This window comes from Passer montanus, unplaced genomic scaffold (genome assembly GCF_014805655.1).
Source record: "Passer montanus isolate IOZ18808 unplaced genomic scaffold, ASM1480565v1 scaffold25, whole genome shotgun sequence".
In the NCBI taxonomy this organism is placed as follows: domain Eukaryota; kingdom Metazoa; phylum Chordata; class Aves; order Passeriformes; family Passeridae; genus Passer; species Passer montanus.
The window spans coordinates 4,128,303-4,266,348 of record NW_024367149.1 but is presented as its reverse complement, the minus strand read 5'-3'; the positions used below and the strand labels follow the sequence as shown (position 1 = coordinate 4,266,348).

Sequence of the window (138,046 nt, the reverse complement as noted above, 5' to 3'; positions counted from 1 at the left end):
GCTCCTCCTCCAGCAGCAGCAGATGGGCTGAACCTTCAGCCTGTGCTCCAGCCCTCCTGATCTGTGGGCCTGACTGAAAGGTGCCTTGTTTTCAGATATTTCCCTGCCTTTTGTCTGTATAATACAGAAAAAAAATGTAAAAAAATAAAAAAAATCATCAAAATAATCAAAATACAAAGGTGAAGGGTCTACAATGACTTTAAATTGACATTTCTGCAGCCTCACTGGGGAGGAACATTTTTCTCAGGAGATCTAAAGCCAAGGAGCTACCAGGTCTTTTTGGCCATGGACCAACCTCCCACCCCTGCTGTGTCCCCAACATGGCCTGGGTGATGTCACCTGCCCCCACCACTCCATCCTCAAAGAACAGGGGATGTTTCACACCCAAACTACAACTGCAACCCACCACAGCAGCAGGCTCAACTCAGAACCACCCACATTTCTCCCCTGGTTGGATTTTTTTTTCCAGGCTACTTAGTTACTTGGAGGGTGTCTTCAAATTCCTGATGAAAACCCAAATCTTCTAGAAGTGGGATGTTTTTTAAATCACCTCCACTCATTTACATAAACTTTTTTGGCAAATAATGGCATTTCATTGGCTGTAGACTGACGAATAAAAACTGCATGAGCATTAAGAGTAGCTTGGGCACTGGTTGGCCCCAGACCAGAATAAAGCCACAGATAACGGGCTCTGAATCCTACCCAGGTATTAACAAAAAGGCAATTTTTGATGTATCGAGACAGAAAATAAATTAGTAACATTTTAAATTAAACTGGAGCCCTTCTGACACAAAATTTCGATTTTGCGGGTTCTTTCCAGGCAGCCTGTGAAAAGACAGGAGGAGACACCTGTGCCTTTGTGACAGAGCAGAGCAGAAGTGCAGTGTCCCCCAGGGAAGATGGACCCTGAAATCCTTTTCTCCCAGGAGGGCAGAGACTCAGCTGAGGGAGGCCTTTCCTCTGGACTCTGCCTCTGCTGGGCACATCTCTCCTTTATTTATTTGCTTTTTCTCATCACCTTTCCTGCTTATCTCTTTTGCCCTGGATGCCCTCCTTCATCTGCAGCTCCCGGGCTGGAAAGGGCCCCCTGTTTGGCAGGAGCCTCTGAACACAGCTGGGATTCGCTGAATAAATAAATAAGTAGATCTGCCTGTCATAACTATACTTTAAATTCCCTGCACGGGAGAGACTTCCCCTTTACATTCTCTCAGCTAACACTTTTACCAGGAACCACAGGCTGAAAAAATTGATCTTTTTGGCTGTTTTCACCTAATGCTCTTGGTAGATTTGATTCCTTACAGGTATTTTTTGAAAAATAGGCTAAACTAAGGAATGGCTTATTACAGTTACGAACTGCAGTTAATAGCAAGGAAAGAAAAATCTTTGGCTGCATTTGAGAGAAGGTTGAGACCAGTGGGGGAATATGAAGCATTTTTTACTCAAAAACATAAAACTAGTTATTATCACAATTAAGAGAAAGAGGAAATGGGAGGAGGAGACGTATATATTTTGTAATATTCAGCTCACATTTTCCTTGAGGGGCAAAATTATAAACTCACATGCCTCTGCAGTCAGGGTTTAAACTTTAGGTCTAGATGGAAGTGTTCTCTAACTCTTGACAGAGGAATGAAAAGCTGGATGAAGAATTGGAGGAAGTGTAGAAAGCAAGCAGGAGAGAGAAGGTGTTGGGTTCCCTTTAAAGCAGGTACCTAAATCTGAGGATTTTTTTTAAACCCTCTTTAAGATGAAGGCTCTGCTAATAACATGTCCAGAAGATGGCTCCTGGCAAATTGCTTTGTTATTCTTGTCAAAAAAAAAAGTCCCTTGGAAGCAGTCAATTTTAAACCATATATCAAAATGATTAATTGCCCTTAAATGAGCAGATGTTGAAGTACCCTTGAATGGGGCTAACGCTTTTTGGATTGCAAACATAATGTATTCATGGACTTGGAAAAATATCATTAGGGCTATTAATTAGCTATAAGCACCAAAAGCTTTGGTGACTCCAAGGTGTTCACTCTCTTTTTTTTTTTCCCCTCTTCTTCTTTTTAAGACTTAAGGGGGAACAACTGGTTTTTCTGGAATAAGGTTAGCAGGTTTTTTTTCGAATGCAGTGCAGAAAACCTTGTCAAGTAGCTCAAATTGGAAAAACTGTAAGAAATACTGGCTGACCTCTAATTATGGGTAGGAACCAGCCCCAACAGCCAGGACTTAAGGAGGGAGCACTAGTGGGGCAAAGAAAGAGAAAGGAGGGAATAAAAGAAAGAAACCTGACATTACAGGAGGCTGCTTGGAATATAATTCTACCCTCAGCCAAAAGAAAACGTGCTAAACCACAAATATTTCATGAAGGTTTGAGTCGATTTTGAGGGGGAAAGGTGCTTTGTGTCCTCTTAATTTGGGGAGAAAGAAACTTTTATTGCATACTTGACCCCAGAGGAAAAAAAAATAAATTCCTCTTCCCACTAATCTCACTTTCCTCCAAACCTCCAAGAGCAAAAGGAGAAATGTAGCAAGCTGTGGCTTGAGACTTTTTAGTAACAGAAAATCCTTAACTGTGAGCCAACTGAGAGCCTATTTTGGTCTCTTTTCAAATACTGCATCAAATATATTTTCAATGAATTCATGAAAAAAAAAAGGAGGCAGAGAAGAGAAAAAAAACTTTTTAAATCTGTTTAAGTTTATAAACAAGATTAAAGAAACAATGTCAAGGGTCTTATGGAAATGGTGATAGTGCCCCTTTAAATAAGAGCAAGTGGAGATTTTCTATATCACTGTGCAGTTTAAATCTTTCTTGATGGACCGGACACTAGTCCTCCTTAAATCCTTCAGAAAGCTGCTTTAAGGAAAAAGGCTGCGAGGAATTTCTTCTCGCTTTAATTGCTTAAGAAACGGTTCCCACAATGAGCTGTGGCCTAGATTTGCCTCTCATTTAAGTTCTGATTTTTAAAAGTTCACAAGTTAATCCCCTTTCGGTCTCACACGAATGTGGTTGGCGTCGGGGACAAAGTACTGGACAATGTCTGGAACATTTCAAACCCCCATCATGTGCCCCATACCAAAAAAAAAAAAAACCAAAAACCAAAAAAACAAAAACAAAAAACCCCCCAAAAAAACCCCCAAAAAAACTAAAAAAGAAAAAAGAGAGCAAGATGGGGGGGAACCCCAAAACAATCCAAAACCAAGCAGCAAAGTGGCCTTGATTTAGTTAAGCAGCTATTTTAAGACCTTGTTGCCATTATAATTTGAGGTGAGTAGAAATGTCTTGCACTGTATTTGCCACAGATCCAGGGGTAAGCAGGCTTGTCAGTGTTCTGAGGGTTCTTCCAAAGATGGAGCTTTATTTCTCATTATTCAGCCTAAAATTAATTTTTCACTTCTTTAACACAGTTTACTGTCCTGGCAAGAGGTGTTAAAAAAAAAAGCCAAACGACCAAACAAACAAACAGCAACAAAAAACCCACAGAGAGAGGGAGGGAGTTAATGCATTAGCTGTTTAAAACATAACCAGCTTGGCTTTGATTTCAGTTGTTCTGGAGGAAAGAACCACGATTTCTGTGCAAATGCAAACACATTATTCTGCAGGGATGGGGATGGGGATGGAGTGGTGTATGCTCAATACCCGAGATACGGAAATTATATGTATTTCCAAATAAAATGAGAAAACCACAATTTTTTCCCAATATTATTACCTGATCGTTCCACTGTTTATTTTGTTATTTGGTTAGGTTTTTGTTTGGATTTTTTTTTCCCCCCACAAAATAAGCAGTTTTTCAAATTAAGAGTAGCAGCTGTCCTTCCCGTCATGCAGGTGAGGGAGCTTACAGCCTACATGGAAGCCTGAAATTCACGGTTTACTTAGGAAAGACAGAAAAAATTTTCTTTGAAGGGGATTTTTTGTACATGTAAAGTCCCAGACAGTTTGCCAAAAATATTACTGTTAATATCAGGGAAACTTAAAATATCCTTACTACATGGCGAACTAATAAATTCCTCCCACCCCGTCTCGAAGTGCAGGATCAAGTCTGGGTGGCAGATTTATTTATTTCCATATTTCATTTTGTTCTGTGAGGCAAAACTCACAGAGAAAAATTTGCCCGATATCTACCCTCGTCTCCTCCGTTTATTATTATTATTATTATTATTATTATTATTATTATTAATTAATATTATTATTATTTTGGCAGGGGTGAAAAGAACCATTTCTCGCCCAGCCGAGCCGAGGTTTTGTGTCGGACCCGACACAAGTTTGGGGAGCCCCGGGGTGGCTGGGGAGGCTCCTGGGGGAGCGGGGGGCTCCTGGGGGTCCCCCCGGGGCTGCCTTCGCTCCTCCTGCGCATTCCGCACCCCTCCCTCGCTTCCCCGCGTTTTGGGGAGAAACCCCGGCAATGTGGACAAGAGTGGTGCCGATTCCCTGATGCTTTGCCCCAGCGATACCTCGGGCCGGGGGGGAGATGTGATAAATCCGTTCCGCTGACAAACTGGGGTCACTTTTCCGAGCTGCGCTAAACGCGCTGTTTACTCGTTTCTGCGAATAAGAGCCGAATTAAACGCAATTATTTATTTATGGGGGCTGGTTGAACGGCAGGAATCCCGTCGCTGGAGAGCTCGGGAAGATATCCCGAAGACAGAGGGAAACTCTTATTATTTCTTCGAGGGGAAGGGAGGAATTAAAACAGGCTTTTTCGTCGAAGTCATTACAAAATCTCCCGTGCTCTCAGCGAGCAGAGAGTCGAGACAATGGTGACATCGCGGTCGCAGGGGATGGGAATCCGTGCCTGGCTGCAAGGGACAGTTCAGGAACAACTGCGAAGGGGCGCTGCCCCAGCCCGGACAGGCAGCGCCCCCGGCCCGCGGGAGCCCCTTCCCCGCTGCTGCGAGCGCAGCAGCCCCGCCAAGTTTGCCGGCTTTGGGGGAGGTGTTTGTCCCCCGGGTTGGTGTTTGTGCCCAGCTACAGGTCGGCGGGGCTGCTCCCAGCCGGGTTTTGAGGGGCGAGGAGGGGCTTCCAGGGGGGGCCGCTGAATTTTGGGAAGCGTCGCCAGCCGCTCCCCGCCGTGCCCCGCTCCGAGTCGTTGTGGTTGGCGCAGAAGGGGAGCTGGCAAACTCGGCGGCGCTGGTGGTGTCCCCTGCAGGGGCACCTCAAAACAAGCAAGAAGGGCAACAACTCCGCCTTGTTCGTGCGGGGTGCTGCCCAGGCCGGCCGGGGGTCGGGTCCCCCAAAAGCGTCCCCGAAAAGGGATCGCGGCGATCAGAGCGCCGAGTTTCGCCCCATCGGTTTCGCGGCCAAAAGCGGGGGGTTGGTTTCGAGGGTAGGGGGGAATCACGGGGCGAGGGGCTCTCCTCGCTCCTGGGGTGAGCGGGACATCGGCGGAGCGAGGGCACGAAGAGATTGGAATAGATTTCCATAGGTTCACCCCCTCCCTCTCTTTCCCGAGACGATCATTTGGTACCCCACAACCTCTGGTTAAAAAAAAGAATAAATATATACAATAAAAAAATAAATACAAGAAAGTGGCACTTGGAGCCTTCTGGTGTCCCGAGCCAAACCGATCCCTTCTCTCTTTTTTTTTTTTTTCTTTTTTTTTTTCTTTTGGTCAGAATTTGTACAAAATATCAAGCTCAAATTAAAAGGTCCTCTCCCCCCCTCTTATTCTTTCTTGTTCCCTTAATTCCTGTCTAAACGGTTTTGCTCTGGGAGAAGAAATCTTTTCTATAGGAGGGAGAGAGGGGAAAAAAAACCTTCAAGAAGAGAAGGGTATTATTGTTTTAATCCTCTTACCCGCAGTCATTTTAAAACAGGGTGTTTTGGAGCCTGAAATGGCGTCTCGTCTCCCAATCCCATCCTAAATCCTCCTGGGCTGGGAGAGAATCTAAAGGCAAGGAACTGGCATCTATTAGCAATCTCTCTAAAGGCTTTAAACTGCTCTTTCTGCTGCGGAGGCATGGCAAAGCTGAAAAGCAAACACAACCAGCGCTCCAGTTAGTGAGCTCTGCCAGATAACCAGCCCGGCCGCTGGACGAAGGTACCTGCGAAAATCCCGCAGAGAGAGCAAAAAGGGAAAGAGAAGGAAATACAAGGAAGGGAAAAGTTGGTTTTCCACTTTTTACATACCGGAGGAAAGGAAAAAACGTATTTCGGGGGAAAGCATATAAAAAAAGAGCCAATATAATGAGCGGGGAGACGCGTTAAGTGCTCGTTCCTTGCCCGTCGAAGCTCGGCGGGGTCCCCCCCTTGCCGGCTGTCCCTCCCCTGCCTTCCCCGGCTCCCCTGGCCCGCTCCCGGCTGTCCCAGCGGAGCTTTCCCGACGGGGCGGGCGGCGAATCCATCGCCCCACGCTCCTCTGAGCTCCTTCCACCGCTCCTGTTTTATTTCTCCGTGTTGTGACCGCGGCCGTTCCCCCACTCCCCATTTTAAAGAGGGGGTGCAGCAGACACAGCTGGGACAGCGAGGCGGCCAGGAGGAGGCTGGGGGGCCGCGGCCGCCCTGTAATTAAAGTTGGGAGATTATCCCCTGCCAGCATCACCCAGGGGCCGTCGGGGGAAGGGGAAACTTCAGGGTGTGATCCAGCGCGGTGCTGAGCGGGGGGCGCGGGGAGAGGCTCGGCTTCCCTTCCCTGCGCCTGACGGACCCCATCGCCCCCCCGGCCCTGCCCCCAGCCCTCCTCCCTCCACCGGCATCCCGTCCGCTTCCAGGGATTTAATTAGGCGTTTACACCTCGGCTTGGAGTAAATGACTAGTAAGAACTGTTGGAGGGGGGGGTGGGGGGTGTACAGCAGCCCCGTTTTGATTGACAGGGTGGAGGACCATTGAAAATCTTGCTGGGTAGCTCCCGGGTCGCTATGAAGCTCCTTTTAAAAATCCTTCTCCAATGCTGACTCCCGGTAGATGGCAGCTCCGCCGGGCGCGCAGGCAGCGCGGGCGGATGGAGTAGGGCGGGCCGCGCCGCGCTCCCACGCGTGTCCCCGCTCCCGCGGCGGGCCCAGAGGCTGCCCCGCCGCCCCAGGTAAGAACCCCCCGGGCAGCGCGGGCTGGGGATGCCGGCGGGGAGGGAAGAGGACTTTGGGGATTGCTTTGGGAGTCTGTCCGTGGGGGAATGTGCGGCCGGGGAGGGACCGCTGGCAGGGATGCGCGGTCTCCCAGCCCGGGCTCCAGCGCAAATCTGTCCTCCTGTCCCTCTTTGTTTCTTTTTTTTCTTTTTTTCTTTTTTTTTCTTGTTTATTTGAAGTGTACCGCGCTTTAAAAAAAAAATCCAAACTACAGCGAAAAAAAAATAATGCAACCCCCCACTACCAGTTCGGGGCCTCGTTCCTATGGATTCCAAGTGCCAGCCCGCCCCGGTGCGGGCTCAGGCAGCTGGCGGGGATGCGGGGTTGTAACCCGGCTCGGGGGATGGGGGCGACGCGCATCCCTGCGTGAGCCGGGCTCCCGGGAGCAGAGCGCAACTTTCCCCTGTTTACACAGTGGTGTTTCAGTAAGCTGGGCAGCCTGGGGGGAGCTAGCGAGGGCACACACAGCCCCGAGCCGGACGGTGGCCCCGCTCGGGGTGGCTCCGGCACTGGTTTTTCTTTCTGGTGCGGCTGGAAGTTGAGCGCGGAAGGGACGGCAAGGGAGGGCAAGATGCCGGCAGCGCTAGGAAGCCTCTCTAGGACAAATCACACCCCCACATCACCCCGCTGCGAGGTTAGACGGCAAAACGGACGGGGAGCCCCTGTAAGGAGCAGGCAGGCCGGTCTTGGCGGCCCCCCTGCACGCTCTCCCTCTTTAAGGGGTGTATAAATCCCGGACCTGCGCTGTCAGCCCTCCTTGATAAATTAAGGGCTTCGCAGTCGAAACCTATTTACACCTCCATTATAGGGCTAACCAAATGGGGATCTGCATGCATATTTTTACCGCAAGAGATCTCATACATCTCCGCCAGAGTCGCCCCTCGGGCCATGGGATAACAGATAGGGAAGGGGGGTGGGTTGTGCTCCGCCGCGGCCAGCACTTGAGCGGAAAAAAGTCCGTGTCCCCACTCGGTGCTGGCTGCCCGGGGCACCCGGGACCCGTTCCCCTTGCAGGGGCCAAGGAGAGGGCGAGGGTGACCTCCCGGGAGCCTTGAGGGGACCGGACACACGGGCTGCTCCAGCCCCAAGCAAGGCGCTCGGGAAACTTCTCCTCCGATGGAGATGGGGTTTGACTGCGACCCTTGCCGTGCCTGTCCCTTTATTTGGGGAGAGAAGGGACAAGAAGAGCCCCACACGGAGCCGTCCTGTCCCCGCGGTCCGTGGCTTTTCCCGGCTGCCCTTTCCATTTATTTCCAGGCGGCGACCTCCGGCGCCTCGGGGGAAAAAGGGGTCAGCGCATCTGGGGACAGGTCCTTGGTGTCCCCGAGGGTCGCCTCGGCAAGGCCGTCAGCAGAAAGGAGGGAGGGGGCAACATGCCCCGTTTCCCGGTGGAATTCCCGCACCGAGCGCTTCCCGCTGCCTTTGGAAACGAAAGGCGGCCGGAGCGCGGTGGCACCGCAGCCGCAGACCCGGAGAGGGCTCGGCCCAACACCCCTGTCCCTGCCCGGGCGCTTTGCGGGGTTGTCCCCGCAGCCTCCGCTCCAGCCTGTGTCCCGCATTCCGCCTCCGCCGGGGAAAAAGAAATGTCCCCGCTCCGCCTCATCCCGTCCCCTCCGGCGGCCCCCTCCAGTTCCACTTGGTTAGCTCAAGTTTTCCATGTAAATGACAGTAATAAATATCTAATCATGTCCCTCAGCTATCGGCGGCTCGCCGAGCAGCCGGCATTAATGAGACATCCAGGGGAAGTGGGGAAAAGGAGAGTGGGGGGGAAAAAAAATAAAGAGGAAAGTTTTTCCGCTCTCCCTGAAATGGTTTCTGGAGGCGAGGCCCGGCCGAGGTGACGGGGGGATGAGAGGAGCGGAGCCCCCCGCTTCTCCGGAACGATCCCAACTGTGGGGTCGCGCTCAGCTTCAAAGCCGTCCCCTCTAATTAACCCCCTCCTCGAAATCCCAGCAATTCCCCTCGAGGGAGGGGCGAGTCGCATCCCCGGGCTGGGGGCTGCTGTCCCGAAAGCCCCGCGGAGATGCCTGTGCCCATCCCTGCCGTGATTCCCAAACAATTAACGGAGCTGCGATGAGCTCTGAATGCTGATGGTGGGCCGAGGGGGGAAAGCTGCGGCTGGAATTAAACCATGAGGGTTGGATTTGTTCGCCTAACGCTAAACAAATGGACTGATTACCTTCTTTCCAAACGCATCAGTCATACTACATTAAGTAGCAGAGAGCTAATTATCCCAATTAGGAGGCTGATTTATAATTAATGGCTTGGACCAAGTGATAATTGGATGTTAATGGATAACAGTTTTGTCTGAAGTAGCCTCCCGCTTCCCCAAAGGCAGGGCTGGAGGGTTTGGGGTTTATTTACCCTCTCCCTCCCTCACCTCTGCGCGGAACACAAAGCGAAAGAGAAGGGAAATCTGCTCTTAGCTGGGTCGGGTGAGACCCTCCTGGGGCTGGGGGAGCCGCTGGCCACTTCCCAGCCTGCCCGGGGCTCAGCGAGGATGGCTGCGGGGGTAACCTTCAGCACCCACCTTCCCCAGCTTTTCAAGCAATATCTGATGGTTTTTTCCCTCTCCTCCCTGAGCTTCCAAGCCGTGGGCAGCTGACCCTATTGGGTATCTCATCCACCTGCAGGACGTGGGTCGTGTTCTCGATGAAGGGCAAAGGCTGAGCCCCACGGGGTGCCCCAGTGCAGATCAGGCTTTTCCTCTGCCCTGCCTGTCCTAGGATGGGACTCACCCTGAGGATGAGAGGTTTTCCACCCTCCCTGGCCCACATCCCCCGTGCAGTGGTGGGCAGAGAGTAAATGTGCAGTTTCTCACTGCTCTGTGTTTCTCCTGACCACATCTCAGAAATGGCTTGCTGACTGTTTAGCTTATCCCTTCCATGTTCACTTTTCACTCATGAGTAAATTGGTGCAAGTCAATCCCACTTCCTTGTTTGCCCCAGCCAGAGAGACTTGGACCTAGAGCCCTTTGGCTTTGGGATTGTGTTTCTAGGTTCAGTTTTTCCATTCTAAACAAGAACTGCAATGGGCACAAAATTCCTGAAAGGGTAAGAGTGACTTCAACCCTGAGTTACCCCGTGACTGATGAGAGGTTGTATTAAATTATGCCAACATAGTCAATGCAAAAATACACCCAAAATTGTACCGCCAGTACACAGAAAGATGTTTTTGATCAGTTTTCCAGCTTTTCCTGCTAATTTAAAGAGATCTTGATGTCTAAATACGAGGAGATCACACATAAGAAGTGATCTTACTGCCAAATCAGAAGGCACAGCTCTGCTTCACGGGGCTGGTGCAGATGTTGCTTTTCCTTAGTGCCAGTGTCGCTGCCTGCACCAAAGGAACAGAGTCAGAGGAGCTTCCCACAAATCACAGAAGGGCAGGCTTGCCAGGCAAGTTTTGCACAATATAGTTGCAGAGGGAGTGACTGCAGCGGCTTTGGTTCCCAGTGTCTTTATCCTTTAAAAGAATATTTTGCTGAGGAAGAGGGAAATCGGATGAAAAGAAGCTGCAGCAGTTTCTTTTTCCTCTGTCATTTTCACAACCAGCCCTGTCGAAACAAAGCTGCTGCAGAGAAGGTTCTGGGCCAGGTCTTCTGATATGGCTCCCTAGTGGTTTTACTGGTTACACTATGGGTAAAGTGTTCATCTAGGAGCAGTCCACATTTTCTAAGATTCCAGTGGTTTTTCAGGGGCAACTCAAAATTCAGCTTGTCAAGTTGAAAATGCTTCTACTGAGGCACCAACGAATGTCAGCTGGGCTTAAAGCCTTTCAAAAGGTTGAGTGCTGGTTTCCAGAGCTTGTGTCTGAACAGAGTGTTTGTGGCTACCTTGCTTCATTTGGAAAAACGTAGGAATAGGAAAAATGCTGAACAACACGGGTTAGATAAATTCCAAATTTTCCAATCCTATACAACTACTAATAAACTAATCTGCTTTGGGGGAATTTCCATCAAAATGTGCTGGTGGAGAATTTGGAAATGTAGCCAGATAGTCATGAATTAATTAATGGTGCACTGGGGTTAGCCAAACCCTGGGTCTTTTCCTGTCAGTTTATTTCACTCTAAGAGTTATTGAAATTGATTTTTTTTTCTTTTAAATTCGTTAGGTTTTGGATCAGATTTCTTCTGTTTCCTAAAGCAGTTCTGGTGGAGTTACAGCTCATAGGAAGGAGAGTCTCTGAGGGAGGGCTGGGAGCAGGATGGAGCAGCAGTTCTCCGAAGGGAGGGAAATAGATATTTACATCAGGAGTTGTGGGTAGCTGGCACCGCCGTCTTAGGACAAACAGCAGCCTCTGCATGGCCAGAGCAAATACTGATTTGAGAAATGGTGCTGTAAGGAACAGCAAAACTGTAAAATTGAAAGTGTGAACGTGATGCTTGGGAGCTCCACTAGGATCTTCCAGAGAAAGAGTCACGATTGCACTGGGGGAGATGAGCTGATGGGTCTGGCCAGGGAGGAAATGTTCTTGCCAAGGGAGCTGTGCAAACCTGGTGTTTCCAGTCGTGCTGAGCTCCGGGCAGAGCGAGCAGGGAGCAGCTCTGGGAGCTCCTGGTGTGTGTTAGCCCGGGGTGAGTGAACGTGCCTCTGCTGAGGGACTTCAGTCTCCCCCCAAAACCCAGCAGACATTTAGCAGCTCTGCCTGCTTTACAGCACACAGCTCTTTAGAGCACAGATCACCTGCTGGTGGCCAAAATACATTGCTTACCTTGGCAGCCGAGCTGAATTCAGTGTAGGGATCCAAAGGCTTACGGGAAAGGAAGCCTTACATGCGCCCGTGGTGCTCCCAGCCCCTGGCACTGCTGCCACTAACTCTGCTTTGTGGCCCTGTTTTAAGGTGGCACAAGTCTTTCCCCGACCCCAGCCCCTCCTTGTAAAAGCCACTGAGCTCAAGCATCTTTTTTTAGTGGTAGGATGAACATTTGTGTTGCCACTTGCAGAGAAGAAAAACTTAAAACTTCTGGTTTATTATTTTAAGGTATTAGAAGACCACATGGCTTGTGGAGCTTTATTATTTTAAGGTATTAGAAGACCACAACAATTGCATGGCTTGTGGAGCTGCCTTTCAGGTTTGGGTTTTTTTTTTTTTTATTTTAGACAAAGGTAGGATTGTCTGTCATTTTGCCTTATAGATGATTTAAGTCTGAGCAGGAGCAGTTGCCATCCTGTGTTTTGTGACTGTTATTTGGAGTGCTGCAAGAATCATCTGCAGAGGCAGGGTCCAGCTGAACTTGCAGAAACATCCCGAGTTTGGCTCTCAGCTTCTATTGCTTTCAAGGTTTGCTTGCTCTTTCTATCTCTCAAAATCACCTTTGAGCAGAATTGCACTTGGCATCATAACCTCACGACCCTCCATCTGATTAGCTAAAACAGCACCTAGGAAAGTCCTTTTGTGCCAGCAGGGTTAAACTCCAGTGGTGTGGCAGAAACCTTTGCATTTCACAGAGACACTGCTCCCCTCTTTGTGTGGGTACCAAACTCCATCAGCTTAACACCCAGAACTTACAGCTTCAACTTTTTACTTCCTACTTGATGAGTAGTGGTGGTGGGGGGTGAAATCTCCCTCCCTGCGTGCCTCATCCCAGTGCCTGCCCGTGGAGCCCGGCATCTGGGCTGCGGCATCACCCAGGGCAAGCTGCATTCCCTCCTGCCAGCCTGGCTGCCGGGCTTGCAGCACCTGGGAGCAGCAGGAGAGGAGCTGGGAATGTCTTACACTGCCTCAGAAAATCTTTACAAAGCTTATCTGTGCATTTCTTCCAGGGTTTGATCTCCCTTGTTAGGGCTCAGGGTTAGATTGTCAGATCAGCGTCGTGGTTGCGGTGCTCAGGATAGACACAGGAAGGGTCACAGGCTTAAAAACATATTTTGGCACAGAACTGTAGATCCTTGTCTTCTTAATGAGACTGTCATAGGTAAAATCCTCCAGGATATTGCTCCATCTTTCAGGGATGGGAGATTCCTGAACCAGAAGTCCCAAGAGGCCGCCTTCCAAGGCGGTCAGTTTGCTCATGGGAGCAATCTGCAATCAAGTATGCTGCAGGGAAAAGCTGTTTTGGGGGCAGAGAGCAAGCAGGGAGCCACCCTCATGCTTCCAGCAGCCCTGGGAAAGGGCAGAGTTTGGTTTGGAAAGTTCCCTTCGCCAGTGTTAGAGAAAACAATATGATGCTTCTCAAGAAAACCTTTTTCACAGAAGCGAGGCGAAGGACTGAGCAGGTACTTTGTTGTTTTGTTTTTTTTCATAAAACACCAAAGATAAACCCTTTAAGCAGTTCATGAATTCAGTAGTTAGATTGCAGGGTGCTTTAGGGTTACTCCAAGTTCTGAATTCAGGGCAGTCCAGAGGCAGAGATGCTGTAAGGTCTGGGGAGGACAGAGCAGGTGGGCAGCACAGGAACACCGAGCCTGGCTGCAGCGGGATGCGACCGCATTTCAGATCCACGGATGTGCAGCCTGCAGCAGCAGCCTGGCAGAGCTGGGCTGCAGGGTTCAGTTTCCATTCTGCTTTTAATCAGAAGAAATCTTAAATGCATGAGTTTTTGTTGTTGTTGCTAGCTGATCTGGAAGCAGAATGAGATGAGAAACGAGAGTCAAAGTGATCTTCATATCAAGAGCTTTTCTTTTTCCAGGAAAATGCTCCACTTCAGTGTAATTTTCAAGAGCTTCCACTGAGGTTTGAGTGCTGCTCTGAAGGGGAGAAGGGAGGTTTGTCCTGGTTTGATCTGTCAGCACTGGTTGTCTCGTGTAAATTACAGCAAGCAAGGGATTTTGCACCGCAGTGATGTTTGGAGATGCCACTCCTGGCTCGGCACTGCAAGCTGCTGGGCTCCAAGCTCTCAAACTTATCCTCAACTCAAAAGCAGAGCCTTTAGGGATGTCTTTATTTAATTTTCTTTATTTTGTACCTAGAAAGCCTGCCCTCTGAAGAATGCCTCTGCAAACAGAGGCATTGGTAAGTCTTTTGCCGGGATGTGTCTAATCAGTCACTCGATTCCGTTATCTTTTGGGTGAAAAGCGATGATTTCACAAAAGCCTTAAATAAAAATCGCAGCAAATGATGCGAGTTACCCCTGTCAGCCAGGGCCTTTTACCTCAGCTGCTTACAACCTGGTATTGAAAATTTCTAGGGTCCTGCAACAAAACTTTCTTGTCTCAGCAGGATGCTCTGAGGTTTGTTTTACAAAAATTTACAAGCCCTCTTGCATCCTGTTATGTTTCGACGGCAAATAGATGAGCATTACAAACAGAGTTGCTGTGCTCATCATCAGCACAGCCTCAGAGTCACTTCTTTGACAAGGTCTACCCAAAACTGGTGACACTGTCCCTAACTGGAAGTATTTCCAGATTTCAGCTGCTAGAAACCCTCCTGGTTTTAAGAAAAAATATCTCTTTATTCATACCAAAGTCACTAGGAATAGCTGAGTGTGAGCTGCAGAAATTGGTGTAATTGGTCAGGTTTGGCTTTCGGTGTATTGTCACTTAGTTTTAACTAGATCCTGCTTAATTGTGATCTCTCTCTGCACTTAGAAATTAACTTTATTTAAATCCAGGAATATTCACAGGGGTAAAAGTACTTCAGGAAGATTAGAAATGCAGAGTCCTGCACGGGTTTTTTTGGGAGCTGTTCTCAGTTCCTTATTTCAGTTACAAGGAAAGTCTTTTGGAAGCCTGTTTTTATAGTGCATGCTGCTCTCAGACTTTGACACTTGAATGAGAAACTGATGTGTTACAGTATTGCAAATTATCGATCTTTCATCCACTACAAAGGTGAAATTGTTTCCTTAGATATTCGGTAATCTCACATGAGGAACAAAACTGATTTATAACATGTTGATTATTATCTTACATTATTTTGGGCCTTTATATATCTAAAAGATTTAGGGGTATATTAAGAAAAAAAAGATTGAATAAAACCTTTTGCTAAGATCATTTATTCAAACCCCCAGGTATGTAATTCATTTAGTACCAAATACACATAAACCCAATGTCTGTCTATAGAGTGAGCCTGTTTTCCTAGAATGTGAGTTACACAGAGTCCAAGATTTGTTATTTATCTTTCTGATTTGAAGTGTTTCTGAATAAGGAATTAAAGCATGAAATCATAACACAGAACAGCTCCAGGGGAGGCGAGGGGGAATATTCTGCTGTGAGTCTATTTTCAATGATGTTTTTTGCCACTGGTAATAAGGGGGAAAGGATGTTGCAGCACAAACCATTTGCTGTTTTTCCCTGTTCGTAATGAGCAGTGGGTTCCTGTGCTTTGCATAAACACCAGCAGTGATTTGTAGCACCTTTACAGGTATTTAAGCTGAGGACCACAACTTTCCTTTTACCTGACAGAGCTACTCCTATTTTTTTCTGTCACCTGCAGTCAGGACGCTGAACACCAATCAAGTGCACCAGACTTCTGTTTCATGCTTGAATTTTTTTTTAAATGATCTTTTTCTTGTGCTCAAGCTGTGCCTTGTATCAGGGCACTGACCTGAGGCTGTGCCACACTCTTCCAAACCTTAAATTTATCTGTGGTGAATCTCTCCACAAGCAATGAAATAAAGTGTTGAAATTCCCTTCTGAAAGTGACTTCCCAAAGTCCAGATTTTTTTTTTTTTTTTTTTTTTTTTTTTTGTATGGCTTATTTCCCACATAAAGAAAGCCTCATACAGCTTCTCCACCATCACCAACCCTCCCATTTTGGGGACAGATTTCATGAAGTGATAAAGAAGCACCCCATTGTGCCCACCAGTCAAAAGCAGACTGGCATCCTCTTCTTGAAACCTCTAGAAATCATTCAGTATTTCTAACTCACAGGTTTTATTACCCTGTTCTTTATGAGGGCACCTGAGTGTCTCATGTAGTTCAGTGAATTTAGCCTCAGTATTTCTTTGAATTTGGGATGACTCACTGTTTCGAGGGAAAAGAGATACTTGTCCAAAGCCCCTGCAAAGCTGCAGGTCCTACATCCAGCTTCATTTCACCCAACAGAATTTGCTTGAGAAAGGCAAATGTCTTGTTTGTGATTTTGGTTTGGTGGTTTGTTTTTTTCCTGATAGAAGGGGAAATATGGATTTTTTTTTCCTTGCCAGGTACTTTTCAGAAAACTTTTATACTTCATTATCTAAATTCTTCTCAGATCTCTCTGAATTCCACATACACACAAGCCACTAGGAACAGGGGTTTTCAGCTGGTGAGGAAATGCATGGGTCTCTCTTCACATCTTCTCTCAGGACAGAATTACATGCAGAATTATACAAAATTAGTTGCCAGCTAAACAGGGAAACTTAAAGCCTTGTACAAAGCTGAGAATATTAAACCCCAGGGTCAGATCTCCCCTGCATGCCACGCTCTTACCTGGGGCACCATAGATGGCACCACTCTTGTGCTGTGTGGCTTCAGGGGAACCTGAGGCTTTCAGGGCCAGTGCTGGGAAGGGAGGGATGGGAGCCACGCTGGGTGGAGCAGTGCAGCTCTGCCCTGGGATAACAGGGCTCCTGGTTCTGGCTGGTAAATGTGCAGGTTGTTTTGGATCAGATGAACAGCAGCAGCTGAATACAGAGTGCTGGGGTCCCTGGATTGGTCTGGGATGGGCAGAATCCTGCATTGCCTGGCCTCAAAGCCATGCAGGAATGGAGAAAGCTGGATTTCTCACGTACAGCAGCAGTTACAGCGAGGGGAGAGCCCATGTGCTGTCTGTGAGGCTGGGTCCTGGCAGGACATGGCTCCTGAGGTCTGAGAAGTCTGCAGGGTTGGGAAGAAAAGTAGCCACAGAATCCATGAGGCTTCCACAGTGAAAACATAAGTGAGAGGTGTGAGCCACAGGAGGGATTTTGACGCTGGGGTGGCAATGCCAGGAGTGTGAAGGCAGGAGGAGAGGGAGCCCAGCAGGGTCTGGTGCAGGGCGTGTGAGGAGATCTCACACCAGTGCTGAGCAAGGTGGGGAGCTGGGACAGGGCTGGATTGTGGTGCTAGGGGAGTCTCTGCTGCTGCCCTGAGGGGCTGTGCAGGGAGAGACCACCGGCCCGGGGTGCCAGCCCAGGCACTGCCCACACCCCCTGTGCTGGGCAAAGGCTGCAGCTCCAGCCCACAGGCTCCCACCAGGGGCATTTTTCTCTCACCTATTGTTTTCCTGCACCTTTCCTCAGCTTCCATCTCCTTTCTTGGCTGCTCCTTACCCTTCAATGGTGTCTGATGCACAAAATCAGGATGAGGAATCCCCTTTCTTTCAGGATGGACCCTGTAACCCTCCCAGCTTATCCACAGCTGCTCAAGCCCATACCCTTCAAGAAAGCAGGAGTTCAAACTTTGCTTTCACCCTGCTCCTGGCTGTGGCTGTTCCTGAGGCCCTCCAGCCACGCAGAGACATAAAAGATGCATTTGCAGATTTTGAAAATTAAAACCATCTATACAGCCAGTGGGAAAGGATCAGCTTATTTGGTTGCTTAATGAAATATAAAGATTATTTTAACCAGTGTAAGCACTATTCGACAGCTTGTGAAACACAGCAGTGGCTTGATGAATGGCTTTCTCCATTAAAAAAAATTGCTGCATGATGTCTTTTAAATATTTAATTTATTGGGGTTGGAGTGAGCTCGGAGCTGACAGTTAAACAGGAGCTATTTGTGGTCTCAGTTAACTTTGCTTACCCGGCTGAACCGTCTCGCTCAGTAAATTCCCTCATTTTTTATACAGAATCTGGGATGATACATTTGCTGCACAAGTGAGTAGGGAGTTCTGCCTGTTGTCTGCATGGCAGCGTAACAGGCAGTTATCACCAAAGCTGTGAGGGGCATTGACTCCCATCCTGAGTCCACCCCTCCGAGGTCCTTCTCTTTTTTATTTTCTTTTTTTTTTTAAATGCGCTTTCTTCTAGGCCACCCAAAAATGCACACATAAAATCATCTTTTAACAATCTAACCCACAAAAATATTCCTGGAGCAAGGGTTTCAGTGGAAACACCAGGCTCCAGACACAACACCACTGGCAGTGTCCTTGGAATACTGTATGGTATGGGAAAAATTCCCCTCCTCTCCCTCTTGGTTTTTCCTTTAATGTGCCAGCTTGCTACACAGCTGATGACATGCAAGGGGGATTAGAAAAGAAAAACAGGCATTTCTGTGAGTTGGGAGTCAAAGACACTTGGCCTCCCACATATCTCCTGGCAAGGCTGAGCCCCGGTGTGGATTCTCCAGCCTCTATTAAGGACAGAGGTCTGGCAGCAGCCCAGGGCAGTTAATAGGTTCTGTGTCCTCAAATGGTTTTCACAAAACACGCAGGAACTTAATAAGCTTTGAGACCTCTACCCCGCTGGCCAAAGCTGGTGCAACCAGCCACCTGGTTCACAAGTGAGGTGGTGAGAGGAGAGGAGGCAGAATGAAGTTGCAAATCTCTGTTTTGCTGCCCGTGTTGGTGAGAGGAGAGGAGAGGAGAGGAGAGGAGAGGAGAGGAGAGAAGAGGTGGCAGAATGAAGTTGCAAACCTCTGTTTTGCTGCCCGTGTTGGCCAGAAAAGCCAGTGCTGCCCTTGTCTGTGACGGCGAGGCAGTGAACAACTGTACTGGGTGGTATGATGCTCCTGGAAATGAGCCACACCGAGGATGGGGTGAGGCTGCGGCACAGGTCAGACTTTCCCATGTGGTGGGAGATGTCCTCTGTGGCCATGTCAGTGGTACATGTCCCTGGGACAGGTCCTGTAACACGTGCCAACAGCAGCAAAACTTTGCAGTCCATGAAAGCAACATCACAGCTGCAATTTCGCTGTGAACACCATTGTGAGGAAAATAGATAAGAATGCCAAAAATCTTTTGTTGTGTGAAGTCCATCACCTTGATCAGAGAACCAGCAAACAATTTTGTCATTGCTTAAATCTTCCCTAAGCTCCGTTAGAACAGAGGTGTGGCATCCTTGTAGCTTTGGAAAATGTCCATTTTCACATTTTATCGTAGAAGAGTGGGGAGCCAGTCCAGAGTGAGTGAACAGGCAGGCACAAAGCACATTGGGGTGTGTGTCAGGTCTTTGTGGTGTCACCACACCCGGACCTGTCACCCTCCACTGGCACTGAGTGCTGAAATGATGCATGAAATGAAACGAGGGTCTCGGGGAAACAGGAATGAAGCAGAGTGCTAAATCCCAAAATTATGGGTTTATAATTTCCGCAGCCTCTTTGAGAAGGCAATCCCAGAACCAGAACTCACATTCATGAGGGTCATCCTTGGGCTGGCAGAGTGTTTGACCAAACTCAGCTGCATGTTTCCCTCCCCTGCTCCTGGGCACCTCAGTGCAGAGATGCTTGTGAGGGTGAAGCCATGAGATGCCCCAGACCCTGTTGTACTAAATTCAGCTGCTTTTTAAGGAACTCCCACTTGGTCTCTGGCTGCTGCACAAGGTCACTTCATGTTTGTACTTGTTATATCAAGGTGGAAAGAACAGGAGTTCAGAGCAGGAGGGGCAGTGGCACCAACTTATTTCCATCTCTGCCTCTTCACCATGACTCTGTCCCTCCATGGTATAAATAATTTACGGGCAAATACAAACGAATTTTCACAGTACAGAAAACACAGTAGATAATTGTTCTTCCAAATTTTCACCGTTCAATGCATCACATTCCTCCTAAAACCATGGGCATTTCTCCTGAAATCATCACCTCCCTGCAGTGTTTAAATTGTTTTCTAAGAGGCTGCCTGAAAAGATGTCTGCTTTCCTTAAGTTAGTCCGGCTGACCCTCTTTCCCTGAGCATTTGTTCATTGCACTGACTTTCCAGATGGTGACTTGCTGATGTAAACGGTGGTTTAAAAAATTTATTTTGTAGCTAATGTTTCACAACTTCCTTTCTGATGTCTTACAAACTGCAGAAACGACATCCTGGAGGCCCTCAGTCATTTACAGGGATGAATGAAGCATTGCTTGGCTTTTGAGATCAATATTAGCTCAGTTTTACAGATGGCCTGTAAGGAAAAAGAGCTTGAAGTTTCACGCAGAGCCTACACTAGAAAAAAAAAGCCATTAGTTTTCTGAAATAATTTCCTTGCTATTGAGTTATGAAATGTCGGTATTTATTGCAAACCTTATTCCCTCTTTAGCCATAACATTTTTGGTGCTATTATGGTGCAGATTTATTTTCTTTTACAACACATGCTCTTTTCCCACTCCCCTCCCCATATCATTTGTGTTTTCTTAAGAAGACCTGTTAGAAAAATGAATAATGAATGGAAACAAATTATAAATGAGTGAGTTCAGATGAGGAACATTATTTGATATTCCAGCACTGGGATTACAAATAGTCCACTGTAGGCAGTGATAGGGACAAAATCCCAGCTAGCCCTGGGATAGAGCTAGGACAATGCATTAAAAGTCACTGTACTATGATAAACTGTATTGTGGTACGCAAAAAAATTAATTTTCCGTATTTTGATCAGCATGATCGAGATACAGTCAGATTCTGGGCTTTAAGTTTGGAAGCTGGCATTGTGTTGATGGTGCTTCAGGTGCATAGAAGATATTTCCATTCCTGTCCCAGAGCCTGTTAGGGCTGTGATGTCAAACACGAGCCTTGCATGCAACACTTCAGTTCTGAGCTCAGCACTTCCAAAGCTCTGCTGAGACCCCGGGCTGCTGGAACAGCAGGTCCCTAAGCCCCTGTCTCCTGTGGGTGCTGTTTTGCAGGTTGATGTCACCATGCAGCACTATGGAGTGAACGGCTACTCGCTGCACGCCATGAACTCGCTGAGCGCCATGTACAACCTCCACCAGCAGGCAGCTCAGCAGGCCCAGCACGCCCCCGACTACCGGCCCTCCGTGCACGCCCTCACCCTGGCAGAGAGACTGGCTGGTAAGGACAACTCATGGCAAGTGCCCTTGCCTGGCGCTAAAAACCCCGCCCCAAAAAACAGCAATGAAAAAACCCGCGCGCACAAAGAAACCAAAAAATCCGGCACAAAAAAAAAATATCCTTGTTGCTTGCATTGAGTGAAACTCTTCTGGAGTGTGAGAGAGCCAAGGTGTGCTCCTCAGTGCTGTCCCTGTGGCCAAGCTCTCAGGTGACACCTGCCCTCCAGTGTGTGCAGGCACCTTGCTTTAGACTGGCCTCTGGCAGCTGGGAAGGATCCTGAGATGGGACGTGGCTCCACCATATGGGGTTGAAAAGAGAGAATTAAAAAGACACTGAAATGTCTTTTAACGAGTGAACAGAAAACAGCAAAGACTTTCCCTTTCTTGTTAGTAAATAAGGGCAGAGTGAACGTGATCACAAAGTAAATTGGATTCACCCAGGTCTTGCATTCCCTGACAGCCACCTCCTGCCATCCCAGGCCATAGATTGTTTCTCCATGTTGTCTCTTCAAGCAACTATTTCCCACTTCTTTCCTAAAAACCCCTTTTTCTCTCTGGGAGATGACCTTCATTTGAATCTTATTTGGGTTTCACCTTGACCTATTTATTTCTGGGGATCCTAGACCTTGTGTTGGGTGGCACTTTCCTGGAGATCCTGCTGCCTTCCATAAAACAGCTTTTTAGCTCAAATAAAGTCACATGTGACTTTACCCAGGCAGTGTCATTTATGCAGCACTGTTGAGGACAGGAGCTGCTGGTCCAGAGCATCTGAGCTGGTTTTCTGTGTTCAGCCATGGTTGTAACAGCGCTGCACTGATGCTCTCATTAATAGGAAGTGCAAAACCCAGACAGTATTTTATGAGTTGGTAGAAGTAATTGTTCAAAAACAATGGATGGAGACCTGAGGATATTTGGTGTGGTAGGGCACATATATCTGCCCTAAATTTCAGCCTGCCATGAAACATCCAGATCTGGCTGAGATCATCAAAGGCTCCTGCAGTGTAAGTGAGCAACAGCTGCAACATCACTGTTTTGGTCTGGACTTGGATGCAGTGATGTAAAGCAGACCTGACAACCAGGATGTGACAGCTAAAGTAAAAAGTTACCATACTTGTTATTCTAGAAACTTCCCCAGAATGGAATTATCTTTCCTGACTGCCTAAAAATGTGTATCTGTTCTAAGATAGCTTTCTAGTTGTCTGATATTAAAGTTAAAAAAAAAAATTGTAGAGGGATTCCTTCCAGTCTAGAGTAGGTGGGAAAAATTACCTGTCCAGACAGCTTTGGTGGGCTAAATATGATAAATAATGGCTCAAGCCAAAATAAAGATGCAGAAGTTCCAGGATGGTCCTCCCAGGTGGGCAGTCCACAAAGGCATGATGATAAAGTCCTGGACTCTTTGGATCACTGAGCCACAGCTGGCTGTCACATCTTCATGCTAGCAATGTTCCCTTATCCAGCTGCTATTTGTGACCTTCTTAGTGTGGTTCTGAGTGGCCTGTGGGATCTTTGGGGTGGCACAGGGCAGAGCAGGAGTCACTGTCCTCATAAGTAAACAACCAAAGTGGAATCAAAGAGACCAGGACTCTGGTCCTGGCTCTGCTGCTGGGCTGCAGAGTGATGGGGGAGCACTGTCCTTGTCCTGGTCATCCATCCCCTTGTTCCCTGCCCCTTTCAGTGTCAGGCTGTCAGATGGGAGCAGATGGCCCTGAACTCTGCAATGTACCTTGCAGTCCCTGCATCTCAAGGTGCCCCTTTTCTAACTGCAAGGATCTCTTGAAAGATGTTTGTGATCTCTGTCTTTTAGATTAGAGCATGGAGGACTAAATGTCTTTGGCCCTAACTAGGCTAAAGCAGAGGAAGAAAAAAAAAAGAATTAAAAAAACTATTCTCATATTCTTGACCGGAAGATTCAATTGGTATCCTGACCTCTTATCTTTAAAATTAATAACCCACCTGGAAGACTTTCCAAATTAAATGCCACTGTCCCCTTGTCTGCTTATCATTGGCAGTGTAGGCATTATATACCTACGAGCTGTTTCCTTTGCAGTTGCCTCACATTCTGTTACTTCTGAATATCTTTCAGTGCAGGTTATAGATCTCATTTGCCTTCCAGGGACAGTCAGAATAAAGCAGCACAAAAGCAAATGACCTTAAGTCAGAAAACAGAGGTTTCTGGTGGTAACTGCAAAGCCTCACCTGCAATTTATATTCTCCTTCTTGCACAAAGCCTGAAAACATAGTTAAAACATTAAAATAATTGCTGGTTGCCTCTCGCTGGAGTGGCCAAACTTAATGCATGAGCTGCCGCCTCTGGGGAGCTGGTAGGTCTAACCTCTACTCTAGAAATTTGGGAATATTCCAGCCTGCAGGTAGGGTGTTTAGGTAGGGTGTTTAACCAGTGCCCTTTCTCCTGTTTTCGTGTACTTGAAACACAAATGTTAGCTTTTTAAAATGTTTTGGGGCAGCTTCAATTTCATTTCTTGTGCTGGAACGTCCCTCTTCCTCACCTGCTGCACTGTGAGCTGTGCCTGGATGCACAAGGATGGTCCCTCTGCCTCCACAGGGGCAGCTTTATCACCAGCATTTGAACTTCCAAGGAGCTCTGATTCCTCAAGCACAAAGTTCTCTTGTGTGCAACCAGCGCTATATTGTTGAAGACCTTTAGCCTGATCACATCTCTGCCAGGTTGCCAAAACCACGCAGCTTTGGCAATGCCCCAGGAGGGCGCTGCGAGTGCTGACCTAGAATGGAACAGCTGGAAGTTTTGGAAGAGGAATGTTTGAGCAGTGCAAAGCTGATTTGCTACGCTCGTTAGCCAGTGGGTCTGAGGCCGGGCTGTGTGGTGCTGGGGGTGGCCTGACAGCAGGTTTTTGTTTATTGTTTGGATTCGTGTCACGACGCTCGTGACAAAAGCGCAAACAAACAGCAGCCAGAGCCTTCATCGGGCTCCGTGTGCTGATAGTGCCAGCTTTTCTCCCTGTTCTGTTGTTTTCTCGTGTGCTCATTCCTCCCTTCTACTGGAAGTCACATTCTTAACCGAATTAAAAATGATACCAGACACTGCTCTTTCTGCATTTCCTCTATGAGAGCAAACCTCTTGCCAGACTGTTTCATTCCAGGGCTGTAGCACAGCATGTCCCAACTTGCATAATAAAGGGTGGGTTTTTTTCATTTTCAAGTAACTTATTTTCATTGATTTAAGATCTTTCTACTCCCACTAACTGTTGTGCAATAATAACCCCTCTGGTAAAATAATAAGCCCTTTACTGTTGGCCTCAGATTTTCCCCAGTCTGATTTTCTTCTCTGCCCTCAATTTTCCAAGCTTGGTCTGCAAAGTCAGACCTTGTGAGTAGGTGCTCTGCAGAGAAGAGCTCAGCACATGAGCTCTGGGCTTGCAACCAGTGGGGCTGGACGTGGCCTTGGCTGGTGTTTCCACCCCAGATGCTGGAGAGTGTCCGTGCTCAGTGAAGGATGTGCTTTGGAGCAAAATGCACAAAAACACATGAGATTAAACGCTCTCTGAACTGCAGCCCAGAACAACTCTCCAATATCATGCCTTGAAGACTGCAGTGGGCTATGCACAAGATATTAAAGTAGTACAAGAGTAAATGTCCCCACATCATTTTTAGTTGTGTTTCTTAATGGAAGGTGTTTATGCCATGATAGGGTCTGGGCATCTGCATGTCCTGCCCCACTGATACTGGAGCAGATTGAGTTATTTCAGCCAAATTCAGCACTGGAGGCTCAACAGCTTTCACAGTTGTCACAGGAAGAGGTTCTCTCTCCAGAACAGGCTTTTAGAATCACAGAATGGTTTGGGCTGGAAGCGATCTCAAAGGTCACCTAGTTTTAACCCCTCTGCAATGATTTTATCTCTTTGGACACCTCAGTTCACCAGTAAAATCCATATGTATGTGTTTTACTGGCTCTAAAGGAATGGAAAAAACATTCCGTAGTTTTGTCTGATGTTAGCAAGTGCTTTATTCGACAGTCAGCGTACAAATTCCAATAATTAAATTGGCCACTTTCCTTGTCTTCCAACGGCTGTACATTTCAAGACATCATTTTGGAGGCACGTTATGGATCCCAGCACCGCAAACAAAGGCGGAGCCGCACGGCCTTCACCGCCCAGCAGCTGGAGGCCCTGGAGAAGACCTTCCAGAAGACTCACTACCCAGATGTGGTGATGAGAGAGCGGCTGGCCATGTGCACAAACCTGCCCGAAGCCAGAGTCCAGGTATTGATATTTTGGGGGTTTGCCAGGGGGGATGTTTAAAAGAGCACAGCCGGGTTCCCAGAGGGCTGCCAGCTCCCTTGACCTTCCAGGATTCTTGCAGTGGAAGCAAAGATTTTGGGGCAGTAAAGTTGTCAAAGGCAGGGGCAGGGAGGATAAAATTATCCAAAGTCACACATCTGCTTAAGAAACTTCTAATCCACGCGCACATTTTTTAAATTTAGGATTGTCTGAAGTGTACACTGGTTTTCATTTGTTCTTTCACATTTCTTTGGGGAAATTTTAGAAACGGCAACAGAAGTCTATTTATTTATTTATTTGTGAGGCTTTTCTGGCTTTCTAAAAAAGTAGAGACCCAAGTAATTCCAGCTGCTCTTTTCCACCAGTGTCAATATTTGTAACATCTCAGGCCAAGGTTTGGGTTTGCTTTTTGTTTTTGTTTGCTTTTTCGTTTCAATTAGTGAAATGTGCTAGTTCATAACCTGCTGGTGAAGCAGTTCTTGTCTTTTAAAAGACAAATATTTTTAACTGTGAAGACAAAAAGTTGTGGAAAAACATTAGTTCTTTTATATAAGTATCAAGGCATTTTTATATAAAAAATGCTTTGTCCCCTTATCTAACCAAGCAAACAACAAACAAGATTTTCTAATCTATTTCTTCTAATACATGTCTACTGATTTAACTTAAAAAAATAATGGATTCTCTCTCCTTTCATATATAAAATTCCCAGACAACAGCCTATGCCTAATACATGTCTACTGATTTAACTTAAAAAAATAAATGGATTCCCTCCCCTTTCATATATGCAGTTCCCAGACAACAGCCTATGCCCGTAATGATATACTTTGAGTGTTGCCATCATAGTTTTGATACACTTATAACCAAATGGTTTTAGAAACTTAACACACTGTAATGTGTGTGTAATTACACACACACACAGTGTAATGTCTTCAGATGTTACAGCTGCAAGACATTCTTTTTGGATGAGCTGCCTAACCAATTTAGGGGAAAAAAAACTAAAAAACCAAAAAAAACCACCAGCAGTGGAGCCTGTTAAAGAATCAATATAGAGGCTGGGTATTTTTTCGTCTGTTTGAAATGTTATTTGTAGATTCAGTAACCAGCAGTGGAGCCTGTTAAAGAATCAATATAGAGGCTGGGTATTTTTTAGACTTTGAAATGTTATTTGTAGATTCAGTACAAACAGTCGAGCTCTAAGGTCCAGCAAAGTGGAATGGCCTTTGGCATAGTGGGCTTACATCACCTCATCACTTGGGGTTCCCCTGAAGCTGAGTGATGCTGAATTTGCCCTAAGCAGGACTCTCACTGGTTTTTCTCCCCTGCCGTTTGTGGCACGGAAGGTCTGGTTCAAGAACCGGAGAGCCAAATTCCGGAAGAAGCAGCGCAGCCTGCAGAAAGAGCAGCTGCAGAAGCAGAAGGACTGTGAGGGGAGCCACAGCGAGGGCAAGATGGAGCCCCCTGTGCTGGAGACCCAGGCCCCCACCTCGGACACTGAGAAGGTCCAGAGCCTCCCCAGCGAGGTGGGCACCGACCTCAACCTGACCCTGTCGGAGCAGTCTGCCAGCGAGTCGGCGCCCGAGGACCAGACCGACAGAGAGGAGGAGTTCAAGAGCACCTTGGATGAGGCCAAAGTGGACAAGAGCCCTGGCGTGGACAGCAAGACTTTGAACTGCAAGAGAGCGAGCCCAAAAGCAGGTGAGGGGCAGCGTCTTGGTGGGGGTTGGTGTCAGGACCTGGCAGGCTGGTGGTCAGGACCCCTTTCCAAGGGGGATGTTGGTGGTTGGGCATCGTCCCATATTCCCTGTGGAGTGGGTGCTCAGGGATAGGCTGCCCAGGCTTGTCCTCAGCATGGAACAGGCCCCACAGAGGGCAGGATGTCACTGCAGCTGGAGCACTGAAAGAGCAGAGACCTTCTGCTGCAGTTAGATCTTGGGGAGAGCAGTGCCCAGCAGCAGCAGCAGAGCTCAGCCCATTTCTACACTCTGAGGTTGGGAAGGACACACATTTAGCTCTACTGAGCTGTCACACACTCTCTCATTAGCCCTCTGGTGCAAGAGACAAGCCCATGCTGCTGCCCAAACATTTCTGGGGTGTGAATAAGCACCTGCTTATCCAGCCTGTGGGAATAACCCCCATCCCCTCTGTCTCCTGCTGCAGAGTCCCCTATCAGCGCGACTGTGACGCCTTCGTCCAGCAGTGGCCTGGCTCAGACTCACTCCTACTCCTCCTCGCCCCTGAGCCTCTTCCGCCTGCAGGAGCAGTTCCGCCAGCACATGGCAGCCACCAACAACTTGGTCCATTACTCCTCCTTTGAAATGGGGACACCGTCTGCCATGCCCTACCTGGGCATGAACGTCAACATGGCCCCGCTGAGCTCCCTGCACTGTCAGTCCTATTACCAGTCGCTGTCCCACGCTCAGCAGGTCTGGTCCTCCCCCATCCTGCAGGCCTCCAGCTCCCTGCCGAGCCTGAACAGTAAAACCACGAGCATTGAGAACCTGAGGCTGCGGGCGAAGCAGCACGCGGCGTCCCTGGGGCTGGACACCCTCCCCAACTGACTGCCCCGAGAGATGCCCCAGAGGCTGGCACTGCCCGCGGATCCACACCTCCCCCTGGAGCGAGGTGCTCCCTTGCAGGGAAAACTCTGCGTTTGTTAACGTCCTGTTAGCACCACGGTTGCGTCAGACACTGCTGCTGGCCTGGTCTTCACTGAGTATTTAATGAGGAAGGGGGAGAGGATGTGTGTTTAGACAGATGAACTGTCCTCTGGACTGCCACGAGTCCAGCCTGTAACGTTCAGGAGGAGCCCCTTCTCCTCACCCCCTCGATAAGGTGCCAACTGTGTTTTATTCACCTTTTATTTTGTTGTTGTTGTTATGTTCTTTGGGGGAAGAAAGAGTCCTGCTTCTTGTCTTGTATATAGTTTATAATGTTGACAGCACCCATCATCTGTGTGTTACTGTCAGTGTTACAGAACTGTGACCTCTTTTGCTTTTATTCCCCTTTGCTTTTCAATTTTAGTAGCTAGTATCAGAGTTACAAACCAGCCATCACCTTGACCTCTGCTGGTAGCTAGTTGCTCTTCTTGGGTCAGCATCATAAGGGTGTTCATGAGGAAGAGGCATGATCGTGCACTTCACCACTCCACTTCTCCCTTCTCTGCTAAAGCTAATTTTTTAACAACCGGGAAATGATCTGAAGGTGAATTTCCTGTTTAAGCACTTCCTATAAGGCAAGCATTTTTCTTTTCTTTTTAATAGCACTTGCTCAAAGAGGACAAAATATTGGCCAAATGCTGCTGTCTGGGAGAAAATGAAGGCCAAATTTTCAGATTATTTTTGATCTATATTGTTTCCTCTTTAATCTGCAGTGAAGTATAAATTTTATTTACAAATTACAGGGTTTTCTTTTTGGAGAGCATTTTGGTCTTACTTTGACAATAGATAGTAATAAAAATTTCATATGGACTCTTGGTGTGTTAACACACCATGAATTTTATGGTTCTTTGACAAAAAACTTGATTGATGCAAGCTGTGTCTCGGAAAAAATCTCTGATCACCAAATTCTGTTCTCAAGCCCTCAGTCCAAAAAGTGGTTATCAAGTGAAAATGTAACAAGTGAGAAATGCTGAACTGCTGGAGGCAAAGCAGGTGTAAGCAGGGGCTTGATATTCTTTTGGGAACTGAGGGGGGATAGATGAACTTGCCAAAAATGCAGGGTTTGCAAGTAACCAAAATTCACCAGCTTCAGAATTATTGCACTGAACAGTTTCAGTCTCATTTCATTGGAATGACCCATCATTCACCCTTGCGTGGTTTTCCTTGTTGAGAAGGAATGTTTCTGCCAATTTAAATCACTTTAAAAAAAAATTATGCCTATCCCAATCCAAATAAACATTTTGGACTCACTGCTATTCCTCTGAGCAATGCGTGGTTTTCCTTGTTGAGAAGGAATGTTTCTGCCAATTTAAATCACTTTAAAAAAAAAAAAAATTATGCCTACCCCAATCCAAATAAACATTTTGGACTCAATGCTATTCCTCTGAGCATTAAGGAGGGATGATACTCAGACCTCATCTCTAATACTGACTAGGATCAAAAAATCCAGCGTGTCTCTGGGGCAGGTGGTATGTTTGTGTCCCAAGAGTGTCGACTGGGTGTGTCACTAACACCCTGGGCAGATCTGTGTTGTCTCTCTGCAAAAAATCAGAATTTATTTAACCTCAAGTGTAGACCCATAGCCACCCAAGTGTGGCCCTCCTCACTCCCACCTTGCTTCACACTGGGGGTCAAATTACCTGTTTAAACGTGAAGGGAAAGAGTGTGTTCAGCTGCATTATTACTTCTTGAAAAAGCATCTAACTCCCACAAATGGAGATGTAAGAACTGTTTGATGGGAAATAATGGCTAATCTCTCATAAAGCTGTAGCAGGAGCAGACCTCTGGAGGGGGCAGCTCATCAACTGCACCAGCTTCCAAGGAAAATGGAGTGTCTTCCATAAATATTTCTGTTGTGCCAAACACTTCAGTTTGGGGCTTTTCTCTCATGCTTTAGTTTTCCTGACTGTGTCAAATCAGCTGCTGTGACCGGCAGAATTCTCCACTTTGCCAAAACCAAAATGTATTTGTAGGAAGCAGATTTTTGGCTGCCACTTTCAAAGGAGTCTCAGTAAATTAAAACCACCAAAGCACATTTACTCTGTCCAAAAAGAAAGTCCCAGCTTTCATTTTTTTGCTGTCTGTCACCCAAACCAGGGACACCCAAACAAAGCTTTAATTTTCTTCCTCCTTCCTAAAAAAGGCTTTATTCATCTATATTTTTTTCTGTGCTCTGCTGACCTCTGCACCATTCTGGGCTGTGGAGTTGCTTTACCAGAGCAGGGCAAACACAAATTTAATGAGCACTCCTTCTGATGTCGTTCTTTGGTGCCAGTGAACAAGTGAGGTAATTGGGTGGGAGATCAGATCTGCACTTGAGCTCTTTTTTAATTAATAAGAGATATCCATGAAACTGCAGCTCATGTCAGTGGGTGTTTCAGGCAGAGAGCAGAGGGCTGCAGTCACTCTTGCAGCACCCCAGGTAACACAGGCATCTCTTCTCTGCCCTTGGGGCTGGAAAGGGAGACACCAGCTCACACCAGGGCACACACAGCCTTACCATGGCTCAGGATGGTACCACAGCATCTGCCACAGGAAGGTCAGAACACCTGGGTTTATGGCCTGCTCCTGCAGGGCGAGGACAGAGAGCACAGGGGATAAGCTTGATCCAGCGCTAGATTTGCCATGATCCTCTGGAGGGAGACAAGACCTTCCCACTGAGCCAAGGAGGGAAACTCTTCCCTGTGCCTCGGTGCAGGAATTCATTTTAACATTCACAGCCTTCACACATCTCAGCTGACCCTGGAGCCTGACCCCTTCATCCCTGGGTTCTGCTCATCTCCTTCCTCACAGAGCCTTGGAGCTGCTACCAGGAACTTCCCAGTGGAGCATCTCTCACCCCACTGAAAACCAACACTGGGGTGAGGCCAGCCCTGCTCAGGAAGCAAACTGGGAGAGGAGACAATCAGATCTCCATCAGTTCCCTGGGGTATTTGTTCAGCACCCTCCTCATCTGCCTCTGTGAGGAGCAGCAGCTGACTGAGGGGCAGCTGGTCCTGTACCAGGGCATGTGAATCATTCCCACCTGGAGGTTATTTCTCCCCTTCTGAATCAGGGTGAAAATATGTAAAATTTTAAAATAAACAGAAAAAAATAGGAGATTTCCTTAAATACAGATCAGCCCCTGAAGTATTTTATGTGAAGTTTGGGGTTTGCCTTCTTACAGTCAACCTTAAACATCCATGAGGGGAGTGAGCTGACATGAAAAGCAAAATTGATTTGGAAATGCAAAAATTCAAGAATCTAGTCTCATAGCTTGCAAAATATAGTAATTAATTATCTGTCAAAACTGAATCTTTCCTGCATATTGTTGTAAGGTCTCTGAGCTCTTGGGCTTTTTCTGACCAAAAGAAAATTATGCAAAAACATAGAGAGAAACTCCAGTTGCAAAATTATGAAAAAAATACAGGGAGAAACTCCGCTTGCAATACAATCCTGTGTATGTATTGGGAAGGCTGAAAGGACTGATTCTGCATCATTCCTGTTTGAACTTAGCAAAACTGGATGTTTCTCCAGGTGGGAAGAACCCCTGCAAATGTCCTGATTTGGGATGTGAGCTCTGCTTGTCTCCTTTCCTTCCACCAGGCCCAGCTATTTAGGAAAATGAAGTCACTGATGAGTTTCAGAATCAAAACAGATTGAGGTTCCCCTCTTCACTTCCAGACAGAGATCTGACACTTCTTAACAAGCATTTTAGTTGGCTATAACGTGGCTTCTTCCATCACAGGCATAAAATGCTTGGAGTGTAACACAGAGACCCTACAACTGAACTGGTACAGGGGAGAAAAAGAGTTATCCATGCCCTCTGGATGCTGTGCCAGCCTGGTGCCAGGGCAGGGACTGCTCCACCCACGGGGAGGTGAAATGGAAAAAGCGAAACAACATTTTGTGTTCTGTGGGGCAGACGATCAAGTTGATTTTTTAATGTATGAAAGGAATGCCAGACAAATGCATGGCGTGGCACATAGGCCAGGAAATGAATTTGTCAAATCCTTTAAAAACAGTGGTGGGAAATCTGGAAGAAGTCTCCCTAGTTCCTACTTGGGAACAGGTCATAGACCTGGGCATTTCCTCTGCCAATCTTTTGCCCTTGCTATGGCTTTGTTTGCTTTGCCTCTCCTTGGTGAACGGCTGCAGCTCCAAACCCTCCTTAGCGAATTTATAAAGGTTTTATACATGGTTCTTGCAGGACCAAGTCCCTGGAGAAAATCACTCACAATATTGAGTGCAAAAGTTTGCAGTTAAATGTCTTCTACACTGCAAGACAAGTCTAACAAGTGTCAATTAAAAAAAAAATATTAAAACAGTGCAGGAGAAATACTAAATGAGAAAGCATCCAGTAGTGATGCTGGGAGGCTGAAAGGAAACATCTTTTTTTCCTTTTTTTTGTCTTTTTAATTTTTTTGGCTAAGAAGGGGAAATGTCCTTGATGTTGAATTTGGGAATAAAGGGAGATATTTTTCTTTCCTCTATTTCCTCCAAGAAAAATCATCATTTGCTGTGTAGGAAACACAAAAAAAGCTGCCAAATGTGAAAATAACCATCAGTGAGCAGATCCCTCCACATCTCCTTTCTCATTTAGATGTTTCACCATGTGAAGAATTTCAATGAGCTCTAGGTATGTGTTGCCACTGCAGCCAGCCAGAGAGATGCTCATTTTTGCTGAAGAAAAACCAAAGTGAGTGGACAGAGACGTGGGAACTGTAATTATTTCTCTCCCTGTGTTCCATGTGTGGTACTACCACTGACGTGACAATTTTGAGCAGCATCAGGACATTTCTGAGGAGTTAATACATAAAGGATTAAATAAACCTCTCTAGAAAAGGAATGCAAATTAAAATCCACCATATTCTATTAGTTTAATTACAGTAGCTATGAAACATAATTCAATTAAGCTTGAAAAAAGTCAATTACAGAACTTTCCTGCTGGTTTTTACAAGCTGTGTTGATTTTTCTTTTCCTCCCTTCTTAGCCCTCCATGTGCCCCTTGCTGGTTTTTTATGATCTGTTCTAGAGCAGCATAATACATCTAATTTTTTTTTTCTTTTGAGTGAAAAAAAAGCAATTTCTCTGTGTAGGTCTGCCCTCAGCCCAAATCTGTAGTGGAAGGATAAGAAGAGGTTGGTGCAATAAACAACAAAAAGAAAAACCCCCAAAAATGTCAGCAATGCAAGATCAAACAAACAAAAAAATCCCCTGATCTGGCGTGCGGCTGCGCTCTCCCACCCTGTACACACCAGCCCAGCAGGGATGGAGGTTCCCTTCCCTGCTTCCCACAGACCTTGTGGATGCTCTTTGCTTCCCAGCTGCTCAGGCAGCAGCATCCACATCGTCCCTGGCTCCCCAGGCTCCTGGGGAAGAGGTGCAAAAGCTGAGGTGCACAAATTAAGACCCTCATCACTTGCCAGAGTGGAATTGTTGCAGCAGTTTCACTGGAGCACAGCTGGGAACAACACTTAACCCCCACACTGATTTGTAAAAAATACACAATTTTCTGTATACCAACAAAAAATACAATTATATTTTTAATAGTCCAGGTTCCAGGCTGGAAGTTCTCTTCAAAACCTCTGTAAGACACACATTAAACCCACAGCAATTAAATGCTGCAGCTGGTGCCCTATGAATGGCCAAAGCCTTTTCTAACTGCTCTGTCAATTAAGTAGGGCCATCCCATAAAGCAGAACCTTAGATGTGTCTGAGCGATAGAAAATAAGTTTTTTGTTTATTTTCTCATGCCAGGAGGGAGGCAATTTGTTCTTTTTTTCCCAGGTTCTGACCCAAGGTGTACAGTTAGCTCCAAAGTGTATCCGTGTTTGTATGTCAGACCCATCTTGCAAAGGAACAAAGGCTTTTAAATTGCAAAAAGGAAATCAAAGTAATACACTGTACAGATTGCTGTAAAATTGAGCTGTAGTGTAAGACCTTGTGCTTTAGAATTCACTATTGAGGATCTCAAATGTGTATCATATTTATTTATTCTGGTAGGTAAAAGAAGAAGAAGAAGAAACAAAAAAAAGAGTTTATATTAATTTCTGAAAAGCTGCAGCATGATGCTATGTACCAATTGTGCCAGTCCTGCTTTCTGTAAGATTATTGCCTGTTTTCATACTCCGCTAATAAAAAGGAAAAAAAAACAAGAAAAATGCATTTTGTGAATCATTCATCAACCTGAGGCTGGAACCACACAGAAAAAGCTGCACAAAAAGGTTCTGAAACAGCTTCTTGCTGTTAGGGGGGACATCTCCAGCTGGGGTGAAAATCCCCCTTGGCCACACGACACCACTGCAGTGGCTGCAGCACCTCTTGTCACCTTCCTGCACAACCCAGGGGAAATTCCTGCCTGGCAAGGGGAAGATGGGAAAGACCTGAGCAGACAGCACATCCCTAAAGCCAGTGGTGCACAACAAATGTGACCACTCTCAAACGACTGGGGTTTCTGTGTGATTTTGAGGATGTTTCTGTTCCTTTGGTGGAGGACCTGTCCCCTTTTCTACACATAGCCATGGGGGGCTGTGCTCCAGGAGATGGCAGAAAAGCTTCTGCAAACTTGTTCCTCCAATTCCTGTTCCTTCAGGGTCGGTTTGAACCTAAAAGATGAAACTACTTCTTGGGCAAGAAGTTGGTAGAGATTTCATGGGTTTTTCACCTTGGGTATAGGCCAAATTTGATGTCTGGTAAAGCAGATGGAAAAAAATATTTTTCTGAGTTTATCAATATTTTTCTGAAGTCATCTGATAATCAAGGTCTTTTTTGAAAAATCAGATTATTCCATTTCAGAATGTCATCCCCCATTAATATGATTTCCCAGTTTATTTTTCCAACCGTAGAAATAATGCAAAGGGAAACACATAGAAGGGAAAAGGTAATCTGGAAGGAAATGGAAGTGCATTTGTAACAGTGATTAATAACATTTTAGACACTCTCAAGAAAAGTGGCTTTTTCTTAAGCCAGGCAGAGAACCAGAACAGTGGGAATGTGGGCAGAGACTGGGAACACCCCCGCCTGCAAAAATTTTAGTGGTAATAGTTTTGACCCAGTTCCATCAGTGCCTTTGAAGACTGTTTGATCACATGCACCCAAAATATCAGCCAGCCACAACTGTCCTACACTGCAGCCATTGCTGTTTATTTTTTTAATCCACAGTAAAGGAAATATTAATCATTAGATCTCCTTTTCCACTGCAGTTACCAGTCTGCTTTGAATATTAAAAACCATGTGGGTAAGGAGTGTCTGTGACCATCAAGGACCCTGAATTGCTCAGTAAATTCCTGCCTTCACAAAGAGGGAAATAAATGGATGAACCATGATCAGGTCCTTGCACGTGGTTATCTTCAATTAATAACTCAATTTTTCCCTCACGCAAGGTTGATGAGGTGAAGTCAGCCACCAGCTAAAACTGAAAGCCAAACTTGCAGGAAGTTTAAGGTGGTGCTTTGGCCTTGAAGACCATGTCCTAAAGTTATCAGGAGGTTTGTTCCAGAAAAATACAATGTGAAGGGAAAAATAAGATTTGAAAGAGCTCCAGAGCTCAGTATTAACTGCACATGTGGCATTTTGATCCATTTCCATAAGGCATAACATAATATTTGCTAAAGAAGGAGGAGGAAGAAGGGGAAAAAAAAAAGACCAGAGTTAATATTCTCCTTCGGATTCCCCATTTGCTGATTACTCTGCAAGCTGTGTAATTGGGTGTCTCTGGCAATATGATGAAATGTGCCACAAACATCAAAAAACGGTGCTATATTAAATCTGCTTTTCATAATCTCTTCTCATTTCCCAGACCTGAGACATTTTATTCAATTTTTCCTGACTAAGTTGATATGTAAAGCCATATAAACATATCAATGCAAATAAATACATATATATTTTTCAAATGCTCATCGGAATGCACTCATTACAGAGATTTGCATCAAGGCTCTCTCACATGACTGCTAGCCAAAGAAACCAATTTTTTTTAACATTGCATTATTTTTAAGAACAGTTTACAAAGGTACAGGCTACTTCTTTGTATTTCATTAACTAACCAAACTCTAGCTATCATGTTTCAGCCTAATCTCACCTGATTAGAAAAACATTTCCCTATTTGCATTAAGGGCAAAAATCTATGCAAAGTCACCATAATGTTATTCAAGCCCCAGAACAGCAGTGAAGATCCTGTTATACACTGGGGCTGCCTCTGTTTTCAGGAGCTGCAAGTCCAGCAGGGACTGCACTGGTGTTTTATTTGAACCTGCTGCAAGGCACACCCCAGAGAAACCCAGCCATTAATAAAGCCTAAGTGGCTTAAATCCCTGCAGCTTTTGTCTGTGTATCACTTGGGGCTCTTGCTTACGTTTTACCTGGTGTCTCCACGCTTTGCAGCCCCTTTTTGGATAAAAGCTGCTTTTAGCTCAGCCCTGGCAAATTCTTCAGCACTGACCTTCTGGTGTCTGCCAGCCCCAGGTGAGGATGGGGGATGATGGGGATGATGGGGATGATGAATCCCAGCCTCTCCACCATCAGACTGCAGCCTGCTCTTTGCCTTTTGCAGCTGATGAAGGAGAATATTTCCATTCTCGTGGAGCAAGGAGAGTGCCCAGCTGCAGAAATGGTAGGATTGCATCTCGCCTGCACCAGGCTCACCAGATCAGACACAGAGCCCTGAAGGTGTTTAACTCTCTGACTTCCACAAAAATCAGCAGATGTCAGGGAAACAGTTTTCTCCAAGCCCTGATTTACCAAAGACCCACCCAGGTGGCTCAGCCAAGTCCAGTTAGTCCCAGACTCACATCCACATGGCAGGACTAGGAGCAGGGAGACCCTGTTGCCCCCTTGCAGCCCTAATCCTGCTCCTCTTTCACAAACCTGCACCCCAGGTTGTTTTCCTGCTGGGAGCAGGGCAGCGCTGGGACAAGCCAAGTCCATTTCTCAGCTGTGCTTTTCCTGGAGCCACCAGAGCAGAGATCATGTTTACAGACCTTTGAGCTTCCAGCAGCATCCACTCGTTTCCATGGTTTTCCAAATCACCATCAGCAAGTGCTGAGCAGGGGATGCAGTGGCCTAAAGCAAAGTTAGTTCACTCACACACAGGTGCAAAAAGCAAGGCACAGATTTCCTTCAGCTTGGCTTTCTTTCCAGCACATTCTCTCTGCATTAGTAAGGTGAAATATCAGTGTGGGATTACAACCTGTCCACAAGGAAACACATGGGCAAACTGATGCACAGGAGGGTGAGGTTATTTCAGCAGAACACACCACCATCAGGAAGCCCAGCTGAGGCACCTGTGAGTCCCAGGCTGACTTTTTATCTATCATTTTTGTGCAGTAAACTTTACACCACCCCTTATTTCGAGGAGCAGCTGCAAGCAGTTTAGTCTGACATGCAATACTTATGCTAATTTTCCAATTATTTTTTTCTTATGGAGCCAATGAGTAGGTGGTGAGCATCACAAAGGGTCTGTGAGTTAAGCCAAGTGTCATCTCAGTGGTTTGGTGGCCATGGCCAGGGTGAGGACTGGGGACAGGAGACCATCTCTCCAATGACACCACGAGAAGAAGCAGAGAAACACAAAGCAGTTTCAAAGCCACCTTAAAATCTCCATGCAGGTCCTCACAGCTGCCCTGGGAAACATGAGGAAAACTGAAATACACTGTGTTACCCTGGAAAAACCTTTGCTGATGGATTTTCATGTGTACAGTCTCATTCTTTAGTTAAAAAATGAACTCTCCTATAACAAGACAAATCACTCCCCTGGTGGAAGCAGCTCAGCTCCCTCCAGCTCGGCCTTGTTGAAGACAAAAAAATACTCAGAAATTGTCAGCTAAAGTTTTGCTTCATGTCATCTAAAAAAAAAAAAATCTTGTCTGATATTTCACATAGTCCAGTCCTCTCTTCCCCAAGGAGCAGTGGGAGCTGTTTGGTGAAAACTTCTTGGGATTGGCCTGTGGACACCCCAGAGGTGAAATACTTCCCCCAAGAGATGACCTGCTGAGAGGAACCCACATGTGGAATTAAGGACATATCTATTGCTGTGTCAGGAGAAGAGAGAAGCATCACAGCTTCCTGAAGGTCAGCCCTGCTTCACCCCAGCAAACCATACAACATATTTGCCTCATCTCCCCAAAACAGGCACCTTAAAGGAGAAAGGAAAAAAAAATCAAACAACTAGGCCTCTGATCCACTCTGAAACATGAGATATCTCTCAAATCCTCAATAACTTCTTAATTTCCTCTCCTTGCTCTCTGTGCTGGAGATGATTACACAGGCAGGAATGTTTCTGAAGACAAAAAAAAAAAATTACATTAGTGGGGAACAATAGAGGGCAGACCTGGTGGAGCAGAAGTGAATTAGTTTTGCCTTCAGAGACACCCATGGAGAAAAGAAAGGTGTCTGAGTTACCTCAAAGTAATTCCTCTGCACACTGAGCCCCTCTAAACAGCTTAAGCAAAGAGAGACGAGAGATGTGCTTTTGATTTCAGCTCCATTTCCCAAATTTTATTTGTTTGCTTTGCTTCCACCTGGGTTTTTAAGTCCCTGCACCTCCCAGGACGTTTGCAGGGCTGTCACCTGCAGGAATGTGTGGTGTCTGCACCAGGGCTCAGCTCGGGAGCCAGGGGTGCCAGGGGCCTTCACCTCTGCCCATGTTCCTGCAGCTTTCAGCAAGAACAATTGCACTTTGCAAATAAAATTTAAGGACAAATTGACCTGGGGTATTCAAAAAGAGCAGGGAGGGCTGCAGGGCAAGCATGGGAAAACAGGAAAGCTAGGAAAGGAGAGGAGCCTTTCACACAGGGAATCTGGAAGGGCTGAAATCCCAAATAGTTAGAATTTTATCTAAATGCCTTTTGGGTCCAAACACATTATCACATACTTTTCCCCATTTCACTTCGTTTTTAACTTTTAAAAAATTCACCACATACTACTTTTTAGCATGAAGTAGAGTCTTGCTAGTGGACCAACATTTTTTTTGTTTTAATTTCCCAACAATACCTGCAAAAATCCCTCCCCGCCAAAAAACCCCAAACCCCCAAACCTAACAACTTGCTTTTCATTAATCTTTACCTGAAAAAAATGCTGAGGTTAAATCCTCAAAGCCTGAATCAGGACCTGAGCCTAGGCCTTCCAGTTGGCCTTTGAAACCCTGCTTTTTTGGCACATTTCTGGGGGCACGAGGGGCTCCTACCCCTGAACTTTCAGACTGTCAGGCCAAACAAAAGTGAGGGCTGCTCTCTTTTTCTTGAGGGTGAAGTGGAACACACACCAGCCAGGGCATTGCCTCGCACATTGAAAAATTCCTGTGCTGTCACGCTTAACTAATAAATTATTGAGCTGTGTAAACAGGGCCAGGGATGCTCTTTATTTATTTATTTGTTTGTTTGTTTAAAAGGGGGGGAGATAAAAGGTAGCTTGTCCATGGGTTGCTTGCAAAATGCGTGTCAAGGGGTGGGGGGAGGAAAAATCAACAACAAAGGAGCTTAAAGAGAAAATATTAAGAACCCCAAATTGGGTGAAAATTGCTTTCTGACAGATATCACCTACTGCAAATGAGACAGAAATACAAGTAATCTTGTAAAATGAAAGCCAAGGACAGACTTGTACCTGCCTTAGATGAATAAGTATCCCATTATCTTGAAGAATGAGGGCCCCAGGCTGTGATTATGCCACTATTGTATTCTAAACAGCATGGTTTGTCAAAGGGAATAAATCCTAGCAAAATCAAATAAAAAAAAAGGGGGATCCAATTTGAGGGCCAGCACACGATTTATTATTTTGTTTAATGTCGCCCTCTCCATGTTACTGATTATTGGGCAAAAAGCACCGTGTTTAAGCATGTGTTTAGAGCCTGCTGTCCCCCTCACAGGCTCAAAGCTGTCCCCCTGAATGTCACCCAGCTGTTTGTGTCTGCTGATTGCCACCACCCAGCTCAGAATGGCTCTAGATGGCCACGGCCCAGCATTCTGGGGAAAAAAACTCAATATTTGGGTTTCTGTTTGGATGAGTCTCGTGGTGACTGAGGGATGGGGGGAGAGCACTTTGCAGCATGCTGGTAAAACAAGGAAGAAGGTTGCATCAAAAATGTATGGGGTAAAAGGAAATTTCACACCCATCTTCTTGTCCTGTATGGATTTGGGATAGCAGTCCATCTCCCATGGTAATTTGAAAAGGTTTCTCCGCTTCCAAAAGTGCCACTTCTTGTTTTATGATGTCTCAAGCTTGATTAAAAAAAAAAAAAAAGTGATTAAAAGAACCAAATATGTTATGAGGTGTTCTGTGAGTTTATTGATGTTGATTTACCTGCTTGAGTCACAGGGGGACTGGACACAGACCTGACTCTGCACAAGGGGGAGGCATTGCTGTAAAACTGGGATTATGAGCATTAAGGAGCCAGATCCAGAATGACAGAATCATTTATGTTGGAAAAGGCCTCTGAGATCACTTGGACCAAGCATTGCCAAGTCCAGCCCTGCTTTGCATCCAGCTGACTTCCAAAAGTTGGAGAAAGTTTCTGAAAGTTGGGAAATTCCTCAGAAGGCTGACCCTGACATGTCCCACTTGCACTCAAGAGTAGATGTTCAGGAGAAGGTGGTACAATCACAGGCAAGTGCAGACAGGAGGGAGGCTCTTGGAGACATTTCTGGGCAGCAGTTTGCTGAGGAAGGAGCAATCCTGTAGCCTGGCTCACTTCAAGGAGTTACTGCAATTTCTTTACTTTTCTTTGGTGGGGCTCTGATTTCCTCAGCTGTGAAAGTCGTAACACTGCCTTTAACTGGCATGATCTGTTCACTGTGTATAAACCCTGGAGTTACATAAAAAACACTGGGCCAGGAGCAGAATGGGAGATGGAAGGTGTGAGTGACCCCTGTGGACATGGACCTCAGAGAACCCTTTGCCCAAAGAGCCCTTGTGATGATCCCTTCTCCTCCCATAAACCCTTCCTCCTTCAATTCTCCATGGATGAGCAGTGGCTGTTCATATTCTGCTACTTCAGAGGAACAAGGGGCTCTGGAAATGTAAGTTTTAAATCCAAAAATGCAGCAGTTTGTCAGGTCCTCGGGGTAGGAGCTCTTAGGGTGTGAAAGTAGATTGCCCTCACACAACAAGAGCTGATTCCAGCAATGAGTGAGCTGACAAAGTCTTGGAATAATAGCAAGAAATGATGGATTTAAAGAGTCAAAAATAAAGCGGGCGTATTTTATTTAGGCAAAGTTACAATTGAAATCAATAAGAACTACAGAATGTTGCCTTTGTAATTTGACTTGAAAGCATTATTTGTTAAAGACTATGAAAAACAGAGGAATTTAAAAAGTCTTAATTTATTTTACGTCATTTTGTGTGGACTATTTAACTTTCCTGAAGCTCTTTGCTTCTGGTAATATCACTCAGTCTCTGTTTCTCTCAAGTTTCATGGTATTGCCAGCCACAAGCATAAAGTTACTCTCGAGTTTCTAAAATAATTGATGAGATTTTGTCATGTACATAAAGGACAACTTGATTTCTGTGGTCAGCTGTCAAATTTATGTAAACGACGAGGGAAAAACTCATTTAAAAGCAGAGGTGTTTTCATATTCACAGGTCTCCAGGAGCTGGCTTTTAACCCCTTTGGCTTTCACCTCCTCACTCCCCAAACAGTGCAAATTCTGGGCAGTGAGTTCCTCTTGCTGGATTTCTACACCTTCTGCAAAGCTCTTTCTCATCAGCAGGTCTCTTGGCAAAGTCTGCCTGATGCTTTCAATCGGGCAAGGGCTCTAGAAAAACACAAATCCTCATTATAGAATAGCTGCAGGTGGTCATGGTCCAGAAAGTGAAAAAGACAGAAGTTGTTCCTTTCCCCAGCTACTTTGAGCAGCCCAGAAATGACATTACCTGCAGGACTTCCTTTTCCAACACAAACCAGAAGCAATGGCAAAGTTTCTGTTTGCTTTGTGCAGAACAAGTGAAAAACATTCCACACCCACAGAGTCAAACGAAATCCAGATTTTCCTAAATGGATCTGAATATTTTACCAGAAATGCTTCTTTTCTACTGAAATGTACAGATCTGAGAGGGCTCACACAGGTCCATCCATCATGTTTCAGGTTGGGAAAAGTGAGGACACTGGTCCCTTCAAAATCTTCTCTATCACAAGGTTCTAAACTGTAAAAAGACAAAAGCATCTTCCAGGTAGAAACACCAAAAGCCTGCATGTCCTCAGCTTTCTGAAATGAGCACACAGAGGAATTTGATACTGATTCCATTCCCCAGGAAAGCTCTGTGTGTTTGTGTTTTTGTTTTATATGAAAGTAGCTTCAAAACTTTCCAAAATTTTTTTCTCTTTCGCAACTATTTTTGCCTCTTGGTTTTCAAAACACGCTTTGAGTTTTCCAAATACACTTTCTGGTTTCCCTCTGCCCTCCCCTCCTTGCTTCAAAATTGTTCTGCTTTTCTGGAACTTCTGTTCCCTATCACCTGGAATGTTCAGACGCAAACCCCAAATATTTCCAATTAAGTTCTCACCAGGACTCCAATTCCACCTTAAGAAAAGAAGGAGAAAAAGAAGAAAGGAAAAAAAAGAAAAAGAAAAAAAAACCAACAAAAAACTAAAATGAACTAAAATGCCCAGTAAAAGCCATGAAATCCCATGCCAGGGGAAAAAAAAAAATAAAAAAAAAATCAAGAAACTGAGCTTGGAACTTTCAAAAGGGAATATTCACCTCTTAATATAGAGATTTGCAGCTAAAAATGCTCCAGCCATTTCAGCATTAATTCAGCATCACTATTGCTTTTTTAAAAATATATTAATTTTTTTTCTCTTTTTAATTTTTTTTTAATTTTTCCCAGGCTGCCATGCTGGCTGCCCATGAGACCCAGCAATGCCCCAATGCCCTGGCAGCTCCTGCACTATGGGGTGATGCTCCCCAGAGCCCACCTCCCCATTCAGGGCCACGATTGTGCTTTCCCCAGCAGGCTGAAAGCCCTGCGAGGAGGGGAGGGGAAGAGGGGAGAGGAATCCAAAGGCATTCTGGCACCCCGGCCCGATAAGAAACTTTAGCCCCATTCAGCGGCTGACAGGCGCTTGTAGAATATGATCTTAATCCTGTTTCCAACATTCTCTCGCCCCTCGGCCGCCCTATTCCAGGCTGTATTCTTCCCACCGCCGCTCCGGCAAATCCCCCGAAGAGAATGACTGCGGGGAGATAAACATCAAAGGGAAATTCAAGAAATCTACAGTAGGTTCACACAGTGGGGGAAAGGGGGGCAGGTGGAGAGGGCTGGCTCTCCCCTCGCCCTGGTTGCATTCCTCTCTGCAGAGCAGCCCCCAAAACCTGCTCAGCAGAGTGCCATTTTTAGGATTTTAGGGGTGTTTTATCCTCTTTGAGGCTTTTTTTTATCCCTCATGCAGAGCTCTGTACACTGTGTGTAAATCAACACCCCTTCCCCAGAGAGGGACATCACCTAAAAGGAGGTGATGGAGGTGGGAGGAGGAGGGGACATGTTCCTGGTAGGAAGCAGAAATGGGGAGAGCCAATGGATTTGCACAGCAGCGCATCAGAAGTCTGCTGTAGGAACTGAGTGAACATCATTTGGGAGCTCCCAGTAATTCCCATCAGGTGCAGGAACCTCCAGTACTCAGAGACAGTCCCAAGATCTTCCCTGAAGAGCTTCCAGCAGGTTGCCAACGCCAGCTTGGAAGGAGTTTCCCTGTGAGCCCATGGGAAGCCATTCACATTTGTCACAGAACTGTGGGTCTCCTCTGATGTGTAACTTCCAGGACTGAGGAAAAGGTGGGATTTTTACAGTGTCAGTCTTTCCATCCTGTCTCACTTCAGTCCTCCAGAAATCAGGGCTCTGCTCTCTGCCCACTGTGCAGCTGGTGAAGAAGGATGAGCTCCTACCACCCCCAGCTTCACATGCTGCCTCCCCTGACCAAGGTGACACCTGGACCAGATGTCCTCCAAAGACCCCTCCTAACCCAAATTACTGCTGTAAACACTGTGATTCACGAGGATCTGGCTTACAACAAGGCACAAAAATATCAGGTTGTTAAAGAGAGTGCAGGAAATTGAGATGGCTCACTTATTCCCAGCACTGCAAAAGCATCCCCTTACAAACTCCCCTGGGGTCTTTCCTTCCTGTTGGCCCTAGTTCACAGATATGTTCACACAAACTCCACCAGCACTTTCTAGCAGCTCTGAAACTTGGGTAAACACAGCCTTGACCTGGTGTTGGCAACAGCCTGGCTCCGGGCAGGAGGTGGGTTTGAATTGCTCACAGGTGCCCTATCCCCACCCAGACGTGCTCCTCAGTTCCCAAATGTTGAAAAAGAGATTTTATTCTGGGGGGGAAAAAAAAGGAAAAAAAAGAAAAAAGAAAAAAGAAAAAAAACTGTCTCAAGAGGAGCGCTCTGACACTGTATAGCAGCTTCCAGGAGGTAAAAATCTGATGATCTATAAAAATTTATAAAAGAATAGAAGACCTAAAAGTAGATCTCCCACCACCCAAGTTAAAGGATTAACTTTCTCTTAGGAAACAGGACAGCCTTGACCTCGAGCAGGGCAGAGATGCTTGGCTTGCTACTGCTGTCTCTGCTGCCCCATTACATGTGGTTTGGAGAAAAAGCTTCACATTCTTGGTTCTGGTTTTCCTGTTTGTCAAAGGAGGCTGAATATTCTTGTGCATTTATTGATGCTGCAGATTCACAGCTTGTCAGATTTACCACAGATTTCAGGGGCCTACCTGGACTGTGATGAATCATCTCCAGTTAACAGGGCAGGAGCAATGGTGGAATCCTTTCAGCTCTTTTCTCTTGCAATTCTATGTCAAAACCTGTTGTATTTGATGCAGAAAACCTTTAACTATAGAACAGTGATGAAGACATCCACCTTACAATAGTTATTTTACTTTCTTATAACCCATTCTGTGGTTTTGGCATCTCACCTTTGCAGAGAAAGTTTGGGGCGGGGGTGGGTGGGAGGAGACACATTCCTCATTTCCATCACATTCGACAAGAAAGAAAAAGTCACAAAAGAGTGTTCCATTTCCAGCCTGCACAACCCCTGTCACAGATTTTTGGTGTAACTTCTTGAGTAAAGCCATACAACACCCATGAAGTACTCTTACAGCCATGGACAACCCTCAGAGAGGCCATAGGATATGGGAATGCATCTTCTTTCTGCTCATCTCTGGTCAAACCTGAGATGGAAAAACATGTCTGGTTTTGAGAACCAGTTCAAGAAAGATATGTATTAGCTGGAGAGAGTCCAGAGAAAAATAATGAGAATAACTGGAAAACCGCATCCGTAAAGAAAATCTAAGATTATTGATGTTGTGTAACCTGGAAAGAGAATTCAAAGGGAGTTTCAGATACATGGGTGCTGTAACTACATAAACATCTGTTAAGGGCAGGAACTAGTCCTTTTGCTATGTTATCAAAAAACAGGGCAAGATCCAGGCATAGAAATACAATCTTTGAATTTTGTTGATCAGAACACATCCAGGGCTTTCTGCCCTGTGAGCATTTCCTAGGTCTCCATCTCCCTGGGATGCTGTCTCTCTCCCCCATGTCATTTGATACGTTGGGAATAGTTATTTACTTCTCACACTTTGTGTGGCCTGAGGACTCAGCCATTGCTAGAGTGGTCCCCAAACCTCTGTTTCAGCCTCATAATCTAGTCTGTCACTGCACATCACAAACCAAAGGACCTTGGTGAATTGACTCCCCCTTGAAACAGGGAATCCGTCCCGCAGTCTAAAGTCTGCCAACAAGGAGGTACCCCCCACCTCACCTTCAGCAAATAATTACTGTGGTTAATTACCCTCTCAGCCCATGTTAATCTCACTATGAGATCCTGTCTCATCCTGAGGCTCATACCTCCTTCTCGGGTTGCTTGAGATTTCACCCCTGATTGCTGATGGCATCCATGGTCCTGATGGATATGAAAAGCTCAGATAGATCAGTTGCACAGGGAGGCTTAAGTGTTTCCAAGACCATAATGAAAATTCCTTTCAGTAGAAACTGTGACCCAGACATGAAACCCAACCCTCAGTGGGAGACTTCTGATTTCACAGGAGACAAAAGCCAAACACGCCAAAAAAAATTGCCACTCTCTTGAAGAATGGGAATTTATTGTTCAGGTGGGAAGTGTCCATTAGCCTCCACACATTGGTTTACTTAGGGATGTTTTTCTTGGGATTTATTTTAAATCAACAGAATGGGTTTGGGAATACTTTGTGTTTGGCTTGTGTGGATAACAGAACAACCAAAGCGTTGTGCGGTTTTCGGTGTTCGAGGCTCCTTGAACACAAGGCATCCCAGAAGTGATTATTGGGACTTGAGGACTAGTTTGTAGAAGATTAGGGAGATGGAGTGGTGGCTACACATCACTCACTGAGATGGTGCCACTAGGCAGGGGAAACAACAGGGGCAGGCTCATCCTGCCCATAGGGATGGGTAATCCATCCACCTTGGCCTTGAACTCCATGGCAACTGCATTCTCCAGAGTCTGCTCTACAAGTCCAAGAATCATATCCATGCTTGGCTTGGTGTCAGGGCGTAGGAGCCCAGATCCAGAGATTCCATCACATGGAAAAGGGTAAAGATATCTGGGTATATACATTGTTATTTGATTTCACTTGTGACAATGTCAGCTCTGATTTAGATTTGATATTCCCACAAAATCTGTGCTTAAGGGAAAAAGAGCCCATGGAAATCCTCATCTCCACCCACCATGGGTTACCACAGTTTTAACAGAGCGAAGAAGAACCAAGTCAAGGGGCGTGGTGATGCTGCCCCATATTGGTAAAGCAGTTTTGTGTTTTAGAGTCCCAATTCACTTAATTTCCTTGAATTTGTCTCGTGACCTCTCTGCTTTATCCCTCCTCAAGCTGGACAAGCAGGAATGTGCCCATATTCAAAGGGCTGTAGAAATGGGTTACAGATTTGGGCATTCTCTGTGTCTAGAACAAGAGATGTTTCTGTATGGCCAGGACCAGGACTGATCCTGCAGGTTCAGACTGAGTTCACTCCCATGGCCAGATGAGTGCCAGGATCCCACTACATTCCTGCTCCTCTTTCCCAGGGAACACAGTTGAAGAGGAGAGCTGGAGAGCAGGATTTGTGAGCTGCAAAGTGCCCACATGCCACACAATGTGATCACAGCCACAAGGATACGTTCATGCTGGAGGCTCTCGCCCTTTCTCCATGCCAGGCCATTGCAAAATCAGCTTCTGGGAGGATTCTGCTTCTCATTTATTTCTCCTGGGTCTGTCCATGCTTCCCCCCATTAGCTTTGCCAAGTTTTAGCTCATTCTGCATTCTGAAAACTGTTCCAATTAAATGGCTTTTCAATCAGTTTGATCACAAGTGCACTTGCCAGAAGTGCGGCACGTCCATGAAATCAGGAATTTCCTGCAGGACAGCTACTCTCTGAAAAAAAATATTTGGATTTTTTCTTGGAAAATGATCAGTTCAAAAACTATTTAGCTTTGTAGCCAACATTTTTCTTTTTATTTCTTCCAGAATTTGGAGTAGATTCTCCCCCTTCCCCAAAAATTTTGTTCTCAACAAAATATTTCATGGATAAAAAACAAACCAAAAGCACTCTGTCCTGGCTCGGAGTTCAAACAGTCAGGAATTTTCACACAGCCCAGACCTGGGGCTTGGAAATACTCTGGCTTCTTGACAAAGGCCATTTGGTAAAGTAGCTCAGAGTGCCCATGTTTGTTCAAGGCACACCTCCCACCAGTTTAACACTGGAGAGGCAAACCCAGTTTGAATAATTCCTAATACAGACCTGCTGAGACTTCCCTTTCCAGTAAATATTTATTTTTGTTAGCAGCAGCTATGCAAGACACATACTTTTGGGGTTGGCTCTTTCCCCTTTTCTCAGCTTCTTGAGGACCAAGTCATGCTTTCATGTGTTTTTTTCCCCTCGTTCCACACTCACCAGTCCAGAGGATCGCTGTGATTTATTCAAGAAACAAGGGAGCACCTGGTGGTTATTCCCCAGACCAGACTGCTGTGAGATAGCAGAGCTGGGCTGTGCTCCCCCCTGCCCGTGATGAGGAGAGATTAGATGGGGAAGCCTGATAGCCTGGCTCTGGAAGCGAGCAAATGAGCAACCCTAAATACCTTCCTAGACCCGGTGACCGTAAGTCCTTGCCGGTGACTGGTCCTTGTGGGATAATGCCAGCAATAGGCATATTAAGCACATTAATGTCAAGTCCTAATTCATCTCTCTAATGTTGTACAGTAGCAGGACTGTACCCCCCTGCTGTGGTGTAATTTCACGCTGAGGAGTCTGATGGGGCTTCCTGCAGACTGATCCTTTATGGATCAGAAAACTCACTTTCTCTTTGTGTTGGAGGGTCCGCAGATTATCTTATTAACCACATCCATGCCAGCTCTGATAAAACACCAGGCTCTGCCTCTTCTGAGGACTCCTTTTCGTGCTGCTTTTCCCTTCCTGTGGGTTCACATCACAGAGGTGAAGAACATTAAACCCAAGCCTCTACCAGCAGGTCTCACACTTGCATCAGCAAATGCAATATTTTGCATTTTTGTGTTTTAGATGCAACGCTGACCCGGCTTGAACCCTAAATCAGTGTAAGGAGCTTGGTGCATCCACATTAGGGCCCTTGTATCCCCTTTCCATGTTCCTTTCACCTCTCCTTTCCCCAAAAAAGTCAACGTTTAAACTACATCAGGTGATGCCCTGCAGGTACCACCTGCCCCATGGCAGCAAGCTGGAGTGCAGGAGTGGCTCCACCTCAAGTACTGCTCTCTATAGGACCTGGCCACCTGGAGAAAGGGTTTCTTCTCCTCCACCATCTCAGCCCACCAGACTGCCTCTTCACACACCTCTGCAGACCATGCCATGGGGACAGCAGGACGTGGCAGTGAGCAGTTAGGATGTTCTTGTGGCCTCTGAAGGTGTCAGGCACTGCACACGGGTCAGGAGAAGGCTGCAGGAGGGAGGGCAGCACTGCATACATTCTCAGACACTCCTCAGGATGTGGGCTTTTCCAGTCTGACAAGACAAAAGCCTTCTGCTTTCAACCCCAGACCACGGCTGCCTCCCCAAATGATGCCAGAGGGCCACCCTGTAGCCACGTCCCAGCGTGTAACAGGGGATGATAGTTTATAATCTCATTTTCTGGGCTGGCTGCCCTTCTGGTGCCCCTCATGCTCCATGTAAATCATCTGGAGGCTGATTTTTTTGGCTTGCAGGGCTCTTCTTTCCTTGTCTGCTTCTAAAGGGCTCCTGGCTCGGCACAGTCCTTGTCAGTGAAGACAGTACCAGGACAGTCCCACCAGAAAAACTTCAGTTCAGTCTTTCTTGGACAAAATGCTGCAGCCAGGGCCAGGCTCCCCTCCACATGCAGCTCCAGCAGACTGGGGTGGCTCTGGCATGCTCATGTCTCCTGTTCAATGTGTATGCACTTCCCAATCCAGCAGCATCTCTTCCTGAATCAGGGTTGTCCCACTCCTTTTTGCTTCACCTGATGCACTTAAAAAGGCAGTTCAGCAGAGCCCTCAGTGGATTTCAGTTATTTTTATGATATTGTTCCTATCTACTCATGTTGTGTCGAGCTACAGACCTGGTGGCAAGTTTGCCACCACCACCAGCCTTTGCAGCTAATGAAAAATAACCTGTTTTTTATCTGCAGAAAATAGCATTGCCTGGGTCCTGCCATGGGAAACTATTTAATGGCACTCCAAGAAAAAACTCCTTCCCTGTCTGTAGGGTTGTGTAAGTGTCCTTCCAGCTGTTATCTTGCTGCATTGCTCAACTTGCAAAGCAGAGCCACAAAATGTCCCATTTCTAGGCAGGGAGGTAGAGAAGGGAAACTCTGGGGAAGTTTCCCTTCTCTGGGAAGGGCTTTCCCTTCTCCACTTGTTTGTAGAGCCAGCACTAGCAGAGATCAGTGCAGATCACAGGTGGAGCTGGAAGGGAGGCCCCCAAAGGACATGCCAGAGTGATCTGGCACACTGAAGAGCTGCCCACTTGCTGTGGGACTGGAGCAAAAGCCATGGGAGAACTTTTTCCACCCTGTGCTTTTTCTGCCCACGCAGCTGCGAGCAGAGTTAAGGGGACAAGTGGGGATGGAGCATCCCTGTGGCACAGACCAGGAAGAGCCTTCATCCTGCAAAGGGGAAGATTTTCAGCCTGAATAAATGCAAAGCCCCCTATTCTGCCTGGCACAGTAGGTTTCCCTGAGACTCAGCCCATGCCTTACCGAAGGACCTCTTCCAATCCGCGAGCCGACAGATCCCAGAGCAGAAGGGAGGACTGTTTGTTTAGACCTATGTGGGTTAGGCAGCTCAGACTTTATTCTTGCACTTTGATAGGTTCCTAAATGAAAATCCAATAATATTTTAAGCAGAACGAGTTCCCATGAAAGTCATTTCTAAATCTCCCGGCTCATCCTACCTGTCGGCTGGATTCTCCATCCCCACTGGCCTGAGCCCGGTGTAACTGCTGTCCCTCTGCCAGCACTTTACTCCAGGGGCTGAGTCCGGCCCTGCCGCAGAGAGCAGCGCTGCTGCTGCCTTTAATGAACATGTAAATAGACAGGAGGCTTCCGAGCAGAGTCACCCTGCAGTCAGGAAGTTCTCCAAAGCAGCTCGGGAGAAATAATACTTTATTCCTGGCGGTGCAAATAACTGATAGGGACTGGCTAAGAAGGGTTCATGCAAATACTCCTGAATTAAGCTCCGTCTGAAGTTAGAAAGGAAAGATGATAAACACACCCGGCTTTAAAACTGCAAAATATGCTTTGCAGGCATGAAACCGGGGGAGTAACAAAAGTATCTGACATCACATTTAACAGCAAAGCATTTCTTATTCTCAGGGATGCAGTTACCTAAACTAGAGTCCCACTAAAGAGTCCTACCTATTATTTACATTTCTAAATCTTAAAACCATTAACAAAAGCCACTTAATTCAATTACTTTCCCTGAGCACTGATGTTATTACATTATTGTCACGAAGGCGAGTTTTGGCTCTGATTTTCTCTCTTTTTTTCCTTTCTTTAAATTCATTCCTCTTTTCTCCACGCCGAGTGGCTCCCCACCACCTCCCCATCTTTCTCTCCCCCGATGTCATTGTGTAGAACTAATGGGGTAAACTGAAATGGTATCTGTCCTCATTGACAGGTTTATGAGAATTTAATAAAGCGTGGCGCGGATAAAATGAGATATTACAAGGCCACACAAAGCTGATTGACTTCTCCACGTCAGCATTTTTATTTGGTTATTTATTTATTTATTTATTTATTTTCAGTGCAGGGGTGATCTCACCAGTCCTTTGGTGGTGCTGGCCCAGGAAGGATGAGAGGGGGAGATGCAGGCAATGGGAGGGGCTGATCAACCCATTGAGGTGTTTGCTGTGCCCACGATGCTTTGTGGCTTTCCAAAGGCTCTGGGAAGATGCTAGGGCAGGAGTCACCAAGGGCCTCCCCAGAACTGCCCTGCACATTTCTGCCCCTCGAGCCTCCACAGTGATGGGTTGAACTCACCAAAATCAGCTTGGCATTGCAGGGCTCCCCAGCACTGCTCCATCAGGGGCTGAGCCAGGGACCGGCTGCTGGTTGTACAGAGACTGGCAGGGACGGGGCAGGGGGTGCACTCCTGTTGTGCACTGAGTGTCCCTGCAGAGGTGACATCTGTGGTGATGCTCAATGGACCTGCACAGACCACCTGAGGACCTGCCTCAGACCACAGGGATGTTTGATCAACACAGAGCAATCCCAGCCTGCAATAGGGCTCAGGAGGTCAGCACGAAGATGCCACCAACCACATCCCTCCAGGCATGGTCTTTCCCCTTGCCTCAGTTTCCCCTCCTTCCCTGTGCCTGTCTTGCTTGTGTAAATGTAAATTGCAGATCAGCTGAGGGGCTGAGATGAAACCTTCTCCCTGGGAAAATCTGTGTGTGTATCTAAAGTGTGCTAGCTTCCATCCCAGGGCAAAGAGGGAGAGCAGGAAATCTGGGCTGTGCTGTAACTGGCTGCATGTCTCCCTCTCCTGGCCTGTTCAGAAAGTAGGGATCTCGAAAAGAAGAGAAAGAGAGAAAGAGGGAAAGGGAAAGGGAAAGGGAAAGGGAAAGGGAAAGGGAAAGGGAAAGGAAAAATGGAATGGAAACGGAAAAGGAAACAGAAGAGGAAGAGGGACAGAAAGAAGAAAGGAGAAAAGGAAAAGGAAAATTAAAAGGAAAATGAAGAGGAAGAGGGAAATTAAAGAGGAAGGAAAAAAGGAAGAGGAAAAGGCAAAACAAAAAAAGGAAACCTCAGTGTGTGTATAATTTTTTGCCAGGCAAGCAAACCCACAATGCCAGTGGCCAAGGGGGTTTGGATTCAGCCCAGTCACTCAGGGCTCAGGACCCTGCTATGACTCAGGACCCCATTTGAATCCAGACTCCACACTACAGAATAACATCACTTCTGGGGAAGACAGCCAGGTTTACACATGGGGCAGCCCCTGTTAGCCTCAAAACCTGGGCCATGGGGCTTCAAACACAAAGAATATCAAGTGTTTCCCCTTCTCTGCAATGTGCATTCAGAGATGCTCCTGCTTATTCAATTCATTCCAATGTCAAGCACTGGAACAGGCTGCCCAGGGAAGTGGCTGTGTCACAAAAACTGAAGGCCCCTAAGAGATGTGCAGATGTGGCACTTGGGGATGTGGTTTAGTGGTGTACTTGGCAGTGCTGGGTTAAGTGACACCAGAGGTCTCTTCCAACCCAAATGATTCCGTGGTTCTCCTCTAAAGGGCAGGCAGCCTGCCAGACTTGAGGCACGGTCCTGGCCACAGCAACAAATCCTGGAAGCAGGAAAGCTGACAATTTGCAGGACCAGGTTCTGCTGGGATGCTCTCCTTAGCAAAAACAATGTGGTCCCAATGGATCAACAGCAGAACTTCCAGCACTTCATAAAAGCACTTAAAACCACCTGAAATCAAAGTGCTGCTCCCCACAAAAGCTCGGGCTGCCTCATCACCCAAACAGCCCGAAAAGGACTTTCTGCTTCGTACAGTACTCCAAGTTCAGAGCGTGTACCACAGGGTTTAGGGTGCAGAAGACTCTGTACAGGATTTCTGCCAGGCCAGCAGCTCAATCCTGCTCTCTGGTGGCTGCACCCGAAAGGCCAAATGCATCCAGCAGCGATTTCTCCTCGGTGCTGCAAGGAATGCTCACCTGGTGTTCCTCCAAACGCTCTTTGCCCTTTATTCATTTAGGTCAAGGTTGAGCTCGGAAGGCAGCTGTGTACAAGGAGAGGGAGGTTTTACATTCCCTGCTTGAGCAGAGGATGGGTCCATCACTGCAGGGGGCCCATGGGCTCTGTAGAGGGGCTGGAGCTATCACACTTCTTTTAAAAGCCCTTCCAAAGCCTTTGTATCATGGAAAGCATCCTGCTGCTCTGCAGGCACTGCCCAAAGTCCCTGCAACAGCTTTTCCTGCAATGCCCCAGCCTGTAAACATTCCCCCCCAGTGTCATGTCTCCCTTGAAGGGCCACAGAGTGGGGAGCAAGCTGGGGAGCATTTCTTCTGCATTTCTTCACCCCACCCCTGCTGAGACATGCCCATGCTCCCCACGAAAGGGCGGCACAATGGGCTGTCCCCAAGCACATGGCATCAGCAGATGTCCCTTGGGGACAACACCTCTGCCCTTCCCACCATCCCCATCAGTCTCCCAGGGCTGGGCAATGACTGCCTGTGACTCCAGGACTGGTTTTATCAATTGATCACACCATGAAGCAGCATCCTCCGAAGACTGGACTCATCCCTTGATATTCTGAGAAGCATTTAATCATCTTCTCCATACTGACTTCACCCTATAAAGTTTTAAATAGAGATTACCCCTACTCTTCACTCTGTAATTCACAATACAGAAAAAGGATGTGTAAAACTTGTCTCCCTGCTCACCAGCTTTGCTGCCCTGGCTCTGCTCCCCGCTGCCCGAGCTGCTCAGTGTATAAGTGTATGTAAATATGTGGCAGTACACACAACTCCCCCATCTCCTGCTCTCCTCCTCTGAGCAGACAGAGTAATTACAGTGCAGCAGTGCCAGCACGAGGCATTTCTGCTGATGAATGCACTCAATCTAAGCACAGTTTTATGTATCATTAATTCCTTTAGCGTTCAAAATATAACTTTTTTGATGGCAGATAATACTGTAATCACTCATGATTGCCAATAAAATTATCTTCATTGAGCTGTGTAAAACAACTACAGGAGTAAAACAACTACAGAAGTAAGTTTACTCACTTAAATTTTTTCCCCTTTTTTTAATTTTTTTTTTTAATACAAAGCTGTTTGACTCAGATCCCTGTAACACAGACACTGTTACAAGTCCCTACTCCCTCATTTATATACAAAGGAGCTTTTCAGAGACTGTTGCTTAGGGTGCCTTCAGCAATATCAGGGATCTCTCAAGGGGTCCCTTCCCACCCTATGGATCCCTCTGTTATGATCTCTTCAGCTTTTGCTTCAAGCTACCATGCAACAGCTTCTATGTAGAGAGTTTGTGCAAATTAAAGTTGCATGTGCAAGTCATGGTCCTCTCCCAGGGCAGCTCCTCCTCCACTCTGCTGGTGGAGAAAATGCACGAGCACTTCCTAATCTGCTTCAGAACAGAGTCCACAAGGCTGGCAACAAACCATGTGTTCAAACTGATTGTGGTAACTCACACACTCCAGCTTGAAGAAGATTTGGGAGCAACAGGCCCTCACACTGACAGAGCTCTGGGGAGCACGCAGTGAGGAGGACAAACACCTTTGTGACTACAAAGTGAACAATAAAAACATCACTGAGTGAACAACTTGGTTGAAACACACAGTTTTCTGGCATGGACAAAAGAAATCGCTCCCACGTGGCACTGCCTCTTGCCCAAGCTGCTGAACAACCTTGCAGGGGTTAAACTCCAGCTCCGAGTGGAGCTGCTTCACCTTCTTGCAGATCATGCTGACTAACTCCACTGGAGAGTCAGGAACCAACAAGGAGAGGAGAAATGAAGCAAGAAGCTGGCTGTTGTAATTGTAGCTTGGATCGTCTTCCAGAGAGCCAGATCCCAGGAAGCAGGTGACTGGCAATTGGAGGCAGGAGCAGATTGTTAATTTCTGGGAAACAGTCTAAAAGCATCAGGGTGAAATGGAAGAACAGAAGTGTAAAATTCCTGGGTGAATGGCAAACAATTTCTTATTTCCTCCTTGGAAATAAGAAAAGCAAATTAAATCAGCTGTGGGAGGCCAACAGGAGATGCTGCTTCCCTACAACACACGGATAAACCATGGATCTCCCTACTCCAGGATGCTGGGAGTGCCAGAAACAGATTGCTTCACACAAGAAAAATTTGTGAGCACACAGCTATTAGTCACTCCCACATAAACCCTGGCTAAAGGAGCCACAGCATTCCAGGATGCCAGGAGGCAGTGCTAAGGGAAAACACCGCTGTGTGTTTACCATGCTCTGGTGTCAGGTGAACAGGAACTAGCTGGTCCTTCAGCCCCAGCCAGTCTGGCTGACAGTGTGTGTTTTGTCACAGACAGAAGATGATGACAGCTTCGTGCTCCTCCTTTGGTAACTGCAGGGTTCCAGCACCTCGGGGGTGTGGTGGCACCCACCCAGTCACAGCTCTGTGGACACAGGGAGGTAAGTGAGCAATGGGGAAAGAAGCCTTCACAGATCCAGCAGATCCTTTCAGCCTCCCTTAGCCACAGGCTCCAGCCCTGCCAGGCACAGGAGGAGGAGCAGGAGATTCAAGCCAAGATTCAAGCCCCATTTGCAGTAGCATAGGGGCAGACCTATGGATATAACAGCAGAAGAGTGCTCATCTGGCAAGGAGACACCAGTGTCCCAAAGGGACATCCCTTGGCCCACAGGGCCAGCAGCTGGCCACCACCCCAGGCCATGGGGAACAAGACCAGACCCATTTTACCTCACTCAGCCAGTCCCAGGCACATTGTCCTGGGCAGGGCATCACCAGCCACCACCTGTACACACCAGAGCTCCCCGTCCTCTGCCCCTCTGCCCTCCACATCTCTGCTGGCAGCTGGGGCACAGCTGCACCTGCTGTGTTTTGGGATTCCCCATGCCCTGAGTCACCCTCCTGGACCTGGCTGGCCCCAGCAGAGACCCAAGCCATACCACTGCCCTGACTGATGTTTCAACCCCACTTATTCACCCCCACACACTTCTCCAGGAAAGGGGAGGAGAGTCTCCAGCAGCAGCTCCTGGAGGCGCAGCTTCTCCAGGCATAACTCTCCTAATTTGTTTTCTTCCCTTTCACAAACTCAACTGCAGAAGTTGAAAATTGTTCCTCCATGAGAGATTTTAAGTAGGACTTAAATTAAGGGGAAGAAGGCTGGAGAAGTAATTTTGTCTTCCACAAGAACTAGTTTTAATTTCTAATTCTCCAAAGTCCCCCACGTTTCTTGTTCTCATCTTGTGCGAGACCTCAGTGCACATGGTTTTACAACCTGCCAGGGAGCAGCCCTGTTTTGACATTGTGCTGTCATGGGGTGAGATCAGTGCAGGAGACTGGAGCCTCCAGAGTGAGAAAGAAGGAAAGGGGAGATAGGGATCATCACGTGCTCTGCCAGCCTTGAACTGATTACATCCTCCTGATTCATGGGAAGGGCACTCCTGCCAACCCATTTCTTGTGAGCCAACTTCAGTGCCCTTGGGAGTTTGCAATCCTGTATAACTCTCTGAGCCACATAATCTCAAAAAGGGCAGGGAGAAGGAAGGAAAAAAAAGAAGTTAAAGGAAAAAAAAACTGCTGGGAAAACTGCTGTTCTTGCATGTGATTTCCTTGACGCAGAAAACAGGCAGCTGCATATTCTCAGAGCAAGAAGACATGGAGTTCATGAGGACTGAGCATTTTTGAGGCTTCAAAACCCTTCAACAAAGAGCCCCAGGACATGGCGTATGTGCAGCACACCCCAGGACACTGTAGATGCACAGCACAGCAGCTCTCTCCAAGGGTGCCAGGCTCAGGCACGAGTGGTTCAGGTGCTTCCAGAGGAGCCCTGAGATCCTGAAGACAAAGAAATAAAGCCAGTGGCCTGAGCAATAATGCCAGGAAAATCAAGTCTGGGTGCATCTAGCTCCATCACATTTTCTGGCTCAGCATCTGCCCAGGGGTGGCTTGGGAACATTTCATCCTGCTGGGAAGTGAAAAAGCTTCTTCCCAACAGCTTTTCACAATCCTACAGGCAGTATCTAAACTGGGCAGCTTGAAATATTTTCTGAAATATTTTTGGAAGTCGTGGAGGGTTTGTTTTTTTTTGTTTTATTTTTTTTTTTAAGGACAGACCCCTTGTGGGGCTGGTGATGAAGAAATTCTTTTGGAGTTTCCCTCCACACGGAGTGCAAGGCCGCAGGCAGGGATGCCAGCCAGCGCTGCTCGAAGCCGCGGCGCTTTGCACAGCACGGGCACGCCCGTGCCCTGCCAGTGACAAGGGAACTCCGCCGGGCACAGCCCGCCACATTCACTGCTTCTTTTTCCCACACAGCCACTTGGCTCCAGCAACGCAGGAGAGCCGGGTGCCTTTGGGGCTCCCCTCGAGCTGCCAAGCCAACACTGTTCCCAGAGGGGCTGAAAAATTACGGCGAGACCAAAACCTCCCTGGGCGAACGGAAAACCCCACCAACCTTATCAGACAGAGGCCGCCCAGCACAGGGAGGAGCGAGCTGTCATCCCGCAGCCCTTCCCGCTGCCCAGCCTCCCCCTCCCCGCCCGCAGCCAGCCGCTCTAATCCCTGTCCAGCCCGGAATCCCGCCCGGGTTTTGGCTCGCTCTCGGCACGGGCGGGTGCCCTTGGCCGGCCGGGCGGGGCGGAGCGGCTGCGGCGCTGGGTGCGCTGCCGCCGGTGCGGTGCCGGTGCGGTGCCGGTGCCGGTGCCGGTGCCGGTGTCGGTGCCGCGCCATGCGGGTGCCGCTGCCCGCCCTGCTGGGCGGCTCGGCGCTGCTGCTGCTGCTGCTGCGATGGCGGCGGCGCCGGGCGCTCTGGAGGAAGGTGGCGGAGGCGCAGGAGCGGCAGGAGCTCAGCCTGGTGCGGATGGAGGCGGCGGCGCGGCGCTTTCGGGAGCAGGTGAGCCCCCGCCGCATCCCCCGGGGGGCTGCGCGCCTGGGCCCCCGCTCCGTGCCCGCCCGGCTGCCCGCCCGCCTGTCAGGTGCTCTCCCGGCTCCTTATATGGACCCACGGGGATTAAGTGTTGTTATTATTTTCGCTTTCTAAGTCAGTGTGGGTGTGTAGCCCTCAGCATCGCGGCGATCACCGCTGTGGCGGGGATGGGGAGCGGGGGATAACGCGTTATCCCGATTGCTGTCACGGGCGGCGAGGAGGGGAAAATCCCTGTGTGAAAGCTCGCCGTGGCCGTGGCGGGAGGCTCAGGCTGGCTGAGGAGGCAGCAGGAAGAGGCGACAGGCGATGTGTTATCAGCAGAGAGGCCAAAGTGCAGCCGCAGCTGCAGGGATGCGATGGTGCCCGCGCTCCCGGCCTCGGGCTGGAGCAAACTCGCTCAGGTTCAGAGTCCAGCTAGGAAGCGTGAGGTTTACTACGTTTTTCATGATGTTTGGTAGGTGGTGAAAAACCTCTGCTGACCCAAAAATTACCAGTCCAGGGGATCCCTGGTTTTGCAATTCTATGTGCAAATATCTTACAGTGCCAGGAGAAGAACTGGCTCTGGTTCTGGTTTCATTCCTTGATGGAACCATTTGTATAACCATGACGCCAACTCCCACTATAATTCAGCAAGAGCATTGCACTAAGCCCCCAGGCCTGGCCATGACCTGTCTGAACAAGGCTGTGTGAATGGCTTTATTTTAATTAGTAGGTGCTTGGTGTGACTGGTCTGAACAGGAAGAAAGGCTGAGAAAGCCGGGGCTAATATTGGCCCTGGGGGTTTCACACCGTGCTCACAGGTGCCAGGTAGAGCAGGATGTGGTCTTGAGGCAGATACCACCTTCAGTGACTAAACGGCAGATATTTTTGGGGTGAGTTACACCAAGGAGAGAGGAGGAACCCATCAGCTGAAGTAGAAGTGTGACATTGCCTGTTCCGCCTTTCCCGTAGCATCCTTCTGTGAACGTGGTCTCCGTCCTCTCTCTGCCTCTGCCAGAGCTCTCCAGGAAGCTCCGAGATGGCTCCCTGCCTCTGGACCATGTCTTCTATGCCTACGTGGGCAAGGTGAGGAGCAAGGGCAGCAGGGCAGCATCTCACCCACGGTGGGGCTGGCTTCTTTTGGGAGGAGCACAACACAAGGCTCAAACCTGGCTCAAATGCTGCTGAGCTGTCACTGCTCACTGGGTAGTGGTGGGCCCTTCTGTGGATTTCTGTGAGTGGTTAGAGAGCTGGGCATCTGCCTGACATAGCTCTCAGCTTGGTTTGGAGGAAAAATGAGCAGCAAGCAGCATCTGCAGAGCCATTCCTTCCCGGGAGAGCCCACACCTTCCCTAGGGCAGCTATACCTGTAGGGAAGTGGCAGAGTGCTGCTGTTGTCTCCCCTCCATCTCCAAATGGGTTGTTGAACCTCAAAAAGTCAGTTTTCATGTCCATTCTCTACTTTTGCCCTAATGTTCTGATCACTTCCTGGGCTCCCTCTTAGGGACTATCATTTATGCCATCCCAGAAGCTCAAACAGGAGAACAGTCTGTGGTATTCATCTGAGCTGAGTGCCTCCCTTTAGCACACACAGCCTGGTACTATGGCCCCACTGTGTCCATCTTGGAGTTTGGCTTGAAAAGTAGCAGCAAGGGCTGCCCTGACACCAGCTGTGCAGATGGGGAAGAGAAAAAGGCAGGTGTCCTTTGCAGAACAGAGCTCTTTGTGCAGCACCTTGGGCTGTGACTCACCTGTTGGCTTGTCCTGCTTTCCCCAAGGCCCTCCAAATTGCCACAGAAACCAACTGCATCACAGAGTTTCTGCAGGAAAGCGAGACCCAGCTCCGCAAAGCCAAGCTGATGGAGAAGCAAGGTCTGCTCTATGGGGTGCCTGTCAGCATCAAAGACTCCATCGACTGCCAGGTACCACCAGCACAATTCCGCATGTACCCCAAAATCCCTGTGGGTTGAAGGTTGGGGAGGGGGGAGCTTTGACCTCAGCACCTGGCTTGACTTTGTCATAGCTGATGTGGAATGGGCTACCTGGACAGGGGAGGGGCTTTGCTGCCTGTCTCCCATGTGAGTCAACAGAGAAGTGTGGTCAGGTTTGCCATCAGCACCCCTTTAAACATGTGTGTGGTGGGTGAGTTGCTGGAGGTGCATGTATGCACTCAAATTTGTAGATAAAAGTATGGGGACAGGGAGAATTGCAGTCCTCCAACTGGAAACCTCATTGTCCTCTGTTCCCAGGGTCATGACTCCACACTGGGGTTCATAAAAAACCTCAATAAACCCGCAGCAGAGGACAGCGTGGTGGTGCAGGTGCTCAAGAGACAGGGGGCAATTCCATTTGTCAAAACCAATGTTCCCCAGTCCCTCATCAGGTAGGTGGGTGCTCCATTCCCTCAGCATAGCAGCAGTGCTCTCTTCCTCCTCTCAAGGGAGGGTTTCTATCTGGTCTCGTTCTCATTTCCCACTTCTTTTTATATAACAGCACCTGGTCTCCATTCTTTGTGTCTATAAATTTCACTTTAAAAAGTAAACACATTTACACTGAGGATAAAAATTATCTCTAGTTCCACATGAAATCAAGAAGCAGAAGAGGAGGAGGAGAGGAGAGAAACTGTTTTTATCTTTCTTAAAATTAACTTCTCAGAGATGACCCTATTAACTCTAAAATGCAAACACATATTCATGGAAGGGGAAGCTAGTTAAGCTAATGGCCTTAAATTATTATGCCCCCAAACCTCCTGCTCTATCTGGCAAGACCACTCTTGGTGTCATTGATATGTGGTGTGCTCAGGTGTGCTCTGCTGGACAGCCATCCTTCTATTGTCCTGTATCCTGCCAAGTGAGCTCTGGCAAAGCTCCTCTGTGGGCCAGCATTGCCCAAGCCCTGTGAAATGCCTTCCTTAAGGTGATGTGGTAATGGCTGGCCACAGTTCAAAAAAGCCACACAAAGAGGTTGCCCCAGTGATTATCAGACTTTGCACCACTTTCTGGGGAAGTCCAGTGTCAAATATCTCTGCAGTTGGCACTTGGCCTGTGCTCAAGCAGGGGCTCAGCTTTGGGTGACCTGTGGCACTGCACTACCTGAACAGGAAGACTTTCCAGGAGGGTTGCTGTATTTGTGCTGCCAGAGGTTCTCTCTGGGGTAGGTTTAATGTCAGTGAAATAATCTGTCAGTGAATTCATGTCCTGGGACCACCAGGAAAAGGCTCATGGTCTTCACAACCACAGTAAATTATGTCAGTGTAACAACTAGTGAATTACCTGATTGTCTTTTCAAGGTCTTTTAGTGGTGACTGGACTCCACAGCAGCAGATACCTGAATTCCTCATTTGCAATCTGTCTCTCTGGTGATGGACTCCACAGCAGCAGATACCTGAATTCCTCATTTGCAATATCTCTCTCTTTCTCTCTTCAGCTATGACTGCAAGAACTTAATCTTTGGTCAGACCCGCAACCCTCTGATGTACACCAGAACCCCCGGAGGCTCCTCTGGTGGAGAAGGAGCACTTGTGGGAGGTGGTGGGTCCATCTTGGGCATTGGGACAGATGTAGGAGGGAGCCTGCGTTTTCCTGCTGCCTTCTGTGGGATCTGTGCAATCAAACCCACAGGGAAGAGAATCAGGTACTGTGAGAAATGCAGCGACGTCTCTGGGTGACACCCACTCTACCAACCACTCTGCTGGGATGCTCCTGCTCCTGTGGGCAAGGGGAACTTGGGAAGAGCTCATTTATCCCTCCTGCCTGGGCAATATCTATATGGAGGGAAGCATTGGTTCCCCCAGAATGGAAGTGGGGGAGCCTCTTCATCTGCCTGCTGAGGGGATGGTTCTTCCTGGCTGACATGGCCTAAATCACTTAGGCCTAGACTTTGTCTTTTGAGCTTTCTCTTGGCCCTTCCTTCAGCCAACCTTCACATCTGCAATTTTAATTAATACTTGCATCTGCTTAAAGCCTTTCCCTTCAATGAAAACTACTCAGCTGCTGTATTTTGTGTGTCTCTTTTCTTTACAGCAAAAGAGGAGTAATGGCTGGCGTCGTTGGGCAGAAGGCAGGTAGGAGTTGATGTCTGTCCCCCAGCAGCACGGCAGGGGTGAGAAAGACCCTCTGGTTATGGGGGACTTTCTCCATCACCTTTAGAGAGAAGCAGGTTCCCTTTCATGGATTTCTTTTTTAACATGAGCTGAGAGGAGCTGTTTGTGTAGCATAAACCACAATACAACCTGTTACCCACAGGGTGTGGCCTTGTCTGTCACTGCTTCATGAGGGTGGGATTAGCAGCCAAAGGGAGTGTCTGATGTTGTCCTCCTGTCATGATTGACAAAGCTTTTTGTTTATTTCAAGTCATGAAATGGAGATGTCAGGGTACATATTAATGGATAGCAACTCAGTCCATAATGATGGACCTGTGGGTGGGAAGACACTTGTGGGCATCCCCTGCCCAATTCTTAAAGAGAAACTGTTGCCAACACTAGATTGAGACAAAACAGTGCCAAGAGGTCCTAGTTCTGCAGAGCATGCCCTTGGAAGACCCTCAGCCATGAATGCTCTCTTGTGGTCTCTTCCAGTGGCTGCAGCAGTGGGACCACTGGCAAAAGATGTGGAGAGCCTGGCGCTGTGCCTGCGGGCGCTCCTGAGCGAGGACATGTTCAGCCTGGACAGCACAGTGCCACCCCTCCCCTTCAATGAAGAGGTACAGAGCCTCCAAAGGGCCAGACACCTCTGGGGAGAGCTGCAGCCCGAAAACACCTGACCCACGGGTGGGCACCTGGGCACAGCCGAGTGCTGCTTTCCAGGCTCACCCCGTGGCGTGGGTGTGCTGCTGGCTCCCCTGGCACCTTCCAGCCAGCACCTCCCTCTCCCTGCAGGTGTATTCCAGCACAAAACCCCTCCGCATAGGCTACTATGAAACCGATTTCTTCACCATGCCCAGCCCGGCCATGCGACGCGCCGTCCGCGAGACCAAGCAGCTCCTGGAGGAGGCTGGCCACACGGTAGGGGCTGCTTGGAGAGGGGGACAAGCCCAGCCCGTGTCCCTTGACTCAGCAGTTATTGTTCAAAGGGAAAATGTTGTTTCCAGGGAAGGATGGAGGTTTTCCTGTGGGCTTGTCAGGAAATCCTCAGCTCAGCACAGCCCGCTTCAAGCCCTCAGTGGCTTCTCCCAAACAGTGCCTGTGCCACTGATACCCTCCTCCATTGTCCCTCCAGCTGGTGCCCTTTGAACTCACAAATGTGGACTACGTGATGTTTAACTACTGTGTCAGGGGAATGTTCGCAGATGGAGGCAGCTCCTTTGTCAGGAAATTGTAAGTGTGGCCTGGAGTGGTTTGGTGGGATTGGTGCCTGCCTATAACAATGCTCCCTAGGGTCTGGCTGGACTCGGGATACAGGTAGCAGATCTGGATGTGGATGTAGGTAGTGATTCAGCTGTACCTTGGATCTCTTTGGGATTGTTACCAGCCTTGGAAGGGGGCTGGGAGCTGATATCCTGTAAATGATGTGAGAATCAAGTGCTGCCCAACAGAATGGAGCAAACCTCTTTTTTTCACTTAGATAGGCTGTTCAGAGGGGTTGGCCTGGGAAAAGCTGATCTGCTGTGATTGCTTTCTACCACTGCTCAGCTAAACCCCCCTTCTCCCTTTCAGCAAAGGAGAGATAGAGAAAGGCGGCACGAGGCTGTTCTTCTGGCTGGCAAAGGCACCACACTGGCTGAAAACTCTCCTCTCCTGGATTTCCAAACCTTTCGTAAGGCCCATTTCTTTCTAGTGTAGACAGAGTTAAGCTGTATGTGAATAACTTGTCTCCCATTGCAGTAAGGCTTTCTCATAGAGAAGTCTCTAGGCATTATTACCTGGCTGTGGCCAGACACATCTCCAAACTGGAGTGATGCTATTTCTGTTCCTTTTCTCCCCACTTTGGGGAAAATCTGGCCTGAGAAAACACTGAGGAAACAGCTTCTGTTTGTGACTGAGCTGTCTCAGAGGAGAGAGCTGGGATTTTTATTTTTTTTTCATTTTCTCCTGCTCAGGTGCCTCGATTTTCAAGTATCATAAGAAGTATGAAAGAAAAGTGAGTAAATCTGAGCCTGAGCAAATCTGTGAAGATTTGTTTTGCAGCAGTGTTTGCTACATTATTGATACTGCTGCAGCTGCGTGTGTCTGAGAGAATGCAAGGCAGAAAATGCAAGGGTGGGAGCAAACAGAGCAATTTGTGTCAACACCATAACCCTGCTGGGTTTGGAAAACTGTTTGGAAATTGAGGGTGGGAATGAGAGCAGGGTCATAGCCTTTGCTTAGGAAGAGGATGAAGCCTGTGGGAATGAAATACAGTGTTGGCTTCAGCACTGGTTAATGCATCCATCATGCCAAGAGGAGGGGATGCCATAGGCAGAAAGAAGGTGTGCACAAGGAAGAATGCCTTTCATTGGATTTGTTTCCTTTTACAGCACAGTGGATGAAGTCTGGAGCCTTCATCATGAAATCGAGGTAAAGTATTAAAGTTTGGGGTTAAATAGTTTGTGTTTGACTTCTCTTTGGGAAGAGGCAGATTCAGCACTCACCAAGGTTAGGAGATGATCAGGTCTCTGGTGATGTAAGATGGGAACACGTCACGCCTCAACAGACCTCACCTGGATGTGCAAGTTCTCAGCACATTTAAAGATTAGGACAACATGTAGGCAAGTTCATGATGCCAGATCACACCTGAATTTTTGACACCTGCATGTAAAAATGTACATCATCAGACATGCCTTTATTTCCCTTCTGGTTTTCCAAAAACAAAAGCTCATGTCCCAGGTCACCGCGTGCCTGTGCACTCAGTCTTTGCCCACCTCCAGTTTATCAGGAAGAGGGTGCTTTGTGAGCTGGGAGGAATATTGTCCAGGCAGCCAAGCATTGCTGGATTTTAGCAGGATCAGGCCTGATGTAGCCTGTTTGCTGCTCCAGAGAAGAGCCAAGAGCCCAGCTGGATGCCCAGGGACAGCCTCAGCCAACAGCTGTGGGACAGTACACCCGCCCCACTGACCACCAGCACATTTCCTCCTCAGGACTTTTGCCACCAGTTCACTGCCCAGTGGAAGAAGCTGAATCTGGATGTCATGCTGTGCCCCATGCTGGGCCCGGCTCTCGGCATCGGCTACCCCCCGAAGCTCTCAGGTAGGGCACCCACAGGGACCTTTGTTGTGGTGCTGGCCAGCCTTCCTGCCTCCCTCACATCCCCAGGGTGCTGGCCAGCAGCAGGAAGAGCCCAGCTCTTGGGACAGCTGCTGCCCAGCCCACGGGGTGCACCTGGAACAACCCCCGAGGCAGTGGGAGCCGAAGGGCCGATCCCCATCCCTCAGCCCCTGAGCTCCCAGAAGGAGTGCCCCATTAGCTGGGATCCTGCATACAGAGGGGTGAAGGCTCTCCCTGTGCAGGCTGGCACTGGAAACTCCCCCTCTCCCCCAGTGGCAGTCAGCTACACCATGCTCTACAACGCCTTGGACTTCCCCGCTGGCGTTGTCCCTGTCACACTGGTGACGGACGAGGACGAGGAGCAGCTGAAGGGCTACAAGGGATACTACCAGGACTGGTGGGACCGGACCCTGGCGAAGGTGAGCGGTGCCAGGTTCTCCAGGGGCACGAGCTCCCCCATGCCTTGCTCTGGACAGCCCCAAGCCTCTCCCTCTCTGTGTGCCCAGGCTTTCCATGGCAGTGTGGGGATGCCCGTGGCCGTGCAGTGCGTGGCCCTGCCGTGGCAGGAGGAGCTGTGCCTGCGCTTCATGAAGGAGGTGGAGACCCTCAGCCTGAAGAAGAACAGTTTCTTCTGAGGCCCTGGTGCTCAAGCAGAGCAGCACCCCAGCTAACAGCAGCGTGGGCCATCCTTTGGTGTGACCCAGAGGACTCTGGTTCCCCTCAGTGAGGATGCAGCGGTGGCTGGGCTGGCTGCTGGATTTGGGAGCAAGGGGAAAGCAAGGCGAGCTCTGATGAGTGGAGCTCTTCCAATCATTGTACTAACAAAGTGCTTTTTATTATCTGAGTTATGTCTGTTATTTCAAGTCTGTGTTTGTGTGTGGGGTTGGGGTGGATTTTAATCACCCCAGGGAAATACAAGAACGTGAGCTGTCTCTTACAAATGGGGAAACTGGGGCGCGGGAACTGGTTCTGTCTGAGATGCTCAGACTGCTACTGGGACTGCTGTAGGAACAGGGATTTTCCCCTCTGTTCTCAGCTCCCTGAGGATGAAATCTGGTGTTTTCCCTAGCACAGACCAGCAGTCAGAAGGGAAAGCTGAGCCTCCATTCAGACTCTGGCAAGCAGGGATGGAGCTGGCCCACTTCCCACAGGGCTGCTGGCACTCTGCACAGCATGAAGGAGAAATCATGGAATTGCAGAACAGTTTGTGTTGGAAGGGCCTTCAGAGATATCTCCTTCCAGTCCCCTTCCACGGGCATGGACACCTTCCAGTAGACCAGGTTGCTCAGAATCCCACCCAACCAGGTCTTCAACACTGCCAGGAATGAGGCATCCACACCTTCTCTGGCCAACCTGTGCCAGGGCCTCACCACCCCCAAGGAAAGAATTTCTTATATCTTACCTAAATCCACCCCCTTTCAGTTTGAAGCCTGTATTGAGCAGTGTGCCAAGGTCAGATGGACAGCAGACAGCCTGCCCTGCACATCTTCTCCCCCCACTGGGCCCATGCCAGGTTTTCCAGCAGGATTTTCCAGCCCCTGGCAGCCCCTGTCGCTGGGGTTGGCAGCACTGGCTGCTCCCTGCAGGTTTCCAAGGGTGTTCCAAAAGGAATAACACAATGCAAAATTGTTTTCCCAATGCAGGAATGCCAAAAGCAGATTGTAAAAAAGCTCTGGCAGGATTAATGTTTGGGTTTTTAATGTATTATCGTAGTTTAAACCATGCAAAAGCATGGAGTGTTTTCAAGGGCTTGGGATAGTGTTTATCACAGCCAAGGAGAAAGCAGCCCCCAAGGGTCCCCATTCTTTATCAGCAGGGTTAGGAGGGAGGGAGCTCCAGGCATCCCATGACTGAATGCTATGTAGAGCCAAGCCCAGAAGAGCCTGGGTGGGGTTACAGGTGCTTTCTTCAAACACAGAAAATGCTGGATGGGGTTATAAGTTTGTTTTAAAATTCAGCCCTGGAGGACTTGTCCCAGGAAAGGCAGTGCCACCTGCAGCCCTGCTCCCAGAGCCAAGCTCCACATCCTTGTTAGTTTAACCACTGGCATGGAGGTGGGCAGGGTGCAGGAGTCCAAACCATGAACCTGAACCTGTAATTATTCCTCACTGGAAGCCCTGAGCCTCCAGCAAGCCATGCCCGTGGCCATGGGACAGTGCACCAGGAGGGGCCGGAGCTGCTGGGTGGCTCTGGGGACTTGGGGCTGCCACAAGGGCCAGCTGCAGGCTGCTCCCAGCCCAGCCTGGGCAGCAAGAGGTTGGTGTGAGTGGCAGCAGTGAAGCACTGAAGGCTGGGATGGGGCAGTGAAGACCAGTCAGTGGGGAGAGGATGGTGACATGAGCTGTTTGCTCATTTTGCTGCCCGCCCTGTCCAAACAGGGAGGATCCTCCTCAGTTTTCCTGTCAGCAGTTTCTCTTCAAGGTCTCATGTCTTCCTCAAGCTTCCTCCATGCTGACAGAGGAGTAATCCCACAGGACATGTCTGTAGCAGGCAAGAAGGTAACATGATATAGCAGCACGACCACTGGCTTCAGTTCCCAAAGGAGACCCCTCCACAGAGAGCAGTGGTTACTCTGGACGCTCTCCCCTTACAAGCTGTGCTACCCTGCTGACTGGAGCAGAGCCAGCATCTCTGCCTTGTCTCTTGGCAATGAGCTCTCAGAGGCATCCCCTGCCCCTTCCCCGGGGGCTTGCAGGTGCTTGAGAACTGAGAGGAGATGAATTTTTTTCAGCCTCTCCTTTTGGCACTAAGCCACAGAACAGTCCTGTGCAGGGGAGCATCCATGGCAAGGGGCAGCTGGTAAGACTACATGGTCCAGCTCCTTTGCATTCTGCTGGCTGGAGGATGGTTTAGAAACAGGAGAGCAGACTCTGGATCCCTCAGAGGGGATTTCCAAAAGTGCTCACGGTCTGATTCAGGTTGCCAAAATGCTTTTCAAAGGGTCTTTTCTTGAAAATGATACAGAGCAGTCACTCCTTGAAGGCACTTTCAGAGAGCCCCTTCCACACTGCATTTCCAGAGTCACTGCTGCACCTTCATTCTCTTGGACCTCCTGAGCTCCCATCTCTCCACAGGGACACTTGGACTCCCTACATGAGGTTCCCCAGGACAAGCAGAATTGTGTTTTCCCAGGCTCAGAGGGCTGCAGGTGATGCTGCCTGAGGGATAGGGATGATGGCTGAGCACTTCTTTTTAATGTGCTTAAGTGTTCATTAATTACTCAGGGCTGCAGGTGATGCTGCCTGAGGGATAGGGATGATGGCTGAGCACTCTTGTTAATGGGCTTAAGTGTTCATTAATTACTACTTGTGGGTATAGCAGGGCCAGCCCAGAGCTGGGCTTTGCTGGCATTCAGCTCTGTGTGTAGCCAGGTACAGCCACAGCCACTGGCTGGGGAGACACAGCCTTGGGGACACCCCTGCCTTAGGGACACCCCCGGCTTGGGGAACCCCCCAGGCTGAGTAAGCTGAGCACACTGCTTTGCAGCCTGACCCACAGTGCTGCTCCAGCAGCCAGACCCTTTCAAAGTCCACGCTCTGCAAAGTCCATTCCTGGACTTTGTTAAAGCAGCTCTGCTTTAACAGAGCTGGTGCTGCACAGTAGGTGAGCACAGCCTGCATTCATCAGCCCTCCAAGAGGAGTAGGTGGGAGAGCCAGGTGTCTGCAGCTGCCCTGAAGAGACAGAAGTCATGACCCAAGAGCGACTGTGGCAGGTCCTGGATCCATCCTGGGGAGACCTCCGTGCCCTCTCGGCTCTGCTCTGCAGCTCAGCTGCAGCTGTGCTGCTTCTGAAATGGCTGGAAAGGAGGCAGGTCCAGCAGAAGATGGATGAGGCAAGGAGGTCTCGGCATCTGGCCCTGGAGAGAATGGAGAAGGCAGCTAGCAGGCTTAAACAAGAGGTAAATCTGGGGTATGTGCAAGGAGGGGATTATAATTTGGATAACCAAAGAAATGGGGGAACTCTGATCAATCCCTCTGTGAATTGTGGCTGGGGCATGGACATGTTGTGGAGCATCACCAACTCAAGGTTTTGTGAGGGTCATCACCCTTCATTGCCTCAAAAAGCCCTCCCAAAAAAGCCAGTGTAAATTAAGTATTTATCAATACAGACCCATTGAGGAAATCCTGAGGATGAAAGAAGAATTGGAGCTTGGGACCTTGTCAAACCACCCCAGACCTCCCATGTCCATTCTCCTCATCCATCCCTACTGCCAAGCCTTTCCTCTCCCATCCTCTTTCCTCTGCCCTTCCCTAGGGATCTGTCTGCCCCATCATCCTCAAAGTACAAGAGGTTCTACATCCTTCCAACATCCGCACATCAGTGACCAAAAGCCATTTCCTCCTGCCCATGCCCAGGTAAAGAAGCACCTGGATTTTAGGAGGTCAGGCTTTTGGAATTGTCTTAAACCCAGAAGAAATACCTCCTGCTATTTTTTTTCTTGGAAGGGAGGTTGCAAACAGCCCACACACTTTTTTTCCCCCTTGTTAATGATAAATTTTGTAAAACTTTAGCTGGTTGAACTGCTATTCAGTGAGTTAGAGCTAGAAGGGGAGTGAAGGCCTTTAAGAGGGTAAACAGAGACAGGTCTAACCACTCTCACAGGTTCATGCAACTCTCCAGTCAAGGTGCAGCTTTCTGCCTGTTTTGGTTCCAGTTTTATGAATTCAGACTCAGCAAATTCCCCATCTGTAAATTCCCCACTCCAGCACACACAGTGCTCTGTGTGAGGTCTGCATGTCTACAGGGCATATATCCTAGAATTTTCCACTCAAGGTGATTGCTGGGCAGATGTTAGAATTGGGTATTTGCAGCCTTAACCAACCTTTTCTGTGCTTTTCTTCCTTCTGTACCCAATTCTCCACCCTTTGCAGAACCCGGGCACCCAGACCTCACAAATCCTCTCATTGACCATGGTGGAGCTGGCAGAGAAGCTGAAGGAGGGGTCCCTGTCCCCAGAAAGTGTCCTCTACTCCTACATGGACAAGGTGGGTGACACCTTCAGCATGGCAGAGATGCTGCAGGGCTCTCCTACAGTGGGACTTTCAAATTAAAAATCAGCTCATTTGCTGAGACAGCCAGCAATGCTGGGGATTACAATTTTTGGTACTGTTATGTCTGAAGGGTGGCTTAGAGGCAAAAAAGCAGGACAGAATCCAGGGCAGAAAAATAGACAGAAATACATTAAATTTATAGGTAAAATCTCAATAATGCCAAAGCTTTGAGAAGGTTGAAAATTCAGCTTAAAACTCAATACATAATGTCTCCTTCCATCCATTCATCTGTCTTGATGTTCTTCTCTGTCCTGGAGAGGCTTTGGAGGTGAATCGGGAGGTGAACTGCGTGACAGACTTCATTCATGGATGTGAGGATCAGCTCCAGAAACTGAAGAAGCAAAAGGAGAAGGGGCTGCTCTATGGCATTCCCATCAGCATCAAGGACCACATTAACTGCAAGGTACATCCCCAGTTCCTCTGCCTCTTACTGTGGTTCTGGGAACAGGCCAGGATGTCCCATCCCCATCAGGACTGGCTAAGAGCTCCCTCAGACAAAGATGTTCTGGATCCAATATTGTGGGACCAGTAAACCTGCCTTTCTCATGATTAAAATTTTGGTTTCTGCAGAAACTTGTAGTCTGTTCTGATCTGGTTTTCCCTGGGATAGTCAGATCCTGTTCTGCCTCTGAGAAAAGTTAGGTGGGAGCTTTGCCACCAAGAAGCATTCAAGAGGCATCATGAATTGGGTCTGGTTTTGTCACAGCTCCAAAGAGCATCTCTCCTGCACCTCAAGAGCTTTGTTTCCCATCCCCAAGGGCCACGTCTCCTCTGGAGGGATGGTGAAATTTCTGGGCCAAGTGAAGGAAGAAGACAGCGTCATTGTCCAGGTTCTAAAGCACCAGGGGGGAATCCCCTTTGTGAAAACCAACATCCCACAGACCATGATAAAGTAATGCCATGTTTGCCTTCATGGAAACACTGTGACACGTGCCTCTTGCTATCCAAGCTAATTGCGAACATTAATCACCTCCTTACTTCGATCTAAAATTATTTCTTTTGTATTTGCTGCCCCTTTCTTCTTAAATTCAGCTGTCTCAACAAATCGACTTCATGCCAATTCTAACTTGATTCCACACCCATCCCCGCATGTTGCTTATTTCTTTTGTATTTGCTGCCCCTTTCTTCTTAAATTCAGCTGTCTCAACAAATGCCAATTCTACCTTAATTCCACACCCATCCCCGCATGTTGGTCTGTGCCCTGCATTTATGGTTTGCAGAGGCAGAAGTACCTCACTCACCTGCTGATCTTCCTCTCCCCAGCTATGACTGCAGCAACCTCATCTTTGGGCAGACATTGAACCCTCTCAACCCCCAGAAGAGCCCCGGGGGCTCCTCGGGAGGGGAGGGAGCTCTGATTGCAGGGGGAGGCTCCATCCTGGGCATCGGCTCGGACGTGGCCGGCAGCATCCGCCTGCCCTCCAGCTTCTGCGGGCTCTGCGGCCTCAAACCCACCGGCAACAGGATCAGGTACATCCCAGCTCCTGTCCCCTTCTTCCACACACTGTGGAGGCTGCAAGGTGTCCCCCACAGTGCACCAAACTGTGGTCATGCCCGTGGTTTCCTCCAGGGTTAAGTTAGCATTGAACTTGCTCTGTTAATAACACAAGATGACTTCAATCTGTATCACAACAAAGACTTACTCAGTTTTTAATAGCTCTGGCCAAGAAGCTGAAAGCAAATACTACAGGATGAACTCCTTTTCAGATGTTTGCCAGCCCTTGCTCTGCTTATAAGAGTTTCCTGTTTATCAGAGATGGTTTGCCCATAGATAAGGAGTTAGTTGCAGCAGGGAAAAGAGATTAATAAATACTGTCCCTAGCACCTTCCAGACTGTGTTAGTCTTTTTCATAGCCTAGGAAGTGTCAAGTCTTTGCAGGAACTTTTGTCTTCCTAGATTTGATTGAGGGCAAATGGGAAGTTTGCAACTCAGCAGGGTGACCTGCCCTACAGCCTGCTGCTAATCTGCTTCTCCCATTATGTTCCCAGCAAACAGGGAGTTGTTGGTGCCCTCATAGGAATGCAGTCAGGTAAGTCCATGATGACATGTTCCTACATCAAACCTTTGCCTCTTACATCTCCAACTACTGAAATGCCAGCAAGGGTGCTTGCTCTGCTCTGTGCCTCACAGCCAGCCAAAGCAGTGACCTGTTAAAACAGCCTGGTGTTACTTTGCACCATTTGCTCTGGTCCTTGTGGTGGCTGGTGTTGGCTGAACCTCAGCAGGATGAAATCACTGCAATGATGGAACGGAATCAGGCAGTGCAATGCGTAGCAGGAGAGGTGTGAGATGTGCATGCCAAAGGCCTGGGATGTCTCACTGGAGATGCTGCCAGGAGACTCTGACAGCTCCAGCTGCAGGCAGGCAGCGTTGGTGGAAGGCTGCAGCCCTCTCCCCTCAGGACTGCAGAAGCCTGGCCCAGGAGGTCTCCAGGCTCATCAGGCTGCCTCTGCTCTGAGACTGACAGATCATTCCTGCTGGAGCTCCTTGCCCATTACCCTCATTCCCCACTTCTCTCCCTGACCTGAAACTCCCCCATGCTGGAGCCCCACCAGCAGCTCTGTGCCAGCACCAGCCCACCTGGCCATGGTGACAGCCCTTTGTGCTCACAGTGACAGGGGTGCTGGGGCCCATGGCGAGGGACGTGGACAGCCTGGCCCTGTGCATGAAGGCTCTGCTCTGCCAGGAGATGTTCCAGCTGGACCCCAGCGTGCCCCCCATGCCCTTCGATGAGCAGGTAAGGCTCAGAGGCATCTCCACCTGCCAAAAACAACCTCCGGAAATTCCTATCTGGTTTCATGTCCAAGATAGCAAAGAACCCAGGGAAACACACATCTTTGTGGACAGAGGACACCCAGCAGGGTGTCCCAAGAAGCAGCCACACAGCAGGGTTGGCCGGCAGGAGATGGTGTGGAAAAGAACACAGCAAGAGCCACTGCTGCAGACCCGTGTTCTGACAGCACTGCTTTTCACCAGCCCTGCTCCTCCCCTCATCCCCCCAGCCCAGGAGAGCTCAGCTGGTGCCTCCCTGAGCCCTGGGAGCAGCCCAGCCTTGCTCCTCTCCCGGATGCAGTCGTGGCTCCCCTTCTCACAGGTTTACACCAGCTCGAAGCCCCTTCGCATCGGGTACTACGAGGGAGATGGTTACTTCCAGCCCTCTCCCAGCATGAAACGGGCTGTGCAGCACGCGAGGAAGCTCCTCCAGGATGCAGGCCACACGGTGGGTTTCCATGCCTGCGGTTGCCTGGAGTTGTCACCCTGCTCCTAACGAAGTCTGGATAAATCACTTTCCGTCTCCGCGTTTGCTCCCCGTAAAAGAGAAAGGCAAATGCAACAGCTTGTTTTCTAAGCTGGAGTGATCTTGCTTGTATCTCTGGCCTAGCAGATGTGATAATTATGTTCAGATACCTCCATGTCACCCTAAGCACTGTTGTTTTCATCGTGCTTGGTGTGCCCATAAATATCAAACTCAAAACAATTTCAGTGATCCCTCAGCTGTTAAACACAGCTTGTAGATTTCTTAGTGGGTAAGTGGGAAGGAGGCTGGAGCAGTTGACCCTCCAGGGATTTACTTTAGCCTACATTTTTCTGTGGTTCTGCCAGTGGAAATTTCTATATGGTAGCTGATCCAGTGATGCAAAAATGATTTTTTTTTTAAAAATTTTAAATTGGTGGTTTGGAGTTTCTAAGAACTCTTCTCTAAGAATGTGGAGGAGTGGAGCCCGTGCCAGGTCCCAGTATGTATCAATGCCTTGTGTAGGGCTAATGGGAAAGGACAGCAGGCAGATGGAAATGAGGCCTTGCTGTCCTCGAGCAGCAAAGGAAGGTGTAGGTTTCCCACCACTTCCCACTGACCTGTGGTGACCACTGGTGAGGCAGGAGGCTCACAGAGAGCTCTCTGAGTCCTTCACCTTTGCTGCCTCTTGGACAGGGATGGTTTTCTTGCAGCTTGTTCCCTTTGCCCCGCCGAAGGTTGACTACATGGTGGATGAGCTGTTCACCAGAGGGATTTTCTCGGATGGGGCTGCCCACCTGGTAGACTGCTTGTGAGTAAAACCCCATTGCTGTGTGGGCTGTGGCACCTGCAGCCAGTGGCTGCACCCAGAGCGTTTGTACTGTGTGTACAAAGTGAACAGTGAGCAGCAGAGGAGCAGGTTCTGGCAGGGTGACTCCAGCACGAGCAGCAGGCAGCTCACACACAGCTAACAGGGTGGGTGCCCACCCAGCCACTCGCTCACCTCAGCATGCCCAGGGCTGTGCCTGGCCCCACCACTGCAAAGACCCCCACAATCTTTGTGGCCCTGATGACACAGGCAGTGAAGTACTGATTTATCTCTCACTTTTGCCACGAACATTTATACCTCAGCATTTATTTCTCAGTGTTTTCTGTTGAAATGGGCAGATTTTTTCTTGTAGCAACTCACCTCCAAGACAAACCCTGCCTTGGGAGCAGTGCTGTTGTTCCTATTGCTCTGTCTACAGGTGACTCGTCCTGACTTTTTCACTCTCTGCAATTCCAGCAAAGGAGACATCGTGGATCCCAACCTGAAATCCCAGTACAATACTTACAGGCTTCCCGCTCTGGTGAAAAGGATCTTGGCTATCATTTTGAAACCCATAGTAAGTGTGTGGATGTGTCTCACCTGTGTTATAAGAGATCTGCAAGGTGGGGAGGCTTCATCATGCAGGGAGGTAAATTGTACCACCCAGGAATTCTTGGCTGCTTCATGTTAATTGCCTGATTGGCGTCGTAATGAAATTAATTTCATTTTTAAACCCAAGATGAACTTATCAAGTGAGTCTGACAGCCTTTTGTGGGAGTTTTGTGTGGGGAGGTTGAAATATGATCCTTTCTCAGGAAACCTATGAGCACACAACCCTTCCAGCAATGAGCTCCAGGAGAATGAATATCACTAGCGAGAATCTAAACAGCATTCCCACATCCAGAAGATGATTTCCAGGACTACTAGCGTGGTCTAGAGCCTTATTTATATGAGTTGTAGTGATTAAATGTGTAAATTATTGTGGGAGTCAACCCTCTTCACTGGAACTGGTCTGTTCTTCAGAGCCACTTCTGCTAGGAGAAGACAGATGCCCAAAATGCAGTCACGGGTAGCCAGCTCTTCCAGCTGCATTGCTGTTGACTAATCCCAAGTTTTTCTCTTTCCTCCGAAAGTACCCACGAATTGCTCGGGATCTGGGCGCTCTCTGTGGAGTGGGGTAAGACACTCTGGGGCAGCTCTGGAGAAGGGGGATGTGCTTGGCTGTGCCCTCCTGCTGATGCAGGTGGATGGAGGCCAGCTGGCTGTGCAAAGCCCTGCCACGGGGCTGTGTGTCACAGCTGAGCCAGGCGGGTGTGTGCTGCCTCTGCACCTCCTGGGCTCAGCGCTGGCTGATCCTGGGCTCCTCAGCCAGAGGGTGTCTTAAGACCTTAAGGATCCTCAGAGTGACAGGGCCAGGGTGACTCCCTGGAGATCAGCACAGGGAGATAAGGGCTGGTTTCCCCATCTGGGTGGTACCCAGAGCATCACGTGCCAAGTCAGTGCAGAGTTCTCTGCCTGCACGTGTGATGTGAGGTAGCTGCACCTCCAAAAGAGGCACAGGCACGCCAAGCTGGTAGCAAATTAATTTGGAAGACTGATTTTTATCCAGATCTTCTGGTGTGCTTTAACAAAAGCTCTTTTGAGGTACCTGTAAGCATGTGTGCTCCAGGCAATCAGCTGGGTGGTACCGTTGCTTGTTCCCAGAAGGATCATGCAGTTACCTTAAAAATGGGCTGTCTGTGCATTTTAGTAATTGTTTTCTGTTGCCACAGTCACAAATCTCATTAATTCTGCCACCTTTCTAGATCTGCCAAAAATCTCTGGGATCAGCATGCAGCAGTGGCGGTAATGTGACTTTATTTTTCTTGCTATAGTGAGAGGTCTCCAAAGTTTCTGTGCAATTGCTTTGCACTCTGCACTCAGCCACTAAAGATGAGGCTTCACTTTGTCTTTTCTCTTTTCGTGAATTCTTCATTTCAGGTATTAGGTGTTACTGTTCTGACCTAAGGTTGAACTATCAAGCAGAGACATTAGAAGTCAAAAATTTTGTATATGAACCCTGTGACTTCCTTGTGAACTCATTTGAGATCAGGAACCTCAGACAGGAAGTTTTTTTCCTGGACAACAGCATCCAGTGCTGCCACAAGCTGACCAGGTTCCTCTTTTAAACCAGCTGAGTTTTATGCTTCAATTTAATTTTATTGACCCTCCTCTTGTCTCTGCTCCGATGGCTGGAAACCACCATGTTTCCTTTGCTCTGTACTCCCTTCCACTTTATCCTTATTTTATTTTTGTCCTTGGGTTTAAATAGCACCTCTCCTCTCTGGTATTTTCCGCCGCCTCCGTCTATTTATAGACAGTATCCTCTTTCAGCTGGTGTTTTGCAACGCTGAGGAGGCTGTTTTGGTGTCCTCCCACAAGGCAGGATCTGTGTTCCCTGGGACACTCTCACAATCCTCCCCGAGGAGAAGCATCCCCCCAGCCTGCACCACCAGCCTCCATCAGTGCCACTCACTCCATGCGTGTGCACTGTGGTCTGACAAATTATAGGGCAGAGCAAAAACTCCTAAAAAGCTGCCTGGTTACTGGTGGGAGTGTTTGAAATGAAATGGGCATGGGGTTTTTTTAAGGTGAAAATAGATTCCTCTCCCATTTGTGAAAACAGAAAACCAAACCCAAAAAATAAACATAAAAAACCCAAGACAGACAAACCAACAAAACACACACAAAAAAGAGACACCACAAAAACAAACAAACAAACAACAAAACAAAAAAAAAAGCCAAAAAGAAAACACTTTAAAAATTTGATGGTTTCAGAAATATTTTTAATTGTTACAGTTCAGTGAAACCATATTCACATGTTTTCATCTACTGCAAACAAGAGCTGATTCAAAACTTTTGGCTAGTGACCAGCTTTTCTCCCAGAAAAAAAAAAAAAATCAGGTTAACTGCAGTGACTGTATTTCCTGGAAACACATCTCCTTTGTTGAACTTTCAGCAGGAAGGATCTCAGACTGCAGGTGGAAATTAGGTCAGACTAGAAAATAGCCCCAAGGCCAGGCCTTTTGAGAGAACTGGAAGACTCTTGTACAGAAAACTTGCTGTGAAAGGGCTGTGCAGGACAGGGGCTGGGCCATGGCACAGAGGTGTCCCTGCAGCCAGAAAATGCTGCAGAAAAAACTGTGATTCTACCTGTGTCTGTTTGCTAAGGCAAAGTGGGACATCGCTTTGAGGATGGATTCATTCATTGCCTGATGTTCAGCAAAGCTGTGCTAAACCAGACTACAAATCTGGGTCTCTCTTGGAGCTGCAGTACAATCCTGAAGCTGAGCCTCCTCTGTTGTGGGGGATGTCCTGGGGCTTGCCCAAATGTCTCTTGCTGCTTCCTTTCCTTACCTGTATCCTCATGCAGAATGAAAGAAGGTGGAAGTACTTTGTGGAAGTATTTTGGCTTCGTGGTTTTTAATACTTATACCAGAATAACCAAAGCTTTTAGGAAATGTGACTTTTTAGTTATCCAAAAAACTGCTGTTGATCTCCATTCAATATAATTCTAAAACAAAGCTGTTCATGGAAAGGATTGGGTTAATACTCAGATAAATCAGTTCTGAAACACACACCTAGCATTAATATCTAGGTCTGGGCAGCACATGGTATTCTGACAGGAAACCTAAAAATGGAAGAACAAACTCCCTTGACCCTTTCAAAGCACAGTTCAGATTTTATCTTAAATAATTTTTTTGTTGTATCCAGGAAGGCTTTCTCCCTCCTTTTCCTGTGTCAGCACTGATCTGCAGCTGCTGTCCAACAGACACATCTGACATCTTCTGTGCCTTTCCTTCCAGGCCTACCGCACTGAGTTCATCAGCAAATGGAGGCAGCTGGGGCTGGATGTGATCCTCTGTCCCGTGCTGGGGCCAGCCTTCAACCACGGCTACGCTGGGAAGCTCTTTGGTAATGTGCCCTGAGGAGCCTCTGCACACACCCAGGGCTGTGCTTGTGGGCAGAGCTGCAGCAGGACACTTGAGTCCCATGGACATTCCCCAAACCATGCCTGGTGCTGGCTCTTCCCTCTGGGAGAAAGCAAAGGAGAGGCCTCTGGCTGGGTCTTCTCACACCCCCACCTCATCTGAGCTGAAGATGTTTGGATAATAATGGGGCAGCACTAAGTGGTCCCTCTGTCCCGGTTGTTCCTGGGTGAGTTTTCCCTGTTTTTCTGCTGCAGAAAAAGAGTGGCAGTGAGGACAGCTGTGGTAGGTTTTTGTACAGGACCAGGCCCTTTTGGATGCAGCTGTCTCACATTTCCCAAGACTCTGCCAACAGCAGGAAGGCTCATGGCTTGTGACTTGCAGAAAAAGGCCTTTTTTTAATAGCTTCCAGCAAGTCAGGGTCCACCTTTTGGGATCCAAAATCCCCACGGTGGTGTTACATAACTGGACATCCGGAATATCTTGGAAAGGTAGCTGGGATTTTTCCCCAGGCATAGATGCAGACTCTGAATTGGTCCCTCACAGAGCACATCACGAGTGACAGGTGAATGCACAGGTCACTCTGCTCTCTGTCACTCAAACCTCTCCATCAAAAGTCCCTTTGAGGCACCATGTTTTCAGGGCCTCCTCTGGACCAGCAACTCCAGCCTGCAATTCCTGCAACTCAGCTTACCATCGGAAGGCCATTGCTGGCCCGGCACATTAAATTTTGCCATTTTGCATGCTCTGTGTTGCAGCTGCGACCTCCTACACCAATCTGTACAACGTGTTGGACTTCCCTGCCGGGGTGGTGCCGGTCAGCACGGTCACGAGGGCTGATGAAGAAGAGCTGCAGCACTACCGAGGGCACTACGGAGACCCCTGGGACAAGAGGTTGAAAGAGGTCAGCAGGAGAAGAGCTCAAGTCTTAGAACCAGCAGAGTGACACCTCTGGGACATGGTCCCAAGGCTTGTCTACATCTCCTAGAGGGAGAGGGAGCTTGTTTAGCAGCGCGGCTTGCAGCGCTGGTTCAGCACCCTGGTGTTTGCCAGCCTGGCAGCTGTGCCCTCGCTTGTCTTCCTCTGCCCTCCCTTCCTGCACTGTCCCGTGCCTGCCCTGGTGCCTGACTCAGCACTGTGCTGAACTTTGCAGGCGGTGTCAGGAGCCCTGGGGCTGCCCGTGGCCGTGCAGTGCGTGGCCCTGCCGTGGCAGGAGGAGCTGTGCCTGCGCTTCATGAAGGAGGTGGAGGCTCTTGCCGGTGGCACGGAGAGAAATGTGTGATTTCTGGGAGCCAGCCTCCAGCGGGATGGCTTTTCATTCCCTGCTCTTCACTCTGGCCACCTTCTGCCCGATATGAAGCAAAGTAGATAGTGAGTTGAAAACTCTGAGCTAATGTTTTAATAAAGTGGCACTAAATTCTGTTTTAAAATAGTCAGCAGAAATCTCGTCTCTGTCTAAATTGTCCTCCATTGGTAGAGTTAAACTGAGTCAAAAAAACAAAATAAAGGAGTTAATGCTGGACCAAAGGGATCCAATAGCAACAGTTTAATATTATTTCTTGTATGGTGTGAGACCAAGGAGTTGTTTATTGCAATATTGTACTTCCAACAGTGGGCAGGAGCAGATGTTTGTGGGAGAGGATAACCGGGTAAGTGCAGGATTCCCCCTCTGGCTGTGCCATTGTTTGGCCAAGAGACTTTTTGGCAAAGGCTTGCAGTCAGCCCGTGGGTTTAAATAGCTGCCAAGAGAGCTTGTCCCCTTCCTGAGCTTGTTCCCTTCCTGAGCTCATTTACTGTCTAGATCTCCACACCATCCAGCAGTTCAGCTGTGCAGGGAGTCCTGCAAAGTTTACTGTTTTCTGTTTAACCATAAGCTGAGAGAAATACTAACTGATCTGTCATCACTCCTGTTTCTCATTATTCCTTCCAGTTAAGCAATGGGAAAAGATGGGGATTTATTACCCACAAACTCTTCAGGGAAAACTGAGAAAGCATTTCTGTGGCTACACTTATGCCATTCCACTGTTTGGTGCTTCCAGCCACACTGTGACAATCGTGTGCTGGTTCTTGACCCATCCTTCACTCTCAAGGTGGAAGAAGAGGCTGGAGGACAGAGGGGGAGTGATGAAGGAGATGCTTTGAATAAGCAAGTGTGTGTTGAAATAAGGCACTATCATGAGCAGTGATCATTAGGGTGACTCCTTTCCCAAGCCTGCCGGGACAGAGAAGGGGTGACACTGCCCTTGGTACTCATCTGCCTCCCAGGGATGCTGCAGTCATCCAGCTGCCTCCCGTGGCAAGTCTGAGTCACACAGGGAGTGTGACAGTCACGCAGCCTGAGTCACCACCCTCCGACCCGTGCCAAACCAGGGGAAGCTCCATGGCACACCCCACCCCAAGGAGATGCTCTCTCTGCCTGGGAGAAGCTCCATGGCACACCCCGCCCCGAGGAGATGCTCTGCCAAGGCAGGATTGCTGCTGGGGACACCAGCCACGGTGCCCCAGCCTGGGGACAGCCTGTGGAGTGACCAGAGGGTCTCTAGGTGTCCTGTCAAAGGGAAGGTGGGAGCTGTCCATTAAATAAGAAATCTGCCCTGGTAGCATCCCTGGCTAGACCTGAGCATGCACAGAGCTTGTTTTGCAAGGAAATGTGTGTCCTTCACTCCTGTATCCCTCCATATCTTTGCAAGGCTGAACCAAGTGAAAAAGTCCTGTTTCTAGAAGGGATTTCTGTCACTATTGAGTAAGAAACTGCACAGACTCACTAGAAAGCTGGTTTGCACAACAGGAGCTTTAATACAAAATTCTCTCTTTTTATAGACTGTTTGATACATACAGACCAGACTGGTCAATCAATCAGCACATTTCACCTGATTGGCTAATTAATAAAAACACCTTTCTTATAAACAGTCTTTGAGAAAAACAGGAAAACAGAGAGTAGGAAAACACCACCTGCAGGTTGTTTATAATAACAAGCTATCACCGTTTCTCTACAATTCCCTAAAGTCTCACAAGTCAGCTGTGAGAAAACTTCTCTGATTTTCTCACTCTCTGACCAGGCTGTCAAATCCACAAATTTCTCCAGGCATACTTGTGCTCTGCATTCCAGCTGCTCCTTGTGATGGCTCTAGAAGGGGTTTGCTGTTCCTCCCACTCTCCTCTCCCCTGCCTCCAGCCAGTCACTAGATCTCAGGATCCTGCAGCACTCAATCCCAGACCCAGCAGACAAATGGAATTTCTCCCTATGATCCAGCAGATGCTGAAGTAGAGAGCATGGATGCTCAGATAACACTCTCCTGGCACTGAAGTGGATGAGGTAGAGAAGATATCCAGAAGAATGTTGGAAAAGTGTGAGGGAAATAAGACAGATGTTTGGTCAGCATGGTCTGACCAAACAGAACAGACCCCTGATTTAGGGACCTGTTCAGTGATTTACAGATCAGGTAAATGCCTCAGCTGGGCAGACAGAAAAGCACCTTCCTGGGGAAAACTGAGGGCCATTCTCCAGCCAGGTTGTTCATGACATCAGTTGCCATTGCTGCCTCAGTGTGGGGGAAAGTGGGGAGGGTGATGCTGAGAGCAGTCTGGTGAGTTCAGATGCTGAAACACTAGCAGAGAAAGGCCTTTAGCAGGGCATAACTTCAAGTTTTCAGCAGAGTTCTTCCTCCAGGCCTCCTCCAAGCCGGAAAAAAAGTGTCAGCCCCTTCCACACCCACCAGCACAGTGCTGCTGTCTGCAGTTCTTCACCAAGGGCTGCTGGCTCAGGCTGTGCAGCCCTTGCAGCCCTGCACTGTGTGTTTGCAGAGTGCACTGACCAAAGTCCAGGCTTTGGTCTGCCCCAGAGAATTATGTACAAATGCTGCTTGGGCCAAAAGGGCTTTGTTTTGCCTAGTTTCTTTCATCTTCAGCACAATATCCCGGTTGTGGTCTTTGATCCTTTTTCCTCCTCCCTGCTGATTTTAATAATTTAAATCTGCCCTCCTTAATGCACATTTCATTCTGTGGCCAGATAAATAGCCAAGCAAGGTTGAGAGATTGAGGCATCAGAAAATCCAGGTTTTTTTATTTGGTTTTACTTTATTTTGCAGGACTTTTTCTTTAGTTTGCAGTTCACATTGTTGCATAATCACAACACCAGGAGCAAATAAAACGCCCTAGAAGGACTTACACCAACAGAACATGAGTGGTTAGAAGGGGTCAGTTGTTCCCTTACAGGATCCAAAATACACAGAGCTCTCTATATAGCAGGCAGTGGCAGAGAAAATTATGGAGACAAACATTCCCAGGATCCCAGATATTCACTTCAAAGAAGTTTCAAGGAAGGTGGTAGTTGAAGAAGCTTAAAGCAAATGTTCAAAAAGCAGGTGAAACAAAACAGCTGAACATAACAGGGCTCACCCTTGAAACACACATCAAAAAAAGCAAGAATTAGGGTTTGTAAATCTTTCACTCTGAAACAGCTGCTTACTGCACAAATCCTCACCCCTCCAACCAGGGTCTCAATCTGCTTGCTCTTTATTGTTTTCTTTCCTGTTACTGTTCTCCAGCTTCCTACATTCCCTGCTTGCCCATGGGAGACCAGTGAAAGCCCAGCTTCCTACTGTAAGGTTTGTGCCCAGTCATGGAGCAGCTGGGAACATCCCAGTCCCTCCCATCAGGGCACTGAAGTCACAGCTGTCACTCAGTGGGGACAGACCTGTGCAAGACAACAGACACGATGGAAGAAATATGAATGCTCCTGGACTTCTGGTGAAGAACTAACAGCTCTCTGCAGCACCCTTTCTGATCACGTCTCTGCCTTGCTGGACAAGTTCTGAGCAGGATTCATACAACTTGGCTGTGGAAAATGTGAAGGAAAATAGTGCATTACCCATAAAAATGTAGGGATGGTCAGGAGAGAAAGCAGCCCCTGCTGTCAGAGGTCTGAGGGTTGCTGTGGGAGTTCTCTCTCCCTATCCTATCAGTTTATTCAGGAAAAGCCAACAGGGTCCTGGCTGAGCCACGTGAAGAAGGGTTGTTAGGAACAGACCTCTCAACTGATGTCCTTGGTGTTTGGAAAGTTGCAGCTTAGGTAGGGAGAAGTTTCTTAGCAGCTGTTGTGTTCTGTGAGTGCTGGTGGAGTTGGATTGGAACTGAGGAAAGCGTTATGCTTCCAATGGGTATTCCAGGCTGAAATGAGTCAGAAACTGGAGAATACCCAGAAAACATTTATTCAGCCCTCTGAGCCAACTTGAACAAGTTCCCCAGAGGGGTCCAGCCCATTTCACTATGATTTCAGTATTTCGTAAAATGTCTTCAAAATTCTTTCAGAGCAGCATAGTTAACATGCCTCATTTTGTAAATAGTTTAAAAAGAGCATCAGAGTTCTTGGTTACAAATACATGAACACAAGACACAGCTGTCAGGATTTATTCTTTTTCATTTCAATCAGAATGGGGTCAAAGCGGACAAAAATGTTTCTTACCAATTTAGGGAAAAACCAGTTCAGTTATAAGAATTTCGGAAAAGAACCAGCCTGCTTGAGAGCTGAACCTGCTGCAAGTGAATCAGTGCAGTTTTGCTCTTGCAAGCAAAGATGGTGCAGGTCATGCTGGGGACAGGAGGGGACTCTCTGATTTGGTTTAACTGCCTTTTTCTGGGATGGTCAAAGTGAAGAGCATGTTGTGGATGCCACAGTGAAACCCCAGACCAGCTGTTAGAGGCTGACTCTCCTTGTGAAAAGGGTCCTGGCTTTCATCTGAACTCCACCAGTGGGTTTGACCTGGTCTTGGATCAATTCAGGTGACAAAATCAACATGGAGAAGTGAATACTGGCCTGCAAGTCAGGCTGGTCTGTCTCCTCTGCTGTGGACTTGATATTCCACTTGGGATATCCCTCTACTTCCCTCCTTTAGGTTCCCTTGGATTTGTGGCCTTGTGGTGGGAAGAGGAGCCACACCTCAGATTCATGAAGGATGTGGAGATGCTGGCACATTGATAGGAGAAGGGTTTTCCCCAGCAGCATCCAGCATCCAGCCATCTGGAAATGCAGCTGTGCCTGCTGAAAAATGTGCCCTTGAAATGCCAGGTCAGTCCAGACACAGCTGTGTCTGTCTGTGTTAAACATTTACCAAGTGTCTAAAGGGCAGGACCAGGGCACAGATCCCAGAGCACGGGCGGATGTGGGAGGATGTGGGAGGGTGATGCCCTGACACTTCCCAGCACAGGGAAAAAACCCTCCCACATCTGCCCAGCCCATCACAGAGGTTGTGGTGCTGTCACACAGGCAAAGAAGCCACCTCTGGCATGGATTCCTGGAGGCTGGATGAGGACTGGGAGAGGGCTGGGCACTGCTGCATGCTGGCTCTGCTCACGTGCATCACTCTGCACCTTCTGGAAGCTCCTGCTGCAGCCAGCACCATGGAGCAGGAGCAGGATGAGCTGCAGGCATCTTCCCAAGCTGCAGCTCTTCTCACACCAGCAGTGCCAGAGCTGAGGGGGCACCCCCCAAGGAAGGGTGCCACTGGAATGGACACAGGAAAAGGCCAGCTCAATTTGTTACCACACTGCTGCCAGCTCCAGAATGTTTCCTTGAGGACACCAAAGCCAGATTTGTTCAGAGTCCATACATTTCTCTAGTTAAGAACTAAGATAAGAGCATTCCCAGCTGGCACAAATTGTGACAGAAAGCAGCAGTCAGCTCTCACAACTGCAAAGAACAGACATGACAATGGAAAACTGAGCACTAGAGGACCACTTAGCCCTGAAGGGAGAGGCCTCTTCAGCCTCCATTCCATATCCAGTTCCACACTCTGCTGGAAGCCTGCAAAGCTTTGCAATGCACAATCCATGGCTGCCCAAACACTTTTCCCACGGAGGGGACCCATAGGGAGGATCCACCATCCAAAAGCAACAGAGGAGACTGCAGACAGACCATGGCTGATGTTGGCTGGGTTTCACTGTGGCCTTCAGCTCAGTGTGTTGTTCTTGGTGCTTGCAGTGAGAGGCATCTGCACTGGAAAGACGTCACACATCAGCCTTTCCAATGTCTGGTGGAAATAGTTTGCTCCTGGCCTCCAAGCCTGTGAGATTTTCCACTCCTAAGGCAATAACAACTTGCTTTGTCACAGGGTGGATCAGCCTCTCCTTCTGGTGCATGAGGACACCACAGCAGTGCCAAAACATCCTCTGGTCACCGTGGCAGCAGCAGAAGGGACTTGGTGAGCCCAGGGTACCCCACAGCTATGCATTCCCTCAGCATAACACTCCCCAGCCCTGTGCAGGGAAGCCTTGTTATTTCAAGCTGTTTTTCCTCTTCTCCCATTGTCCTCTCAGACTACACAGGAAATTGGAAGAGCAGCAATTTCCTTGCTGCATTTGTTCAGCTGATCCTACAGTCCTCCCCAGCAGAGAACTTCCCACAGTCCAGAAAGCCCCTACAAACCCAACACCCCAATGAACACAAGGTCCATTGGCAAACTCTACCTTCTCCTTTTTGTGGTTAATCATTCTCACTGCACACTCCACCTCCAGTGGCTTTGCAGGGGCCAGCTTTAGACTGAACTCTCTGAACTGTTTGCTGACCCAGGACAGTGCTGCTGGGGGGAGGGATGGGCCTGGGGAGCCAGGGAAGGTCTCCTGCCCCTGCCTTGCTTTTCCTTCTCACTGCGTCCTCGCAGAGCAGGAGTGATGATCCAGCAGCAGCAGCTGGGACAGCTCCTGCCAGAGGGGAAGGTGGACACTTCTGCTGCCCTCGCCCTGCTCGGCGGCTCCGTGGCAGCCCTGGGGGTCTGGAAATGGCTGGGCAAAAAGATGATCCAGAAGAAAATGGAAGAGGCTCGGAGGACCCGGGATGAGGGCATGAAGAAAATGGCAAAGGCTGTCCAGCAGTTCAGGGAGCAGGTAAACCATCCTCCCTGGGGGTCTGAGTCCCACTGGGGTGTCTGCTGATGCTGTCCTTCAGCTCCTCCTTCCAGCTCATGGCCACATAGCTTTCATAAGATGTGCCAGCAGCCCTCAACAAGAGGGAAGGCTGCTTTGGGAGAAAGGGAGATCACTGCCCTCCTCGAGCTGGATGAGGTGTGGTGGGAGCCTGCATCCTGGGGGATGTGAATTACTCACTGAGAAGAGATTTTTGAACAACACAGGTGATTATGCACTGGATCTGCACTGATCCAAACCCCTGTGCTTTAATGAGCTGGAAATGTCTCTTCCAATAATGGGCAGAAGCCAGAAAGCTTTTTCTTTGCTTAACTCTAAGTTTGCACATCTGTTCACACCCCTCTACCTTTGGGTCTAAAACTTGGCTTCTGGACAGCTCCAGGGGTGTCTCCAAAAAGAGCATTCTCAGGCAGTGGCACCTCCCATCAGGCTGCCCAGTAGGGGCCTGGTCTAACCTTACACTACTGAAACACGGGGCATTCAGTGTCCCCTGGGAGCAACCAGGGTGTGACATGGGGGTGAATGAGCCAGGCATCCACCCAGCACAGCCCTGATTTCTACTGCAACATCATTTCTAACCACCTTTCCTTTCTGCTCCATTCACCTCTGAATACACAGTGGGTAAACCATGTTTATACAGGTAACACACCTGGAGATAAAGCACACCAGCTACAAGTGATACACACATCTACAACCTTTTTTCTTAAATATAGATCTATATAAATATATGATATAAAACCTCTAAAAACCTGGTGGCACTGAGAACTGCCAGTCTTCTTTACCTGAGTAGACCACCTGTGAGTCCCTGCTGGCTTCCTTGCAGCTTGATGGGCTGTAGCTGTTAAATGTTTGTTCTCAGCCTGGGCTGTCCTGCACTGCCTGTATCTGTTCTGAGGGATGAAAGGACAGCCTGAGACTTGTGTGCAAGGACTTTGGTACCTGCTGCCCCAGGCAGTGTTTGTTCAGCTGAGGTTATGTCTTGGTCAGTGGCTAACTCCCACCGTGCCAGGAGGAAGGCATTGCCTTGTCCTCTGCCTCAGTGGATGGACAAAGCCCTTCAACACATGGGTTCCTGTGCTTGCATCAGGTTTGTGATACCCAAACTCAGGATAAAACACTTGGCAGCTCAAGGTCTGAACCCCCACATGCAGGATCTGCCTTTCCAGCAAGCTCTGGTGATTATGTTGACAAAACTTAGCAGCCTTGTCCCCTGAGCCAAAGGGTAACTGTGGGGAGGCCTTTGAGCCTTTTAGGGGAACTTCTAGGGCAATGTCCTGGAAGAAATTCCCACAGGTTTAGAGTATGCCTCAGTGCTTGGGGTGAGCAAAAGGGGTTCTTCCATAGTCACTGCCCTTTCCTGTGCCCTGGTACTGCCCCTGTGCCCGCAGACCACTGGCCCCTGACCCCATACTTAACCCAGGACATTGCACTGGTTTCTTGTCTTCTGTCCCTGGACTCCTTCAGCGTGGCTCTACAACAAACCTCGCTGAGGAGGTTTATTGTAGAACTCTTCTTCTCTGTAAGGACTCCTCCACAGACCCTTTCTGTCCTTCTTTGCTGAGTTATCTGTGGTGTGAGTGTGGATTGAGTCACTGACTCTGCCGGCCCGAGCAGCTTTCTCAGAAGATGCTTTTGGGAGGTAGCAGCAAACACCACCCATTTTCCACATTGCTACACACCTGGAGCTGCTGCCCTGGATCCCCCTCACCTTCCCCCTGCAGGTCCCCAGTGCCCAGACAGATGGCATTCTGTCCTTGTCCCTGCTGGAACTCACTGGAAGACTCCAGGAAGGATCCCTGTCCCCCAGGACTGTCCTCTACACCTACTTAGAGAAGGTGAGTGTCCATCCACAGTGAGATGGACAAACCAAATCTTTTGCATTCTCCATGCCATGGTGTTTGTGCTGGTGGCTGAAAAGGCTCGTTGGAGCTGGATTATGACCAGCCTTTAATACAGGAGATATTGAGAGAAAAACATGCTCTGTCTCCTGGTCAGATCCATCACTGGGCAGTCCTTTGAGATGGCTTGAGCTGGGATGCTCTGGGGAGGGGTTTATTCAGGCTGCATTTTGTAAATCAAGGTAGCTGCTGGATGCAGCTGTGTAATGATGCTGTTTTTGTCCACCACCTGCTCCTCCACATGCCCAACAAAGGCCCTGGAAGTGACCCAGCAGACAAACTGCCTGCGACACTTTATCCCAGAGTGTGAGGAGCAGCTCCAGGAAATAGAAGCACGTGAGGAGAAAGGGCTGCTCTACGGCATCCCCGTCAGCATCAAGGATCACATCGGCCACAAGGTTCTTCCCTTTGTGTTTGTGGATGTCCCAGAGGGGGCTGGGCTGAGTGGGGAATGGTGGGAGATGGAGAAAGGGAAAGGGGCCCAATCCCTCTCTGCTTGCACCACAGGAAACCTGGCTGTGTCTGAGGCAGCTGCAACCCAGTGGGCACTCACTCACTCACTCACTCACTCACTCACTCACTCACTCACTCACTCACTCCCCCCACACCCGGTGGGATGTGGGAGAGAGAATAGAAAGGGTAAAAGTGAGAAAACTTGTGGGTTGAGATAAGGACAGTTCATTATATAAACTCTGCACACAAGGAAGGCAAAACAAGTAACTCGCTCACCACATCCCATGGGCAGGCAGGTGTTCAGCCACCCCCAGGAGAGCAGGGCTCCATCATGTGTGATGCTAACTGGGAAACCCCAAGTTTCCCAGTTACCATCACCCCCAGCATCTCCCCTTCCTTCCTCTTCCCCCAGCTTTATATGCTGAGCTGCCATGAGACTCCATGTGGCATGGAATGTCCCTCTGGTCACTTGGGGTCAGCTGTCCTGACAGTCCCCTCCCAGCTGTGCACCCCCAGCCTGCTCCCTGGTGAGGTGGTATGAGAAGCTCTGTGCAAGTCCTGCTCAGTGATAACAATAACATCCCTGGGTTATCAACACTGTTTACAGCACAAAATCCAAAACACAGCCCTGTAGTAGCTACTGTGAAGAAAATAAACTCTAGCCCAGCCAAAAGCAGCACAAACCTCCATCAGCAGAGAAAAGCCAGGGATGAATAGTTACAGGCACAAATGATTTCTCCTCTGATACATGACACAGTACAGGCTGCACTAAAGTTGAGCCCCAAATACCAAAGGCTAACTAAAAAAAGCTCACACATTTTGTTTACCTGGGATTATTCCTTCCCCGAACATCCACTGGTGGATTCACTTGGACAGCAGGATGCTGGGTTTGATCCTGAGCTAGCGCACCTATGGAGTATGGAGCTGCATTTGGGTCAGGGGAGAAAGGGAGCAAGGAAAAGAGCAAGGAGAGCTCCAGGAGAAGCTTCAACCCAGGGAGTGCTTGGCAGCCCTCTGCCAAGGAGGGAAGGAGAGGGAAGGGCTCTCAAGGGAGTGGGTTGGTACCAAACACACAACCCCTGAAGGAATGCCAGAGGATCCTTCCAAAAGAGCAAGGGAACTGCACTGACTGTCCCTTGTCACTTCTCCTCTCTGCAGGGGCACTTGGCAACCTGTGGGCTCGTGCAGTGCCTGGGCACTCTGATGGAGGAGGACAGTGTCCTGGTCAAGGTCCTGAAGAGACAAGGGGCCATCCCATTTGCAATGACCAACGTGCCACAATCCCTCTTCAGGTGACATACATCACTAAAAATCTGGTTGTGCTTCTGAAGGAAAATCCCAGCCTGTAGGTCCCTGGACACGCTCCTCTCTGGCTCCTGAGAGGTGTCCTGGAGAGTCCCTCTTCCATTACCTGGCAACAATCTCAACTGAAAAAGCTGTCAGACAAAAGATAAAGAGGGGAAAACGCCTATCATGAATTAAGACAAATCAAGAGCATGGAGGGAGAGCAGAGGCTCGTGGGAATGAGCTGTGTCCTGAGGGATTTACAGGATGCAGGGATGGGGTTGGCTATGCCACAACAGCCTCTCTGCAAAGGAAAACACACAGACCCAAGGCATTTGGCTGTTCCTCACAGCCTCTCTCCTGGCTTTCTTTCTCCCCAGCTACGAATGCAGCAACCCCATCTTTGGGCAGACATTGAACCCTCTCAACCCCCAGAAGAGCCCCGGGGGCTCCTCGGGAGGGGAGGGAGCTCTGATTGCAGGGGGAGGCTCCATCCTGGGCATCGGCTCGGACGTGGCCGGCAGCATCCGCCTGCCCTCCAGCTTCTGCGGGCTCTGCGGCCTCAAACCCACGGCTGAGAGGCTCAGGTGGGTGCTGGGGCTGCCCTGCCAGCCCTGCTCCTGGGCAGGCTCGGCTGCAGGGGGAAGGGCTGGGTGAGTGCTTGGAGGGAGGACAGAGGGGGGCTCTTAAAGGGCGGCTTGCTTTGCTCCAAACCTCCCCCAGGAGATGCCATGGTTAGATTTAGTGGGAAATGGGTGTATTTTTATTGTAAATCTAGCCTGGAGTTTAAAGTAAAAGGGAGTTAAAGGGGTTAAATAATGCCAAAATGGAGCAGTTTTAGTTAAACCAAAACTAAGATCTGTTGGGGTTTAGGTTTATTTCTTTTGGCCAAAATTTCCTGGTTTGAACTACTCCATTCAAATTTTTGAAATAATTTCCTTTTGTTTCTGGTCCTGAGCTGGAGACCCGACATGCTTTTCAAACACATTGTGAATATTTCCCCATTACTGAAATTACAATGTACTTCTTTTTTTCCCATAGCCTCTCTGGAGTGACTGGCCCTGTCAATGGCATCCTGGCAGGTACATGAATTTCAAATTCCTTTTCCCTATATCCTGTGAAGAGCCTGGTGTTCTCCTTCAGGCCAGAAGAAAACCTGAGACAACCAAGGGCTGTCTGGAGTCCATCTGAAACTTCCCTCACTGCCTGCCCACCCCGACGTGGCTGTGCAGAGGGGTGGGCTGGTCTTTGGCACATCCATCTGCTCACTGTGGGTGTTTGCTCTTGTCCCATGCAGTCCCTTGTGCCCTGGGGCCCATGGCGAGGGACGTGGACAGCCTGGCCCTGTGCATGAAGGCTCTGCTCTGCCAGGAGATGTTCCAGCTGGACCCCAGCGTGCCCCCCATCCCCTTCAACGAGGAGGTGAGGCCCTCACTCAGCAAGCCCTGGCTCCTTCCAGGGTGCCACACGCCCTCCTGAAGGGTCCACTTATCTTTACAGTACTGGTTTTCAGTAAAATAGCTCTCTTTTAGGGCACAATTCATAACTGTCATTTGGAAAAAATAGGCAAATCAGTAGTTATCCTGTCTTAGCTGGAATGCAGCTAATTGAATTGAGAGGATCCAGGAAAGAGCAGGGAAGAAGGTGACAAATGGCTGGAGCAAATGGCAAATGGCTGGAGCTGTTTAGGGAAAGATGAGACAGAAGCAGAAACTGCTGCAGCAGCAGACCAGCTTCAGGAGGTTTTTCCAGCTCCACACTTTTTAGCAGTGGTTGAATCCACTTGTCTAGAGTGGCTGTGCTCCTCCTGAAGGAGGGCCTGGAGAAAAAGGCAGGGGTAGACTTTAGGAAAGGGTAACTGTAGGCAGCAAACCAGAATATTAGTCACTCCTTAGCATTTGGAGCTCTTGGCCCCTTCTGCAGTGGGGGTCAGTGTGGGAGCAGACCTTCCCCAGCAGGGTGGGTGTCACGAATGAGGGATTTGGGCACCTAAAGAATCACTGCCAAAGGCATTGCAAAAAGCAAGTTTCAATACAAATTTGCAAAAGGGTGACAAAGTTCAATGACAGGGTTACTTATTGTGAAGATGGAGAACACAAAGGAACATCAGCTCAGTGTCACTTTGGGATGATTTGCCTGGAGACTAGATGCAAAGGACAAGGATGCAAAGGGCAGGGAAGACCCTCCCACTGAGTCACAAGGTTCAGAAAGGACCCCCTTGCTTTCCAAACTCCTGACAGAGCCCTTGCTTTCCAAACTCCTGACAGAGCCTAGGTACAGCTGAGTCCTATCCTAGTCCCAGACTGGCCAACAGTTCAGATCTAAGAATTTAATAGGGAAACACAAGGAGCAGGGGAGAGCCTCCCACGGCATCACAAGGTTCAGAGAGAACCCCCCTCACTTCCTTGATGTCGTGTGGCTGCATCCAGTCTTAGTCCAGACCTGGTCAATGGTGCATGTCTGAAGGATTTTCACAGCAATCCCATCAGGAACAGGAATGACACCTGGTGTCTCCCTGCTCCAGGTGTACTCCAGCTCCACTCCCCTGCGGGTCGGGTACTACGACACCGACGGATACTTCCCGCTGCCCCCCTGCATGAGGAGGGCAGTGCAGGAAACCAGGAGTGCTCTGCAGACAGCTGGGCACCAGGTGAGCACCACCACCCCCTGCTCTCCTCCCCAGCGTGTCCCCAGCCTCGCTCCTCGCTGAGGAAATCACCCTTCAGAAACCAGACACAGCTCCAAGCACATCTGTGGGAAAAATGACCTGGCTGAGGTATGGGATTATGTTATTCCATCCACATAACACCAGGTAGAGACCCCTCTGCCTAAGGAAGCAGTGCATCTCAGGGGCAACCAGCAGGAATAACCTCATGGGGAGATTATTGGGTGGAAAATGGTTGAACCAGGGCTTCTCTTGGCACGTGAAACCCAGGGAGGTGCTTCTCTGCCTCTGAGGATTATCCACATTTGGGTCTTGGAAACCATTCACATCCCCAGGTTGCCACATAATCTTGTGTTTTGGTGCAGCTGGTGCTCTTCTCTCCTCCCCGGGTCCCCTATGTCATGACTGAACTGTTTCTGAAGACGTTTTTTGCTGATGGAGGCCGTACCTGGTTGGATGTGTTGTAAGTAGGAGCCCTCTGGCAGCAGTGCTGCCAACACCTCCATCCCCATGCCGTGAGCATGGCACAGGCACAAGGAGCCCAGCTCTCCCACCCCAAACAGGCAACACTCAGCTCTCTGAGGAAGGGCAAACAGCTTCTCTGGCATGACCCCATCCCCTTGTCATCTCTCAGCACAGGAAATATTATAGATCCAGGCTTGAAACCACAGGTGAATTCCTGCAAGATGCCAAGGCTGGTGAAGAAGCTGCTGGCTCTGCTTCTTAAACCTCTGGTGAGTCCCTGTCCCTCAGGACAGGAACAGGGGCTTCCTGGGGTGACACAAGTTACTGCAGCCCCATGCCATGTCCCTAAGGAACGTCGTGCCTTTCCAGTTTCCCCGCCTGGCTGACTACCTGAGCGCCATGGCTGGAATGAGGTAAGATGGAACTGTCCCCAGGGATGTCTATGGAAATGGGTGATACCTTCTCCTCTAGGTGTCCTTGGCTGGGGGGAACTGGATTCACACCAGGCTGTGATCTGCTGTCCCTCATTCCTGGACATGGCTTCACTGCCTCTAGCGATATCCTGACAGGAATGGGGCATTTGAATGGATAAGGTCATTACAGGAAGCCTGTGGAAGAGATGAGTATTAAATCCAGGCACATCAGGAAAACCTTCTCTCCAGCACTTCCAGACATTTGCTGCTTAATTGCTTGGCCAGATGCCAAAGGAAACTTTAGGAAGATTGTGAAAGCTGTATTGTTTCAAGCAATTGCAAAAATCACCAGGGCTTATCAACCCAGAGGACTATTTAAGCAATTCCTCCTTTTCTTACAGCTTAAAGATGTTGCTATGATTTCCCCTTGCAGGTCAGTAAGGGAGATGTGGAATCATCAGCATGAAATACAGGTTTGTTTTGAGGACTTTCCTCTTTGGCATCATGCTGCAAGTTGAGGCTTTGTGGCAAGCGCCAGGTCAGAGAAGTCATGGGTTTGGAAAGGGATTGTGCAGGGGAGGGGCTGCTGGGGAGGAGACAGGATGGAGGGAAAGGCACAAAGAATGATAGGAATGGGGTGGATGGGCTTTCGAGCCAGGCAGAATTTCACTGGTAGCCTGCAGTGCTCATGCCCAGGCACAGTGAAGGCTGTCCTGGGAGTGGGGATGGCCAGAGTGGGACCTTCCAAATTCCTGGCCACATGCAGTGCAGGCAAACACGAGCTCCTCTGCCTCATCCCTTGAGCACCTCTGCCTGCTGCTGCCTCCTCAGCTGTGCCTGGAGAGGCTGGGAGGCTCCAGGCATGGCCATAGCTCCAGGCATGGCCATGGCTCCACGACACGCCCCTCTCTCCCAGGTGTACCGCTCCCAGTTCATCAGCCAGTGGAAGGAACTCCAGCTGGACGTGGTGCTGTGCCCTGTCCTGGGGCCTGCCTTCACCACGGGATACCCCAGGAAACTCATCGGTGAGTGAGTCTGGGATCCCAGGAGGGCAGAGAAACACAGTGGCCAAGACTAGAGGGGAACACCCACTACCGTGGAGCTTCACTGCCACCCCAAGCATTTCATGGGAATTGGGAAGGAAAAGTAACTACACAGAGCTCTCTGAGCAGATGGAGACAGACACAGCTCTCAGGGGCTTCAGTGAATGGGGAATGTGTAAGTTTGAAGACAGGAGGCTGTGACAGCCTGCATCCTGTCCTGCTTCTCTCAGGTGCCATCTCTTCCACGATGCTGTACAACGTGTTGAACTTCCCCGCCGGGGTTGTCCCGGTCAGCACCGTGACAGAGGCTGATGAGGAAGAGCTAAAGCTTTACAAAGGATGCTGTGATGACCCCTGGGACCGGACACTGAAACAGGTAGGGCACGTGGGGGAGCAGAGACTGCTGATGTGTGTTCAGCTAACAGTTTCAATGATACCAGGGGCTCCTAAATATCTCCATCAGTAGGGGCACAGTGCAAAAAAAATCATATCTTCTTTATACACCCCTTGCTAATCCCCAAACCCACCCTGAACACACCCCTTGTTCTCCCAAGCCCCCAGCTGGTAAATCACTAAGTTTTGGGGGGACTAAAGGATTTCCCATAGGCTGGGCAGGCTGAAGCAGCAAGGAGTCCTGCAGCAAAGCTTCTGGGAGCAGGTCCTTGCAACAGCCACAGCCCACAACACTGCACTGCACTTTCCTCCTGCTCCACATTCCCTTCAACCAGGCCCAGGCTGTCAGTGAAGAATGGATCAGGAATGAGGATGCTGAAGGAAAATGGATCTGCCTACAAGACAGCTCAAGGCAGAGCTGGCTGGGGTGTGTGGGGGGGGAGGTGTCTCAAACACATTACCCAAGATTTGGCAACTATTTCTATCAAAAACCAAGAGCCTTCCCTCTGCCCAGCACACTAACAGGGCTCAAACTCCCACCTCCCCACCCTGTGGGATGAGCCACAGGCCTAAACCAAGCTCCCAAAATGTGCTGGAGGTGGGAGCCCCCGGGTGAGCCCTCCCTGCTCGCGCCCCCACTGCAGGCGGTGTCAGGAGCCCTGGGGCTGCCCGTGGCCGTGCAGTGCGTGGCCCTGCCGTGGCAGGAGGAGCTGTGCCTGCGCTTCATGAAGGAGGTGGAGACCCTGAGCCGCGACAAGAGAGTGGCATAGTCACCACGGCCCCCAAGGAGAAGGGACGGCGCTGCACGACTGCCAGCAGCAGTGCAGAGACTGCACCGAGGAGGGGAGCGGGAAGGAAACGCCACCTCCTGACCCCTCTCCTTGCCAATAAACACAGATCCTGCAAGGAACCCAGATGCCCTGCAGGACTGGCTTAAGATAGGTTCAAACAGTGGTAAATCTAGGAACTGCACTTCCAGCAAGGATGGATGGCCATGGATGTGGGTTCACCCCAATTCCCAGCAGTGCTGCCTCCTGCAGAAACAGGGTGGTGCTGAGAGGAAAGGATTACAGAAGGTCAATAGTATTTTCTTGCTGGCAGTGGAGCAACTTCATATGGATGGAACTATGGGCTGCCCCAGGAGGAATACAGCCGTGTCCATCACCTCCCACCGCTGTAATTTGCTCACAAAAATAAAAATGGAACTATTAAGCAACTCCCATGATAAATTCCAGTAATCCTTCACTGATGGTGAAGTTACTATGCAAAATCACACAAACACCTGCTCACTGGACATTAAATGGCATCTAGCAGGGGAATATTCACACTTATCCACAGCCTTACTAGCTGTGAGGGACAGCAAGAGTCACTGGCCTCTCCACGGCACCACTTCTCCAGCATCCCAAGCACATTTCCAACCCCACAGGAGGGGCACTCTTAGAAACCTGTGGTTTCAGGACCTCAGGCTGCTCTCTCTGAAGGCAGGAGATAAGCACAGACAGATGCAACTCATTTATGCAGATGGTGAGATCTGGGGCAGAAAGGCTGAGATCCCCAGATGGTGTTTGTTAACCCAAACCTGCTCATGCAGGATCAAAGCAGTCAGACAGGAGGAGGAGAGCAGGGCCATTTATCCCACCCCATACAGATGGATAAATTGCTCCCTCTGATAAAACCTCTCCCTCTTTCCTAGATTAAACACCTCAGTCTCAAACAGATAAGTAGTCAGGAAACACAACAGCAGGTCTTTCTCATTTATTCCCCCTGTGTGCAGTAAAAAAATCAAGCTTCCTTTGGGGACATTTTAGAAATAAAAATAAATATAAAGCAGTTCTGCTTTCCCTTAGATACTGGACTATTTCCTGACAGCAGACAGATTCTGCTGCCCCTTCTAGATGCGACGTAACTTGCAGAAATACATGGGCCCAAAGTTGGCTGTGAGGTGAGGCAGGACGAGCTCCCCGAGCCGGCAGTCCGAGAAGAAGGAGAACGTGTCCTGGAAGAGCGTCCGGAAGTGGCTCAAGCCCTCCACGTGGAGGCTGATGTTGAACTGGGTTTCTGCCACGTCCAGAGCCCTCTCCACCACGCACTCGTTCTGCAGCGGGGACAGGGAGCACGTGGAGTACACCACAGCTCCTCCCGGCCTCGCCGCCAGGATCCCGGCCCTGCAGCAAGGGGAGCAGCACATGGTCACCAGCAGGACTCTGAGGGAGGGACACTGAGGGGCTTCCCCACCCACCAAAACCGGGAAGCCAACAGGGAACTGGTAGGAAGTGACAGACAACCCCCACTGAACCCCACAGGCTCGGCAGTCCGTGTCACTGCAACACGAGGAGAGTTTTGGGCCAGGGCAAAGAGTCAAACAGTGCTTATATTGATAAAGGATTTAACGTGGGAGAATGCCAGTGGAGAGCAGCTGGAAGGTGTAATCCTGCAGTCACATCCAAAGGAACGGGATATACGTACAGGGGAAGAGATTCTTGCAGTTCAAGTGCTGCCATGGGGTTGTCTAAGCTGCTTCCTTATTGCCACAGCACACAGTGACAAGCTGTGGCCCTTCCCAGCACCACATGTCCTCCCATGTGCTGGGATAGGTGGGCATGCAGGAATCCTCCAGGGCTGACTGCCAGGACCCAGGAGATCACCACCCAGAACAACTGTACCCATCCTGTTCCTTAGTCCCTTCTCCCTAAATCCTACAGCTACTGCTGGGGACAGAAGGACAAGTGATCTGACCAACAACATTTGCACTTTCTCACACTTACTGTGACTTCATGTGTTCTAGCTACTGCCAGAAAACTACACATGGTTTCCACACTTCCCAGCTGGGGACAGAGTAAGGAGAGATTTCAGGGAACGCAACACAACTGAGCTCACTCACATCAGCAGCTGCAGCTGCAGCATGGGCAGCATCTGTCGCTCTTTGGTTCGCCTCTTGTGGAAGATGTTGTTGTCCTCCTCCATGGCAGAGTGTCTGTCTGTTGTGCAGGGCACATCCACCAGCACCTGCAGCAGCAGAGGTCCCACCTCAGCCCCCTGCACAGGTCAAGCTCAGCAAGTGCCCTCCTGCAGCCAGCCCCACACCCACCTCCTCCACCCCTGCCAACAGCTCTCAGTGCCCAAACACAGGTGGTCACCACACTGAACTGTAATCATCTGGCTGCTCTGGCATTTTTGGAACATGCAAAAGTGGAGGAAAACATCCTGCTCATGTCCTCATTTAATGTCCCTGCTCTGTGTGTGTCCCTGGCAATGCTCCTGCAGCACACATGGGCGTTGCTGCTGCAGCCTCCCAGAGTACCCAACCCAGCCCCTGGAACACCAGACCCAGCCCCTGTGGCTGGACATGGCTGAGAAGCCAGAATTATCCAATCTTCACATTTAACCCCTTCCAGGTGATGGACAAGAACAGGATTTCTAAACACTGTTACACAGGCAAGTAAAGGTACAACTCCAGATGCACATATGCACCAGATCCTGCAGGAAGGGATAGCAGGAGGAAATATTACTCCTTGTGTGGCTTGGTCTTCTCTCTCTTCATTTATGATTACAGAAAACTACAGTTATATGGAAAGATAAACTGCTGTCTTCCTCAAAAAGAGGGAAGTGAACTTGATGGGTTTATCTTCACTGGTTCCCAACACATACCTTATGGAAAGTGCCTCCTTTCACCTGGTCCCAGTCCCTTCCATCGTAGGACGTGACACTCACAGTATCCCTGACTTCTTTGGGGACATAGCTATGGAGAATCTGGTACAGCCTCTTTGTCCGGGAAACGGAGACGTCGTTGGCTGCCAGATGCCCTGACAGGACAGAACAGGCGCACTGGGAATGTCACTTCTGCAGAAACACACCTGATCCCCAGCTCTTCCACACAGAAATCATTAATGGTCAGGCATGAACGGGTGCAGTACACTGCTGCAGCCCTGTTTTACACATGGGAACAAGGGAACACCCATCCCCACTCACCACAAAACCCAGTCTGCAGCAGAGCCAGAGTCTTCCCACCCGGAGCTGCACAGAGGTCGAGGACAAAGTCATCTGGCTGCACATTGAGTGCCAGCACAGGCAGGAGAGATGCTGCATCCATGAGGTAATAGTCGAGGAGCCCCAGAGCATCCGGCCTGGAAATCATCAGTGTGCATAACAAAAGCAAATGTTGGAGGGGAAAAGAAAATAAAGGAGCAGTTGGAAGTGAGGATGGGGACACATGGAAGCAACCCCTGGGGCTGGAAAAGACCAGGCAGTCTGTCAGGGATGTCTCACCGTGCAGGGCGAAAGCGCGTGATGTCACCCCTGGGGAAGGTGTAACACTTGATTTTGGAGCTGATGGAGGCACTAAGTGGTGGGGACATCTCTGCCTGTGTCACCATTTCTGCCTGCATCGCAGTCCTGCCCTCACCAGAGCCCTCCTGGCACCCTGGGGCCGCTTCCCCCACAGCTGCGCCCCGCTGCCATTGCTGCACCTTCTGGGTGGCCTCGGAAATGAAATCGGTGGCGTTGAGCAGCTCCAGCTCTTCGGGAACGTGGCCAGCAGCAGCGAAGTTGTTGAGGAGGGCCCCGTATTTCTGCTCGCAGAGCAGGCCAGCACGGACCGAGGGCCACAGGGCGCCCAGGTGCAGGCCGTAGCTCGTGTCGAAGTGGTGCAGCGCCAGCCGCGTGGACGGGATGCGCGGGGCCGTGGCGGCCTGGTGGGGAAAAACAACAGAAGTGTTCAAAGACAAAACACCCCCAAACCCAGCCTGCCCACTCAGCTTTCATGTTCTTTCAATCCAGCACTGGGACTGTGCTGCCAGAAGTCCATGAGGCCTTTCTGGAGTGTGAGTGTGCCAGGACCAGAGGGAATGGCATGAAGCTGTGACACGGGGGCTTCTGCTGTGAGACAGGAAAGGGCTTTTCACCCACGGGCTGCTTGGGCACCCCAGGGAAGGGGTGCCAGCACCAAGTCTGTTCAACAAGCATTCGGACAACGCTCTCAGGCACAGGGCGGGACTGTCGGGAGTGTCCTGTGCACAGCCAGGAGCTGCATCCTGATGCATCCCTTAGAATTCCACACATTCAGCGATTCCGGGACTCTGTGAACGCCCGAAATGTGGCCGGGGGCCCGGGGTGGGCAGGGCTGCACAGAGAGCGGCGGCAGGAGGGTGCAGCGAGCGGTGAAACGGGGGGACGAGAAGCGGGAATGGGGGGACGAGAAGGGGATTTGCACCGGGGAGCAATGGGGTTAGCGGGGACAAGCGCGGGGTGCCAGCAGCGCCGCGGGCTGCGGTGCTCCGGTCCCAGCTCACCCATTTCTCCTTGTGCCGGTGCCGGCGCGGTGCCGCTCCCGGTGCCGCTCCCGGTGCCGCTCCCGGTGCCCGGCACAGCAGCGCTGCCGCCGCCGCCGCCCGCCCGCGCCCGCCCAGCGCCGCCATCGCCGCTCGCCTTCCGGGGCGGGACCGGGAGCGCTCGGGGCGCGGCTGCGGAGGGCAGCGGGGATCGGGAGCGGGGCCGCACTCAATGGTCTCTAAGGTCCCCTCCAACCTAAACGTGCGGTCATCACTGAGCTGGGTTTGGGCATCAGCTGCTGAGAAGGGTCCGGCGACAAACGCGCTTTGCACAGGCACGGCTGAGCCCTGCCCTGTTCAGTCTAACTTGGCCAGAACATACTGTGTGAACAACGCTGGCCTTGAGGGGATTAGGAATAACCTCTGGGGCTCCAACAGCTAACTTGGCCAGAACATACTGTGTGAACAATGCTGGCCTTGAGGGGATTAGGAATAACCTTTGTGGCTCCAACAAATTCTTCCCCAGGGCACCCACACCAAAACCTACTGGAACTTACATTATACACTTAACCTAATAAAAGTCTGAAATCCGTCAGCAAAAGGACCATGAACCACTACATGGATAAAGAACTGTGATTTATAAGGCGGTGACTTTTATTTCACTTTGAATAGCAGTGATACCCTAGTTTTCCTCCTATAAGGCATTCTCTCTGGCGAAAGGAGCAGGCAGAGCACGGGCAGGACAGTCCCAGGGTGAGCAGAACCCTGGTAACTCACCCAGAAAAGCTTTGGCTCCCCCCAGGTGACCGGGGCTTGAGCAGGTGAACCACCCCCATGCAGCTCCAGAGCCACACGGTTGGTTTCTGGAATAGAAGGCAGAGCTGGCTGCTGCCAGGAGGCTCTTCCAGCCGCTGGCAGAAGCATGAGACAGTGAAGGGCAACTGATAGCCTTACCCCGAGGGTGGGGACAAACTTCTCTCCTAGGAAAGGGGCACTCCCTTCAGTCTAACTTGGCCAGAACATACTGTGTGAACAACGCTGGCCTTGAGGGGATTAGGAATAACCTTTGTGGCTCTAACAAATTCTTCCCCAGGGCACTGGGCATCAGCAGATGTCCACCATAGCAGCACAAAAACGACATTATCACAAGTGAGGAAAACTCTCCCGCCCTTAACTGGGCTCTGACACACACGGATTTCACCTTAACCCAGCACAAAAAGCATGAGAACCAGGAAATAAACACAGGGCACTTCCACAGGAACTCTCAACATTTATTATTGAAAATTACAGAACATCAACACGTTGGTTTGTTTTTTTGCACAGCTGCACATCTTCCAGGAGCACAGAGGCAGTGGCAGGCTGCCAGGAAGCCGTTTCGTTCATGCTCAGCACGGAGGATGGACTGCAGGAAGCAGAACTGTGACCCAGGAACCGCTGGCACTGGCTGGAAGCAGATGGGATAACCATGCCCCCCTTCACTTCAGCTTACTGAAAAGCTTGTGAGCAACCTGGAAAGAAAGAGGGCCCTCAATAACTCATGGTTTAGGGACAGAAATCAGCAAGGTGCTGCCTATTGGTTTTCTGGGCCAACAATGCACACAGCTCCACAGCCATGGCTTTTGTTCTGCAAAAAGTCATTCAATAAAGCTATTGAGATGCCTTACAAAGCTTCAGCTCAGGTTCAAAAGGTTTAACTTTAAAATGGCAAGTACAATACAGAAATAGCTAAGTGCCATTTGCAGGGCACAAACACTGGGTTTGAGTTATTTGATTGTTTAGCACGTACCGAATCCCAGCTAGATCTGTTGTAACAAGGAGGAATCAAACATTAAGTGAGAAAGCGGGACTGAAGGCAGCCCTGCTCAGAGCCGCACTTACACAGTGGTCCCTGGCGTGCAGGAAGTCGAAGAGCTCCTCGGTGCACTGCTCCTCAGTCTGGGAGCGGGAGGACACCCGCTCGTTACACTGCTCCAGCCGCTCCCGCGCCTTCACGCACTTCTCCATCTGCTCGCACTGCTCCCGCAGCGTGGTCAGCGGGTCCTGCGGGCACGGCGCTGCGGTCAGCACAGGCACAGCCCCGCACGCCGCTGCCCCCGAGCCCCTTCAACAGAGCCCCGCACGCAGCCCGCAGCCCGGCCCCCCGGGGCGCTCAGGACCGCGGGCACGGCGCGGCCCCGCCCGAGCCCCCCGGGCCCGTGCGCAGACGGCCCCGGGCAGCCGCCGCCGGCAGCTGCGGGTCCCCGCCGCGCCTCCCCGTCTTACCACGAGCTCTTCCTCTTCCTCCTGCGGAAAGACAAGAGAGCAGAGCGTCAGGGCCCGCCCGGCGCTCCGGGCTCCCCGCGCGGGCCCCGCGCCGCGCCGCGCTCACCTCGGGCTCGCCGCGCTGCCCCATGGCTCCGCCGCGCAGAAGGACTCGCCAGGGTCACCCGCCGGAAGCGCCGCTGCCCGCGCCCGAAGCGGAAGCGCTCCCTCCGCAGGGCGGTGCTTCGGTCCGGGCGCGGCCCTTCCAAACATGGCAGCCGGCAGCGGCCGCGAGTGTGGCGGCGCCAATACGGCCACAGCTGCGCTCCCGCCTTTCCTCTCTCTCTTTCCTTTGTGTCTCGGCCTCGGATGCGGCGCGGTCGGGATGCTACCGCCGCTCTGTCCGCCCCGCTGCTCGGCCCGACCTCCCCAACATGGCCGCGCGCTGTAGCCGCTTCCCAAGATGGCGGCGCGGGGCGGGCGGCCGGGGCCCGAGGCGGTGATGGCGGCCGAGCGGCCGCGCAGCCTGTTCGCGCTGAGCGCGGCCGCTGTGAGCCGCAGCATGGCCGCCCTGGAGCGCGACGTCTGGGGTAAGGCGCGGGCGGCGCGGGGCGGCGGGGCGCGGGGCCCGGGCCCGCCCGCACCCTGCCGCCTTCTCCTTCTGGCTCTCCGCAGCGCTGCCCGGGCACCTCCTGCGGGGGCTCCTGCCGCTCCTCACCATCTTCCACCTCGAGCGGGCCGAGGACGCCGCGCGGAGAGCAGGTGACAGCGGCGGGGACGAACCCGCGGGGACACCCGCGGGCGGGAGGGACGGGCCCCTGAAACTGCTGGGGCGAGAGACTGGCGGCATGGCTGCGCTCCGGCCCGCGGCGCTGCGACCCTCGGCCGGGGAGGGAACCCCGGCCCACGGCGGTCCCAGGGACACCGGCTGTACCCCACACCCGGGCGGGCTCGGGCTGTGCCCCGGCATCCCCTCGAGCTCCGGAGCAGACACGGGGAGAGGGGTGCAAGCGCCCGGTTGATGATTCTTCCCCCCAGGCCTCTCGACACAGCCCATCTGGCGCAAGCTGTGGGACGATGTGATGAAAACCAGGCTGCCCAACTCGGAGGTGAGGAAACGCTCTGGTGGGAGAAGGGGCTCGACACAGGAGCTCTGTTTCTGCTGTTTTCCATAAGGTTTTCGTTCTGGCTGCCTCCAGTCAATTCCTGGCATGTGTTTATAAGCATTCATAGAGCTCCAGACCAAGGCGTGACCCTGGTGATACAAACATTTTGGGAAATGGGATTTATAAGGGAAGCATAGTGCACAGCCACACCCTTCATCTCCCAACATGGAGTTTGCCAAAAGAGCAAATCTTTCTCTTCAGAGATTCTCACTGAAACAGGATAAAAACAGTATCTTCTATCATGTTTACACCTACACTGGCAAAAAATGTGCTGATGTTTTAGAAAGCATGAGAAAAACAGAGAAGACACTGAGTTTGGAGAATGGTTTTAAGTAGAAAAACTGAAGCAGCTTCATTGTTTCATCATTGTAGAAGAATCATTAACAAACAACTTAATGACAGCCAGTAAATAGATGCTGGAAGAAAATTGCTGGTGACATGGTTTTTAATAGGCAAAAAAAATGGTCCAGCTCCAAACCACGGAGTGTTTAAATTAGGCCAGGAGGATGAAGAGAGCAATAGGATTCACTCAGGTTTTCAAGGAGTGCACTGAGGAAGGATGCTGAGAACTAGAGAAGTGGTCTCAGTGGAGATAGCAGGAAGGGATTTTTTTGGACACCAGGTTAGCAGACAGCAATAATTTAACTTAAAAAGAACAAGAAAAATGGATGCTGACTTTTTGTTCCTACGCCGTGTTGTTCAATTGCAGAGCATAACATGCTGGAGGAAGAAGTTCCTTGAAACATTCTTCTCCAACGTCCTCCACGGTGTCTTGGACGTGTCCTCTGACTGGCGCCTCCACGACCGTCACTTTTCGCCGCTGCTGCACAGCTCCCCGCACGTTTCCCAGCTCACCCTCTGCAACATGCTCCAGGGGGCCGTGGAGCTCACTGCTGAGCACAACCACAAAGTGCTGGAAAACCTGGCTGGCTCCCTGCGGGTCCTGAAGTTCCAGCACCTCCTCTCCTGCGACCAGTCCGTCAGGCGCTCGCTGGTTTTGCTCCTTCACCGGCTGATCCACCACGGCTCTGTCAGCCAGGTGTCCATGTGCTCCTGGCCTGTTCCCGACACAGTTCTTCTCGTTCTCATCCTGACCATGAGCGCTGGGTTTTGGCGCTCAGGAAATGCCTTTGCTTATCACGGCAGCCCATGTGGCCTTTGCAGAGAGGAGGACAAAGCCCAAAGCCAGGAGTCAGCACAGGGAGGAGCAGAGAGGGGCTGTAATGCTGAGCCGGAGGGGAGCGGTGCTGAGAACCAGAGATCCTCAAAAGAGGCTGATGCTTGCATGGCCTCTGTCCTCTCTGGCCCCAGAAGTCCTCCCCTACGAAACCCAGCATGTGAAGAGACAAGCAGGGAGATGCCCTGTGGCCACACCAGCATTCAGGGGGATTCTTCCCCTTGTTCCAGCTCAGAGCAGCTGTCCTGTCACCCCATTCCTCGAAAGACACGTAGATGGCAGAAACCTGCAGTGGGGAGGAAACGTCGCTGCCTCAGACGGAGCAGGGGACACCATGCTGACCCAGAAGATCTCTATGATTTTGTTTTTACTGTTGCTAGAGAGGATAATTCAGGGTTACTGGAAAAAAACAGGACCACAGAGGGAGAGAACACTGAGAACTGGACTAGTTCCTCCACAGGATCTCCATGCACTGGCCATGCTGGCTGTAAGAAAAGGGGAGGAGCTGCTGGAACCCTTTCTCTGAAAACTGCTCACCGCTTCCGAAGTGTCTCCACGCTGGAATTGTTCTCCATTCCTTTGACTGGGGAGACGTGTCGGACTCTGAGTAACCTGCTGAGCTCCTGGGTGTCTTTAGAAAACCTGGTTCTGTCCTACAATGGTCAGTGATGTGAATGGGACACTTCCTTCTAGCCCTGCTCTAATGGTCTGGCTTACTGCTCAGGTTTACCCTGCGTTAGTTTTCACAGGAGGGGGCATTGTAGGAGTATTGGTGGCCCATTTTGAGCAAGGTGTTAGGTGCGATGTTTAAGGAGTGTGAGGACTTAAGGGAATGGGATCTCTCTGTCCCACAGCAGCCCCTGGATTTGTGCTTAAACACCCTTCAGAGAGTGCAAAGGGATGAGCCAGATGTGCATCTCCCCTGCACAGAGTGTAGCTTAAAGATGCATGGATAAAATGGTCTGTGAGTTTAGCGTTTGACTCGGGCTGCCATTGCTGCAGCTCCAGCTCTGCATGTCAGTGCCTGCACACACAGCTGACACTTTTCTGTACAAATGCTGTTCCAGGCCTGAATGCCAACATCTCCTGCATCCTCTCCGGGCTCCGGGCCCTGTCCCGCCACCCAGAGTGCCGCTTCCGCGTGCTCCGCGTGAGCGACATGTTCTCCCACATGCCTTGCATGGAGCTGGTCTGCTGCATCCTGGGCGCCCTTCCCCAGCTCCACACGCTCTCCGTCAGCTTTGACCTCAAAAACCAGCTGGAGGGCAGCAGGCCAGAGGCCAGTCCACGCTGCAGCGAGGCAGAAATCCCAGGTAGGAATCATCATTCTGAGTGATGGCCAGGACTTGGCAGGCAGGTAGAGCTGTAAAGGCTTGGCACAGGCTTCACTCAACACTATCTTGGTGGTTTGTTGTTAGGCAGTTACAGCCTTACCTTTCTGATTTAGTTGTTGTTGCAGTTTGTCCTTTCCAGTCTAAGGTGTTCTGTGGAGCTGGAATCTTTGAGAAAATGTTTTATTGCTGTATCCCAGCATGCTGCAAAAAGCAGGGCCAGTCACAACCTACTACCTGTGACTGTCCATGGGGATCCTCTCCCACCAGATCTGTAAATTCATTGACTGTGTGTAAGATTAGACGCACCCTTAAGCCAAGGGAAAGCATCCTTTCATCATCACAGTACCACAGGAGATGGCAAAGCACTGCCCAAGCCTTTGGATTACAGCCTGGGATCTACAGCAGTGGGTGCTCAGCTCAGAGGTCTCCTATCACCCTTATTAGCCCTTGAATTGCCAGAAAAGCAGTGAGCAAAGCCTGAGTGAGTTTGGAGTGGGGTCAGGAAAGACCTGTGCTCTGGGAAGACACTGACTGGCTTGTAAGGGTGACCTTTTCTCAAGCATTGGTGAGCACAGTAGAAATTGGTGGCCCTGTGGTCTGGCAGGAATCCTGGAGAGAGCTGTAAGTAATTATGAACCCCAGGTCTGAGCTGCCAGAGCTCCTCAGGGCAGGGCATGGTGCATAGGCAGTTTCTACCAACCTAAAGGATGGTGGTGTTGGGCATACAGGCTTCCTGCTTGCTGTAGCTACACTAAAGACTCCAGATCAAACTTTTTCATTGTTTTTCTTCCCTTAGAAAGCTGCCTGGAGGTGCTGGAGATCCGATTCCCCAGGGAACCTCTGCACACTGCGTTCCTGCTGCCGGTGCTCAAGGCCTCCAAGTCCCTCCAGCAGCTGTCCCTTGACAGTGCCACACTGCCCTGCCCCCAGGAGCTCGGGCTCCTTTTGCAGGTGCTCAAAGGTACTCTGCTAACTGATAGGCAGCATCACTGGGGCACACACACTGTAGCTTCCGTGCTGTGGTCTTCCATCCTCTAGCATGAAGCCAGCTCAGGTGGGTCCATCTCTGCAGCGTGGACATCCTTGAAGTCTCCTCAGAAAAGGAAGTGGGTGTCAACAGTCCCATGTGCTGTGTTATGTGGATGATCCTGCACAGCACAATGGTTCCTTTTTAATTATCCACAATCCAGCACAAACTATCCACAGTCTAAGTCAGTTTCTGGGTGTTAGCTGGTAGCTGGGTCATGGTCTTTTTATCCCAAGGATGTGCTTTACCTGAGAACTTGTTTTGCTTTTAGAGTGTACTCCAAATCTGAAGAAACTGAGCTTTCATGATGTGAACCTGGCTGAGCACCAGAAAGAAGTTCTGCTTCTGCTTCAGGATCCTGGCCTACAAGGTACAGCCAGCTCCTGGGTGCTATTGCTTGGAAAGGTGCTGCAGGTGGCTGCTTTTGGCTGGCTGGCATTTAAGAGGGTATCTTTGGATGTGTAAGATTTAGCCAAATGTCACAGATCTGCAGGTGTTGTCAGAGTGGCAACATGCTTGTCTTTGTGCCAGTGGAGCAGAGGAGCTGCTGGGAAATCCTGCAGGGAAGTATCTGCAGTCTCAGCTATAAAACATTTTTAACCTGCAGAGCACATCAGCCTTTAACTGGGTGAGCTGGCAGAGCCACTTGCCTGGGTGTGATCTCTGCTCTCCTCCTGACACAGCAGAAGTGCTGTTACATGCAATCCTCTGCTGGGGGAGCTTTGTTCTTGCATGTGGTTTAGGGGCTGGAGCTGTCTGCAGAATGCAGTTATGGAATACTGAAGTGCAGGGAGTACTCATACATACTGTAAATTCATTTCTTCATAGAAATCACCTTTTCCTTCTGCCGGCTGTTTGAAAGCTCTGCTGCTGAGTTTTTGTCAGAAATAATCAATGCAGTGAAAAGAAATTCATCACTCAAGAGCCTCAAGCTGCCCGGGAACCGCCTTGGTGCGTACGCTGTGCGTGGCTGAGGGGCCCTGGAGCAGCTCTCTGGAGGGAACTCTGGGGCTGCAGTCAGCACCACGAGCTGCTGACTGCAGTGCTGAACTTACCCTAGGCAGGCACAGTGGGATTGAGTTCACAAAGTAAGGAGCACTGGATCCATTTTAAAAGGCAGGATTTCAGTTGCATTCAGCAGTGTACCAAGGTACTGTGAAGGAATTATGGCTGCTTTTCTCTGCAGCAAATGCAAGTTCCAGCAGATCTCCAGATTTGACTGAACACTGGTCTGTCTCAGACTTTAACAGGAACAGATCCAGCATCAGATGCACTGCCTCTGATTCAGAGGCACAGATTTTGCCCAAGTTTGGGCAGTTTGTGTCTCAAAGCTGTTGGCAGCCACTGGAGAGATGAGAACAAGTAAAGGAGGATTTGTGTCAAAGAAGTGAAGAGGAATTTCTGGAAGCGATAGGCTTTTTGAATCACAGGCCAAGCAGAAATGTTTTAGAAATTAATTGCAGATAAATCCAGAATATTGTTTTCTGTTATTTTAACAAAGTAAAACAGGAAGGCTTGGGATAACCTGAATACACGTAACTTCTAAAACAAATAACTGCTGCATCTGGACTTCACAAACAAAACCATGATTTCCCTAGGGACACAAACTACCCTAGCAGCAAATGTTTTCATTGCCTTGAACATTGTGCTCAGGAGGATGAACTCACTTGATATCACAGAGGGGGACACCCTGAGGGTCCAGGGGTGGGCTCTTTGAGTTGCACTCACATGCTTACAGACTCATTTTCTGCACTATTATCCCAGCCCTATGGCAATTTAAAGTTTAAGACCATTTCTGATTTTCATCTAACAGTGCATTTCTCCCTTTCAGGGAATGACAGGCTGGTTGCCCTTGCAGATATTTTCTCTGAAGATTCCTCCTCTTCTCTCTGCCAGCTGGATGTCAGGTATTCTGCTGCTCTAAACATAGAATTCCTTGTTTTGGGAGGGAGAGAGCTGAACTGGGCTCTGACAGCAGGAGAACCTAAGCATGGCTTTGTTCCTTGAGGGAATGTGTGCCCAAGAAAAGCTCAGAGAATGCTGCAATGGGCACATACACCCTCAGGGACCTCCAGGATCTTGGAGACATTTCACCTTTAGAAGGAATCAAGCTCCATCTTTAAAGCAGCTTTGGTTTGCTGCTTCCCTGGGAGCCTCCTGCAAGCCCTCCCTGAGCTGAAGATTGGGACTAACATCCCTATATCTATTCTTGGGCATCAATGTGAACAGCTCTGCTCCCACTTCCCCTTCATAGCAAGGGAATGCTGTCACTGTTCCTGGCACATCCTGAGAATGCCTCTGCTTTCCTTTCCTCAGCATTGGTCTTCAGTCAGAACTGCTGCTCTCTTCTTGACCCTGAATGGCCTTACAGATAGGCAGCAACCTTCATGAAGCACATGGGGGTGGCATTTCTGAAAAACTGACACCTGCTTTGCTTGATTCTGCCCCCACTTCTTTACATCCTCGTGGCTCAGGCTGCTCAGAGTACATAGGCCTGACAATTTATTCAACCATGGCCACACTCCTTCAGCAGGCTTGGAGCCTGATTGTTACTGTGCCCCTAACAAGATTTAAATCCAGCATGCAACTTGATATTTATTTACACATCTCTACATGGGAATTGACCTTTTAATCTCCTAGAAATAACGGGATCTGACACATGCCCTTCAGATGTTCTCAGCAGGAAGAGATAAATGCTCACTTACTGCTGAGTCTTGCACTGGGACCTGTAGGTTGGGCCAGGTCCCTTGGTCCAGAGTTGACAGCTTTAACATTTTAAGGCACAGCTAGGTCTACTTAAGTCAGTAGTAAGAGGTCTGGATAATGAGTTTAACTTGGTAGTTGTTACCACCTTGGTTTAAAAAGGTTTCCAGTCCTTCATACTCAGTTTTGGTTTTCATGAGAAAGGCTTAGATTTTGTACTGCTGAAAAAAGGTGCACTTGACCTTGAAACATCCTCAGGTACCTGCACTGGCAGTCACTAGCAGGAACAGTAATTTAAATTGCTTGAATTATAGCCTAGACTCTTCATGATTATTTTTTTCTTTTTCTTCTTTCCCTGGAAAGCTCAAATTGCATCAAACCTGATGGGCTCCTGGAGTTCACAAAGAAGCTGGAAGGCCACATCCAGCAGAGAGGGGGACAGCTTCCATTCACACACCTCCGCCTCTTCCAGAACTGGCTGGACCAGGATGCAGCGACAGCGCAGGAGGCGCTGCGGCGCCTCAGAGCCCTGTGCAGTGTGGTCAACGACACGTGGGACTCCTCCCAGGCCTTTGCTGACTACATCAGTGTCATGTGAGGGCACAGGAGCAGGAGGAAACCCATCACCTTCTCATTGCACAGCACAGGTGGGGACTTGTTCCCCAGTTAAAGCGGTGTGGAGTTGTTCTTTTCACTCTGCTGTTCATCTGAAGAAGGGGTGTGACACTGCCATGACACCAGACCATGTATTTCCAGGTGATCTAACTCTGCCATCTTTCTGAATGTTATAAATGGGACATACACCAAATGAGCTTCTGAACAAAACCAGTTGTTTACATCACTAGGTGTTGTGGCAAATTTCATGTTGTTTCAGCTGATGTCTCACCAAGAACCATCTCCAGTGTGGGAGAGACTCAAAGCCATCAGGTTGTGGTCCTTGGCAACCAGGTCTAGGCGATTCTGTTTTTGAGGAGAGGTATTGGACAGTATCACCTGACATCCCTTCCAACTTCTTCATTCTGTGGTCTGTGAAGTAAGAACGCCTCCCTCCACTAAAGGGAGTGGAAAACAAGCTAACGAAGCCCCCAGGCTTGACCTTTTTCCATTTGGAAAATTGTACTTTACACCAAAAAATTCTTTATGTACCAAGTAGCTTGCTGTTTATTTGCAATCACACTGCCCTTTTCCACTGTCTGTAGTCATTTTACAGAGGTTTTGAATAGTTTGTTATTTTGTAACATTTTTATAATAAAATTATAATTAAGAGCCATAATGTACCAAAGTGAATTTTATTACTGTCATGTAATGTGATCTCATTAAAACACTGCTAGATCAGGGGATCCTGCCCATAACAAAGCAAGTGGTTTTAGAAATGGAGTTATTGGAATAGAGCCTGATTTCCTACTGCTTGCATGATCTTCCAGGCCAGATGTTCAACATATGAGCTAAATTTTTTTTTCCCCTGTACAAAATCCTCTTGTTCCCAAGTAATCAGCAAGGTTCACATTTCACAGCAAAAATGGATCCTGCAAGTTTTGATCAGCAGCTTTAAGCCAGAGCTGTCAAAGAAAAAAAAACCTGACTGCACATCAAGTGCTATAAAACTCCTGGCTCAACTTAAACCTGAAGACAAAAATCTGGCTGAGTAGAAGGCACAAATACCAAAGGCAGGAGCACCAGTGCTAAATCTGATCAAGCATGCAAGGTCCCATTACTCCCAGTTCCCAAGGGGCTGTTTGTCAGGCACACAATACAACAGCAAAGAAAAAGCCACAGACTCCTTGCTGCAGCAGACTGAACACTGCCAAGGGCCTTGCAGCCACTCCAGAGCCACGCTGTTCTGCATCCCACAACCACACAACAGTCCAGCACGCACAGCTGCCCGCCGCCCCTTTCCTTGAAAGGGATCAAAGTGGGGCAGGCTGCCTCTGAGCCTGCCCTTGCCCCCACAGGGGACAGTAACCTGTCAGGGAATCCCTCGCTGCTCCTCGTGGGAGTGATGATGGAAAGCGAAGGTGACAGCAGCGTCCCACGCCGCCTTCAGCACGGAGTCCTGCAGGCCGCGCTTGTCGGCGCAGTGCTGCCACTGGGACACGTCCGAGGTGCAGTCGGAGCCGTCGGGAGGGGGCCGCACCTGGTGCCCGTTCACACAGCGCCGACACTTGATCCTGCCAAGGCCAGTCAAGGTCAGTGCAAGGCTCCTCTGCTGCGTCTGCCCATGGGCTGATCAAAACTGCAGCCCAGTAACAGCTGGATTAACTCCCCTGGATTTTCAGTTTCTGAATTACTGGTGGTTTCATTTAAACAGATAACTACCTTGTGGTGTGCGTGACAGGTAAGGAGAGACTCACATTTTGAAAACCTGGGGGTTCTGCTGCCAATGGCAGTCCCTCTTCATGTGTAACCATTTGGGAATGGTCCAGCAAGACCCAGAGGAAGTTCAGGAGGAGTTTCTCTTGAAAGGTGTGGGATGTTGCTTAAGGCAGATCTCAAGTGACTGCTGCTAACACCTTATTAGTATTGCATCAGGACTCCTAAATTCAAAGAGCACACCACGCTCCAAAACACTCCATCCTGGCACCCACCACAGCCACCAGGTTGTGCTCAGGCTGTTTTGGAGATGCCCCACTGAGCTGTCACTTAAGGAGACAAAGAGCAGCAGCAGCCAGGTCAGCAAGGGCTGTTACCATGCAGAATGGATACCTACACTGAGCTAAGCCTTGACACAGCTTAAAACTAATCCTCTTCACTTCTTGCCTGAATTAAGAGTCTTAATTTTCACAGTGAAGCATTTTCCTGCACTCCCTGTCCTCTTTTTGGTGACTATAATACCACAGGTCTCTGGGCTGGGAGAGAAGGGCAGACAATGAAGAAGAGTATTCTTTTAGTTGCCAGAACAGAACTTAACACTGGCTTCATGAATTCTTAGCCAATGGAGAAGCCCTAGATGGAAGCAGTTCAGCATTTGTTCACCAGGAAGAGAGGAGTAAGGAAGGGCCAAGATAGGCTCCACTGATTTGAACAGCTCTGATCAGTTTTTCTCTTTTCATCAGCTGCAGTATTTCAGTCTCCAAAACAGGCAGCTACAAGGTAGTTTGCTGACTTGTCCAGCCAGCACAGCTTTTCTAAATAACAAAAAGGGAGGACAGCAAGGAAGTGCTCATGTCTAGGTGGTTAACAGCTTCAGAAGCAGAAACACTTGAAGCTCACTCTCTGGACTTCCTTCTGCTGCCTGGGAGACCCCTGAATTACACAACCAAACTTTTGCCATGCCAGCCATGAGCCATTCAGAATACTCACTTGTCATGGGTGTCACTGGTGGTGGTCTCATTCAATGTGAAGAGCTCCTTCAGCTCCCCAAGGGAGAAATGCCTTTCTACATCCTGCTCTTCATCCACCACGCAGCTGCTCAGGGCTTTCTTGTGGGTCTGGCGCTGGAATATCTTCTCCTCTATGGTCCCTGTCTGCAGGCAAGCCAGAGATGAAGCACAGTTGGAACACTGGTGTTAAAGGAGCTCTACATGGGGAAAATGTCACGGATCAAATGGCACTAAGCTGTCAGGACACTCAGTGCCTCATCAGTACAGGTGACAGGCAAGTTTTAGTAGCTGCACTCCAACCACATGTGTTTTGTTGCAGATCTAACCCAACTCTGCTTCTCTTTCCCTGTGGCTGCAGGAGTGGATCCAGTGGAGATACAGATGAGGAAGAGGGGGAACTGCCATTCATGGCTAAAGTTCACACACTGCACCAGGATGTGCTGACATGAAGGAAGGGAGAGGAGCTGAGCAGCTACAGCTGCTCCCTGACAAAAAATCCCAACTACAATCTCCCCAAGAAGCAGCAATGAGGTCTAGCCCTGGGTGACACGAGCATCAGCACTATTTTCTGGTTCACCCACACACAGATCAATCACATCCTGCCTGGAGGGAGAGATCTGCTTCCAGAACAGATGTGCAGAAAGCCCAGCCTGCTGTATTTTTAAGGCAAAAATCTAAGAGCAAAATGTCTGTTTTGCAAACAAATGTAACACCGAGGAGGGGCTAATTAGTCATGATTTGCAGATTGATTTCCTATTTCTAAAAGCAAAGGAGCTCCCTGCTTCCAAGTGCAGCAAGGTCAGAGAAGAACTCCATTAAAAAAACATGGGCAAAGAATGTCTGTTTTCTCAAAGTAAAAATAATAATTTACCAAGGAACCTAAGCTTACACAAAAAAATCCCCAAACAAAACAAAAAAACACACACAGAAAAAAACACCCAACAACTTTCCCCCCCAAACCAAAACAAAAAACCCTACAGTCTGAACTAATGAGAGGTGAACAAGGACAGAGGAGAAACTTCAAAGCAGCAATCACTACTGGCACTGCTGGACAAAGTGTTAGAGTAGCCTGAAGAGAGCAGTCTCCTTCATGGTTTTCCTCTACAGAGCAGCTACCCCATCTACTCAGTGGCAGCTCCATCCCAAATGCTGCTGGTAATTCCAGGAATGTATTTGCTGTTTCTAAAGTGCACGTACACCCAACTAAAACAGACTGCAGCCTGACTGAAAAACAGCAACTTCTGCATCAGACACCCCATGAAATTAAAGAAGTCAGATGCCTAAATTACTTCAAAGGAACATCTTATCTGCAAAGCCACAGTTGTTTCTATTTCTCAGAAGCCAGCCACTGCTAGAAACCAAGGGCTGCAGTAATGACCCTCCAGCTAGAACCTTCATGGTTTTCCATGGCAACACATCTAAGGGTAGGAAGCAATTAAGTTCCAATCAATTCTGGTCACCAACACAGAGGAGTTCTTTCCCTTCTGGCCCCAGTCACGGCAGCTGCAGCCTGGGCTGGCACCCAGAGCTCCGTGCTGAGGAGGGGAGAGCAGCTTTCCTCACCGAGAGCAGTCGGTAGATGTAGCACATCTTCTTCTGGCCGTCGCGCCACACGCGAGCCATGGCCTGCTCGTCGTTGGCCGGGTTCCAGTCGGGGTCGAACATCACCAGCCTGTTGGCCCCGATCAGGTTCAGACCACAGCCACCTGCTTTGCTGCTTAACATGAAGATGAACTCAGGGCTCTGCAAAAAGGCAGGCTTGGATTAGACTGCAGAAGCAGCCATGCTTTTACTCCCAGCACTCAGAGCTGGCAGGAGGGCTGCTCACATCTGGCAGGTTCTACTCACTGAGGGGCTGTTGAAGCGCTCCACGATCTTCGCTCTCTTTTTAATGGACATGGTGCCGTCCAGCCGGACATACAGATACCTGGAACACACAGCATTTACTACAACCAAACTGCTGCCATCTTCAGAGCATCCTACTTAAAACAGAGAAATCTGCCACCATCAGCCTTGTAACAACAGAATGGGCTTTAGAAATGCTAGCGGAGGGCCACAGATTTTCTGCTGTGACCCCAGGAGACAAAGCACAAGCTACATTGGTTCCAATCCAGGAACACCTGAGCTAAAAGACAGATCACAAGTTCCTGCTGAGAGAAAGTGTAGGATAGCCAGTTCTTTTACAGCATAGGCAACAAGTACAGTCTAGGAGGATTAAAGCAGTAAAACCCAAAGACAAACCTCCTGCTCCGGCAGAGCTTTTCAAATAGATCCAGTGTCTGAGTGTAGTTAGACACTAAAACCACCTTGTCGTTACTGGTGCTTTTGGTAACAGCAAGGATGTAATCCAAAACCAGCATCTTTCCTGGATAAAAAGGAAAAAAAGAAAAAGCTAGAGCAGAATTCCCAAATTCCAGACCCTGGAGGGGCACTTTGTAAGATGCTAAACACAGTCTCATGGTTGCCTGTGTTAGGCAGCTCATCTCTACTGCTGAGTTCCACCATACCTGAAAGCTGGGGCTCCACAGATTTGGTGCTGTAGCCAGAAGGGAACAAGCCCAGGGCTCCCATAAATCCTTCTTCCTCTTCTACACACTTATCATAGATAAGAGCAGGATCTGAAGAATAAACAGAGCTGAGAGACTGTTTAGAGTGAACAAGGGAGACCCAAAAAAGCTCCACCAACAGTTCAAAACCCAAACCCATGTGAACAACTCACGATTACAGAGCTTCTTCAAGGATGTGATAGAAGAGAGAGATGAAACACTGATTTTGCCCTCCTTCAGCTCCTCCACTGGCTTGGCTTGCTTCAGGAAGTTCTTGTACAGCTCAGTCTGCAGAGGTGTCAGTCTGAAAACACAACAAGAGCTCTGCAGTCCCAGCCTGCAGTCCAACAAAAGCCCTGCTCCATCTATACAGTGCTCCTTTGAGCTCTGTTTTTCTAGTTACAGAACAGAGAGCCTAGAACTGCCCCAAGGCTGCTGTTAGAGTATTGCTGTCCTCCAGAGCTGGAAGAGAAGCTTGCAGAGACTGCACAGCCCAGAGCTCTGCTCTGACGTCTGAGCTGCCCAGAGCTCACCAGCTGGCTGGCAGAACCACCAGTTGTGGGTCATGACACAGGAGGAAAAGCAACATACTGCCAATGGCTACAACATCATTCCCAGAGGGAAGCAGTCACCACAAAAACAGAACGGCTTATTGCATTTTTTCAGTCCTTCCTGTTGCTTCCCTATTTCCCAAACACAGCAGATGCTTTTGGTACCTGCAGCAGACCACCTGTTCAATCTTCACTGGCAGGTATTTGGACAGGATGTCTGAAGTTCTCCGAATTAAACACCTGTAAGGACAGAAACTAAGATCAGATGCTTGGATGACTCTTGGATCACTTTTACTGATAAAACTCTGTTTTATCACTATGATTCCTCATGTGGTCTACAGACCCACTGATATTCTCTCCAAAGCTCTGTGACAGTCCAACACATGGCAGGGGCCAGACACCCACAATCCACATTGTGTACAGAGCCCCATATAACCCATGGTCTTTGCAAGGCTTCCAATGTGGTTCATGAGATTTGGAGGGATCAGACATGATGCCACCTACACAGAGAGAGCTCAGCCACAAGAGAAACTCTGCTCTTCCTCAGACCACCAATAGCATTTGCAATTTGAGCTACAACAGACCAGCAGCATGGACAGCAAACAACTACAGGGATCAACCACCACAAACTGTGGGCATAAGCCAAAGTACAGGCAGGCAACTCCTCATTTAGTCCTCAGTAGCCATCCTCACACCCAAGATGGGCTCATGGCCTGGCCCAAGATTCCAGCAAAGGACATATCCTTTGGCCTCTGGAAATGCCCCATGGAGCAGTTTTGCCACACTTCAGAAAAGGTGGAACGGACTAGAAAAAGTGCTGAGCTGAGCAACCAGAGTAAGAGGTGCAGAAACCCAGTTCTGCCAGGAAGAATCAAAAGTATGTTACAAAACCTATAGAAGAAAGACAGCAGGGATATATGACAACCCCCAAATCAGTCAAAGGCTGGTAAATAAAAGAATAATCTGGTCTCCGAACCCATAAGCAGCAGGATGAAAAGTAATAGGCTTAAACTGCAGTAAGGAAGATTTATGTTAGACATAAAGAGCCTTTTCTAACTGCAAAGACGGCGGTGCCCTGGAAAAGGTGTCCTAGGAAAACTGCAAAGGCTTCAGTGCTGAGTGGGGCTTAAGAGATGGTTTAGGTCTTTAGGCCTAACACCTTCTACCTTAGGACAGCAAGACTGATCAGATGCCTTCTCCAGGGCCCTTCCAGCCTTACCTCTAGGATTCCATATGTCTTTGCATCACTGTCCCATTTGCAATTCCTACCAAATTCAACAGACTCATCTGTTACTGCTTTTGTGCTTTGTCTTCCCTATTTGTGTATCATGGACAAAGACCTCAACAGAGCCAGGCACAGGCATTCCTGAACACACTTTTATATCCATTTTTCATCAGCTATAAAAAGAAATAAATGCACCTCAAGAAGGAATAAGCTTTTCTCCTCCCAACCTTTCTTTTTTCTCAGGCTTCTGCAAGCTGATGTGAGTCAAGGTCAGGACTGTCTCTATGGAGTGACTCTACTTAGTGTGAAATTTAATTTACCATTACTGTGAACTGCAGGATTGTATTTGTGATGGCTACAAAAGATCATATTAAAAAACCAAAACAAACCAAGCAACCAAAAACCACCAAACAAAACCCACAAACAATCAGAAAAAAGACTGAAGACACCAGCAATGCTGAGAACTCAAAAGTCTTTTCTAGAAAGTTCTTAAAGAGAGCCAAGCAACTGCCAGTAGATATGGATAAACTGGTTGTATTCATGAAAAGAAAACAGGTTTAAAAAAGTACCATAAATCAACCAAAGATAAGACAGCACTTCATATCACAGAGGTGCTTCTTGGGGATCAGAAGTCCCATCTCTGACACTTGTAGTCTGTCCTATCACCCCTACAGAGCCAACAAAACTGTGGAAGTGTGAGCTGGGCTATTCTGTGTGTTGGGCAATCAACAGCAGAATGGAGTGACATTCCTTATACTCCTTCTGCTCCTCAACATCTGGGCCAGATGGATCTCCAGTCTGATCCAGCTCACATTTATAGATAACATAAATAAATGCATGCTGCCTGATGATTCAGATTCCATGAGAAAACAGAAACACAGGAGTCAAATAATAATTCAGTACCTGAGAGTGCTGCTTGGGGGTGACTGCAGCTGACTGTGCCATGTCAGTTCCATTTATCAGACTAAAGCTCCGTCCTATTTATTGCCTAGATTTCTCAGGCAATAAATACTTGCACAATCACTTGCTGAATACATGTAACAGGCAAAAGAATTCATTACAGCTACAACTGTAATTTGGAAATATAGCAGGGCTTATGCAAAGGGCTTAGCAAATGCTCTGTAAAGAGAAGAGGGATGAAGTTCACCTGTTCACAATACTGATCAACTCTTTAAGCCTTTCTTCTCCCTTGTGTCGCTCAGCTTCACTCGCATCTGCATCTCTTCCTTTCAAGATAGGCATTTCAAAATGTCTTTTAAATTCCTGTGCAGTTCCTGTATAAAACAGAAGTGAAAAGGTGACAGCTACTACCAAAGAACCTCTGATCAGCATCCCACCACACCCCAAACACCAGGCCCGGCAGATAAAACAAACCCTCATCCCACCCATAAGATTGGATTTTTCTTTTTCTAGCCAAGAAAGACTCACGCAAGGCAGACAAATCAATTTAACAGATAATGATTTTGTACTCCAACAACAGGGCAAAGCCAAAGGTCACAGAATTTTACTTAAAACAGTCACACACATACTGCTTTTGCTCACACTCCTGTTATACTTTTATTCCCAGATTTTGTCCTTGCAAACAACAGCACAGGCAGTATCTGTGCCTACTCCAAAATTATCTGTAATCAGTTGCTTATTACTGGCCACAGGCTGAAAGAGAGAAAAATGCCTACTGAGTGCATGCAAGCTTTGCTGCAGTAGTTACACCATTAACCTCATCTCAGAAAGAACGAACTGCGAGCACAGGAAGAGTAATCTTGCCCAAAGTACAGGTCAAGGGGGGCAGGTGAAAATCCCATCAGCTCCCTGTAATTACTACTCAAAATTGAAGCACACAGAAAAAGCAGATGTAGAACATCTACCACCTCAATCCATCCTTTCTGAGAACTCCTGGGGGAAAAACAGCTGAACAGAAAAAGACACAGCCCAAATTCTGCTTGCAAGACTAAGAATCTGATGAATTGTGTTTAACTAGAGTTGGGCATGCACTAGAATTAATGAGAAGCCTCTTGGACTGGATGCCAAACAAACTGAGACAATCATGAGAGATGAAAAAAGAAGTAATTTACAGCAGCACTCAGTGTCACATATTAATTTTACCTTAATAGATTCCCCTTCCAAAATACCTGTTAGACTGATGTAGTTTGCTTTAGAATCTTGTTTAAACAGAGCTCAATTAATACACAGCCCCTAGAACAGGGCACCCTGACCGAGGCTTTCTGGATACAAACTGGAAGGGATTAAGTCTCATGGAATCACAGAATGGTTTGAGGTGGAAAAGACCTTAAGAGATCATCTAGTTACAAACCCCTGACAAGATTTTTCACCAACATCTCAATTGTAGCTTTTGCTGGAATCAAGGGAAGCCTGGCCAGCAGCTTGCCCTCCCTGCTATCTCCCACACATTCATGTCTTACCCAGGATGCCTGAATTGACGAAGTGCACCAGGCTGAAATACTCCAGCAGGTCATTCTGAATAGGGGTGCCCGAGATAAGGACTCGTCGAGGTGTGTTTAAGCTGTTGAGAGCCTGGTAAGTCTGGTTTTCAGAGTTCTTTAGTCTATGGCCCTGTAAAAAAAACAGAGAAAAGGAATAAGGCTGATAAATCCAGTGGCCCTGTAAGGAAGCAGCTTGGAGAGCCATATCAGCACTGATAAAAGGCATCTCACCACTCTTCCCATTCCTCGTAGTGGAGAAAGTGTTGCAACAAACTTGTCTCAAGGACAAGGATCTAGTGAAAAACCAATTAAGCAATTAAGTGAGGAAACAAGACATTACAAGCTTCCCACACCAGGAATATCTGAGCTGCACCCAGGCAAGAAAGTCTACCATGAAAACAACAACCATCACACAATATAACTTATAATTCTAAGAACTGTTTCCTGCTCTAAGATGGGAATGTTTTCAGCTACCAACACAAGCACTGAACTCTGGACCAGTAAAATTGTTTCACTCAAGGTCAAGACCACAAACCACTCAGACCACCTATACAGAGGACTGCCAGACCTTTGCACACTAATAAGAAGAGGTTCTTCACCTCTTACAGTAGTAATCTGAACACAGGCCCCATTTCTCATGCCTGGGAAAATCAACTTTATTAGCATCTGAGTGCTGGGTAGGACAAAGCACAAGTGATGAGACACTTCTCATGAGTGCCAGACTGCAGCAGAGCTGAGTATTTTTTGGAAATCTATAGAAGCCACAAGGCCAAGGACATGGGTTCCCAGATTCTCGAGGTGCTAGCCTCATTCCAGGGGCACTGAGAGGTGTGGGCAGTCATGGACTCATAGATAAAAGGTTTATGAGAGCTACACTCCTGAGGACACTCACTTTATTTAAGCCCCTCTTGGCACTGCTCTGGCAAATACAAAGCCAAACCACTGGGTGGCACCCCTATTTAATAAATTCCTTCTACCCAGCAGCAGAGGATACCTCAACCCCTGCCAGGTCCCAGCCTGATCGTTTCAAGGAGGCAGAGGACACTTGTTTTATTTTGTCCTTCAAAGCATCTCTGGCTCTCACTACCTATAACCACAAATAGGGAATGACAAATGAAAAAACAACTCAACTTTGGCCATGCGACAGCAGAGCTTGACACACACCAATGCATGAAAACCAGTAAGCCAGGGCACTACCAACAGAGGCAGGCATGGACCTCCATGGACCTCCCTTTTGGTACATATTTCACATGGAGAGGGCCCTAGTAGGGACCCATCAGGGACCTACAAGTGGATGCAGTTCCCACCAGCTGGATTTTCTTCATATCTTAGCTCATGAAGACACCTCTCTCATTCAGACTCACACAGTATGGCTGATCTTAGAGCCTCTGAAACACCAGAATGGGTGTTGTCCATAGCTAAGTCTTGTATCCCATTGTCCACTCTCCTTTAAGAAAGCAGATCCAGTTTCACCCAGATGTTGAGAAAACACCAGGAATGGATTCCACTTAAAGGTGCCCCCGTACCTCATCACATATGACGAGCCCAACGCTGCCCTTCTGCAGCACCTCGGCGTGCAGTCGGAAAGTCTCATAGGAGATTATCAGGATGGGGGAAGGCACTCGCAGGCCACGCTGGCTCATAAAGCCCGCTGCAGATGGGAAGGGGCAAAAAGAAGAAAGAAAAATAAATAAATAAATAGAAAGGATTAGGAAAACTAATAGAAAACTGGTCAAATGGGCAAAACATTTGCCTTAAAAATTTATGAAAACCCTTCCACCCATATATACCCATTCTCATTTCCATGTCCCTTCTGCCTCCTTTCCTCAAGCATTGGGACTACCCTAACACCTGACTAGATTTAGATTTGGATTATGGCCAAACTATTCAACTATTACCAAACATGCAAGGGTTAGATCTAAACATGTTAGTGAAGAGTCAGCCATCAGTCTGCAGAGATCCAGTGACTGCTCAGAGATGTTCACAGGAGCTGCTGCAGCCTTCTTCCAATGCAAGACTTTGACCCCAACCAGCCAAACGTCCACACTGCAAACATTTCTGTACCTAGTTTACGATCAATCTCTTCTTTGGAGCCTCCATCAATGGCCAGTGGCTGGATCCTTCCCCCCAGCCATTTCTCTACTTCATTGTACCAGTTTCTCACCAGGCTGGAGGGAGACACCACCACGGCTTTCTCGATTTCGGGCTTGCAGTCCGGGCTTTGCCGCAGAAGCGTCCACATGAGTGTGATGCACTGGAGAGTTTTGCCCAGCCCCATTTCGTCTGCCATGATGCAGCCATGGCTCCCAGGGATCCGCCGGCTCGTCACACAGTCCCAGAGGAACTTCACCCCCTGCCAAAAAATCGTTCTCTCAGAGCAGGATGGGGACATCGGCAGAGTGACAACTTCATTACCACAATGCACAGGGCTGGTAGCACAACAAACAGCAGATCCGTGCAGCACACACATCCCTGGGGACATGCAGTGTTCTAATGAGACAGAGGGAAACCACCTGAGGCACAGCTAAACTGCTGCCACATCTGGAGTGAAACAGCACTACTGGTGCCAACATGTATCTCACAACATGCACAAAATCTTGCTACATTTTTCTTGTACAATTCTAACTAGCTTCCGAACATGAATTCCCAGAAATTTCTACCCTTGGCTGCATTAGACAGGGCCTGGCCATGAACTAACATGCATCAATAATTTCAAAGAGGTTTATTATCTTACCACCACCAAATCAGGTCATTTTAAATAATCAGAGCAAGTAGAGTTGTTTCTGCTGCCTGAATAATTCCCAGAATACCATCATCACTTCTGCCTAGAAGCAGTGACTCACCTGGGGGCTCAAGGACCAAAGCAGCTTTAGCTTTACAGAAGACACAGGGCTGAGGTTTTAACCTATGTCACATGGTGGGAGAAGAGCTCAGCCCTGCATTAGGCCTTGACACATCACTGACAGAGATAAAGGGGAGGGGGGGAGGGGGGAAGAGACAAACTCCAAAATGTTCCAGTACCATGTGATGATGAGAGTCAAAGAAAACCAGGGCATTGTGCTGGGAATGTACAGGCTAAACACCTGCAAGGATTCATCCTCTCTACTCCACTACTTAGGACTTGAAGATGGAGCACCTTGACCTGCACTTTCAAATCCTTTTCTTTCTTTCTTAGACTTTTAGTAAGAGGCTAATGGAATTTATTTAAGGCAGTTGAACAATTTTGAACTACATTACTGACTAGAAGACTGCATTTTGCTGCAGAACCAGCACCTGGGCAAAAGTCACAACAAAGTTGGAGCAGAGCTGTACAGCTACGTAGGAGCATCAGCTGAATACAGCTTAAGAATTCTAACAGGCAGGGACTTATTAGTCAGCCTAGAACAGAAACTGCTTTTTCATCAACATTTACCTGCCAAAAAAACAGTGTGATGAGGTTTGATTACTTGACAAAAGCACCTGCAGGCAGCAGCTTACCCAAAAGCAGAGTGCCTCCAGCTATGTAGACAGAGATGAGCATTAAACAGGTCACAGGTTCATTACCAGATCTGAGATAAAACTACAAGCCATGAGCAGCCTACTATGCTCTCGTAGCCATCTGAAGATCTCCCATGCAGGGACACATCTAGCTTTACCTGCTTAGCCTGCAAGATCAGTAATCACAGCTTCCATCTGTGCTCCCTCCAGGCTCAAATGATAATATACTGCATCTGGGATGAACTTTGAGCTCTCCAGAAGCCTGTATCATATATTTGGAGAGTTGTAGCCACTGCTGCCATGTTACAACGTTGGACATATTTACAATGTAAAATGTTTTTGGCAGTCTCCACCATCAAATTTCAAGTCTGCATAGGTCAGGCACAGCTCACACCTACCAAAGGCAGCCTCCAAACAAAGCACAATGAAGCAGGAACCTACTCTACACTTTGTTAGGAATTGTGGTACCAGACATTGGAGCCTCAGTGTTTCCTGGCTCAGGGACTGCAGATCCAACCAAATCTGCTGAGCAGTAAAACAGTGGTGGACAGCTTGCCCTGCCTGACTCAAAACTGGGCTGCAATATAGTTTATTGCAACTATATCTCATCACCTTCCACAATGAATTCCACCCAGCAGAGCCACATCTCCAGACTTCAAGGTAAGTAAAAGCAGGACTTTCAGCCCTGACTCTTTGCTTGAAAAGAGACAGAAAGTATTGTCAGCATTCAGGCCTCTCAGAGGATGCTTAAAGCAAATGCTTCACTTGGTGTTTGCAACAGACTGCAGTCTGTTAGACTATCAGTCTGTGAGGCCTATGCAGCCCTATAACAACTCCAGCAGAGGAAATGTGGCTTTTTGAAACGTAGCAAATCCTCCAGCCACACCTTCAGGTCCCAATGGAAAACTTACTTCTCTCTGATGGGGTCGTAAAACACGGCTGAGGACAGGATCCACCACAACATGGACAGGTACCTTGTCCCTGCAGGAGGCAGTCAGGCAAGAAGAGAGTGTGACTGAGGAATTTGGCACATGTTTAGGTTAAATCTCACTGCTATACTGAAAACTCTCCGATGGCAGAGAGGAAGCAACTTCAAACAAAAAAGTGAAAAATTGATTAATTCACCTTTGAGAATAAAGTTAGAGACCTGCCCACAGTCTGAAACATCAGTGAAGCCATGTATGTGGGCTGTGGTTAAAACAAGGGCAGAACGTCGTTCGGAGATACAGTAAAAAGTCAGTATTGTTTTTTCTTGTTTCTATAACAATATTGTAACTAAATTTCTGTAGAGAGAAACCCCCCCACTCTGTCCATGAAGATCCAGTTGACAGCCTTTTTAAGTTATAACAATAGCAGAAAAGAAACTACTTCAGAATAAAAACCAGTAGGCAGCCTAACATTTGACAGCCATCTCTCTTTGCTTGTCCTTAGATGCTGATGTTTCCTGACTAATGACTGTGAGATTTCCTAAGCAACTTCTCCATGCATGTATGCTCATTCCCTGCATCAGGTTTAAATTTTTCATGCATGAGAGATGGAACAGTCAAAGAACACAAACAATCCAGCATGGGTACATTCCTTCTTTGACTGTAACTATACCTAAACCAATCCAGGCAGAACACTTGGAATCGAAATCCCCTTGATGATCAGACCCCAGCTCAAACACATTTGGGAGAAAAGCACATAAACCTACACCCAGAAAAAGGTCAGGGCTGCAGCATTCAGGCCAGGTGATGACTCACTTGTCTATTTTCAGCTGGTCATGGGCACTCAGCACCGGGGGCTCATACAGAACCAGAGCTCCTTCCTCAAATGGGTCATGGAGAGGAGCCCTCAGTCCCGCCCGTTTGACTCCCAGTGAGCGCAAGCCCAGGGGCCCTGAAATCGAACAAAGGCACAGCTCAAACATCTTCCTGGAAGCAAGCAGAGCCTGGCAGCAGAGTCTGATTACACTTAGGAACAGTGAATTAATTGGGTGCTGGAGTGGAGGTGCACGCACAGCTGGTGCACACAGCAAACCCAAGCAGGGCTGTTGTTTGGCAGCACTCTGGCAGCACACAGTGGGAAGCTCTGCAGCAGGAAAAAACAGAACAGAGGCAAAGAGGGAGCAATAGCACTGCTTACCCAAGGTGGTTGTTCTAGGTTTTTGAAAGCTAAAGAGAGTTCCACAATGTACATCTCAACAGCCCAACAAATACACTCCTACATATAGAATATCCTGGGTGAAATTCTCTTTTGGGGTCACCTAACCCAGGCTTAGCCAGAGCTGTATCTTTAATGCAAGGTCAGGAACTATCCTTAATAATGATGAAATTCTACAGCACCACAGCAAACATCACATTGTCACTACCTGCTCTGGGGTATTATTTTCTCTCTGCTGAGCAATAGTAGATGTTTGGCCTTGGAGCCAGTTTCTGTGAAAAGCAGAAACCAAGCATGAGTCCCTTTTCCCAGTACTGCATTTTGATGTCACAGTTTTGTAATGGAGATGAACACAAGAACATACACAAAAATCCATTTTCCCATCAAAACATGGGCAACTGTGCTCCCAGGATTGATTTTGCTTGAAAAAGATTCAATCAGTCTATTTGTCCACTGTTTACTAAAGCTCCTTGCAAAACAGGAGTGTACCACAAGCTGAGGCAGCAATGCACAAATAACAAGAAAGAAAGAGCATAAGAAACAGCCCCTTTTCCCAATTAAGAGAGCAAGGTAGCAGCCACAGAAAGCACTTTCCCAGTTACAGTTCTGTTTGAGCCTCCTGACAAACCAGCTTCTCCAGAAGCGAGCTTTGCTGAACTCTTCTGGGGCTTGTCATTCCATATTCAGTGGCTGCTTACAGACATTTTTATAACTAAAGTTTGAGTGAAATTGGTTGATCTGCATTTGAGGTTTTCAGCTGGAGGGTGAAGGGGAAGCAGGGGACATGAACAGGCCCATTTGTTTCTGAGAGCTTATGTTTCACTGATTCAAACCAGCTGAGGCTTTGAACTTCAAAATGATCTCGTTTTGAAGATCACCTTGAGGCTCAACACTCCAAGCCAAGGAGAAATAAAACTGGCACATACAATCTTTTTCACCACAGCCTTCTGTCTGTTAGCATCATTATTTAAATGATAAACCTTCGTGGCTTGGAATTCATTTTGCTTTTGTATTTGTGATACAGTGTAAAATCTCCTGGCACTACATCAAATACATAGCAGTAAGACTATAAAATCCAATTCTGAAATGTAGGATTATCCAAACTAAACACTAGTAAGAAATATGAAGACTTTGCTAATATGCCAGTATTTTTCTTTCAAAATTAAGTCAGGATTTCTGGAACGTATGCATCAGTGCAAAAAATAACAATAATCCCCACAGATATATTTGACAGGCCTAAGCATCATCTGTTTTACCCGAGTCAGCCAACACAGACAATCCTTAAACCTCCTCATCTTACCTTTATAATTTGGAATGGGGACTTTGAAGGGTTTGGACAAAATACTGCGGATAAAAGCCTCCTAGGAATTCAGAAAGAAAACACATTTCAGAAGTCTGAAATCAGAGATTGCTCAAGAAAGCAAGTCCAGGACATTTTTTGAGAACTCAGTTTTGCCAAGTACCCAGAGTCCCTCCATTTAATCTACTCAAGCTTCAACTCCAACTACTTTCAAGACTATCCAAAAGAAAGAAAGTAACAATTCAGCACAATTTCCTCCACCACTTCTGCTTTTCAAAACTATTTTCCTTTGGGTTTTCTAATACATGAAATTGATTTTTCATAGCTCCCATCTTCCTAAATCCACTGGCTTTTTTCACTTCTTTAAAACTTATTGCTTCCCCCCTGCCCTGGTAATTTAGTCAGGCAACTCATTTCCTGTAAAGGAGCTGGGTTACCACTGCAGGGACATCCATGCTGGATCAGCAAGCACCCAGCCACTCCAGCATCTGGTCTCCAGCAGTGGAAGCCCAGAGAACTGGGCAGGCAGTCAGCATTTGACCCACCTGGTTGGAAAGCAACTCACACCTCTGGGTACTGTCCTTCACCTGGGCCTCACAGAACTCCCTCATTCAGGATTCCCACTACAGCAAGTTCCCCCAGCACAGCTCCTTCAACATTAAAGGGCTGGAGCTGGCAAAAAGCCTCTCCAAAAGACTTTGTGTCTGCATAAGGCCTCAGTTTAAAAGGGGTCACAGAGGCACTGGGAGCTCCTTGCTGAGTGAGCTGTGTGTGCAGCAGCAGCCCCACTCACGTGCTGACTGCTGTCCAGGCACTGGGGTCTGTTGGTCAGCGGAGCCAAGGGCTTGCGGAAAGGCGACCGGTAGCACTCTCCACTCTCTGTCTCAGCAGCTGCCTTCTGCCTCTTCCGGCCCTGGAAAACACAACCAGCACCAGGCAGTTCAGGGGTAGCTGGGCAGGGCAGAGATGCTCTGCAGCCACGCTCAGGAAGCACCAAAGCACACAGACCACTGCCCAGGCAGCCGAGCAGCTCTGAGCACACACAGCCATCACTCACCCCCGCTGCCACAGGACTCACACAGCAAGGTCACTGAGCCTTGAAGTTTAATTTACATGAAGCTTAAAGCATTCTCCTACTTAAGAAAATAACTACCACCTTCTACCCGGTAAAAGGGTGGGCTTGTGCACGCTAAGATTTGTCCCCTATCCCGCCACTCAAAAGCAGAATTAAAAAAAGGAAGGGTCAGTAGCATGGAACAAACTACATCAAAGTCCCCAGAGGCTCCATGGCACCTGGTGTTACGCAGGTGGAAGGCCTTGCACAGAACCCTGCATTTCAAACACTTAGAAAAGCATGAAAATAAATAAGTTATTGATCTGTTTCCTGATTTAACACAGTCCTCTTCAGCGTGAGGCACGGTTTCGACCACCTGCTGGCACAGAAAAATGGATCTGACACAGAAAACATTGCATGAGGCTCTGTAACCTGTATGCCATAGAACATTACTGTAAATTAGGATTAGCGCTGGGACCCGTGTCATTATAAATGCCTAAACGAGGCATGTACTGAGCTTACACATAATCGGTGAAACCGATCCTCCCCATCCTGTTACAAAAATATGTAACATTCTGTCTTGAACAGCCTATCCCTAGTTACCCTTCCTTTCTCACAGCACTCGAAGCTCTGACGGAGATAACTTTTCCCATAACCACGAAGCACCATCTGCACACAGAGAAGTTCCTCCTCCAACCGAGACACGAGGTTTCACAGCAGCACAAACCGGGGCCGCGATGCGCGCAGGACGGGGCGGCTCCGGCACCGGGGAGGGCCCCGCACGCAGCACGGCCCACGGCTGCGGGGCCACACGGGGCCGGGAACACACGGGGGACACGTCCCGGGAGCCCTCGCTCACCGCCGGGGGCTGCCAGTCCTCCTCCTCCTCCTCTTCCTCATCTTCATCGCCCGCCTTCCTCTTGGCCAGCTGGCTGGGGGCCAGGCTCCTCCTCTGCAATAGAGGCACAGCACACACAGTGAGGGGCCGGGAGGTTCCGGGCACAGACACAGACACGGGCACAGACACAGACACGGACACAGACACGGACACAGACACAGGTTCGGTTCCTCCCCCCGCACCCACCATCGCCTCACGGGAGCGCGCGGACGCCGCAACGGCCCGCGCGCGCCGCTGGCGGGAAAACCGCCGGGGCCGGCTCCGCCCCGCGCCCACAGGCGTGGCCAAGCCAGCGCCGAGCGGCACCAGAGCCGCATCGACCCGCTCGGGGCTCCGCGGAGGCAAAGAAATTGATTATATATCTATATATATAAATAAGAGGACTTGAGATTTATCGTGAATTTCTGTACCAAGCAGCGGTGTTCAAAGGGAGAGTGGGAGAGAAAAAAGGACAAAAAAAAAAAGCGAATTATTTTTCTGTCCAAGGAAAGATGCGGTTCCCCTCAGGAGCAGCGCTGTTCCCTCAGGGGCAGTGCTGGCCCACAGAAGCTGCGCCACAGGACAAAGGACAAAAAAAAAAAGCGAATTATTTTTCTGTCCAAGGAAAGATGCAGTTCCCCTCAGGAGCAGCCCACAGAAGCTGCGCCACAGGAGAGTCGGGGTGTGGGACTGTAGCGGGAAATCAGCACAAGGGAACAAGCCACTGAGCCATCTCTTTGGCTCCCCAGCAGCTCGGGTGCAGGCAGGGAGGGCCGGGAGCCATCTCCTCACAAGGTGTGAAGAGGACAGCGGGGCCGTGGCTGCAGCACGGGAATTACAGCCCTGGCTGCTGCGGAGGGCAGGCAGGTCACCCTTGGCACCCGGGAGCGAGCAGTGCAGAGGGGGAAGCTGTCCCTTCACCATTGTGCCTCAATTCGGCACAATTTAAGGTTATTTTGCGAGTTTCTCTGTTCTGACAGGTTTGATGTTACCCATACTGTGTATGACATGATGGCTGACCCAAAAGCTGTGATTATGGGCCAGCATCGTTTTCTGCGCCCATGGAACAAAGAGAAAATCTCTCTGGAGCACCCTAAAAGGGATATGTGAGGGTTCAGGGCAAAAAAGCAAACTCAGGGCAGCAGCAATTTCAGCATAGATTTGTTTTCCTTCCAAGAGAAGGGTCCTCAGGAAGGAGCCAGGCTGCTGCTGCTGCAGGGATCACAGCTGACATGATAAATGAGGGCTGGTGCTCAGCAAGCAATTCAAAGGACAGACTTTTACAGAGTGCATTTTGGAGCACACAGCTAAATTATCCTTCTGGCTACACAGGGAAAACCCCAAACAACTCCTCTGACACGTGCAGTTAACCCTCCCATTGCCAGACACGAAAGGCACCATCCTCAGGGTGAGATTCCCACACGGCTTGTGGGGAAAAGGTGCTGCTCACAGGCTTTGGAGCACATCCCCCGGAGCCTGTGGGTTCCTGGAGGCTTCAGCAGCTGACAGCATGAATGGATCTTGGGAAAACTGACAAATCTCCAGACACTGTCCATGGATCACCTTGGGGACAGGCAGGGAGTGAAATGTGGACTTTAGTGCAGTCCAGCAGAGCAAACGTATTCAACACCCTGCAGCTCTTGAGAGGATTTTGTCTTTTCTTCCTCCTCCAAGGAGGAAAAGAAGAAAAGGAAAGATGGGTTTCCCTTTTGTTGGTTGTTTCACTGGTAAACCTGGGAAATAAATGCAAGAACTTACTGGTTTCACAGCTGCCCAGCTGACCTTCTTAAACATCAAGAAAGCACCTTTGGCAGTGTCCCCACCTCAGTTACATCCTATGTCACTATTCAGTTTATTAAACATCTACACTAATACAGTTATGTACCTTTAAAACATAAAATAAAGTGGATATAAGACAAAGCCAAATTCTTGCATCTGTAGGACTTGAGGTGTAAGTGGGCATAGATTCCCTGAATATCTAGTGCCTTAACTTTACTTTTTTCCCCTGTCTTTTTCAAGTCCATCCACTTGCCAGTATTTTATTCCCAAAGCTCTTTCAGAGTTCCATGATGAATGTCAGATATTGCAATTACTGGCTCACTGGGCAGAGAGTGGTTCTATAGGAAGGTAATTGGCTATTTTTCCTGGCATGAATAATATTCACAATAATAGCCTCCCTCTCCATGGCTCTGAGAGCAATTCTGCTGTGTGCTTTTTTCCCTGCAATGGGAACAGACACACTTTATGGCCCAGGCTGGGCTGGGTCAATAATGAAGGGAAGGGGAGGCAAAATTCCTGCTCCATGTAGAGCAGCAGGAAAGATCTTAGTCATCTTACACCCAACACAGAACTGCTGTGGGTTCCATTCTGCAATGGCTTTTCTCTTCTAACCATTCACGACAAGTCCTGGAGGGAAATTTGGGGTGATGCCAATGTCTGAGTGCAGCCAGTCCCCTTGTAAGGCAACCACACTGCAGCCCTGGGGCAAGGTGGACGTGCAAGAGGGACTTTCTTCACAAGAAACTGGTCAAGAGTTTCAGCAGAAATAAATATTTTGTTCTTTCTCCAGAAGGGAAGAGTGAAGGGCTTGCACAAGGAGTAGCCAGGGACCAGGTCACCCTTTCCAGGGCTGTGGGTCCCAGAACAGCCACTGCTCAGCATTCTCTTTTCCACTCTCCTTTCCAAACCAGCACCTTCAGGCAGAGGTTAAGTCCTCCCCTCTTCCCCCTCTCTAATTACACAATTTACTCCTTTTCTACTGTAATCAGCTCCTATTTATACAGCCCTGAGAGATCACAGGATAATCACCATGGGGAATAATCCTGTCATTTCCCTTGCTGTCTCTGCAGGATACTGAGTCCCTCCAGTACAAGCAAGGAGAGGGGAGGATGCCAAATATCTTCCTCGGGGACTCTAGAATTAGGCAAAAAAGCAATCCAAAAATATTTATTGTTTATATTGTTTGTCCACATCAAACAGACTGGAGTCTTCCAGTCACCACAAGGTATGACCTCATGCCAACCACCACCACCACCTCATTTCCCTGGGACCACTGTTGCACTCAGACCCTGTGGATGCTGTGGTGCTCCACTGACCTCCCTGAATCATGGGATTTCCCTTCTTATAAATCGTCCCCCCCTTTTTTTCCTTTTCTTTTTGAGGCTCCTTCTTTTTCTGTAGAATGCAGGCCTTCCCCAGTTCCCCACAGAAACTTTCAAGAAATGTTTTGGAAGAACTGGGGCTTCTAACTCAGCTCTTCACAGTCGAGAGAACTCATGACCTTTGTAGCAGGCAAAAAACAGCATGAGGGAGAGATAATACAAGAAAATATCTCCTCATGGAAGGACACCTCAGACCTTGTCTAACAGCTCCAGCCATTCTGCAATGGAAAGGAGAGATGAAAATCTGTAATTATGGCTATAAGGGCAGAGCTACAACTTTAACAAAATTCAGCAGTGCCACCTGGATCTTCTCAGGTGAAGCTCTGAAGGGACCAGGACTGCAGGATGCACCAGCATGGCTTGACCATATTCACTTGAGAAAGTAATAAATATCCTTCCAGTTAATTCCTTTGCAAACCACGAGAGGGAAACTGACAATGATCATACAGAGTTGGAGTTGTGATCCCATCTCATCACCGCCAGAGACAGCTCATCTGCCCTTCCAACAGAGCCACTTACTGCGAGGGAAAACATTGAGTGCTTTGAAAATATTAACTTCAGGGAGAAAATTCCTTTTCCTTTCTGGAGGCCAGGTGCCATTGCACACGCAGGCAGGTCACAGGCTGGAAGGAGACAGGAGATCAGCAGCAGAGCTGCCAGCACTCTGCTGCTCCTGGCACGTTGGCATGTTACCACGGAAAGAGCCCAGTCACGAGGAGCCCAGAGCGATGTGAGTCAGCGGCTGATCCACGTCCCACCCCCAGCCCCGTCTGGATGCTGAGCTGGCACAGCCTCCAGCTCCTACAGCTGTGCCTGCCAGGGAAGGGCTGACCTTCATCCCACCTCTCACCCTCTCCATCACCCACTGCAGCCTGGGCACAGCCAGGGCACGGCTCTGTGTCCTCGGCGGGGTGGCACGGCTGGGTGACCCTGTCCTAGTCACTCTGGGGGCCCTTCACCTTCAAACTTTACTGTTTCTTGTTGTTCATTTGACTCCTGTCCCTTTAGCTCCTGTGGTACCTAATCCTTATTACGGTTAGAAAAAAAAAATCTTCGCTAATTTTGTTTATTTACAAAAAAGGCAGGCAGGAAAGAAGACATGCAAAATCCTATTTCCTTAAAGCAGCAAAGGCAAAAGGAGCTGGGAAAAAATATCTCTAGTGACCTCTGAGCCCCAGAAATGCTGCAAGCTCATTTTCTTCCTCATGGGTTTGCTGCATCCCTCTCCAAATACCTCCTTGTCCCCGTGCTGGAAATCGAGGGCAGAGACCTGCAGACCATGCTGAGCCACAGGCCATGGCGTGAGAGTCATGAGATGGAGAAGGGACCAGGGGCACAGAGACAGGAGGAGAATGTGGGATCAGTGGGATAGCAGGAAGAGGGATGGCCTCCAGGTAGTGCAACAACTTCCTTGAGATGCAAAGCCCTGGGATTCCTCCTCCACTGTTCCTGCATCCACCATTAATCACAGTCCCTGGCACTAATTTCACATTAATCAGCTGATTCCTCTTCAGGCTCGTGGCACTGGCTGAAAAGTACCTGTAAACAGAGGCTCACCCACTGAGTGATATCCCCTCACTCTGAGAAAAACCATCAGCAGCTTGAGTGCCTCAGGCATTTCCCCACTAGCCAGGACTGCTTTCAGGAGCCAGCCCTTCATTCAAGAGCAAGGCAATCCCCACAGGGTATTTTCTCCTGCACCATCTTTGTGCCTAATTTAATTTTTTTTTTGTCAGAATGTTTTTAAACATGCATAAGTCTGACTCAGCAACCCAAAATACTTCATTTGATGCACAGCAAAATGTTCTATTTTGTTTACAAGCTAATTAGCCAGTCTTATCTCGCTCACCTTTATAAGCACATGCAAGCCAACAACACAACCTGTGAATATGAAAAAGCCTGGATTTAGGAAACATCAGAATCAAGCTATATTGGCACTTCCATAAACACATCCCTCCATTCTTATGGGCAGGATGGAAGGCTGAAATTACTTCCCAAATTCAGCTTGATTTTGCAAATTGGTTTAGGCCTGCTGAAGGTCCATTTTTGCAAGAAATTTACAATCAGTTACAATTTTCCTTGCCAAGCTCAGACACTTAGAGAGCACTCAGAGAGCTGCAGAGCAAATCCGAGGGCAGATCTCAGCCTTATGGGCCATGGACAGCCCCTGATCCTGCTGGGCCCTCACCAGGTAACGAGGGATGTGTCACCATGTGGGACTGCTGTCCCTAACCCCTTTGGTTAGAGAGCCCTCCCTCTGGCAGGAGGCAAAATATTATTCTCTCTGCCCCTGATTAAATGTCAATATAAAAATAAAAAAAATCTGGCTTCTATAAGTAATGGCTCAGGACAGAGGAAACGTCATTTCACTGGGGCAATTAGAGCAGTCTAATTAAAGCCAAGCCTTCCGATCAGGCTCTGCTGATTAACTGGGTTACAGGCACTCTGGATTATATTAACGAAATGAATCAGTTAATTATATGACAATCAATAAGAAGCAAAAAGTAGGACAAGCAATTTGCCTTTAAATGACCATCTAAATTCATCAACATGATACATGTTTGTAAGTGTTAAGGGAAGGGGCAGGCATGATAGATTTCTTAGGCACTAAGACAGTCATTTCTGATAGCTGCAATTCCTGAAAAGCAAAGAACTGACAGCATCTCCCTGAAAAAAACAATTGCTTTTTTATAATAGCTTGCAAAACAAACAGGGCACCAGCGAACAAGGCTACTGGGAAAAAAAAAATCAGCCAAACAAACAAAAAAAAACCCACCATCAAACTTAGGGCTTTAATAAACTGAAAGTCTTAGTTTAGAGTTGCAAGCTGAAATAGTCAGCACTGCTTTGAACCAGAGACATTGTGGTCTTGAATGATTATCTGACTTAGAGCTCCCATCCAAATTGAAAACCTTGGTGAAGTGGAGCTGGAAAATGACATTGTTAAAGAGGCAATTTTTGCCCTGAAAAGCTCACAGCCTGAATGGAAAGACTTAAAAAAATACAGAGGAAGAACTATTCTGTGAAAAATACAGAACTATCTGTTGTTCTCATTTTGCTGGGTTCAAAACAGGCAGACTGTGAGGGGTTTTTCAGCATTTGTAATGAGGGCTTTTAATCATTTGGAGTTTTTAGAAAAACAACAAAAAGCGTTATCAAGATGGCTGTTGAGAAGTTCTCTCTGAAAGGAGGGCTTTCAGTCAAGCTAAAAAGCAATAACATTTTCAGGGAAAAAAAAAATCAGTGAAAATGTCAAAAAAATTGAAATGTCTGACAAGCACAACAATCTTTCCAGCCTTGAAAAGAGGGATTGGGTATTTTATTTTTGACTTTCCACTTTATGATTTCAGCTGGATGGGTAATGCAGAATCAGGAAGGTGACTTTCCCTCCACTGGAGATGGAGACCTCAGGACCAGAAGGATGAGTTTTACCCCAAACCATGCCTGCAACCACAGACTCATTTAGGTAAGGAAGGACCTCTGGCAGTCTCTGCTCCAACTTCATGTTCCAATTTCCAAGGACCAGCTTCAAAGATTAAATCAGTTTGCTCTGGGCATTTTCTGGTCAAGCTTTGAAGATCTCTGAGGATGGGCACCCCTACCCCTTGTCCCACTCACACTCACTCAAGTTTTCAGCCTTCTGGTTCAGTGCCCCAATGAAAAATGTCCTAATGCCTCTCAGTGCCCTGGGATTGTCATGGAAAGAGATCTGGGATGTGCAGTGGCATCTACAGTCATGGGGGAAGTAGCCCTGAAAGGAAGAGATGTGGGCCAGAACTTTTTGAAACCTTCAGGCTCTGTGCACAGCAGGGACATAAATAATTGAGTGTGGGTGCTTCATCCAAGGCAGCCGTGCTGGACACACCGAGCCCCACCATAACACAGACCTCAAGATTCTGACACTTTGTTTTCTCCTCCTGTATGAGAATGCTTGAGTCTCTGCAGAAAAAAAAAAAAAGAAGAAAGAAAAAAAAAACCCAACAAAACAAACAAACAAACAAACAAAACTAAAAAGGAAGAACCTCAATGCCACAGCCTGGAGTGCCAGGCCAGGAATTGACTTGCCAGTTGTGGGCAATCACTTGTCATCTTGTACAGGAAGTGGATCAAGCTACTGGGGGACTTTCAGCTCAAAGAAAACACTAAAAAAAAGCTGAAAAGCTGAACCTGCCAGGAAGCAGAGGAAAGCGGATTGCAGTGAGATGGCTCTGCTGTCCCAGTGGCAGGTTTTACTGACAGTAAGAGCTCCAAGCTCCTGGAATTGCTTTCCCAAATTCTCTCCAGCTGGCTGCTGAGTTAGAGCCTACAGAGAGTGAAGGCAAATACCTTTCATCTTTTTTAAGCTTTATTTTTGAAGGAAGCAGAATTATTCTGCTGTTCTCTTTTTATTTTTTTTTTCTTTTTCCTAATAACTTTTAAATCCTTTGGCTGCTTGCACCAAATTTTTCACAGGGGAACCAGACATGCCATTCTGACAGGTCTGGAGTAAACAGGCAGCTGGGGAGAGGAGAGAGAAACTGTGCTGGTGCAAAATGCCTCTTGACAGCCACACCGGAGCATGAAACATCTCATTTACAGGACACCACAGACTCCAAGCAGAACTCAGCTTTCAGGAATAACTCCATGGGAAACGGGCTGTGCTCAGGCCAGGCCACGTGTCTCCCAAGTAACTTGTCCTGCTTTACAGCAGGGCTTTGCAGTTTGCTCTGAGCTATTCCTGTGTGCAAGCAGCAATAATTTCTAGCACGGATGGAGGTTGTACCCAGGGCTCCTTTAGTCCTCAGCTGCTGGAGCCACCACATGTGCAGCTGTTAAAGAGCTCTGCTGCATCCTGGACTGTATCATCAGGCAGAAACCATCAGATGCCACACAGCATCCTTTCCCTCAACACTGCAATTTCATGCCCAGTTTTTGGTACCCAGTCTCAGTGTGTTAGGAGTCAGAAGTGACCAGCATTATCAAAACCCTTGAAAATAGGAAGTGCAGAGGGAAACTGAAAAGATGTGACTGTTTTAAACTCAGAAAAGGAGGAAATGAGATCAGTCTGCAAATTTATAAGAAGCTCTGTCAAAGTAGGGCATCTTCTCTGTGATGGGAAGTAAGAAAAGAATGTGGTAGGCTCCAGTGGCAGCTTAAGAAGATATGTATGGGTCAGAAATTAGGGAAAACCTTGTCTGGACAGGGATGGCCTTCCACTGCTGCAGTTTTTAAGAGCAGGCAGTACACCCTTCACCTGGCTTTATGCTTTGGACCCCTAGGCCTCCCTCTTGATTTAATTTCTAGTTTTCCATAAGAAACCACCATCTCTGAGGAGACCACCAGCAACTTAATGCTCTGATTGAAATAGATGGGCAGGAAAAAAGTCTTAGAAGAGAGGATGTCATTTTTCAGCTTGCCTGGTGTGCTCAATGCTGCACAAAGCCCAAGGACAGCTCCTGCCCCACTGCCTCAGACAATAAGGGTGCTGCAAATTCCAGATTATGATTTGTGCCTAAGTGTCTTATGTGGACAGGAAAACCTTAGAACTTCCCTCCATGCCACGACTAGACTCCAGTGATTTGGCATTTTAAAGGCTTCACTGAATCCATATTCAGTAAGAACAATGTGATTTTTTTCCAATTTAAATTCAGTCAAACCACTATGCCACTATGTAGTGGCCTGGATCTGGACATTGGCATTTCTATCCAGGACATTTAACTGTCTGCAGCAAATCAGCCCTTGCAGCTTGAATTGCAAAACATCACTCACCTAGGAGGCACCTATCACACAGCCCCCAAACCTCTCTGCTTGCAGGAGCAAAGAAGCTACTGCACACATCCAGGATAGATGTGCAGTGCCTGTGGATGCTCATGCTGGACACTGCTGATGCCCCCTGAAGATTAGGAAGAAGGCTTTTCCCCTTCAAAGGCCACTCACTAACTTGTTCTTCTTGGAGGGTCTCTTTGAAGGCACAAGGGCTCTGATTGTGCCACACACAGTCTAATCAGCAAACCTGGCACGTCTCTGTGCAGGAAAGGAAATAAAAACCACCTTGATCACTACTTGCCTTTTACCTTAACCAAGCCTGCCTTGATCTCACAAAACCCAGGGTGCTTGGAGTACAGAGGTACAAGTTCAAAGAGACAGCAAGAAGTTAATCTGAAAGCAAAAGGTGCTCTTCAGGCAGGTGGGAAGAAGTAATTAGAAAGCACAGCTATTCCAAAGCTTCAATAAATGACATCAAGGCAGCCATTATACACTCACTAAAGCACGAGGGTCCTTCACTCTTGTCAATCAAGGAAAAAGAAATGCACAAGACTGTAGACATTTGGGCCAGCCTGCAAAGGCAGGAGCTCTAGGGCTCCTCATCACCCTGCTCTGCTTGAGGCAGAGACTCTGTAGGAAACAAGCAATGCCAGGAGGCCCACTCCTTCAAAAC

At 48.6% G+C, this 138,046-nt stretch overlaps 7 protein-coding genes across 16 annotated transcripts; 4 read left to right on the top strand and 3 right to left on the bottom strand.

The window, feature by feature from the left end:
• The first annotated feature begins 6,912 nt into the window (after positions 1-6,912).
• Positions 6,913-27,686, top strand: DMBX1 (diencephalon/mesencephalon homeobox 1). 2 transcript variants are annotated; one of them, XM_039711632.1, is made up of 5 exons: positions 6,913-7,004; positions 20,705-20,870; positions 24,932-25,110; positions 26,469-26,823; positions 27,286-27,686. In XM_039711632.1, the coding sequence occupies exons 2-5, from the start codon at positions 20,717-20,719 to the stop codon at positions 27,684-27,686; spliced, it is 1,089 nt and encodes a 362-aa protein (XP_039567566.1). In that variant the 5' UTR covers positions 6,913-7,004; positions 20,705-20,716. The 2 variants fall into 2 exon arrangements, with proteins under 2 accessions (XP_039567566.1, XP_039567567.1); XM_039711633.1 differs by having other exon boundaries at positions 6,938-7,004; positions 20,705-20,868; positions 24,915-25,110.
• A 29,908-nt stretch (positions 27,687-57,594) lies between these two features.
• On the top strand, positions 57,595-65,865 carry FAAH (fatty acid amide hydrolase). The gene is made up of 15 exons (XM_039711754.1): positions 57,595-57,829; positions 58,814-58,927; positions 59,620-59,763; positions 60,091-60,224; positions 61,268-61,474; positions 61,864-61,904; positions 62,418-62,542; positions 62,718-62,843; positions 63,058-63,155; positions 63,495-63,594; positions 63,878-63,918; positions 64,295-64,334; positions 64,895-65,003; positions 65,295-65,440; positions 65,528-65,865. Exons 1-15 carry the CDS (start codon positions 57,665-57,667, stop codon positions 65,654-65,656), a joined length of 1,719 nt encoding a protein of 572 aa, XP_039567688.1. The 5' UTR covers positions 57,595-57,664; the 3' UTR covers positions 65,657-65,865.
• A 2,731-nt stretch (positions 65,866-68,596) lies between these two features.
• LOC120503145 (vitamin D3 hydroxylase-associated protein) lies at positions 68,597-95,836 on the top strand. Of its 3 annotated transcripts, XM_039711328.1 has the most exons (16): positions 68,597-68,920; positions 69,894-70,007; positions 70,333-70,476; positions 70,832-70,965; positions 71,337-71,543; positions 72,063-72,103; positions 72,687-72,811; positions 73,169-73,294; positions 74,023-74,120; positions 74,595-74,694; positions 75,251-75,294; positions 75,923-75,962; positions 77,963-78,071; positions 78,844-78,989; positions 79,239-79,328; positions 95,354-95,836. In XM_039711328.1, exons 1-16 carry the CDS (start codon positions 68,711-68,713, stop codon positions 95,387-95,389), a joined length of 1,764 nt encoding a protein of 587 aa, XP_039567262.1. In that variant the 5' UTR covers positions 68,597-68,710; the 3' UTR covers positions 95,390-95,836. The 3 variants fall into 3 exon arrangements, with proteins under 3 accessions (XP_039567262.1, XP_039567261.1, XP_039567260.1); XM_039711327.1 differs by lacking the exon at positions 95,354-95,836 and having other exon boundaries at positions 68,599-68,920; positions 79,239-79,601; XM_039711326.1 differs by lacking the exons at positions 68,597-68,920; positions 69,894-70,007; positions 70,333-70,476; ... (10 more) ...; positions 78,844-78,989; positions 79,239-79,328 and adding exons at positions 85,668-85,966; positions 87,727-87,840; positions 88,158-88,301; ... (9 more) ...; positions 94,100-94,208; positions 94,457-94,602 and having other exon boundaries at positions 95,264-95,836.
• Positions 95,837-96,359: 523 nt separating this feature from the next.
• Positions 96,360-100,887, bottom strand: NSUN4 (NOP2/Sun RNA methyltransferase 4). Of its 2 annotated transcripts, none has more exons than XM_039711330.1 (6): positions 100,664-100,887; positions 98,886-99,307; positions 98,589-98,743; positions 98,268-98,422; positions 97,501-97,625; positions 96,360-96,784 (listed from the first exon to the last, which is right to left on the bottom strand). In XM_039711330.1, the coding sequence occupies exons 1-6, from the start codon at positions 100,808-100,810 to the stop codon at positions 96,511-96,513; spliced, it is 1,278 nt and encodes a 425-aa protein (XP_039567264.1). In that variant the 5' UTR covers positions 100,811-100,887; the 3' UTR covers positions 96,360-96,510. The 2 variants fall into 2 exon arrangements, with proteins under 2 accessions (XP_039567264.1, XP_039567265.1); XM_039711331.1 differs by lacking the exon at positions 100,664-100,887 and adding an exon at positions 99,908-100,048.
• Positions 100,888-101,136: 249 nt separating this feature from the next.
• LOC120503147 (cytochrome b-c1 complex subunit 6, mitochondrial) lies at positions 101,137-102,394 on the bottom strand. Its single transcript, XM_039711332.1, has 4 exons — positions 102,255-102,394; positions 102,149-102,169; positions 101,765-101,926; positions 101,137-101,394 (listed from the first exon to the last, which is right to left on the bottom strand). Exons 1-4 carry the CDS (start codon positions 102,276-102,278, stop codon positions 101,362-101,364), a joined length of 240 nt encoding a protein of 79 aa, XP_039567266.1. The 5' UTR covers positions 102,279-102,394; the 3' UTR covers positions 101,137-101,361.
• A 92-nt stretch (positions 102,395-102,486) lies between these two features.
• On the top strand, positions 102,487-110,802 carry LRRC41 (leucine rich repeat containing 41). 2 transcript variants are annotated; one of them, XM_039711319.1, is made up of 10 exons: positions 102,487-102,717; positions 102,803-102,889; positions 103,166-103,236; positions 104,003-105,131; positions 105,538-105,783; positions 106,601-106,765; positions 107,103-107,201; positions 107,660-107,782; positions 108,663-108,738; positions 109,898-110,802. In XM_039711319.1, exons 1-10 carry the CDS (start codon positions 102,591-102,593, stop codon positions 110,130-110,132), a joined length of 2,358 nt encoding a protein of 785 aa, XP_039567253.1. In that variant the 5' UTR covers positions 102,487-102,590; the 3' UTR covers positions 110,133-110,802. The 2 variants fall into 2 exon arrangements, with proteins under 2 accessions (XP_039567253.1, XP_039567254.1); XM_039711320.1 differs by lacking the exons at positions 107,660-107,782; positions 108,663-108,738; positions 109,898-110,802 and having other exon boundaries at positions 106,601-106,858.
• Positions 110,803-110,804: 2 nt separating this feature from the next.
• On the bottom strand, positions 110,805-128,738 carry RAD54L (RAD54 like). Of its 5 annotated transcripts, XM_039711322.1 has the most exons (19): positions 128,675-128,738; positions 128,450-128,542; positions 127,330-127,449; positions 126,537-126,597; positions 124,837-124,972; positions 124,006-124,075; positions 121,682-121,970; positions 121,144-121,268; positions 119,597-119,747; positions 118,324-118,450; positions 116,117-116,191; positions 115,574-115,704; positions 115,362-115,472; positions 115,096-115,219; positions 114,703-114,781; positions 114,418-114,597; positions 112,835-112,998; positions 111,498-111,702; positions 110,807-111,093 (listed from the first exon to the last, which is right to left on the bottom strand). In XM_039711322.1, exons 1-18 carry the CDS (start codon positions 128,675-128,677, stop codon positions 111,501-111,503), a joined length of 2,241 nt encoding a protein of 746 aa, XP_039567256.1. In that variant the 5' UTR covers positions 128,678-128,738; the 3' UTR covers positions 110,807-111,093; positions 111,498-111,500. The 5 variants fall into 5 exon arrangements, with proteins under 5 accessions (XP_039567255.1, XP_039567259.1, XP_039567257.1 ...); XM_039711321.1 differs by having other exon boundaries at positions 110,805-111,702; XM_039711325.1 differs by lacking the exons at positions 128,450-128,542; positions 128,675-128,738 and adding an exon at positions 128,318-128,342 and having other exon boundaries at positions 110,805-111,702.
• Positions 128,739-138,046: the final 9,308 nt, after the last annotated feature.

Excerpts from the sequence above, each read along its gene's own strand:
- DMBX1 (XM_039711633.1), top strand. The coding sequence starts at position 20,717 with ATGCAGCACTATGGAGTGAACGGCTACTCGCTGCACGCCATGAACTCG. Across the intron at positions 20,869-24,914 it reads ACCCTGGCAGAGAGACTGGC|CGGCTGTACATTTCAAGACA; the intron begins TGGTAAGGACAA and ends CTTGTCTTCCAA. Across the intron at positions 25,111-26,468 it reads TGCCCGAAGCCAGAGTCCAG|GTCTGGTTCAAGAACCGGAG; the intron begins GTATTGATATTT and ends GTGGCACGGAAG.
- FAAH (XM_039711754.1), top strand. The coding sequence starts at position 57,665 with ATGCGGGTGCCGCTGCCCGCCCTGCTGGGCGGCTCGGCGCTGCTGCTG. Across the intron at positions 61,475-61,863 it reads CCCACAGGGAAGAGAATCAG|CAAAAGAGGAGTAATGGCTG; the intron begins GTACTGTGAGAA and ends TTTTCTTTACAG. Across the intron at positions 65,441-65,527 it reads GGGACCGGACCCTGGCGAAG|GCTTTCCATGGCAGTGTGGG; the intron begins GTGAGCGGTGCC and ends CTGTGTGCCCAG.
- LOC120503145 (XM_039711326.1), top strand. The coding sequence starts at position 85,754 with ATGATCCAGCAGCAGCAGCTGGGACAGCTCCTGCCAGAGGGGAAGGTG. Across the intron at positions 91,063-92,164 it reads CCATCCCCTTCAACGAGGAG|GTGTACTCCAGCTCCACTCC; the intron begins GTGAGGCCCTCA and ends TCCCTGCTCCAG. Across the intron at positions 94,603-95,263 it reads GGGACCGGACACTGAAACAG|GCGGTGTCAGGAGCCCTGGG; the intron begins GTAGGGCACGTG and ends CCCCCACTGCAG.
- NSUN4 (XM_039711330.1), bottom strand. The coding sequence starts at position 100,810 with ATGCTTCTGCCAGCGGCTGGAAGAGCCTCCTGGCAGCAGCCAGCTCTG. Across the intron at positions 99,308-100,663 it reads GGGAGCCAAAGCTTTTCTGG|GCCGCCACGGCCCCGCGCAT; the intron begins GTGAGTTACCAG and ends TTTCCCCACCAG. Across the intron at positions 97,626-98,267 it reads AAGGAGGCACTTTCCATAAG|GTGCTGGTGGATGTGCCCTG; the intron begins GTATGTGTTGGG and ends CTGCTGCTGCAG.
- LOC120503147 (XM_039711332.1), bottom strand. The coding sequence starts at position 102,278 with ATGGGGCAGCGCGGCGAGCCCGAG. Across the intron at positions 101,927-102,148 it reads AGGAAGAGGAAGAGCTCGTG|GACCCGCTGACCACGCTGCG; the intron begins GTAAGACGGGGA and ends CCGTGCCCGCAG. Across the intron at positions 101,395-101,764 it reads TGCACGCCAGGGACCACTGT|GTTGCTCACAAGCTTTTCAG; the intron begins GTAAGTGCGGCT and ends CTTTCTTTCCAG.
- LRRC41 (XM_039711319.1), top strand. The coding sequence starts at position 102,591 with ATGGCGGCGCGGGGCGGGCGGCCGGGGCCCGAGGCGGTGATGGCGGCC. Across the intron at positions 105,784-106,600 it reads CAGCGAGGCAGAAATCCCAG|AAAGCTGCCTGGAGGTGCTG; the intron begins GTAGGAATCATC and ends TTCTTCCCTTAG. Across the intron at positions 107,783-108,662 it reads GCTGCCCGGGAACCGCCTTG|GGAATGACAGGCTGGTTGCC; the intron begins GTGCGTACGCTG and ends TCTCCCTTTCAG.
- RAD54L (XM_039711321.1), bottom strand. Across the intron at positions 115,473-115,573 it reads CTTGAAGAAGCTCTGTAATC|ATCCTGCTCTTATCTATGAT; the intron begins GTGAGTTGTTCA and ends TTTATTCTTCAG. Across the intron at positions 111,703-112,834 it reads ACCAGTGACACCCATGACAA|GATCAAGTGTCGGCGCTGTG; the intron begins GTGAGTATTCTG and ends TGGCCTTGGCAG.